Source organism: Cibotium barometz, chromosome 12 (assembly GCF_041138505.1).
Source record: "Cibotium barometz isolate CiBa-2024 chromosome 12, ASM4113850v1, whole genome shotgun sequence".
NCBI classification, from domain to species: domain Eukaryota; kingdom Viridiplantae; phylum Streptophyta; class Polypodiopsida; order Cyatheales; family Cibotiaceae; genus Cibotium; species Cibotium barometz.
The window spans coordinates 24,592,819-24,736,997 of NC_141057.1; the positions used below are offsets into that span (position 1 = coordinate 24,592,819).

The 144,179-nt window shown below is 40.3% G+C and overlaps 2 protein-coding genes across 2 annotated transcripts; one reads left to right on the top strand and one right to left on the bottom strand.

The window, feature by feature from the left end:
* Nucleotides 1–37,849: 37,849 nt before the first annotated feature.
* On the top strand, nt 37,850–42,231 carry LOC147633205 (subtilisin-like protease SBT2.3). Its single transcript, XM_086805705.1, has 7 exons — nt 37,850–37,872; nt 37,981–38,412; nt 38,749–38,844; nt 38,887–38,995; nt 39,403–39,685; nt 41,423–41,754; nt 41,871–42,231. The coding sequence occupies exons 1-7, from the start codon at nt 37,850–37,852 to the stop codon at nt 42,138–42,140; spliced, it is 1,545 nt and encodes a 514-aa protein (XP_086661831.1). The 3' UTR covers nt 42,141–42,231.
* A 20,197-nt stretch (nt 42,232–62,428) lies between these two features.
* On the bottom strand, nt 62,429–99,544 carry LOC147633206 (subtilisin-like protease SBT2.5). Its single transcript, XM_086805820.1, has 10 exons — nt 99,114–99,544; nt 98,786–98,942; nt 70,035–70,435; nt 69,589–69,684; nt 69,438–69,507; nt 68,742–69,024; nt 66,930–67,261; nt 66,570–66,813; nt 63,602–63,868; nt 62,429–62,930 (listed from the first exon to the last, which is right to left on the bottom strand). Exons 1-10 carry the CDS (start codon nt 99,266–99,268, stop codon nt 62,488–62,490), a joined length of 2,448 nt encoding a protein of 815 aa, XP_086661946.1. The 5' UTR covers nt 99,269–99,544; the 3' UTR covers nt 62,429–62,487.
* Nucleotides 99,545–144,179: the final 44,635 nt, after the last annotated feature.

Sequence of the window (144,179 nt, forward strand, 5' to 3'; positions counted from 1 at the left end):
ATCTCTAACAGGCTATGGTTCATGTCAAAGAGAGGGTCAAATGGGATTGCATGCACCATCTTGGGGCCCATAAAGAGAGGAGATTTAGAAAATAGATTAGAGATAGCCTGCCCTTTAGAGAAAAGGGCATTAAAGAATCCTTTCCCGAGGTAAAATGTCTGAAGCACCACCTTTTCATGCAAAACTTCATCAAGCCATCTACGAAGCTAAGCTTTTGAGGGGGGCTTACAAGAGTAGAATAATATAACACTACAAAAGGAAAACATATTCACCTGCTTCCTTACCAAGTCGACAAAAACCTTGGTACTACATACCTTCGAAACCGACGAGTGTACTAAAGAGGGATTGGGATGCAATCTACCTGCTACCCAATCTGACTGCGTCCTCTTCTTCTCTTGAGTCTCCTCTACTTCCTCACGAGCCCTCTTCATTTTGTCACAATCTTTAGCGCCCCAACTTTGGGCATCTTGATCCCCCAGCTCTCCAATATCGTGCATCCACTCTGCCATGCTTACCTACAGACACACTGCATGCGTGACATGCATTGCTTTGCCAACTCGAGTGCCGCCGCCAAAGTTCCCAATATTCCTTAGCATGCAATGATACACACTCGCCAACCACCAAAGTTCCCAATATTCCTTAGCATGCAATGATACACACTCGCCAGCCACCACAAAACCTCGAAATCATACAAGGTCTAGTCGACCTACTCTCAGTCCACACAGATGTGTATACACACCTTGGACATAGCCTTATCAACCCACCTACCTACGCACACTCAAAGGGGGTTATATTGATTTTCGAATGTGAAGGGGTTGTATCAATATAATGACCCCCCACAGAATCCCAATTATAAATATACCCTCCTTAGTTCGAATGAAGATCTGAGAAATGCTCCTACGACACCCATTTCATCGGCTTGAACCTTCCTATTGTATCAACACATCATAGATTTCTAGTTATGATTTCCATCAGTAGAGTCTGAAGCTTACCTCTACAATGCTATTTGGTGTGACAATAATCTTCGTTCACATTACTAATGGTGGCCATTGGTGAGAGAAAGGGAAAACATAATGGTCTTATCCGAAATTTCCCATCTACACTACCATTTGTATGTCCATATATCCTGTCCAAATTTTGCCCATCCACAGTATGTCCGTGCATATACCCTATCCAAATTTACCCATCCACAATACCATTTTACCTATTCAAATTTTCCCATCAACATTGTGAATGATTAAAGAGTTATCATATATTTAAATTTTAAATTCACATCGTATTTTGAATGATTGTATTTGATACACATTGATATTGCATTAAAGTAGAAGATGTTGTGTTGTGCATGCTTGCTCAACTTGGTGAAGGTGCTATCAAAACATTGCAAGATTCCAACTTACAAGATGTGTTGTCTATTACACAAATGTCTAGAAAAAGAATGCCAAGATGTGTGCAAGAGCCAAGAGCCCTATACCCATTTCATTTGATGCTCCAAAGATTTTGTTGTTGGAAGCAAGAGCCCTATACCCATTTCATTGGATGCTCTTGTCCAGCACAAAGGTGCACATTTATGGTGAAAAAACTAAATTTAACCTTTGAGAATAACCTACCCCATGAGTAGAGAGAGAGCCCAACAGTAGTAAGATGTTTGTCTTAATTGTGATGAAGGGTGTGAGTGGGAATCAACTCACCCTCTCCTTCCCACACCCTAAGCACATGAATACAGATAAAACAACTGACTTTCATTGTGTATTGTGATCTAGAAATTAATTTGAGATCTATACCCATTTCTTTGGATGCTCCTGTCCAACATAATGGTGTACATTTATGTTGAAAAAGCTGAATTTAACCTTCAAGAATATAACGCTAACTAGTATCTACCCCAAGAGTGGAGGGATAGCCCAACGGTAAGATGTTCATGTCTTACATGTGAAGGGCGTCAGTTCGAATCAACTCACCCTTTCCTCATATAAAATCTTATAGTCTAGTTACAATCATAGGATCTAGTTACAACATTCAGTACTACACATAAAAGAGTGTTAAACATCTCTTCTCTATATTATCTTAAGGAAGAGTTTCACAAAGCTGCCACATGCAAAAATTTGGAGCTTTTCGGAATGGAAAGAAAAGGTTTGGATAAAATTTGAATTTGGAGTCTCAAAAAAACGTATGCTTAGACAAGGGTTGCCTAGTAGTTAATCTGAATCTTCAAATTACAAATGATAGATTTTTCATAAATAGAAGGATGGTGATCAAGGCCACTCGTCTGGGTGTTGTTGGACGACTTTAATGCCACGTGGCAGGTTCTTGACGATATAGTCGGTGAGGGACAGAGTGCCAGCTGGTGGACTGATGGTGGCTACCGACTGGGTGAAAGGCCTCGATGAAGAAGTCGGACGCCAGGGTGGGTCCCAGGCTGGCCACCACCTGCATGAGCGCCAGCTGCAGCCTCCAGTCGGAGGCTGTGGAGAGCTCGTAGGCGTCCACGTAGACTCTACGTTGCATGTCGTCCAGTTTCCAGCAATACCCCATCCTCGCCACTATGGAGGTCTGCACGTCCAAGGGGGCGCTGGCCAACAGGCTCCTCAAGACATCATCGTCCTCTTGGAGTAATACGGGCTCAACTGCGCTCTCACTCATCTTGCCTATATTATTACTTACTGTAGATAGCCGCTCTCGCTCTCTCGACATAGCAATTTTGCGTAGATCAGCCCACGTCACACCGATTTACACAGGTGTCAAGCACGCCGCGAAGAGACGTCCTTATATATAGCGGTGCCGCTTTTCAACGGTGGACGATGCTGGTGACGCTTTTTAACCGTGGACACGCTTTTAAGAGCCCGTTCACACACTTATCAAAGCTCAAAAGGATTCGCAGAAGGAAGCCTACTAGTCAGGAGCTGGTGTTCTTTGATTGCCGATCAGCAAGAGGAGCTGGTGTATAGAGCGTACCACGGATGGGCCATTTCATTTACATGTAGGTCAATTCTCTTTTCAGGACATGAGAACGGGCCTTTTAAGTGATGGTGGATCAACCAAGAGGTGAAGTTAGTGATCCCTTGTCACGCACCTTAGTTGGCCTTTCATGTAGTTTGACACACGGTTTTTCCATAAGAGTTGTCTTTCTGTTGGGGGAGACCTACCTCTATAGCTCGTTCGAACACACCACTGTGAGGAGCATACCAACACCACAACACTAGCAAGAACACCAATCTAGAGCACCAATCCACTCAGCTGACATAGTACGACACCTTAAAACCCCTCAAACAGATTCAGCTGACTCCTCTAGATGACTTTCCATGTCAGACCTGACCTCCAATAGCTCTAATCTTCACTCATACATGTATACTCTCAACAATCTCAAACCAAGCAACATAGACAAGTTACAACTCATCAATCAAAACCATAAAAACCCTTCTACATAAAAAGCCTACTAGTCAGGAGCTGGTGTTCTTTGATTGCCGATCAGCAAGAGGAGCTGGTGTATAGAGCGTACCACGGATGGGCCATTTCATTTACATGTAGGTCAATTCTCTTTTCAGGACATGAGAACGGGCCTTTTAAGTGATGGTGGATCAACCAAGAGGTGAAGGTAGTGATCCCTTGTCACGCACCTTAGTTGGCCTTTCATGTAGTTGGACACACGGTTTTTGCATAAGAGTTGTCTTTCATGTGACGATGTGTCGGGGGAGACCTACCTCTATAGCTCGTCCGAACACACCACTATAGCTCGTCCGAACACACCACTGTGAGGAGCATACCAACACCACAACACTAGCAAGAACACCAATCTAGAGCACCAATCCACTCAGCTGACATAGTACGACACCTTAAAACCCCTCAAACAGATTCAATTGACTCCTCTAGATGACTTTCCATGTTAGATCTGACCTCCAATAGCTCTAATCTTCACTCATACACGTATACTCTCAACAATCTCAAACCAAGCAACATAGACAACTCATCAATCAAAACCATAAAAACCCTTCTACATATAGATGAAAATTGAGCTCTCAACAACCCTGAGACATGGGGTTCAAACAGAAAAGAAAGATCATCAAGATCAAGAGGGATCCTCCACATGATTATCCCAACAAAGCTCTTCAAGCCTGTATCTTCAATTTCACAAGAACTAGCAACAAAGAGACCTGCAGACTTCCACCATCAAACACAACAGAGAACTGTTGAGCAAAGCTTTGGTCTGGTCCAAGTTCTAATAGAGTTGCAACTCAGATATCCTAAGGCGCCAACCTCCTACAAGACCCTCTATCACCTTAGCACCCTCTGCTCTGGGTAGACCCAAACCTTAACAAAATCCTTCTTCCCAAACAAAATAAACAGCCCAGCAAGCGTCCACAAAGCTATTACACAACAAGATCCCTTGGCTCTCTCATAACCCTTCACCTGTACCCTATTCCCCACAACTATTCCTTCTCTTTTGGCTCCCAAGCATCTATCTCCTCTTCCACTCATGCATGCAAAAGCTCTTTCTTCTTCTTTAAGTTGGGGCTGATTAGCTAGTTCTATTATAGAAGGTGGCCACACAACAACCACTTATTCCCTAAGATTCTACCCATACCCAACGGTCTTATTCTTATTCCTGGGGTGTGGGCAGGCACACATCTTTTGGCATCAGCATCTTGAAACAAAAAAACCTATCATAGTTTGCAGAGCCCCCCCTTGGTTAAAGCATTCATGCTCAACCACTTATTTTCGCAAAAACGTTCTTCAAACACTACAGGTAGATCCATCTCCTACTAGCTTATTGATACCATCATCTACCTCAGTGTGTGACCCTCCATATGGATCTAACAGAAAACAAGGGTGTGCAATCCATGCATCTCATGCACATACTCCACCCCTCCTCAATCAAATGGCAGCATCATGTCTTCATCAACACAACTTACATCACCTTCTTGACTGCCCTGTATGTCCAAGACACCACCCATAAACATCAATATCACATCATCTACTAGCAAGCTCTCATAAAATCCCATGGAATCACCTTGCCTCAAAACATTCTAATTCAGCATATCAGGGGAGTCCATAAAAGCATCTAACACATCATCAATATCTTCACAAACATCATCATAGCAGCCAAAGATGGGCTATTACACTTGCTCCTTAACATAGTAATCCCAATACATACATGCTGCACATTCATATGTACTTCTAGATCAAGCTCCACTTTTGGCTCATTCTCATTGAAATCATCAATATCCCAATCATCATGCTTACTTACCACCACATCATCCACACCATTACATTTTCCCTCCAAACAGTCATAAGCGAACTCCTTATCTGCGTCTTGGTCACCTGGTGGCACCTATATCAACATCCTCATAACATGTGTGCGAGTCCATGAACATAGCCTCAAGATGCATTTCCTTACTATCTTTCTCATTGATATCATGGTTACCACTCCCTGATGAGAAATTTGACAACATCACTTGGTTTTCTATCTCCATGGGCAGCTTTTTCTGCAAACACACACTAGGCTCCTCTGGCCCAACCTCTGCACATAGCAGCATAAACAAGCCCAAAAGGTCTAGATCTGGCTCTAGCATGTGGACCTCTTCTCCATCATCTTCTGAGCTAACTTTCTCTCTTTCTGAGTCCTCTGTAGAGTTGGTTTCGTCATCCTCGTCCTTTAAAGTACTGCTCTCCTAAATTCACTCTCTTCCCTTGGCCATATCATACCAAATCTGCCCCCTCATAGGTTAGTCCATCCCAATCAGGTTCATCTCTCCTAGTCTAGGACCATTTTGTGGCTGGTGTTGAGCCTGTGGTACTTGTTAGTTTGGCATTTCCTCTTCCCTCCTGACATCCTATTTGTCTTCTCTTCTGGGTAGTAAAGGTTTAATGCCACCTCCCATCCTCCTAAGAGAAGGGCAATGGGGAGATATATGATCTCTCTCTCTACAGTTGAAGCACTGAACATTCATATTGGGTCCTTCTCTTCCCCTAACTCTTAAACCATCTTTGTCTCATTTCTAGGAACATTCATGTGCCCTTGCAAGAGATTCAAGTTTAGATTCTCCATCTACTAAGTCAGATGGTTGATACCCTATGTGAGCTGATCAGTAACCATTTTCCGTGAAGGAACAAAAACAATGATGTGTCAGGGGATACCTGCATCTATAGCTTTTCCAACCACACGACCGTTGAGGAGGATACTAGCAACCACTAAGAACACCAATCTAGACCACCAATCCACTCAGCTGATATCCTCAGTCCTTCAGCTAACACAGTTGGACACCTTAAAAACCCCTCAAACATATTCAGCTGACTTTTCATGTCAAATCTGACCTCCAATAGCTTTAATCTTCCCTCATACATGTATACTCTCAACAATTTCAAACCAACCAACATAAACCAGAGCATAAAAAAGTCATCAATAAAAACCATAAAAACCCTTCTGCATATAGATGACAATTGAGCCTATCTCAACAACCTTGAGACATGGGGTTCAAACAGAAAAGAAATATCCCTCCACACGATTACTTCAAGCCTGTATCTTCAATTTCAGAAGAGCCAGCAGCAGCAAAGGGATTTGCAGCCACATTCTGCAGACTTCCACCATCAAACAAGCATCAAACACAATAGAGAATGTTTGAGCAAATCTTTGGTCTGGTCCAAGTTCTAATAGAGGTGCAACTTAGAGTTCCTAGGGCACAAACCTCCTACAAGACCCTCTATCACCTTAGCACCCTCTGCTCTGGGTAGACCCAAACCTCAAGAAAATTCCATGTCACCTTCTTCCCAAACAAAACAAACAACCTAGCAAGCTTCCACAGAACTGCTCTGGCTCTCTCACAACCCTTCACCTCTACCCTATTCCCCGCAACTATTCCTTCTCTTCTGGCTCCCTAGCATCTATCTCCTCTTCCACTCACGCATGCAAAAGCTCTTTCTTCTTTAAGCTGGGGCTAAAAATGACTAGTTCTATTATAGAAGGTGGCCATGCAACAACCACTTATTCCCTAAGGTTCTACCCATACCTGGCAAGCGTATTCTTATTCTTGGGGTGTGGGCAAGCACACATCTTTTGGCATCAACATCTTGAAACAAGAAAACCTATCATAATGATGTGTCAGGGAAGCCTGCCTCTATAGCTTCTCCCAACACACCACCGTGACGAGGATACTAACACCCAACACCACAAACACTAGCACAAACACCAAATCAAGGTACCAATCCACTCAACTGATATCCCTAGACCTTCAGTTGACAAAATCGGACATCTGAACACTCTCTAAACCCCTCAAACTGACTCAGATAACTCCATCAATTGTCCTCCCATCTCAGTCGTGACCTCCAATAGCTCTAATCTTCACTTCTAACCCCCTCAGCTGACATAACACCTCACCATTTGACTCAATAATACTGAATCAGATCTCCCCACTGACACCTCCAATCCCATGAAAACCTCAAATCCCACTAAGACTCAACTTCACAAACTTAAGGCTGACAATAGTTGCCTGTCTGTGCTGGCTTACACTTTCCCCTTCAATTCTATGAAACTGACTATTGACTGATTGAAAATTTGACAAAAGGTGACTGTCTGCTGTGCTGCTGACTCTGGAAAGGCTTTTCGCTTCAATTCTACTACTGACTGACTGAAAAATCTGACAACCAGACCAAAGTCCAAATGTTTTCCCTTCAATCCACAAACGTCATATCTACCCTTGTACACACTCAAATTACTCCTTCTAATACTTAACTCTTACCCTATATGGGATGAGACCTCCAACACTAGCCGGCTAAAATAGCCATGGCCATCCACACATGTCCGGACTCCCCTAAACCACCAAACTCTCCCTAGTCCTACTCGTGTCCTGACACTACTCCCCCCTTTTGGAAGAGTTTTCGTCCTCAAAAACAAAGGTAGGATATCGGGTCTTGAGAGTACTAACGTCCTCCCAAGGTGAACCTTCTTCTAGTCTATCCTTCCACTTAACTAGACACTGTTGTCTAGTTCTATGATGACTTCGCTTCTCTTGATAATCCAAGATGCGCTATGGCTCGTGTGGTAACACCGGAGGCGCAATTATATCTACAAGAGCACTTGTAGATATAACACCGGAGGCACTTGTATCCACCACATTAAGGCATCTTCGCCTATTCATTTTCGGATACAGCTAACATGAAAAATTGGGCGAACCTTGGAATGTTCTGGGCAGAGCTAACTTGTAAGCAACTTCACCTACACGCTTAAGTATTGTGAAAGGTCCACAATACCTAGGCGACAACTTTGGCACTTTTCCCGTCTTCAAAGTTTTTTAACTCGGGGGAACTTTGAGAAATACTTGGTCACCTTGTTCAAATGTGACCACTCTGTGGTCTTCATCTGCATAATGCTTGTAACAATCTTGGGCCCGTTTAACATTTTCCTTAGCGATCTTCAACATATCATGATGATCTTGCATAAAATCTTTCACCTTTTAACAATCTTGGTCACCTTGTTCAAATGTGACCACTCTGTGCTCTTCATCTGCATAATGCTTGTAACAATCTTGGGCCCGTTTAACATTTTCCTTAGTGATCTTCAACATATCATGATGATCTTGCATAAAATCTTTCACCTTTTGAATTCTTTCAATAGATAACCCCACAGTTACAAGGGATCAGGGTTGAAACCCATACATAAGCATGAAAGGACTAAAGCCCTGTAGAGCGACATGGTTTCCATCATTATTGTAGGCAAATTCTAAAATTAGCAATAAGTAATCTTCCCAATTCGTTTGCCATTTACTCAAATATGTTCTTAGCATATCCTCAAGTACTTGGTTGACCCTTTTTGTTTGAGTATCACTTTGGAGGTGGTCAGTAGTGCTCATACTGAGCATTGCACTTCTCGCCAAAAGTGACTATTAAACTTCAGGTCTCTATCATTGACTATTGGCTCATAGCCCATAGAGTCGATAGATATTCTCAATGAAAAATCGAGATAACTCTAGCGTTTTCATTGTGGTTTTATTTGGAATAAACCAAGACATCTTGGTCAACCTAGCCAATACAACCTAGATGGCATCATGGCCTCTGCTAGTTGTAGGTAGACCTACAATAAAATCCATAGAAATGCTTTTCCACTTACTATTCTCGAATGGTTGTAATAGTCCACCTATCTTAAGACGATCAGCCTTATTGACCTGGCATTTTTGACAATGCAAAACATATTCTTGGACGTCCTTGTGAAGTCTAGGCCAATAGAATTGCCTTCTAACTAAGGCATAGATCTTCCTGATGACCTGCACTTGGACTATCATGACACTCATAAAGTATTTGGCATCTAGTGTTGGAGTTCGAGGGTACATACACTCTTCCTTTGTGTAAAACGTATCCATTATCAATGGAAAAATGCTTCCAATGATTAATCTTGTCCCTAGAAAGAGAAGAGATATGTGTGGTGCTATCATCTATACTTGCTACTACGGAGTGGGAGGGATCCCTGCGTGTAACAACTTTCCACACCTGTGCATAGGACTGATCATATTGACACTTTCCTTGAGTGAATCTAAAAATTGAATTTTCAACTCTGTGAAACTCAACGAGCTGAATTGAGACATGCAACTTAAAGCATCAGCCATGATATTGTATCGGCATGCGATACCTTAATTGAAAGTTGAATTCTTGAAGGATTTCTCTCCACCAAGATTTATGACCTTTCAAATCAGTTTGAGTTGTCAACCATTTGATAATCTCATGATCAAAGACAATCTCAAACTTAGCACCATAGAGATAATGTATCTAGTTGCCTAGAGCATAAATGATGGCATAAAGCTCACACTCATACACAGAATATTTTTACTGAGCTCTATCTAACTTCTTGGTCTCAAAAGCTACCGGTCTTCCTCCTTGAAGAAGCACAACGGTCACTAGCATCTGTTTCAACCACAAATGGTTGATTACGATCTACTATTGCCAACACAGGTGTAGGAGCTATGAAAACCTTAAGGCGATCGAAACTTTGTTATTAGTCAGTACCCCAAACAAAGTTGTGACCCTTAGCCTTTATTTGGTCCATCATGGGAACCACTAGCTTACCATAATCTCGGATGAATTTACGATAGAACCCTGTCAACCCAAGGAATATTTATAATTCCTCCAAATTGGTTGGATGAGGCCACTTAGCATAATATCGGATGAATTTATGATAGAACCCTGCCAACCCAAGGAATATCTATAATTCCTCCAAATTGGTTGGACGAGGCCACTTAAGGATTGCCTCTCCTTTCATAGGATCCATCTGAATTCCCTCTCCCAAAATTATGTGACCCAAATAATGGATCTCTAAGGCAAAAAACTCACACTTGCTCTCTTTAGCATAAAGTGCATTTTGCCTTAGCAATTCGAACACTAATCTTAAGTGTTGCAAATGCTCTTCCTCGGTAGACTAAAGATTAAAATATCATCAAGAAATACTACAATGAATTTACCAAGATATGGGTGTAAGATGCTATACATAAGTGTCATAAATGTAGCTGAAGCATTACTTAGTTGTGGGGGTGACAAGGGACCCCTTGGCCTTCTTAATCACATCAATACCTTGTTTGTCCCCCTTCCGTTTGTTCCCCTTAGAACTACGGAAGTCAGATGCTCCAACCCAAGGTGTCTTGGCCGTGCGTTTCTTCTCAATATCATCATCAAAGATCTGCGCACTTTTTATGGCCTCTTCCAAAGTTTTAGGATATTGAATCTTAACCTTGGTTTTATATTCATTATCTAAACCACACAGAAAACCTCCTGCTTTGTTAAAATCATCCAAACCTTCGAGCTTGAGAATTACCTCACGATACTTGGAAATATATTGGGTCAACGTAAGACCTTCCATCTTATAATTGTCCCAAGCATCCCAATTATGATCCTTCTCTTTCTCAGGTAAGGATTCTTTTCGAAAAAGTGCCTCAAAAGTAGCCCATATCGTAGATCAATCGCTCTTGCCAAGACTCCTCGACCACTTGTTGGCCTTGCCCTCAAGCGTGATACTTGCCTTGAGCGTATGAAAAACATTAAGAGATGCTTCAAAAGGTGCAAGTCCGTCCACTTTTGTAAAAAAGTGTTCACTGCATCTTTATTACACTCCTTCTCTTCCTGTGGAATACAAGAGGCTATATGACTTGAGCATAACTGCCACTTCTTGATCCCCGGGCATTTCGGTGTCTTGAGTCGACCCTCCAACAGGAGTAGATGTCCCTAGAGTATCAACCGGGACACTCTGAAACCTTGAACTAGCGACCAACTGCTTAAGAGTCTCTTGCATACTATGTAAACTTTAAGAAAGAATAAGTAAACTTTGCTCAATATGCTGTGTGCATTATTCTAATAAAGTATGTGTAGGTAAATCCACAAATCCGTGATCACCCGCATCTAGAAAAAGCTTTTATAAAGGCTTAGCTTAAAGCTTTTTTTATGGCGGGCTAGCAGACGACAAAGAGGAAGCAGAAATGCTTAGAGTGGCTCCCAGAGGCGCCCAAACATGGTGACCAGACCAGCCACACAACCAAAAGACCCAACTGTACAATTTTGACGCCTTCCATGCCTATTTTCAGCACCCGCACTTCCTCTCCCCCACAACCCTTAGTCTCATGCATCCTCATATAGCCGAAAAACAGCACCAAGTACCCTTAGATGACTCTATTATTTTTTTTATTTGTCGGCTCTGTTTCGTGCTCTGTTGTGCCCAACGTTACTGTTGGCAGCCTGGGCGTGTTGTTGTCCACCTTGCGTGGCACTATGGCTGCAACGTTACTATTGGTTACAGACGTATATGGCGACTGTAAAAAACAGCCATATGATATGACGGTAATACGCCTCCACGATCCGCTGTTGCCAACTGTGTGACTGTTGTGTGCCTCTTTCTCCCAAGGCTGTAATGTGTGACTTCTCCTCCTCCACGCTTGCGAAGAGAAAAAGAGGATGTTGTTGACTGTAGCGCACAACTATTGTATGCTTTCCACGACTATGGCTGGGCTGTTGTGAAGGCGATGGCTATGAGAGCTTCCTACACAGAGGAAAGCAAGGAAGGGATGAACCAGCTATGATACTAGTGTGGGATCATCCATGAGACCTCCTCGAGCCTGCTAGAACAGAATAGGGCAACTCTCGACTCGACCGCTGATATAGGAACCCTAGTCTGCTAGAATAGCCCTAGCCGTCCACACATGTCCCGACTCCCCCTAGTCCTACCCATGTCCTGACAGCTTAGCTTACATCTTTTTGACCTGAAACAGCCCTTAGCTGACCTAGACCACCATCCAACTCACAACCTATCCAACTAACATCCAACTATGCTCATATTGTCAATGAGACGTCACAGGCTTCAAACAAGTCAAGATCCATGTTTCAATACCATGAACTAACTAACCCAAACACACAACTGACTCCAACTGACTCTATTAGACCCTACTGACTCCAAATTAAAGTTTTCTGACACAGACCTGACTTAGCAATCCTCCGATATTTACTCACACATGAGTTCTCTTAGAAGTCTCAAATAGGACAACATAAACTAGAGCATAAACAACTCATCAATCAAAACCATAGGAAAATTTCTGCATATGGATGATAAAAGAGCATGTCTCAACAATTGTGAGGCATGGGTTTCACACAGTAAAGAGGAAGCACAAAGGAAACAAGGGATCCACCACAAGATGATCGACCAGCAAAGCTCTTCAAGCCTGTATCTTCAATTTCATAAGAACTAGCAACAAAGGGATGTGTAGCAATATTCTGCAAACTAGACTTCCACCATCAAACATAACAGATAATTGTTGAGCAAATCCTTGGGTTGGTGTCCAAGTTCTCACAGAGCTGGAACTCAGAGATCCTAGGGCACCAACCTCCTACAAGATCCTCTATGACCCCTGAACCCTCTGCTCTGGAAAAACCCAAGCTTTCTCACACCAATTCTTGCCTCTTCACAAGACAATCACTATCATCGCAATGACCTTCAATCCAAACAAACAAAAACAACTATCAAACAAGTTTCCACAACTTCTACACAAATCTCGACTATCCCTTCTTCTCCTGGCTCTTTCCTTCTTATTCTCCTTCTCGACTACTCTCCATTCCCTATGCATGTGGAAGTTCTTCCTTCACTTAACTGGAACTAATAACAGTTAGTTTTATTTAGAAGTTGGCCATGCATAAGCCCCTATATTCCTAAGGTTCTAACTATACTCTACGGGCTTATTCTAGTTCTGGGTTTTGGTGGGGACGTATCTTGGGGATTCAATTCTGGACATGAAAAAACCTATCAACAAAATCTTTAAAATCAGTATGTTAAGAGTGGCTAGTAAGTGACATTGTTTGGAAAAATAAGTATAGTAAAATTTAATATAGAGGGAATATCTCTCGTTTCTAAGTCGCTAAATTCATTACACATAGCTAGCGGTAGATAAAAATAATATAGCCGGGCTATACTATTTTTAAAAGAAAGAATAATCCCCCTTATATAGAGCATGGAGCTCCGAGCTCAATTTGGCTCTCTACTTGCGAGCAAGACAAAGGCAAGCAAAAAGTTGAGAAATCAGCTAAAATATAATCTCGATTGTGTGAAAAAAGTGTAGATGAGTCACTCATGATGTGGAACACAATTTGTGCAACTTATGTGGCAAGTGATTAACTAGCATTGTGTGCTCTCTATGAGCTCATTAAAGATATAATTTTTCATGTACTTGGATGTAATGAGGATTATATAGTTATAGTACCAACACAATCGAGTTCATATTATGGACCAACCTTATATGTTTTAGTAGGGGAGAATTCAGCTCTCATGTGTTATGGTTATGGAGAAGAGAAGAGAATTTGGCTCTCATGTGTGCTTGTCTACTCTTGTGTGTGCATTTTCTCTATATTCTTCTCATGGTATTGTTACCCTTTGGCCTCTGAGAAGTCCTGGTGTGAATCTGGCATGGCATCAGAACGCAGGTTGGAATCTGACGTAGAATCAGGAGATCTAAATTTGACATGGAATCAACAGGTTGGAAGCTAACGTGGAATCATCAGGTCAAAAGCTAAAGGCGGAGGCGTTAGGTGAGACTTAGTTGATATACGGACGTGGAATCAACTAACAGATAGACGTAGAACCAACAACTGAGATGGGATAGATGCAAAACCACCACTTATGGACGAGCACTGAACTAGCTGACAAAAAGGTGTTGAAATAGCTGACGGATGGGAGTGGAATCAGTTGAAGTAGGCTGACGGACAGGTATGAAGTCAGTTGAATTAGCTGATGGACGGAATCTGAATATTATTCTGACCACGAACTAATGCACCAAGTGAGTCAAAGCAAATACAATGAGAGATTGCAAAGCTTCTTCAGCGGTGATGGGTTTTTGAAAAAGGTTACCTGCAAGGGAGAGTTTGAAGGTTGCAGAGAGAGGAAAAAGCAACAATTTGAGTTGAAGAGGCTTGAGCCAATCCAAAGCAGAGGATGCGCTAAGGACCAGAGGATCAGCTAGGATGAGTTGCCCTAGGATCTCTGTGATAGCATCTTTGATAGATACTTGGATGCACTCAAATCTTCCCTCAATTGTTGTTGTGTGATTAAAGACGAGGACCTGCAGAGTGGCTGCAGATATGCATGAACGAAGTTGGAAGCTATGGACATGAAGATGAAGCTCATGTGAAGACTTGTTTGCTAAGATTCATTTGGGAAGATTCCCCCCTTTCTATCTTTTATGTTCTTATGTTTGTGCTCCATGTCTTAGGGGTGTTGAGATCTATTTGATTTTCCAAGTGGAAAGTTCATAGAGGGTTGACTTCAATGCGATGTATATGGGAAAATGATGTTTTATGAGGATGAGGTGAGTATGTTATTCTGGATGATGTTGTTCAGTTGAGTTCATTATGAGAATATCTATAGTTTGTGTTGGATCATACAAGATCAATATGAACAAGTTGTTTTTGGCTGAAATTCATTTGGGAATGAATACCTGAGTGTGTTGGCAGAAATCCAACATACACAAATACTTATGTTAACTTACAACACATATAGAACATCAAAAGATAATAGTTCAAACAAGTAAATAAAAGATAGGTAATTGGCAAACCATCAGTGGACTGCGTATATTATTGCTTCTCTGAATGAATGAAAGAATGAATACATAAGTGGTATGCTTTGCATCTTAAGATGCTAACAGGTGTGGTACAAAGAATCACATACATTTAGCATGTCAGTTGAATCCTCGTGGCTACTTGGTGGTAGCAGATAAGTATTGAATGACTAAGCATAAAACTACAGGTTAACACCTGGAACACCCGGTGGTCCGGTCTACACTGTGGATGAAAGTTGAGCCCACTTGATGATGAGGATAGGAAAAAGTAAATTTGGATTCTATAACTTCTTCAAAGAAATCCTCCTGAAAACCTAATGTGGTTCCATCTAAAGGGTTTATAAAATATATATCTACAATGTGGGCTGATGGGTGTGCTTGCCTATAAGAGTGAAATTGAGATTGTAAATAATTTGGAAAAGAATGTGAAGGATTATCTGAATTTCCAGCTTCTTGTTCATATTGTTATGTCTGCTCCTCTACTTCCGACTAGTTACCTTGACCATATAGTGAGGTAATGGCACCTTGACGTTGTGCTCGCGTTGCTCCTCTAGAAGATTTACTTTGACTCTTCTATGAAGATTTTTTGAATCTTTTGGGTTGTTGTACACTTTGTCGTCATTGGTCCTTCGGTGGTTTTGCTGGTTTAATGGCTGTACATCTCTACTGAAATGTGCAACTATTTTCTGTACTATTCGCTAATTGGAGGAAAGGTATATTATTGGATTGCAGTGTTTCCACTACCTCTAGTATATAGGTAGAGAACTTTTGTATCTCCCTCTCCAACACCTGCACTGATCCCTAGAGTTCTCATATCTTGCCTTCACTATCTTTGACATATTTGTTATGCTCATGCTAGAGTCTTTGTAGATCTATCTTGTATTCATCCATCTTCTTTACCATGTCTTTGAATTCTTTAGTGGATGCAGATTTTTCCTTCAATGCCAAATCTTGAGCTTCCAAATATTCCAATTGTCATTGTTCTCCTCCAGTTGTGGATTTGGAAGATTTAATGCTTTAGCTTCATTTTTAGGCTATTTTGCATTATGATGGAATGCTCACGCTTGCTCTTGAATTAATACATATTGCATTTGGAGTTGAGCTAGCACTAGATCTTTGGATGCACCAACTTGGTCTCCTTTGCTTTTCTATAATCCTAAGCACACTGGTCACACATGCTAGATTAGAGTTGTAAGAGAGAGGGAGAGAGAGAAAACTCCACTTCTATTCCACAAATGGGAGAATGAGTTATACACAAGAGAAATTGGCTTTTATAGTTCCAAGCCTTTTCCCACTAGGCTACCCGCCCAGAGTAAGTGACCCGAGGCGCCCAAAACATAGTTACAACGTTTCATGACTTACTTGATAAGTCCAATTTAATATACACCCTACGGTCCTCTTGGTCATAGTTCTCTTGTAATCAAGATAGGCCTTATAAAATCAATTCTCAATAGACACCCTATGGCCCCTTGGTCAATGGGCCTTTCTCCATGTTTTACTTGTCAATTCCACGTGAATAAGAACCCTTATGCTTTTCTTGGGTTCTTTACTTGTTGTTGACAAGTCTATGTTAATACACACCCTATGGCCTCCCGGTCATAGGCCCCTGGTAACCAATTCATTGTAGGCCTTATCATCAAGTTTGAATAGATGACATGTGCTCCTATTGGTCATAGGATTTTCCCTCATACATGATTAACAAGTTGGTGTGAATAGGCACCCTATGGCCCCTCGATCATAGACCTTATCCTCATTATGTACTTGAGAAGTCCAAGTGAACAGACACCCTATGGCCTCTCGGTCATCACAAGCCTTTCCCTCATGATTTAATTGACAAGTCCAAGTTAACAGACACCCTATGGTTGCTGAATCATAGGCCTTACCCTCATGATTTACTTGACAAGTCCTAGTCATAGGCCTCTTGTAAATCAAGATAGGCCTTATACTAATTTTTTAATAGACACCCTATGGCCACTTAGTCATAGGCCTTCTCCCATTTGTTAATTTTCAATTCCATTTTAATAAGCAACCTGTGGCCTTATAATCAAGTATTTTAGACCTTATAATCAAGTCATAGAGTTCTTATAAATCAAGTTTAAGTAGACATCCTGTGGCCCCTCAATCACATAGGACTTGTTATCATGCTTTACTTGACAAGTCCATGTAATTAGACACCCTATGTCCCCTCTGCTGTCTCATAGGACTTGTCCTCATGATTTACTTGACAAGTCCATTTGAATAGACACGCCATGGCCCCCTAGTCCATGTAATTAGACACCCTATGTCCCCTCTGTCTCATAGGACTTGTCCTCATGATTTACTTGACAAGTCCATTTGAATAGACACGCCATGGCCCCCTAGTCACAAGACTCTTGTAATCAAGTCATATATGTCTTATAATGAAGTTTAAATGAGCAGCCTATGGCCCCTTGGTCATAGGCCTGTTGTAATCAAGTCCATTCTATAAGTTTTAAGACATTTTTGATGTATTTTCTGAGAAGTCTCCACCACTACCAAAAAAGATATCATCTAGCAAATCACCAGTAGCCTAAATAGATGATTTATGGCCCCATTGGTCATAGGCCTTGCCCTCCTGATTTACTTGTTGGCAAGTCGGTGTGAATAAGCACCATCAGGCCCCTCGGCCATATGTCTTATCCTCAATTCTTAACATGACAAGTCCATGTGAATGGACACCATATGGCCCCATTGGTCACATGCCTTACCTTCCTTATTTACTTGATAAGTCCAAGTGAACAGACACCCTAATGGGCTGCTCTATCACAAGCCTTTTCCTCATGATTTACTTAACAAGTCCAATTGAATATACACCATATGGCCCCCCCTGGTCATATGGTGTCTTATCCTCAATTCTTAACATGACAAGTCCATGTGAATGGACACCATATGGCCCCATTGGTCACATGCCTTACCTTCATTATTTACTTGATAAGTCCAAGTGAACAGACACCCTATGGCTGCTCTATCATCACAAGCCTTTTCCTCATGATTTACTTAACAAGACCAATTGAATATACACCATATGTCCCCTGGTCATAGGCCTCTTGTAATAACGAGTCCAATTGAATATACACCATATGGCCCCTGGTCATAGGCCTCTTGTAATCAAGTCCAATTGAAATGTCACCATGTGCCCCCTGATCATATACATCTTGTAATCAAGTTCTGGAGGCCTTATAATAAGTTTGAATAGACATCCTATGGCCCCTCTTTCGTAGGCCTTGCCATCATGCTTTACTTGTGAAGTCCATGTAATTAGATGGCATGGCCCCTGCGTCATAGGCCTTGTCCTCATTATTTACTTGATGATTTTATTTGAAGACACCCTATGGCCCCATGGTCATCGGCCTCTTGTAGTCAAGTCCTATAGGCCTTATAATGAAGTCTTAATAGACACCCTATGGCTTCTTGGTCATAGTCCTCATGAAGTCTTATATATCTTATTATCAAGTCTATCTAGACACCCTATGGCTCCCTAGTCACATAGGCTTTGCCTTCGTTCTTTACTTGACAAGTCTATGTTAATACACACCCTATGGCCTCCCGATCATCATAGGCCCCTGGTAACCAATTCATGGCCCTTATCATCAAGTCTAAATAGATGACCTATGGCCCCATTGGGGTCATAGGCCTTAGCCTCATGCTTTACTTGACAAGTCAGTGTGAATAGGCACCCTATTGGTCTCATAGGTCTTGTCCTCATTCTTTAATTAACAAGTCCATGTGAATAGACACCCTATGGCCGCTCCATAAAGCAAAGAAAGGGCTTTACTGAAGAGCTTGTGAAGGTCTTTAAGGAATCTGAGCCCTCCTCAAATGTAAGTACATGGGATGATTGTATCACCTTCTACAACATCACCGAAAAGATCTACAAGTCACTATTTATAAGTTGCACACCTTGGCTAGAGTTGAAGCTACAACAACAGACAAGGAGACAACTGATTTCCGTAGTGTCACAAGGGGATAAATTCATTGGATCATTGCTTAAAAGAATGGGACTTCATCTTCAAATGTTGCTTTCCCACATGAACTGTAAAGAGGGTTGGCAATAGCCTAGAGGGGATCAAATTTCTTGGTGATGAAGGGGGATCCCCACTCTCTGTTGGTGTTTGCATTTTAGATGCAACACAGTTTCATTGCAGAAGGTACATGGTATTCTACTAACTTTGGAAAGGTTCTTGATGGTGTCTCTAGCATATCATTTAAGCTAGCTCAGTTTGTTATTGTTGCCTTTGTTGAGTATCAACACATTGCCGCATTGGAGAAGGCTTTAGCAGCAAAGGCAGGTTAGCATTAGATGCTAATTATGGGCATTGACTCTTTGGTTGCTACAGAGGTGAGGTCCTTGATAACAGTAAATGAGCTTTGCTTTGGTGTGGTGGTTTTTCTTAGCCAAGGAGAGGAATACACTGACTTTTCTCATATCAAAGAGTCCCTCTTAATGCTAATGAACCATATTTGAGAGTGAGGATCACGATGCGATTACGATGGCATAGGCCTATTTAGTTAGGCATGCCATGAAATGTTTGTGCATCAAGGAGGATTACCATGTGTTGGATATTTTCTCACTAGGATATGGTGCCACGGAAGCACTTGAGTAGCAAAAAAGGATTATTTATGTTGCGTGTTCTAATGAGCCGATTATACAACTACCATTTACTTGCATGGCAATGATTGAGTAGACCCTATTCTCATAAAGTGGGAACGATTGGGCAAGCAAGGTAGAGAGGAAGCATCCAATGGGAGAGATGAAGACAGAGTGGAGAGAATAGTTTTGATTTGGAAGCAAATGTTGATGCTTTTCTTCAATGATTAAAGAGACCAAGTTAAATTGATCGCACCTAGCTCTATTGATTAAGGCATATGCTATCTTTTTTATTTTGTAATTTCTTTCAATGTAACTTGATCTATGACATTGGGTTTTGAATTATGAGTTATGATACTGGTATTATTATCCTTTTTATGTTTGTGTTATTTTAAAGGCTGCATAAAATCATTGTGTTGGATTCTTTTTTGTGAGTTATGTGGTCTTGTGATCAACTTTTAATAGCTCCAAAAATAAAATCTTGCTCTAGTATTTATACAATCCTTGTATATAGAAACCCTATTGCTACTTGATCATAGGTTTATGATGATAATCCACAAACATATTTCTAACCTTTGAAACTGCATAGAAAGGAACCTTATGGCCTCTCGGTCATAGTCTTAGGGTTAGTTCCAAAACAGAGTTCTACTCTTTTATGAAATGCATGGAACTATTGAGACTGTATGAGTTTTTCATAGAATGGACTCCTGATGGTATGCCTATGTGAAAGACCTTGCAATCACAATCAAAATACCTCTTGCATAAAATGCTTGTGTTGGATTCTTTATTGTGAATTATGTGGTCTTGTGATCAGCTTTTAATAGCTCCAGTAATAAAATCTTACTCTAATATTTATTCAATCCTTGTATATAGACTATTAGAAATTTATGATCTAGCATCCATTCTTAGTGTGTTTCCTTAGTGACACCTTAGAGTGATTTGTTCTAAGGTTAGAAGGCTCAAATTACTAGAGTAATTGGGTGTAGGTCTAGTAGTTATCTTCCTTTGATTGGGGCATCACCTTTTAGGTGAGTCAAGTGAGAAATCATAGGGAGGTGGAGAGAATCAAGTGCTTTAGGTGCCTCGCTCTCATGAGCCTATAAATTCAGGGGCTACTACTCACACATTAGAGAGCTAGTGATAGATAAGTGGAGAGTATAGTGCCCATAATTTTGTGTACTTTAGTGATCAATATACTAAGCGGACCTTTGTGGAAATACTCTCTTTTCTCTCTTCATTGGTATTTGTCTATGTGATGCATTTGTGGTGACCTTTGAAAAGATGCAGGGGAGAAGAGAGCTTGAGCTCTTGCAAGCACACACACACTCACAAAACCCTAAAAGAGACCACACAAGGTGAGATGCTGAAAAGTTTCTTCTCTTCACACAACACTCAACACACCATATACAAAGATAAGAGTACACACCATATGAAAAGGTACTCAACCAAATACATACTAGGGTTCTCTATAGTGTGAACCGAACTAAATGAGCTGGCACTATAACTATGCCAGTCTCTAGGATGGCTGTCACACAGCTTGTCATCCCACTGGCAGCTCCCTCAGATCCTTCATCTCAAACTTCTGTCTAAGCAAGATCTTTACATCAAAGATCTCTGCATCATGATCCCTCATAATGATCAGGTCATCTACATAGATGACAACAAGCACAACCCCTCTATCACTGTGTCTCACATACAACGAGAAATCTGCATTGGCTACATGAAAGCCAATAGTGACAAGATATTCAAAAATCTTGTCAGACCATGCTCTTGGTGCTTGTTTTAAGCCATATAAGGCTTTCTTCAACCTGCAAACATGCTCGGGGTGACTCACATCCTCATAACTAGGTGGCTGCAACATATGCACCTCTTCCTGCAAATCCCCATGTAAGAATGCATTCTTTACATCCATCTGATGTAAAGACCATTCCTTTGACGCAGCCACTACTATCACAACTCTCACTATTGCCATCTTGGCAACTAGGCTGAAAGTTTCCTCATAATCAATGCCATATGTTTGTGCATATCCTTTGGCTACCAATCTAGCCTTGTACCTGCTTATGCTTCCATCACTGTTATGTTTTACTTTGTACACCCACTTGCATCCAATGGCTTTCTTGCCTTCAGGTAATTGCACTAAATCCCAAGTCTCATTTCCATATAGTGCATCCATCTCCTCATCCATAGCTTTCTCCCAACACACATTTCCAATAGCCTCATCAATGCATCTCTGAGCCACTATCTCTGAGCCACTAGACTCTCCATCAACATGAGAATGCCCTGCAAAAATGTCAGGCATACTAAGGGGCTCAACCACTTTCTCTTTGCCTTTATGTGATGTACTAATCACATTTGCAGGATTGGTATTATGACATAGCCTGCCACTCCATGGTCTATCAACTGAACCACTAGATGAGGACTCTCCTGGTCCACTCAAAGATTGTGATTGCTGACTTGCATTTTGTGCAACCACATTTCCACTCACATCAGGCCACCAAGGCTTTAAATGTCTGAAAGTGAGAAAACACCTTACTTTTCTCCTTCATGAATTAAACCCACACTTTCCTAGTGTGGTCATGAATGTAACATAGTACCTGCAACCTACAATTGTTGCAGTCTTGGTCAATCCCCATACATCTAAATGTATGACATCCAATGGCCTTGCCCACTGACATGCTTTTCATATGGGAAAGCATGTTTGGCCTGCTTATTACCAAGTTGGCATGCTTGACATACCTTATGCATACCATCAACCTTAAACTTTGGCAATAATATTTTGGGCCTGCATAGACTTCAGTCGTCGCTGTACATTCACATGACCAATGCACTTGTGCCATATGTCAATATCTACAATGACACATGTTCCATGCCCAAACATGGCTGCCTTTATCTCAAGCATGTTCACATCCGAAGTAAACATCCTACCATTTCTGTTCTCCTTTCAACCAAGGAAAAGTTATTTTTGAAGTCTTCCACAAAACATCCTTGAGGATTCAACCTCACTTGCAGACCCTGCTCAACCATCTGTCCAACAGAAACAAGGTTCTTTGTAATATTTGGAACGTGAAGTATATCAACTAAGTACTTCATTTTGCCATCCTGCATAGACAATGGCACTTTACCAACATGCGCAATGGGATGTGCAGTATCATCACTTGTTTCTACTAACCAGGTTTTTCCATTTTCTACATATCTTTAAACCACTCAGCATGATTGGTCATTTGGTTAGAGGCACCAAAATCCACATACCATATATCTTGAGATCCTACCACATCCCCTGTTATGGAACTAAGCATGTGCTACATCACAAACAACTGCTCACTTCTGTCATCACCTCCATGTTTGCTAGATGATGCGTAGTTGCCTTGCTGCAACTTCCCACTTTTAATGTCATTTTGCCTTGCTTCCACTTTTAATGTCATTTTGCTTTTTGTAGCAGTCCTTTGCCATGGGTCTTGGTTTGCCATAGTAATACCACTCTATACTATTTGCATTTTGATTTCTTTGTCAACCATCGTGGTCTCTTTTGGCTCCCCCTGCCTCTAGACTGGCCTCTTCCACCTATGTATAATTGCTGTTGTGAATCATTGGACTGTTGTTGTCCAAAATTTTGATTTCCTTGTCGGCCACCAGCTTGGCCTCTCGACCACGGCCTATACCTCTGCCTCTACCTGAATTAGAGTAGAAGGCTTGTTCCGATGTATTCTTGCTTTGTAAAGAAGAATCCTCACCTAAAGCCTTTTCTTCTATGATCAGCATAGATATCAAGTCCCGAAAGTTGGGAATATTCTCCCTAACTGCAATGGAGGTCTTGAATGGCTTGTACTCTTTGCCAAGCCCATTCAAACAAACACTCACCAAATCATCATCCTCCATTGATACATTGATAGACCCAAGGGATTCAACAATTCCCTTGATCTTTAAGGCATATTCATTGATGGACATGCTTTTCGTTTCCACAGTATGCAACTCTTGCTTTAACTGCAACTCCCTTGCCTTTGTGTTAGTTTGGAACATCTGAACCAGATTCTGCCATGCAACTATTGGAGTGTTTGCATCCTATATGTGTCCTATCATAGTGTCTGTGACACTAATTGAAAGCCATTACATGACTTTTATTGCACCTTGATTCCAATCCTTGAATGCCTTTATATCTGTAGGCAGCAAAGCAGGAGTGCCATTCTCCTCAGATAACTCTGGAGGCTCCTCATTGTCTCCTTCTACATAATCCCAAAATCCTTTACCCATTAGGAAATTAGTCATTCTGAACTTCCAGGCATGGAAGTTATTCTTATCCAGCTGCTCACTCACTAAAAATCTGATTAATTCCGTCAGACATGTTTTCTTGCAACAATCAAATAACCTACAAACAGACAACTTTTGTATGCAACTTGTAATACAGCAGTATCTCTTGTAAACTATTGTAGTAGTAGCGGTACTTCAGCAAAGCCTGTGTATCACCAAATGTGACCAGAGTACATGTACATACACCCAGTATCAACAATACATGTGCAAACTCTATCTGCACTTCTAAAATGCACTGTTGCACTGTAATAACTAGATTTTGAGCAGAAACAGTTCTCTACTAGAACTTCCAGAAAACTGCCGAAAATAAGTTGCAGTGATGAAGTGAGGCCCGTAACCCTAAACCCAAAATGCGAATTTGGTTGAAAATATTTTGTCCACCAATAGGACAGTATACCTACCCTTATAGCTCCGCTCCTGCGAAGACAGCTCCTGAATCAGAGATGTGTAGATCCCAGAGCTATTGAGGGGGTGTTATACCTAAACCAAGAAGGGGAAAGAGATGATGGTGCTCTTACCCATGTAGTACCGCTTCCTTCCTTGCTTGTTCTTGCCTCGTGCTTGCCTCCTTATCTCTCACACAAACCAGGTATACTGTCCACCAATAGGACAGTATACCTGCCCTATAGCTCCGCTCCTACAAAGACAGCTCCTCAATCGGAGATGTATAGAACCCAGAGCTATTGAGGGGGTGTTATACCTAAACCAAGAAGGGGAAAGAGATGATGGTGCTCTTACCCATGTAGTACCGCTTCCTTCCTTGCTTGTTCTTGCCTCTTGCTTGCCTCCTTAGCGGGCACGGCACCGGCGGGTGTGAGGGCATTGCACTGCGGGGGGCGAGGGGGACACGGCACACCGGGGTGACGGCAAGGCACGGCTCTGTGGGGACCGAGGAGGGTGTTCGAGCATGGCACCACGGGGGCCGGGGAGGGTGTTCGGGCACGGCACCGTGGGGGTCGGGGGGGCGTGAGGGCACGGCTCCGAGGGGTCTAGGAGGGTGTTCGGGCACGACATCGTGGGGGTCCAGGGGGGCCTGAGGGCAGGGCTCCGGGGGGCCGGTCGGGGGGTGTTCAGGCACGGCTCCGCGGGGGCCGGGGAGGGTGTTCAGGCACGGCACTACGGGGGTTGCGGGGCGTGAGGGCACGGCTCTGAAGGGGGGCACGAGGGGGGGCATGGCTCGAGGCGGCTCTGGGGGGGCCGGCCGGGGGGCGTGAGGGCACGGCTCTGAGGGGTGTTCGGGCATGGCACCATGGTGTGAGGCATCTGTTTGCTGCTGCTCCATCATCTCCTCAATAACATCAGCACAGCAGAGCAGCAGGTCCTTGTTCTTGTGGCTTCTCCTCATCAGCACTAGGTCCTTGTTCTTGTGGCACCACATCCGCATCATCTGTATCATCAAGGTGTATGACACCTTCTCGGACTTTAGAGCTCTCACCCAACTCGACAGTAGCTGGTACAATAGGTTTGGGGGAGGCATACTTCAAAAACTTCCAAATTATATCAGCTCTGAAACTATATACATAGTTCGAGCTAAAGCTATCTTCTCTCATTTGCAATGAAATATGATGATTTAGAACACTTTGTACCAGTATCAAATTTTTTGAAGCTAAATGAAAATTATTTTTTCTTACAAGCTCTGGCTGTCCTATCTCAAAATAGCTTGAAAGTATATATTTGGCACTAATCAGCACTCTCCAGCCGGCAGCTACTTGAATCATCTTGTTGTGGTGTCTGGATAGTTGGAAAGATATGTTAGAAACTGTTAATATCTGAACAAAATAAAATTATTCAATAAGTTCAAAGGCATAGCATGAAATAGACATCAGTAGAGGGAATGACTTTCTACCTCTAAATCTATTGGCTCTATTGAATCCAAAAGATTGACATTAGGAGGACAGTGATCCAATGCATCTAGAAGCCTTCTAATACAACTGCAATACATATAATTCAGTTAGTGTGCATTAAATCCAAATAATGAAGTTTAAAGTTAAAAATAGCACACAAACCACTTACAATTTCACCTCTCTGTGTGTGTTTCTAAGAGAGTTGAATAAAAAGCATTGCTTCTGCTAGATGTCAATAGAAGCAAAGCTCCAGTGGTCACTGCATAAGGAAAAAAGCATTAAGAAATCAAAGGCTACAAGAGTTCTCAATCTTGAAGAAAAATCCCAAAAGAAGCAGTCACCCACATACTTGTTATGGTATGGAAGTAGCAAAATATCGACATGATCAAAATCACAGTGTCTAAACCAATTGGAAATATCCATGGGAGCTTCCTTTGGATCTCTTAACTTGAAGGAAATTGTAGGATCAATAATATGAACTGTATGTTGTACAGCATGGTTCAGCCAGCTTCTCATCATGCTACATTGGACAAAACAATAATTAGGGTAAGGTGTAAAGGAGGAGGTACAATAAGGATTGTTTTGCAAACAAATGTAAAATAAAAGACACTTACTAGAGCATTGCAAGAATGATAGTATCTGAGCAATACTCATTCTTATGAGCCAATGCTGCCAAGCATGGTTTTGTCAAGTCAAAATTATTCTCTGAAGTTTCATCTTCAATATGGACAACTATGTTAGGGCCCAGCTCCTGCAACTTTCTCTGTATCTATAGCTCCATCTGTATAGTCTCCACATCTATAGTAGATTTGGATTCTTCTCTTTGCTACTTCAGTGACTCCTCATAAGCAGCTTTCCCTCCGGTGCTCTTTGAGTGGGTTACTTCAACAACCTTCACCTTATCTACCTTCAATTTCCTTGTAGGTGGAATTAATAATATGCCTCTCATTTTTATGTCCTGCCATTCCACAGGATGGACCAGCTTGTCATACCTCCATCTCACTCTGGACAAAGTGTTGAAGTCTTTGGCTATCAGAGTTACCCTGTGAGCATGGGCTGCTACAAGCATTGCATCTTCAAAGTATTTCTCCAAGTAATCCTCTGCCATTTCCTGTAAGGAAAGAATGACAGTCCTGTTCCACCTGAAACCAAGGTGCCAACTATCACATATTTCTCTCACTAGTCTTCCATTGGACTAAAATCACTGAAATTGGCAGGTGCCCATATTTAGGGACTTGAAAGAATTAGCCAAGGATATCTCTTTAGAGTGGCGATGGGTCTATAGAGAGTCCATCATATGGTCTACCACCCTATTAAGATGACTCAGTCATATCTATCTTGATGTACACATGGTAACTTTCAAAAATAGGCATGCGTATTGTTGTGGAAAACCATGTGGGTAGCCGCCCCTTTGTTGATACAGTAGGGACCTAGTGCTAACATGAGCTTGAAGATAATTTTGAGCCCGACATAAAGAATTGAGTTTGGACATCAAAGCTAGGAGATATATTCAGATGAAGAATTGACAGGACACCAAAACATGCATTGTGGGTGGTCCCGAGGACACTTTTTGGCAATTTACTTCAAGGAGAAAATGGCATCCAAATGGGATGCGACTTGACATGCACTGCTAGGACATCTCATCCATACATCTCATACCAGTGGGCTAATGTTTTGTCTTGTATTGCAAGATATAGAATTATTTGGCTTGGCTCCAAAGTGACCCACAAATCACTACTGTCTAACGGCCCATCAGACGTGCTCTGAAAGGGGAAGGCCTTGTACCCACATGGAATATGATGAGCTTAGAGTGTTGATCAGGCCATTAAGTGTTTAGACATTTTGAGTTGTGTTTTCTCCATGTGTTGAACAAACAACTATGCAATGGACTAAAACCATCATATGGTCTATCACCTTGTTAAGAGACGGTGATGGGTTTTTTAGTCTACATGTCCTAGGGCCCAAGACATGTGCCTTCCCAAACCTCAAAAATGAGAATAAGTCCATTGGGCATGATTAGAACCATAGAAATAAGAGGCTTTCGCATGGCAACCTTTAAATAAGCTAGCTTTTGCGAGTTTTAGTTAAGAAAAGGAGAGGCTACGAGAGCTAAGCTGATCATTGTAGAAAAGGAGGAGCTTTTTTGTGTGGAAGAAGGCTATTTTGTTCGAGTCTTTTCTTTCTCTCTCTCTCTCTCTCCCATGTTTCTATGTTTCTGAATTTGTAGCTTAATGGTATCATGCTCTAATTTTTGTGTGATAATTGAATTGTATAAGTCTTGCAATGATCATTCACAGAAGGTGTTTTTTTGAGTATGGTTCTCTTGTGAATTTCTCTTCATCTTTGTGAAGGATACAACTTACTAGTGGTGTTTCCAATAGGTTATAGATCCCCTATAGGCCATCATGTGTACCTACTATCTGTAGCAGTTTGTTGAGGTTTGAACTTGGTAAATATAAATGGCAATCGGCTAAAAAGGGGGTTGTAGGGCTGTTTTGAGTGGTTCCAGAATATGTGGAGTCATGTTCCTTAGGGGCTATTATCCACAGCTGAAAGGTGTTTTGGGCAAGAGAGGGTTCCAACCTTCAAAGAACTCTTTGATCTTGCTCTTACTAAATCTTAGAAGCATTTGAAACTTGGTGGGAGGGTTGTCAGCTCTGTCAAGAAAGAGGACTGTGGCTTGGACTGCTTCCACACTATGTGGGATCTCTATTCTACAGGGATGTTGTCCACAATTGAGAGGTTTTTTTGGCAAGGGGTGGTCTAAGTACTCTTAGAGGGGACTCTGTTCTTACTCCTATAGAGTCTTGGAAAGCTTTGGGATTTTGTAGTTGGGGTTTCAGGCTGGTTGGAAACCAAGTGCTAAGGGAAATTTTGGATTGGTTTGGGGCTGCTTGACACATGGTGTAATGACCATCTTCATTGATGCTGTGGTTTGATAGTTGAGAAGTTTTTTCGACAAGAGGGTTCATACTTTTTAAGGACATTGTGCTCTTGCTACTATGGAAGCCTTGAGAGGTTTGAAGATGAGGATCATTCTTGGAAGCTATCTTGAAGTTGTGTATTTGGACTATTTTTGGTATAGGGTAAACAACCTTCTTCAGTAGGCTGCTGTGCGCAGCTGGTTGATTCTTTTGGAGATCTATCACTTGTTGCCAGTAGTCCATACAAAGGACTAGTCTCCCTTGAGAGGGCATGTAATTTGGAATTGAGAAAGGGTGTCATAGGGGCTAAAACATAGGATTTCTTGCTATTTTTTGTGGATTCTAGGTAGAGGAGTGGTTTGAAGGTGGATTGTCTGGGGTTAGATCTTGGAGTTTGGGAGAGGTGATTCTGAGAAGGGGTTTTTGCATGGTTGTGGTGCTCTTAGAGGAGTGGGTAACAATGGTGAGGACCAATAGAGGAGCTATAGAGACATGCTTCCTGCTCTCATCAATGGCTCAATCATATCTGTCTTGATGTACACATGGTGGCTTTCAAAAATACACATGCGTATTGTTGTGGATAGCCACGTGAGCAGCCACCCCTTTTTTGATATAGAAGGGACCTAATGTCATCCACCCAATGTGTGGGAAGTGTTGATATGAGGTTGAAGATAATTTTAAGCCTGACATTTTGAGCTTGTAGAATTGAGTTTGGACATTGCAGCTAGGAGATATGGTCTGATGAAGAATTGGTGAGATACCAAAACATGGCTTATGGGTGGTTCTGAGGACACTTTTCGACAGTTTTTTGGAGCAAATGGCATCCAAATGGGATGCGACCTGACAAGATCTATTGGGACATCTCATCCATTATTACATCTCAAGCTAGTTGGCTTGTGTTTTGAGTCCTATATTTTAAGTTATGGGACATACTTGGCTTGGCTTCAAAGTGACCTATATTTTAAGTTATGGGACATACTTGGCTTGGCTTCAAAGTGACCTACAAATCACTGCAGCCATTCGACGGCCCATCAGACATGCTCGAAAAGGGGTGGATCCTTGTAGCCACATGGCATATGATGAGTTTAGAGTGTCAATTAGGCCGTTTAGTGTTTGGACATTCCAGTGAGAGCTATTTCAATTCTCACACTAGTTACAGCTAAGATCAAGTAACTTGGGGCACTAGCTTTAAATAAACCACTATCCCAAGTGAATTTCTTGGCTTGCCTCTGCTATAACCCATTGGTTTCCTCAGAATAGTGGCTACTTGGAACAAACAACCCAAAACAGTCCAAAAATTATGTTCACTTATAGAGTGGCATCATACCACTTCTAATTGTTTAAATCCAACCAAACTTGATAGGAGTAGTTCACTACCTCTTGTTTATCTGCATAATAAGCCCCAACTCAAAATTCCCACAGTAAGCCTTTCATCAGTTCACAAACATGTTCGTAGCTTTAGCAATTTTCGACACTTGTACCATACAATGAGTAGATCCTAAAGTAATGAAAACTATTCAAAACTGTCCGTAGGCATGTCCAAACCCTCACATCAATTTTCATGTGAATCACCCTAGGGGAAGGCCTCCAATCAATAAGATCCATTGGGCCTTATGTAGTTCAAAATTGCAGCAATGGCCAACTAGGCAATTTTCACCCTTGCAAACACCTACCTCTTGATGTCAAAATCATATGAGACTTGGTATGATTCAAGAATAGTATATCGACATACTCCATACCAAACCCTCTGACCTAATTCACTTCCAATAGAGAGAAAACAAGGTTGGAATAGAGCACTTTGGCCATGCTGAAATTTTGGAAACAGGCAACAATACTAAATCTAGACCCTATCTTCTATACTTAACCAATTGTAGAAGTTGTATTTGCATAGATTCCACTCTCCAGACCCTGTTCCTTACTACATCACCTCTAGTTCCACTTCTGAATTATACCACTACTCCACACAACCCTAGAGTCCGACTGTTGAATTGTCACAACTCACAAGAAGACAACGTAGAGAAAGGTTAAAAAGAGTTCAATTCAAGTCCTAAAATCAATCTTATACACTCCTGAGATTCTAGGAGGATGGGAACAAGACCAGTTGTCAATACATTTCACTCTTCACAGACCACACTTCAGAGACAATTCTTCATAGACACTACATATCCAACATTGTCCAATACACCTCTAGACACATGAATCCACTTGTGTCTCCTTGGTTTATTAAGAGCTACATTCAGCCTCTAGATTTGACTCTTTTTGCATAAGATTGTTCAATATTCAAGCACATAACCAAATTGTTCAATATTCAAGCACATAACCAAATTGTACCAGAAACCAAATTGTACCAGAGACCAAAAACCTCAAACACAACACAAAGATGCATGAAATAGGCTATTATCCAGATTTGCAGCAAAAATTTAGAATTCAGCAGCAATAAGAAGATGCAAGTATATTGATCATAAGTGAAAATCTGTAGAGAAAACCTAATTCCACTCAGTACAACAAGAAGGCTACAAATCTCTTCTCTCTGGCACTTTACATGTAGTTGTGTAGCCCCCTCATCAAAATAGAACTCGTGGAGTCCTCTTCATGCAAGCTATCTAAAATAGTCCACTTTTTTAAAATTGGGGTAGCGTTTTCTAGTTTTAGCTGCATGTGGCTCCTTCTATGGTTCTAAACATTATTAAAAATCCTCTAAATGTATTCTTAAGGTTGGACGCATGCTATAAGTTTTTGTAAAATGGATGAACATCTAGGCTTGAACATGACCTGGACATTGATTATTTGACTTGTTTGAACAAAAGCTTGAACCTGACCTAGTCATGGGTTCCATGTATACAAGGAAACCTATTTGAATATGTACAAATGAATGAAATCTAATAGATGCATGGTAAACTAGAATTTTAGACACTGCTTGAGTATGATATGGGGTATCAGCAAACATTGCATCATTGGATTCAATTTGCTCCATATGTTGAACAAACAACTATGCAATGGACTAAAACCATCGAATCTTACAAATGTCCATTTTTAGGGACTTTAGAGAATCTGCCAAAGATATATGTTTAGAGTGGGGATGGGTCTATAGACAATCCATTATATGTTCTGCCACTGTGTTATGATGGCTCGGTCATATATATGTTGATCTACACATGGTTGCTTTTCAAAATAGGTGCACGTACTATTGTGCACAGCCATGTGGATAGCCATCCCTTTTGTGATACAATAGGGACCTAATGTTATCCAATGTGGGAAGTTCTAACAGATGTCTCATCCATTTGTTTCAACTTGGTATCACAACCAATCATATCAAGGCGTCTCTTCTCCAAGTGCAACTCACCCAGGCTCTTGCTACCTTCAACGGATTTCACCTCTTAACAATCGAATGAGGAGGTAAACATTGGCTACACTGGGCTCCAACACTCATTCTCTACATGGAAGTAGGCAGCTATAAAGCCTTAATATAAGGCTTATAATACTTGTTAGAAGTATTAAACAAGCCTTAATATAAGGCTTATAATACTTGCTAGAAGTATTAAACAAGCCTTAAACTTCAGTTGCTGGCCCGTCCACTTTTGTGTAGCATCTTGATGTCTCCTTGCTTTATCCACACTTCCCTTGCTCAACCTCTCATCCTCTCCACCTCCCACCTATCGCCTCCTCTCTCCAACACAGCTCTCGGGATGAATGTAAGGCTATCCTCCACCTAGCTAAGGACACACGCCTTTGCATGCTACATTATGCCACCTCCACCACCATCTAAGGGTCAACCATTAGCCTCATTTTTTTAAATGGTGTAAAAGATCCCCAAATAGAGTGTTTTCATATGCAATTTCTTTATAGTTTTTACAATCATTAAGCTTGCTTTTCTTCTTTCGTATTAAGGCATCTAGTTTGTAAAGGATCTAGACACTGCTCTTGCTATTCTATAAGGAAAGTAGTAAGACGTCTCCTACCTCCCCATCATCATCATGTCAAAAGACACATATGTCATTGACAAGTTCAAAATGGACAAGGGTTTCACCCAAGTGTGGTATACTCTCATGGGAAAGGGTTTGTGGCCCTTTGGTGAAAGGCACGAATGTGATGGATTTTAATGATTCCAAAGTTGTGGAAGATGATGAATGAGCTTAGTCCATTATAGCTCTAAATATGGAAAAAAATCTCATCCATCATGTTGTCAACATGAAGACCGCTAAGGAAATGTGGGATGAGATGGCAAAGTTGTATGGAGCAAAGGGCAAGCACTCCCGTATCTCTCTCAAGGTGAAATTTTTTGGCCTTTGAACAGTGGAGAGTCCCTTTGAGGCTTCATAAGCAACATGAAGAGGATAATGGGACAAATTTCAAGCATTGATGCAAGAACCGAAAAGGAGGATACCATGGCGGTTCTTCTTAAGGAAATGCCTGATGAGTTCTCCAACCTCATCACCACCATAAAGCACCTTCCCAGCCCTACCTTCGAAGGCATCAAGGAGGCTCTCCTTGAAGAATATCAATGACTACGTGTGAGGAATGGAGGATCTACATTGAATTCTCCTACCATATAAAATGAGGCTCTTGTCATGAAGCATAATCTTAAATGCTCTTATTGTAGCAAAAAGGGCATATAGCCGATCAATGTTTCAAAAGGTATCCCCATAAGCTTAAATGTAGCAAGTGTGGAGAGAAAGGGAACACTACTTCAAGGTGTCCACAACGTGCTTCTAAACAAGAGGCATAGAACTTTGTATCCAATACCTCTACTCCTAATGAGGGAATCCTATGATAAAGGAGTGTTGTAATAAGCACACATTGTAACTCACAAGCCAATTCTTGCACAAGCCTATGTTATAAAGGCTTTTCCCCTTGTTTTTGGTGTATGAGTATGTCCAAGGCGAAGCTTCCCATGTCCCATGTGGCCATGTCCCATCGTTAGAATTAAGGGGGGGGTGTTGAAATTGTTGTATGCTCATGTTGAGATAAGGTGTGTGTGTGTGTGTGTGTGTGTAGCAAACCATCTCATGTTGAGATAAGGTTTGTGTGTATCAAACCCTAGCCTAGAAGCTATCTCTCATCTTGTGTGAGAGGAGAAAGGCACTTTGTAAGTCTTACTTTAGCTTAAGCAATTCATAATTTTTTGCTACTTGGCTCTCCCTCTCTCCATGTAACCTTATCTTGTTTTTCTTTCCATGATGCCCATCCATTCCTTTCAACTATATTGGTGTCCCAAAGCCTATATATAGACTTAGCTAATAATTATTTGATGCATCTAAATCATAGAGTAGGACTTTTAAATTCCAAGACTACCTTTTCAAGGCATGCATGGATATTGCTGCCAAGAACATGTAGCCTTTTTGTACTCTATGAATATACTAAAAATACAGCTATCTCTCTCTCTTCTCTGCATATCTTCTTTGCGTTTTACAATTAGGCATGTAACATTGGTATTAGAGCATTAGGCTCAGCCCCAATAGTAAGCACATTGCCCGAAGAAGATATACAGATGCATCAACAAAATGCAACCAAGGTAGCAGATGGAGTGGTTTGCAAGGCAATGTTGGAGGAAAGCATTCTCTGGGAGTATGTACTCAAAACTAGTACATTATTTTTCTCTCATATCAGTTCCAAAGGCCTAGCAAACAAGCATGACAAGTTCCAGCACAGGTGACCCACCACCGGCTACATTAAGGGAAAGGGATAATAGGAATGGGGACAACAGTGGAAGAGATGCTCCGTTCTTCATCAAGACTTAAAGTGGAGTTTTAAAGTGGACAGTGTTCAGTCAGAGTAGTAAGCCAAAGTGAGTAGTCCAAGGAGGATGAAAGGATGATAGAGTACTTGCCCTGTCATCAAGTTTAGTAGGAGGGGAATGTCACATGCATGCCTGTACTGCCATGGCATAAATCTCAACATATTCCTTGGTTTAGATAACATTTAGCGTATTAGCGAGACTATGATATGGTCTTATGTGAGCATTCAGTAGCATCATGCGGTCACTATGGCAGCATGAACAGTATTGAGGTCCCAAATGTGAACATTTAATGTTGAATTTATCAGGTCATTGACATATAAACAAGTTGATAGCCCCTACATCTACCTGACCAGCATATTCAAGCCTATATAAGCTTTAGGCTTCAATTGTAGAAATTATCTATTCACTCTTTTGGTCTTAGGTCATCATGTATGTAGTAGAAGTGCATCAGGATGTCATGTTCATGAACATGGGCATGCTTATCATAGGGCTAATCTCTGAAAGCTAACAATAGAAGATTTAGGGAATGAGCAGGGCGCTGAAAGACACCAAGAAGGATCCCTTGAAATCAAGACTTGGTTGGCCAAGTGTGTGAGGACTACTCTGGCTAGGGATAGATGCTAGACCGACAGTAGTAGGTGACCAAAATATATTGGTGTCCCTAGGCCTATAGAAAGGCTCAATCAAGAATTGTTTGATTCATCTCATTTCTTTTTGGATTGGATCATAGATTAGAACTTTTGAAGTCCAAGACTAGCTTTTCATAGCATGCTTATGGCTACGAAGAACATGTACCCTTTTTGTTCTATATGAATAAACTGAGAATATAGTTATATCTCTCTCTTCTCTCCATCTCTTATTTGCAATTTACATGATCTATGTGTTCCTATGAATGGTGTTTAGGGATGAAAGAAGACACAGAGCTTGTGTGTATGTAACATTGGTATCAGAGCTTTAGGTTCAATAATGCTAAACACTTATGGTGTTCTAGATGAAGGCAAACAATCCAACAAGAGTAACACAAGACATGGAAGAAGTTCCCAAGTGGTTGGTTGGTGGTGTTCCACGAGACCCCAGGGGAATGGTAGCCTTGTGAGTCAGATGCCACTTGGATCATACCAAAAAAGGCGTGTACGGGGTGGAGTGAGGATGCCACACTTAATACTCAAGAAAAGAAGACCAAAGAAAGTGTTCAAGGACAGGCTAGCAGATAAAGTGGAATAGATGCACAAATCTCGTCTGATTTGATATGTACCCTTTTTGTACTATATGAATATATTGAAAATGCAGCTATCTCTTTCTCTTCTTTGCATTTTTCATCTATGTGTTCCTATGAAAGGTGTTTAGGGCTGAAAATAAGACATGGAGCTTCCATGCATGTAAGATTGGTATAAGAGCTTCATGGTCAACAACAATGGTAAATATTGTTAGTCTCCTAGATGAAGGTGCACAGTCCAAGGTGAGTAACACAAGACATGGAGGAAGTTCCCAAGAGGTTGGTTGGTGCTATTCCATAAGATCCAACAGGAATGGCAACCCTATGAGTTAAATGCCTCTTGGGACATACCATGAAAGGCTTTTAGGAAAATGGTTCCAACAAAAAGAATAATGATCATCCAAGTGGTGGAGTGAGGGTGCGAGACTTAATACTCAAGAAGAGAAGACCAAAAAAAGTGTTCAAGGACATAGTATGATGGGCTAGGGAAAAAAGTGGAACAGATGCAGGGATTTCACTGACGTAAAGGAGAACATGTGAACATGTTAATAACATATATTAATAACACAAAAAATCTTGTGATCACATGTTATATTCACAAAGCTTTCACAAGGGCCTAAAAAAATTATCTTTGTCTTGCATAAAAAATCTTCTTAGGTGGCCACTCACTTGCTATTATGTGAAGAAGGTAACATGAAAACATGTGAATAGCTTATTCCCATGTGTAGCCAAGCTTTTAAGGGATTCCCAAATGGCAAGTGACCTGTTATTTTGTGAACGGTGACATGAGAACATGTGAATAACTTGTTCACATGTGTTATTATCACAAAAAATCTTGTGATCACGTGAATATTAAATCCCTGAACAGATGGACAGATCTTCATCTTATTTGGAGTGGAATTGGAGACATGGCAAGGTTTTTAGTGAAAAGGTTACCATGAAGGGAAGGATGACAGGTATGGGAGACCATATATGGAGACAGGGATGATAAGAGTCAACTAGGGTCAGAAGTTGGAATCCCATCATCAATTTTAGCACAAGCGAATGTCATGTGCATGCACATGGACATGCTCATCCCCCAGGGCTAATCTCTAAAGGGCAACAGATAAACAGAAGATTAAGGGCATGAGGAGGACACTAGAAGATTCCAACAAGGGTTCCTTTAGATCAAGCCTTGGTTGGCTAAGTGTGGGGACCACTCTGGGCTGGTCGACATATCAGTCATTAATTTTATGTCCATAGATGATTGCCGATAGTAGCAGCACAGACAATTAGCATATATTGGTGTCCCAAGGCCTATATAAAGGCTTAGCCAAGAATTATTTGATGCATCTCATTTCTTTTGGGATTGGATCATAGATTAGGACTTTTAGAGTCCAAGACTACCTTTTCAAGGCATGCCTATGGTGGCTACAAAGAACATGTATCATTTTTGTACTGTATGAATATACTAAAAACACAGGTATTTCTCTCTCTTCTTTCCATCTCTTCTTTGTGGTTTCCATCTATGGTCATAAGCTTTAGCTCATGTATATGCATAAGCTTATGCTTGTGCATAAACATACATACCCTCATAAGCACATACATACATATGTATATTATAGACATAAAAAGTAATACAAAATCAATCATAGCCTCATAAGCACACACATACATAAGCTTATATATGTGCATGCATAAAAAGCAATACATGTACTTTGATATGCATGAAAAATAAATAAATCAATAAATTTATAGCCTCATAAGCACACACATACATAAGCTTATATATGTGCATGCATAAAAAGCAATACATGTACTTTGATATGCATGAAAAAAAAAATCAATAAATTTATTGGAAAGAAGACTTACGGTCACTTAGGCGGAAGCTTCTTTTTTGTTGGAGGTGCATCTTGAACTCTTTCTAATTCCCGTATGGTCAAGGGAGCTTCCCTTGTGATTGGCCTCTCTCTCATCATATCTATTGATGCTTGGATGCATAGAATTCAACGAATCTCTCAATGTGTCTCCATCAAACCCTAAGTCTTGCAAGATTTGGATGAGGAGAACAAGCAAGAGTTACTTTCTTGGGTCCATGTGAGAAAGAGATCTTTGTTAAAAATTAATGTTCCCTCTTTGACCTATGGTTAAAAGAAATTCAACCAAGGTTCACTCAAAGATGGTAAAAATGATTCAGATAAGGTTCGCTCAAAGATGTATTCCAGATGGGGCCGACCAAAATGAAATAATGTTCTTCTTTACCAAAGTATTTGTTGTGGTCCTATAATTTTTGTTATGGAAATTTGATAGACTGATTGTAAGAGGCTGGTGCACACTGCAGAGGGAATCAATAAAATGGGCATCTGGAGTCCGGCATGTTTACAAGAGCCGGAGGGCAAAGCTTGATACAACGCACACGCCGGAATTTCTAGGCTTGCCGACAGGGGCATGGTCGACGGTAGGAGGGGAGGAGAATGCGGGGGAGGGAGTGGTGATCGGAGTCGTGGATACCGGCATTGACGCCTCGCATCCCAGCTTCCAGAACAATGATCCATCCAAGCCATACAATACAACGCTACCGCACTTCCACGGGCAGTGTGATGTTGGGCCCATGTTCCCCACGGGGTCCTGCAACGGAAAGCTCATTGCAGCTCGCTTCTTCAACAAGGCCGCCAAAGCCTCTGGAAGCTTCAATGCCTCACAGGACGTGGAGTCGCCTTTTGATCAGGACGGCCATGGAACGTAAGTGCTTTCTACCAAAGAAATACTTGCATGCTCGCAGAGACACAGAGACAGAGAGAGAGAGAGAGACAGAGAGAGAGAGAGAGAGAGAGAGAGAACAGCCGACTGTATTCAATGGAAACAACAGTTATAATCAATGCGCGTCGAGAGAGAGAGAGAGAGAGAGAGAGAGAGAGGGAGAGAGAGAACTCTATTAAATGGATATAACAATTATTATTATTATTATCGAGAGGGAGAGAGAGAGAGAGAGAGAGAGAGAGAGAGAGAGAGAGAGATCCCTATTCAATGGAAACAATACATGAATTGAAACTTGAATTTACTAGCTTTGTGTCACAGGCACACTGCATCTACTGCAGGAGGAAATCACGGCATCCCAGTTATCGTGAATGGTGTGAATTTTGGAAATGCGAGTGGTATGGCTCCACGTGCACGGTGAGTATAACCATCATGATTTGATAAAACGAATGTCTGCAGGAAAATTTGTATATCTAACACAGCTTTAGGTCACCACAGTATTGCAGCCTATCGTTGTCTTTACTCGAACTCGTCAGAGGAAGCTGATGTAGTGGCAGCTATTGAGCAGGTAACATAGCAATTCTCTCTCAAGTTCTTGCCCCATAACTCTACAAAAGGACCAGGAGGCCAGCCTAGTACTGTTTACAACAAATTATCATAATCATCACTATAAAAATCTCAAAAACATTAAATCTTACTTAAATCCCACTATGTTTTGTTAATTTGACTAGTAGGATTGTAAGCCTTTATATCTCAGTTTGAATTATATCTTCTAAGATTCATAATTATCTTTCTGTTTTTGTCTCATTAAATGTACACCTAAAGGCCTCTCTCTCTCTCTCTCTCTCTCTCTCTCTCTCTCTCTCTCTCTCTCTCTCTCTCTGAAACTTGTATTCGAATATGATGAATAAATATTGCATTCTTTTTTTCTTTCAAATGTGGTTGATGTTGTTGGTTGGGGGGAGGTATATGCAGGCTGTTGAAGATGGGGTGGATGTCATAAGCATTTCTCTTAACTTTGATCCACCAACAGACAACATCACTTCTTTCTTATCAGCATTCAATGTGGGCTTGTTGCATGCTGCAAGAGCTGGTGTTTTCACGGCCAACTCAGCAGGAAACAATGGGCCACGTGCAAGCTCAATGAGATCCAATGCACCCTGGACCATGACTGTGGGTGCAAGCACCACTGATCGAACATATCCACAAGGCATCACCTTGGGAAATAATGTGACCGTAACGGGGCGAACTTTATCATGTAAGTACATGTATGATGCCACATGACAGCTTTGATGATAAGTGGTTTATGTTTGTGAACTCATTATAAGATGGGTTCTCATTATTTTTCACTCACGAGCCCAGTATTGCAACCGATACACAAACACTCGATAGTGAAAGAAAGGTTGTAGGCTCTTGGAGCTAGTGACCAAGTGAAAATAAGGATTGACTTTTCTCACCCTTCAACTTTTAAGGCCCAAGATCTTTCAATAAAGCCATTGATGATGGTGATATCCTATATAAGGTATTAGGAGATTTATCCTTATTATGCTGAAGGGACGAGCTTAGAAGAGCATACATAATGTAATCCTATGAGCATATATAACTCTCTCTATCATTGTCATGGGGAGGTCATGGGTCGACAGAAAACAAATATGGAGCATTGAATTGGGACTCCTTTCTTTTCAAGAATATATATCTCCTTGATTCGCATGGCACCATCATCGATTGAATTCTATAAAAGCTAATGTGGCTGCAACTCTCGGGGGGTCCACCACTAAGAAATCATATGTATCACGTGCGTTCAAGGGATAATAAAAAACCCCCTCTACCTACATGCTATCAACTAATAAAATTACCCCTCTTTCTTAAGGAACCTACGGGTTTTTTTCAAAAGTGTAATAAAAAACCCCCTTTTGTAGATGTAATCCTGTAGGTTTTGTCAATTAAAAAAACCCTCCTGATGAACTCACGTGCTACACTTACATTTTTTTAGGTGCACCCCCCGGGCTGCAACTCTTGCAGTAACCTCCTGTCAATTTCACAAGTAGGAATATGATGTGTTGTCCAAGCTCTTATTTTTTTGGTTGTCTCTATCAAGATTGGAATGGATGCCTCCCTAAGATAATGATGGTTGGGAAAGGTAGGGGAAAGGTCAACCTTTCCCCAACAAAAAATGTTGCACATTTCCCCAAACGTAATGGTCGTGGGTCGGTCGAGGCTGTATCTGAGGCGTTCAATCGCCTTGCATTAAATTAGGAAAATGCTCTAGGATGCTGACATGTCACATCATGGAATTTTTGGAATTCTAGTTGCTGAGCTATCTTTATATGGCTGAGCACCAGGTCGTCGTCCCTCCTAGCTGCTGTTGATGTGCTTACAAGGCCTCAATTGTAATGGGTTGGGAAAGGCCATCGGTCGGCCTTTCCCAAGGGAAGAGGGGTCGCCAGCTATAGCCATGGCTCCCAATCTTCCTCCTAGGAAAGGCGTCTCTATGGCCTTTCCGTACTACAAAAATGTTGGGGAATTAGGGCTCAATAAAAGCTTCTTTTTTTTTATCAGTCAAAATAAGGACATGCTTATAAACTAACCAATTGTGCCGGTATTTGAACTAAAAACTAGTAAATTTGAACCTTTTTTGTAAGGGCTTGATATATTTCTAGGGGAGTTTTTCAAATTTCAGGCAGTAAAAATAAATTGGAATGCTGTTTTTGTGTAGCCTAGGGGAATTGTTTCCCACAATCTTTCCCTGATTCAGAATAATAATAAATTGATTTTTGAGTTAAATGTAGTGGTTCCATATTCCAAGATTCTACTAATTAGAGTATTAAATCATATAGAAGAGACAAGCACATCAACGACTAAAGAATTTAATTTCTTTGTATGAAATTTTTCAATTGACTTTCTTTAATAACTTTGTTATTTTCCTTGAGTTTGAGGGTCATTCTTTTTTCACTGGTTAGAGGAAAGGTTACTGATTTCCCTTGGTGTACTTCAGTCGGAACTCCGGCGGAGATCATGTACCCAATTATTGGTGCAGAGAGTGCTTTAATTGGAGAGCAATACTCACCAGATATCGATTTTCCTTGTAAGGATTCTGGATATTACAACAAGACTTTAATCCAGGGAAACATTATCCTCTGTGTTTTCTCAAATTATGATCAGGACTTCATCATGAACAACTCAATTTTACTGCAAGTGGAGAAAACTGCAAAAGATCTTGGCGCGGTGGGATTCGTTCTGGATATCAGCAATGTATCGGATGGCGGCATGGAGCTTTTCATTGTGGAAACACCTGCTGTTGTGCTCGACTTTACTGAAGACGTGCAGGCAAGACAACCTTAATTAGAAAAGCAAGCAAAAAGCTCATTAGTTTACGTTAAACTGATGCACAATAAGCCTTCTTCTTTGATCAAAATCATTTGTGTTTGCCATCGCTGCTGCAGGCATTTTACAGTTATTACAATTTTACTGTAAACCCAGTTGGAAGAATTGAGGGGAACGTGGATGGGGAGTTCACTTTAAGGGCGCCTATGGTTACCAGTTTCTCGGCGCGAGGTCCTGCTTATGCAAATTTTGTCAGCGAGCAACCCATCAATTTGTTGAAACCTAACATTATCGCTCCAGGGGATTCCATATGGGCTGCTTATAGTTTAGCGGCTCCAGTCGAACAAGCACCAGAATACGCCGGTAAATTAATATCTTTGCCTAAATAACATCTCATTCTTTCTATTATGAATCCGAATTAATTATCGATCTACAAATATAGCCATTTACTATCATCAATTATCTTAAATTGCGACGAGAGAGACAGAGATGTGATTACTAAAAATTACATGCAACAAGCACCGGAACAATTAATATATCTCCATCTAATAGATCCAACAATTTTGATTATAAATGCAAATTATCAACCTACAAATTAAGCCATTTCCTATCACCAATCATCTTACATTTTATAGACTGCAATTCCACTAGCTCTAAAGCTATTTCTTTTCCTTTTTTTAAAACTTCGTTTTTGAGAGAGAGAACACACAAAAGAGATTAAAATGTGCGGATTATGTGTCTCTGTGTGAACTAATGTACGTATTAACCCTAGTGAATGAGAAATTATGTATGCACATGTGAACTTTACATATTATTTGGGTATGTGTATGTACGTGTGGGTATGCATATGTGCATCAACATGTGAACGTGTTTGATTATGTGCATGTATGTACTTTTATTTGTGTGCAAGAGATCATTTGATTTTGTGCATGTGTGTACTTGTGTTTGTGTGCGAGAGATCATTATATAAATTTCTGGCAATATGCTCTTTCTATATGACCATCTTATATGAAATTTAGGTGATCTTCTCTTGCTATATTTAATCACCTAGTTACTCCACCTTTAATAATGATAACTCTTCTTATCGTCCCTTCAAAGTGCCCCATATGAAGTCTTGGCCGTGTTTATTAAGACCATTCTCATACCTTTCATTTCTCCCAACACCGTCTAAGTCCAAATAATTACTTTATGCACTTTATAGGTGACTCATAAACTAGGATCTCCAACCATGATGATACTATGCAGTTTTCTAATGAAGTTTGTATAAATTACAAAAAAGTAAAGGTAATGCTTAGGCTTCAAAAGAAACATAAGATTGGGAAACACTTGGGGTCTTCAACCATGATGATCCTATGCAGTTTTCTAATAAAGTTCATATAAACAACAAATATAATGCTTAGACTTGAAAAGAAACATAAGCTTGGCAAACACTATACATTACAAAACAACAAATATAATGCTTAGACTTGAAAAGAAAAATACGCTTGGCAAACACTGGGGTTGGGGACGATAGCCACGTAAATAAGGTGGCCAAACCCTTTTGCCTCCCAGACATAGGCTCAATCAATACTGGACCACCCCTCCCCCTCACTCCACAAAGCAATGATTAAAATGTGTGTGATGTGCTCGTCGCAAGAGAGGGAGAGAGAGAGAGAGAGAGACATAAAAATCAAATATGATAAAAGCAACACTTTAATAATAAAAATAATAATATTTTATGCATACTTTTATGCATAAAAATCAATAATGATAAAAGTAACACTTTTATCATAAAAATAAATTTCTTTTATGCATCCTCTTATGCATAAAAATCAATAACGATAAAAGTAACACTTTTATAATAATAAAAAATAATCTTTTATGCATACTTTTATGCATGAAAATCAAATATGATAAAAGTAATACTTTTATAATAAAAATAAATTTCTTTTATGCATCCTCTTATGAATAAAAATCAAACGATAAAAGTAACACTTTTATAATTAAAATAATAATAATCTTTTATGCATACTTTTATGCATGAAAATAAAATATGATAAAAGTAACACTTTGTTAATAAAAATAAATTTCTTTTATGCATAAAAATCAACATGATGAAAGTAACTCTTTTGTAATAAAAAATATACTTTTATGCATTATTTTATGCATAAAAATCCATAATGAAGAAAGTAACACTTTCATAATAAAAAAAATTATCAATAAGTATCTTTCATAGAATTTAATTCTATTGAAAATCATTCTTTTATAAAAATTAATCAATATGCATCTTTCTATGCATGAATGAAAATGACACTTTTAGAATGCTCTAATGATGGGGATTACTCTTTTTGATTAATAAAAGATGAAATTTATTTCACAAATTTTAAAAAAATTTACCATAACCGCCTTTGTATGGCTGACCATTTTTTAATTTTTAACTCATTTAAATTAATTAGAAGTTCACCAAGAGTATTTAAACCATTCTAGTGTAAACATTTTCTACTTATTTAAGAGAACATTATGAAAAACTTGATTTCATCCAATAATCAATCATCTAGGATAAAGAATGGTTGGATTTACTAAAGAAGAGAGGGGAATGCCTTTTTTCAATGAGGCATAACATCATTTGTAATTTAGAGAAGACAAAAATCATAAAAAACCATAAAATGAATGGAAAAGAGAAGAATCTCTAACTTACTAATGAATTTGAGAGCTTTCCTTTGGCTTGATGGTTTGAGGGTTCTACTCTTGTTTGAAACAAGTGGCCACCAATCTTTTGGAAGAGGGAAGGTCAAAAACTAATGAATTATGAGTAAAATTCACTGTTTTTGGCACTTGGGAGAGGCAGGGTAACAATGCAAAACACTATTGAGTTTCAACAAAGGGGAAGGCTTCTGTTTATAGGAAAAAGTGAGCTTCTAACCAAGCCAACTGATTCTAGAATTTTCCAAATCAATTTGGTCAATTTTTGGGGTCAGTTTTGCTCACTTTTTGGATCTAGTTGAAACAGGAGAGAGGAGAGATAAAAATATCTTATTATTTGGGAGTTTAAAACTCATTCAAGCATGTGAAATAGGCGCCTCCTTCATGAGGGAAATTCCCCCATACTGAGGTGTCAAAAATGCATCATTTCACCTAAATATCTCTCTTTTTTAACTATTAACCTTGTCCTTAGTCAACTCTTCATCTTATGTGATTATCTTTTCTTTTATTCTTCCATTTATCTCCTCCCTACATTTGGATGAATCTTATTGGTCCATAGGAACCTTAATTTAAAATTTTGAAAAAATCTTCACCCCCAGGATAATGCCTCTTGAACAAATTATACTTAATTTCTAATGCACCTTCTGGAAATCTTTTTGAACTTCTGTTTCAGGGGAACTTATTTTAATAAGATGAGATATTTTTCTATCCAAAGATATTTAAAAACTAAATTACCACTCTCTAGAAGATTTTCTCTCTCTAGGCCAAAACTGGTAAAAACAAGATCTTTTATATTTTTGAAGAGGGATTTGATTACAGGGGAAGATACTGGACATCTTGAGAGCCTAGGGAGGAATCTTACAGTGGAAGGGTCCTCCTAGACCCAAGCTCCACCAAGATAAGGCATGGCTCCTCTCTTGTGCCCAGGTTCAGCTCTCTTACCTCCTCGTGGTAAGTAGTTGGTGGAAGAGGAGTGGTGCCGAGTGCTGCTTGATGGAGAGCTACGGGGTCATAGGCTGGGGTGTTGTCTAGAGGGAAATCACCAATGCGTTCCTCCGTCCAGCCACAGCAGGTATCTCTTCTACTGGCAAGGCTTCTTCCTGAGCCTTGAGGTGCTCTGCCCGCCTCTCCTTGCAGGTGCGTCTAGGAGGGGTTGTAGGTGCCTCTGATGACTCCTCTTGAGAGACCTTCTTTCGAGGTTGTCGAGAAAACTTAGGTTCCCCTAGACCTATGACCTCTATCTCTTCCTATTGAGACACTTGTTGTTTTGAGACATTGTTGCTGCAGAGGAGGAGGCCAGAGTGAGCAAAGATTCTCCCGTACTCCTGCTTCTTTTGAGAGCTCTTCTTCTTGGGACAGCTCTTGAATAGGGTCGGGGTCCAACTCAACTATGTCCACCATGTTGCACTGGAACCCCTCATAGGAATTTAACCAATTACATAGAGGTTCTACCACCTCTCCCTCTAAACCGAATGGATCCTAGGCCTCATCCATTGGTAAGCCTTGCCATTCCTCCTATTCTTCCTCGTCATTGGGTCCTTCCTCCTGAATGGGAATCATGTCACGTAGGGCAGTACCCTGCGCACTCTCATCGGGGCCTTTTTCCAAGGGCAAGGTCACTGTCCCCTCTGGGTTAGGGATATGCAAGTTGTCCCGACCCCAATCATGGATCACTTGAGCTGCCCTCAACCAAGGTCTTCCAACAATGAGTAAGCTGTAGGCCCCTCGAGTTGGTGGGAGGTCTAACATCACAAAAGTCATTTCATATCCTAATCCTTCAAAACTGATCGAAACTTGGCTGACTAGTCCCACGGGCATCACTTCTCTCTGGTCTACCACTTGGATGGCAAAGGGAGCTGGCTCACGGAGACCCAAGACTTTCCTAGTAGCTTCGGGCATGATGTTAACACCAAAACCACCATCCACAATGGCTCCTGTAATTTGAGTTCCTCCCATGGAGACTGTCACCCTTGGGCTTTGGTGATCGGCCACTCCTCGGATAGTGAGGCGTACCGTTGCTTGCTACCTCCTGGGCCGTCGCCCACTACTACGAGATGTGGCTTCACCCCTAGTTACCTTCGGATCCATCCAATACTGGACCAAGCCTAGTAGTTGCTCTCCTATTTCCTGGCTCAAACTACATAACTGAGGAAGGGTAATTTCCACCTTTACTCCTACCAACTTTTCCTCCTAACTTAAATTACTAACCTTGGGTTGGGTAGACTCCTCATCCGCCTTTGCACGTGTGGTGGTTGGGGGAATGACTAAGGTAGGTGCCGCTTCCTTCTTCATGGGTGGTGGTTGAATGAATTCCTCCACCGCTTCCTTATAAGCTTGGTCCACAATGGATGGGTAGATTGCACCATCAGGGAGAGGAGTTGGTGTCTTTGGAGCTCCTTGGTACCGAGTGACAGCTACCACTATTGGAGTGCTAGCAGTGCGAGGTGGCACCACTGCCACTATTGGAGTGTCAAGATGGCACCACAGGTTCCACCATGTTAACCAATGGGGTTCTAGGACAATCTCGGGTGTAGTGGTCTCGGCTCTCCGGGCAATGGAGGCATGGGGGCGAGCCCTCTGGAGCAGTGCATTGAGCTTGCATGTGGCCGCTCCCCCCACAACGGTAGCATATAAGAGGTCGGGTGGGGTTGTTGGGAGGACGGCGATTGGGGTACCTTTGGTTAGGCCGAGCCCCATACATGTTGTTAGTGGCCGGAGGTACTGGAGGGGCTATCGCATATACCATCAGAGGTGGGTTTTGATAGACTTGAGGTGTTTGTGTTATAGGTAGCACTGTGGGGAGGTACTGCTGATAGGTTAGGAGAGTGCTTGCTTGATATGGAATTTGCATAGGTAGGGGGTTGTATGTTAGGGTTGCTCCGGGAGATGAGGGGTATTGGTGTATGCTACCGTGGCTACTTGAGCTCCCTGTTGAGATGAAGTGGTTTGGGGTGGTGGAGGGGTTTGTACAAAAGTAGCCACCATGGGGGGGGGAAAGGGTATGTGGGCTAGCTAAGTAGGAGGGACCAGTGGGGGCAGGGTTAATATAAGCTTGGGATTGGGGGGCTGATTGAGGGTTCAAGAAGGGTGTTGGGTTTGGTTGGTGGTTAGGATCGTGGGGGAAGAAGTTGAAGCACTATTGGTGGGCGTCACCATGTAGTCTTCGGCAAAGGGATTAAGCGGGGAGGCACCTTGCTTAAGTTGTTGTTGCATAAGGCAAAGTCCCTTGAGGTAGTAACACTCCTTGTCCTCATGGCCCGCCTTTGAGAAAAATGAGCAATATTTCTTGGAGGGACAATCATTTGGAAGATGGCCTTGCGAGCTACATACTGGGCACCATGGACTCGTCTTGGGATCTTTGACCTTGTGTTGCTTAATCTCCTTCCGGAGCGCTGCCACAGCCGCGTCCTCTTGTTGTGACCTTTTGAAATCTTCAAGCTCCTTCTTGAGCTTGGCTAGCTCATCCATGGAAGCAGATGTAGAAGCTACCATCGGGGCTAGAGGAACAATTGGAGGAGCCGAAGACATGCCAGGGATAAGTGGGGACCAAGAGGTACTACGCTCCGCCATGAGGCGAGCATTCTCCAGTTGTGTAGCTCTGTCTTGGAAGTCTTGTAGGGTGCCTTGGGGTGAAAACATCTCTCTCATCTTCATCGCCATTTGAGTAGGGAGTGCTCGAAGTCCCCATTGTTGCAGCATGTAGTTTCCAGGATCTTGGGGTAGCCGAGCGACCAAAACTTTAGCTCTTGTGACAAGTTGGGCCACTGACTCCCCCGCCTTCATGGAGAGTTGGTTGAGCTCTTGAGTGATGAGGTCAAAGTATTTCCCTGGCCGCCGAAAGGTGGCCAAGAACTATAGCCTGAGGGTGGCCCAATCTGATTGATGGGAAATTGACTGTACCACCGGTCGGCACTTTCTTCCAATGTGGTCGAGAACAAGACCAAGCATGCATCATCTCCATTGAGACCTCTTGAGTCACACATAGTGAGGAACCGCCGCACACATGGTCTTCTGCATCTTCAGTGATGGTCCCTTTGAAGGTTGGTAGCTTAACTTGCATGCAGTTCAGGATAGTAGCCAATGCTCTAGCCCTGGAGCTACCATAGGGTTAGAAGAGGAAGATGCTGAGGGAAGATTAAGGGAACAAGGAAGAACCCTACGACTAGTTTGACTAGTTCGAACAGGAGAATGAAGGGGTGAATCACCTCCAGAAGCTCTAGTCTTCAGGGGCATGCACAACACTCCTCTCACCACGATCAAAAAATCACCAAAAAAGAAAAAGAAAAAAACTTTGAGACTATCCTTGACCTCTAGGAGAGTCCCATCATGATTGCCAAATCTTGTCTAAGCTATGGATGACTCCGTCGGTCCTTGCTAGAGGGAACTCGAAGACAACCGCCACAAACACTAAGGTTGGGGGAGAAGGGAGCATGAATCCTCTTAGGAAAGTATACCCACCAAGGATGAGTCGACCTCACTGGCTAGACATGCAAGACCTAGGCTCTACACTATCTACCATGCTCTTCGACCACCACCTAGCACCACAGTACCCCTACAGGCCTCTCACTCACACCACACACACCACTCACACCTCACTCACCTCGCTCACACAAAGAGATAGATAAAACACCAAACAGAGCACAACACTACCATCACGATCCCAAAAAGGAGTGATACAAGAAGGGAGACTCCACTCCAATAGAAGGACTATGCTAGAACTCAAGGTGATACACGAGAGAGTGTCCTCTTCCATGAGAGTATGTCCCAGACTGTCTATATGCTGCCAAGAGAGTGCTCCCCTTAACTCCTCCTTGGGTGTCCTCCTCCTCGGGTGGTGCTCAAGAGGATTTTGAAGAGGATCTCTCCCTTCCTTTTGGGAAAGGGAGAGGGGAAAGGAAGATGGTGCTCAGAATCTTGAAGAGGATCTCTCCCTGCATTGGGAAAGTGTGATTAAAGGTTCACTTTCCTTCATATCCACTTTGTAGAATTGCATTAACAAAATTATCTTTGAATTTTTTCCTTGAGTGCCAAATAATTTATTGAGTTCATCCCATGCATCTTTTGCCCATTATTGTATCCCTGTGATGTGATGAATGATTTCATCATTTAAAATGAGTGCGATAAGTCCTAATGCTTTCTCATTCCTGCTCTTCCACTCATTTTCCTACTCACCTCTGGGCATTCATCTCTTGCCTCAACTAGCCCCCACAGATTTTTCCTCATGAGTAGATACATGGTTTTGTCTTGTAGAAAACTGCTCCCCATTAAATTTGTCTATCTCTTGTGCCGTCCTCATGATGATGTGAAGGGGGTCTTACCTCTTGATCCAATTTCAAGATTCAAGGGCAGTATCTACCCTTTTACAAGTCAATCTAGTGTTTAGCTGATGATTACAATAGATTTATCAGCATAAATTCACCAGAAATTACATTAAGCCAAGGGTAACAAATCTGTACTGAATGGTTGGAGTATCAAACCATCTCCGAATTGCAATCTGAAGTTATAGGGATCTGTATCAGATACCCAATGGTTAATTTGGATCCTTAATTGCACCAAAATATAGTGATTACTATTGATTAATCACTAATTAGCAAAATAATCCTCTATTTTGTATGCAAAAAACAGAGTATGCGGGGAGTCCATATCTGGGGCCTTAGAGTTCAAACGAGCTCAACCCCTTTTGAGGCCATCAATAGCAGTTAGTCTAGTAGAGGTTTAAGCCAAGAAACACAAGATTTGACCAAACATTGAATGCTTAATCTCTATTTTACCAAAGTCAGTACCAGATTTGATGGAGAGCTTGGATCTCACTATAGACTTGATGAAATCAAAAACTGTCTTCACCAGCTTGTAGAGTACCCTTAAAAAACCCTAGGGCTAGGAGGAATTAGAGCAATGTCTTCTGTGTAAGTGTAAATCTCTAGGTCTCTTCAGTAAAAAGGCGCTGGGTGAAAATCTGCAGTTCAAGAAGGTGGTTTGACGATCTCACTATAGACTTGATGAAATCAAAAACTATCTTCACCAGCTTGTAGAGCACCCTTAAAAACCCCTAGGGCTAGGAGGAATTAGAGCAATGTCTTCTGTGTAAGTGTAAATCTCCAGGTCTCTTCAGTTAAAAGGCACTGGCAAATTCGCGAAAATCTGCAGTTCTAGAAGGCGGTTTGACAAATTGCTTTGATGGGCTGGAGCATAAGGCTTGTGGTTATGCGTGGCTAAAGGCTTGAAGCCTATTGTTAAGCCTGGAGGGAGATCAAGCCACTCTAGCAGTTGGGGGTACAGAAGCTCTTTAAAAAAGAGGTAAAAAAACTTGATTATCTACTAATCCTGATTAGCTAGAAATAAGCAAGATAATGGGCTCATAAATTTGATGGTTTCTAGGCTAGGCTCTGATACCATGTTAAATTTGCAGTAATGTGATGAGCTATGGTGGATCAAATGCTAGAATCAATATCATTAGAAAAGAGATTAGATGATAATTAAGATGTGATTAGTGAGTAATTAATTGATAGCTTAATGTAGGCATGAATAATAAAAAACTAGTAAATTCTCATTAGGCCAATGCCTTAATTTATACAGTTTACATCCAAGCATCTAATCCCACTGATCTCTCCTTGATTCACTCCACCTCTTTTGCTTGATTCTCTACACCTCTTCTCAGAATATCTCCACACCTCCTAAATCTTCTCATGCTACCCTTTAATCTCTCCCAGTAGATACTTCTCACCTTTTCACAGCTTCTCTCACATTTACAGATTCTCTTTTACAGCCTTTTGCTAAGGGCATGTTCTCGCACACACCCTATTCACTTGTATATTTCAACACCTCCCCTCAAGTGAATAGTCCTAGCACACTTGGACCCTATACCAAGTTTCCCTCTTACTTGGTAGTCCGTGACTAGTGCCTCGAGTCCCTAAACTCATAGTCCTTGACACTCTCTCTCTCTCTCTCTCTCTCTCTCTCTCTCTCTCTCTCTCTCTCTCTCTCTCTGTATGTGTCCAAGGCAACTACAAGTGCCTGTGACCTTGACTACAGTGCTCACACATACATCTACTACATGGCCTACATCATCGGTGGCTCAGAGGTGGTTTTACTCTGTTGGGGCAGGTTACATTGGGTTTTGGGGTTTCTCTCTCTCTCTCTCTCTCTCTCTCTCTCTCTCTCAGCAAAGATGATCTGACTCCACTTCCTTTTAGGAGCCTCCCACATGAAGTTTGCCGATGTCATTCCTTCTCCACTGGGTTTGATATAGTCTCTTGCCATATGTCCTGGCTTTCCACAGGTGTGGCAAGTGAAGGTCCTTCCTCCTACTCTACCTCTTCCTCGTCCTCATCCTCGAGAGAATCCTCCTTGGGTGAAAAATGTTTTTTCTTCTCTAGCTGTTGAGTCCAGCCATTTCTTCTCTTTGACCCTGGTCTCTTGCTCTAGTAGATCTTCTTCTATCTCGTGCAGCTTCAATTCAGGCTTATTCTTTAATGTTGCTACAATGTTTTCATATTCACCTTTGTCCACACTTTTCAAAAGCAACGCTAGTGCCTCATCATCTTCTACCTTCTTGCCAATGGACGCTAGTGCCTCATCATCTTCTACCTTCTTACCAATGGATGCTAGTGCCTCATCATCTTCTACCTTCTTGCTTGATGCTTTTATATTTGTTCAAGTGTAAGATTAAAGGTTCACTTTCCTTCATATCCACTTTGTAGAATTGCATGAATAGATTTATCTTTGAATTTTTTGCTTGAGTGCCAAATAATTTATTGAATTCATCCCAGGCATCTTTTGCCCATTGTATCCCTGTGATGTGATGAATGATTTACCTCTTGATCCAATTTCAAGATTCAAGGGGAGTGTCTACCCTTTTACAAGTCAATCTAGTGTTTAGCTGATGATTACAATAGATTTATCAGCATAAATTCACCAGAAATTACATTGAGCCAAGGGTAACAAATCTGTAGTACTGAATGGTTGGAGTATCAAACCATCTCCGAATTGCAATCTGAAGTTATACGGATCTGTATCAGTTACCCAATGGTTAATTTGAACCCTCAATTGTACCAAAATGCAGTGATTACTATTGATTAATCACTGATTAGTAAAATAATCCTCTGTTTTGTATGCAAAAAACAAAGTATGCAGGGAGTCCAGATCTGGGGCCTTAGAGTTCAATGAGCTCAACCCCTTTCAAGGCCATCAATAGCAGTTAGTCTATTAGAGGATTAAGCCAAGAAATACAAGATTTGACCAAACATTAAATGCTTAATCTCTATTTTACCAAAGTCAGTACCAGATTTGATGGAGAGCTTGGATCTCACTGTAGACTTCATGAAATCAAAAACTCTCTTCACCAGCTTGTACAGCACCCTTAAAAACCCCTAGGGCCAAGAGGAATTAGAGCAATGTCTTCTGTGTAAGTGTAGATCTCCAGGTCTCTTCAGAAAAAAGGTGCTGGGCGATGACAATCTGCAGTTCTAGAAGGCGGTTTGACGAATTCCTTTGTGATGGGCTGGAGCATAAGGCTTGTGGCTATGTGTGTGTGACTAAAGGCTTGAAGCCTATTGTTAAGCCTAGAGGGAGATCAAGCCCCTCCACCAGCTGGGGATACAGAAGCTCTTTGAAAAAGAGGTTAAAAAACTTGATTATCTACTAATCCTGGATAGCTAGAAATTAGCAAGATAATGGGCTCATAAATTTCATGGATTCTAGGCTAGGCTCTGATACCATGTTAAATTTGCAGCAATGTGATGAGCTATGGTGGATCAAATGCTAGAATCAACATCATTAGAAAAGATATTAGATGATAATTAAGACGTGATTAGTGAGCAATTAATTGATAGCTTAATGTAGGCATGGATAATAAAAAACCAGCAAATTCTCATTAGACCAATGCCTCAATTTATAGAGTTTACATCCAAGCATCATTAGAAAAGAGATTAGATGATAATTAAGACGTGATTAGTGAGCAATTAATTGATAGCTTAATGTAGGCATGGATAATAAAAAACCAGCAAATTCTCATTAGACCAATGCCTCAATTTATAGAGTTTACATCCAAGCATCTAATCCCACTAATCTCTCCTTGATTCACTCCACCTCTTTTGCTTGATTCTCTCCACCTCTTCCCAGAATATCTCCACACCTCCTAAATCTTCTCATGCTGCCCTTTATTCTCTCCTAGTAGATACTTCTCACCTTTTCACAGCTTCTCTCACATTTACAGATTCTCTTTTATAGCCTCTTGCTAAGGGCTTATTCCCGCACACACCCTATTCACATTTATATTTCAACATACACCCTATTCACATTTATATTTCAACACATCCCCTCAAGTGAATAATCCTAGCACACTTGGACCCTATACCAAGTTTCCCTCTTACTTGGTAGTTTGCGAGACTAGTGCCTCGAGTCCCTAAACTTATAGTCCTTGACTCTCTCTCTCTCTCTCTCTCTCTCTCTCTCTCCAAGGCTACTACAAGTGCCCGCCATGACATTGACTAAAGTGCTCACACATACATCTACCACATGGCCTACATCATCGGTGGCTCAGAGGTGGTTTTACTTTGTTGGGGTAGATTACATTGGGTTGTGGGGTTTCTCTCTCTCTCTCTCTCTCTCTCTCTCTCTCTCTCTCTCTCTCTCTCTCTCTCTCTCTCTCTCTCAAAAAAGATGATCTGACTCCACTTCCTTAGGAGCCTCCATGAAGTTTGCTGATGTCGTTCCTTCTCCATTGGGTTTGCTGTAGCAGTCTCTTGCCATGTGTCCTAGCTTTCCACAGTTGTGGCAAAAGTGAAGGTCCTTCCTCCTACTCTGCCTCTTCCTCGTCCTCGTCCTCGAGAGAATCCTCCTTGGGTGAAGAATGTTTTTTCTTCTTCAGCTGTTGAGTCCATCCATTTCTTCTCTTTGACCCTGGTCTCTTGCTCTAGTAGAGCTCCTTCTATCTCGTCGTGCAGCTTCAATTCAAGTACATTCTTGCTCTAGTAGAGCTCCTTCTATCTCGTGCAGCTTGAATTCAGGTACATTCTTTAATGTTGCTACAATGTTTTCATATTCACCTTTGTCCACACTCTTCAGAAGCACTACTAGTGCCTCATCATCTTCTACCTTCTTGCCAATGGCTGCGAGTTGTTGCTTAATACTTTTATATTTGTTCAAGTGTGTGATTAAAGGTTCACTTCCTTCATATTCACTTTGTAGAATTGCATTAAGAGATTTATCTTTGAGATTTTTCCTTGAGTGCCAAATAATTTATTGAGTTCATCCCATGCATCTTTTGCCCATTGTATCTTTGTGATGTGATGAATGATTTCATCATTTAAACTGAGTGCGATAAGTCCTAATGCTTTCTCATTCCTGCTCTTCCACTCATTTTCCCACTCACCTCTAGGCATTCATCTCTTCCCTCAACTAGCCCCCACAGACTTTTCCTCATCATGAGTAGATACATGGTTTTTGTTTGCCATGCATTAAATTTGTCTATCTCTTGTGCCGTGCTCATGATGATGTGAAGGGGGTCTTACCTCTTGATCCAATTTCAAGATTCAAGGGCACTGTCTACCCTTTTACAACTCAATCTTGTATTTAGCTGATGATTACAACAGATTTATCAGCATAAATTCACCAGAAATTACATGAAGCCAAGGGTAACAAATCTGTACTGAATGGTTGGAGTATCAAACCATCTCCAAATCGCAATCTGAAGTTATAGGGATCTGTATCAAATACCCAATGGATAATTTGAACCCTCAATTGCACCAAAATAGAGTGATTAGTATTGATTTATCACTAACTAGCAAAATAATCCTCTGTTTTGTGTGCAGAAAACAGAGTATGCGGGGAGTCTAGATCTGGGGCCTCAGAGTTCAAATGAGCTCAACCCCTTTCAAGGCCATCAATAGTAGTTAGTCTAGTAGAGGATTAAGCCAAGAAGCACAAGATTTGACCAAACATTGAATGCTTAATCTCTGTTTTACCAAAGTAACCTACATATTTGATGGAGAGCTTGGATCTCACTGTAGACTTGATAAAATCAAAAACTGTCTTCACCAGCTTGTAGAGCACCCTTGAAAACCCATAGGGCCAAGAGGAATCAAAAACTGTCTTCACCAACTTGTAGAGCACCCTTGAAAACCCCTAGGGACAGGAGGAAGTAGAGCAATGTCTTCTGTGTAAGTGTAGATCTCCAGTTCTCTTCAAAAAAAAGGTGCTGGCGAATTCTCAAAAATCTGCAGTTCTAGAAGGCAGTTTGATGAACTGATTTGATGGGCTGGAGCATAAGGCTTCTGGCTATGTGTGGCTAAAGGCTTGAAAAAGATGTAAGATAATGGGCTCATAAATTTGATGGATTCTAGGCTAGGCTCTGATACCATGTTGAATTTGTAGCAATGTGATGAGCTATGGTGGATCAAATGCTAGAATCAACATCATTGGAAAAGAGATTAGATGATAATTAAGACGTGATTAGTGAGCAATTGATACCTTAAAATGCTAGAATCAACATCATTAGAAAAGAGATTAGATGATAATTAAGATGTGATTAGTGAGCAATTAACTGATAGCTTAATGTAGGCATGGATAATCAAAAACCAACAAATTCTCATTAGGCCAATGCCTCAATTTATAGAGTTTACATCCAAGCATCTAATCCCACTGATCTCTTCTTGATTCACTCCACCTCTTTTGCTTGATTCTCTCCACCTCTTCCCAAAATATCTCCACACCTCCTAAATCTTCTCATGCTACCCTTTATTCTCTCCTAGTAGATACTTCTCACCTTTTCACAGCTTCTCTCACATTTACAGATTCTCTTTTATAGCCTCTTGCTAAGGGCTTGTTCCTACACACACCCTATTCACTTGTATATCTCAACACCTCCCTCAAGTGAATAATCCTAGCACACCTGGACCCTATACCAAGTTTCCCTCTTACTTGGTAGTCCATCTCGCGACTAGTGCCTCGAGTCCCTAAACTCATAGTCCTTGACTCTCTCTCTCTCTCTATATATATATATATATATGTGTGTGTGTGTGTGTGTGTGTGTGTGTCCAAGGCTACTACAATTGCCCGTGACCTTGACTAAAGTGCTCACACATACATCTACCACATGGCCTACATCATCGGTAGCTCAGAGGCGGTTTTATTCTGTTGGGGCAAGTTGCATTGGGTTGTGGGATTCTCTCTCTCTCTCTCTCTCTCTCTCTCTCTCTCTCTCTCTCTCTCTCTCTCTCTCTCTCTCTCTCTCTCTCTCTCTCTCAGAAAAGATGATCTGACTCCACTTCCTTAGGAGCCTCCATGAAGTTTGCCGATGTCGTTCCTTCTCCATTGGATTTGTTGTAGCAGTCTCTTGCCATGTGTCATGGCTTTCCACAGTTGTGGTGGCAAGTAAAGTTCCTTCTTCTACTCTGCCTCTTTCTCGTCCTCATCCTCGAGAGAATCCTTCTTGGGTGAAGGATGCTTTTTCTTCTCTAGCTGTTGAGTCCAGCCATTTCTTCTCTTTGACCCTTGTCTCTTGCTCTAGTATAGCTTCTATCTCGTGCAGCTTCAATTCAGGCACATTCTTTAATGTTGCTACAATGTTTTCATATTTAGCTTTGTCCACACTCTTCAGAAGCACTGCTAGTGCCTCATCATTTTCTACCTTCTTGCCAATGGCTGCGAGTTGTTGCTTAATGCTTTTATATTTGTTCAAGTGTGTGATTAAAGGTTCACTTTCCTTCATATCCACTTTGTAGAATTGCATTAACAGATTTATCTTTGAATTTGTTGCTTGAGTGCCAAATAATTTATTGAGTTCATTCCATGCATCTTTTGCCCATAGTATCCCTGTGATGTGATGAATGATTTCATCATTTAAACTGAGTGCGATAAGTCCTAATGCTTTCTTATTCTTGCTCTTCCACTCATTTTTCCACTCACCTTTGGGCATTCATCTCTTCCCTGAACTAGCCCCCACAGATTTTTCCTCATGAGTAGATACATGGTTTCTGTTTGCCATGTTTAAAACTGCTCCCCATTAAATTTGGCTATCTCTTGTGCCGTGCTCATGATGATGTGAAGGGGGTCTTACCTCTTGATCCAATTTCAAGATTCAAGGAGGGCAGTGTCTACCCTTTTACAACTCAATCTGGTGTTTAGCTGATGATTACAAACAGATTTATCAGCATAAATTCACCAAAAATAACATTAAACCAAGGGTAACAAATCTAGTACTGAATGGTTGGAGTATCAAACCATCCCCGAATTGCAATCTGAAATTATAGGGATCTTTATCAGATACCCAATGGTTAATTTGAACCCTCAATTGTACCAAAATACAGTTATTAGTTTTGATTAGCAAAATAATCCTCTGTTTTGTGTGCAAAAAAAAAAGTATACGGGGAGTCCAGTTTTGGGGCCTTAGAATTCAAATGAGCTCAACCCCTTTCAAGGCCATCAATAGCAGTTAATCTAGTAGAGGATTAAGCCAAGAAATACAAGATTTGACCAAACATTGAATGCTTAATCTCTGTTTTACCAAAGTCACGTGCAGATTTGATGGAGAGCTTGGATCTCACTGTAGACTTGATGAAATCAAAAACTGTCTTCACCAGCTTGTAGAGCACCCTTGTAAACCCCTAGGGGGCCAAGAGGAATTAGAGCAATCTCTTCTATGTAAGTGTAGATCTCTAGTTCTCTTCAGAAAAAAGGCACTGGAGAATTCGCAAAAATCTACAATTCTAGAAGGTGGTTTAACGAATTGCTTTTATGGGCTGGAGCATAAGGCTTGTGGCTATGTGTGGCTAAAGGCTTGAAGCCTATTGTTAAGCCTGGAGCATAAGGCTTGTGGCTATGTGTGGCTAAAGGCTTGAAGCCTGTTGTTAAGCCTGGAGGGAGATCAAGCCCCTCCACCAGCTGGGGGTACAGAAGCTCTTTGAAAAAGAGGTTAAAAAACTTGATTATCTACTAATCTTGATTAGCTAGGTGATTAGCAAGATTATGGACTCATAAATTTGATGGATTCTAGGCTAGGCTCTGATACCATGTTAAATTTGCAGCAATGTGATAAACTATGGTGGATCAAATGCTAGAATCAACATCATTAGAAAAGAGTTTAGATGATAATTAAGACGTGATTAGTGAGCAATTAACTGATAGCTTAATGTAGGCATTAGAAAAGAGTTTAGATGATAATTAAGACGTGATTAGTGAGCAATTATGATAGCTTAATGTAGGCATGGATAATAAAAAATTAGCAAATTTTCATTAGGCCAATGCCTCAATTTATAGAGTTTACATCCACCTAATCCCACTGATCTCTCCTTGATTCACTCCACCTCTTTTGCTTGATTCTCTCCACCTCTTCCCAGAATATCTCCACACCTCCTAAATCTTCTCATGCTACCCTTTATTCTCTCCTAGTAGATACTTCTCACCTTTTCAGAGCTTCTCTCACATTTACAGATTCTCTTTTACAGCCTCTTGCTAAGGGCTTGTTCCCACACACACCCTATTCACTTGTATATTTCAACACCTCCCCTCAAGTGAATAATCCTAGCACACCTAGACCCTATACCAAGTTTCCCTCTTACTTATATATTTCAACACCTCCCCTCAAGTGAATAATCCTAGCACACCTAGACCCTATACCAAGTTTCCCTCTTACTTGGTAGTCCGTGAGTGACTAGTGCCTCGAGTCCCTAAACTCATAGTCCTTGACACACACACACTATCTCTCTCTCTCTCTCTATGTGTCCAAGGCTACTACAAGGGCCCGTGACCTTGACTAAAGTGCTCACACATACATCTACCACATGGCCTACATCATCGGTGGCTCAGAGGTGGTTTTACTCTGTTGGGGTAGGTTACATTGGGTTGTGGGGTTTCTCTCTCTCTCTCTCTCTCTCTCTCTCTCTCAGAAAAGATTATCTGACTCCACTTCCTTAGGAGCTTCCATGAAGTTTGCCGATGTCGTTCCTTCTCCACTGGGTTTGCTGTAGCAGTCTCTTGCCATGTGTCCTCGCTTTCCACAGTTGTGGCAAGTGAAGGACCTTCCTCCTACTCTGCCTCTTCCTCATCCTTGTCCTCAAGAGAATCCTCCTTGGGTGAAGAATGCTTTTTCTTCTTCAACTATTGAGTCCAGCCATTTCTTCTCTTTGACCCTGGTCTCTTTCTCTAGTAGAGCTCCTTCTATCTCGTGTAGCTTCAATTCAGGTACATTCTTAAATGTTGCTATAATGTTTTTATATTCACCTTTGTCCACACTCTTCAGAAGCACTACTAGTGCCTCATCATCTTCTACCTTCTTGTTGCCAATGGCTGCGAGTTGTTGCTTGATGCTTTTATATTTGTTCGTGTGATTAAAGGTTCACTTTCCTTCATATCCACTTTGTAGAATTGCATTCACAGATTTATCTTTGAATTTTTTGCTTGAGTGCCGCGAATAATTTATTGAGTTCATCCCATGCATCTTTTGCCCATTGTATCCCTGTGATGTGATGAATGATTTCATCATTTAAACTGAGTGCGATATGTCCTAATGCTTTCTCATTCATGCTCTTCCACTCATTTCATTAGGAACTCAATGGAGTCTTCTTGGGCCCTTTTGTTTGGCAGTTTAAGGGAGTCAAACCTTTTCTCTTAAGAAGAAACGTTTTCTAATTAGAAGCTTCAAAACGGCTACTTTATTCGAATTTGAATTTTGGGGGAAAAATGGAATTTAAAATCTAGCGGATAAAACCATATCATGTAACATATCTATGGAAAGCTCTTGATGCGTAGATCACGGATCTGTAATCTCCGCTCAAATCGGAGCTTGTATGTAGAAGTTATGGAGGTCCGAAAATTGTAAAATTGTCCCCTCCCCTTTTTGGGGAAAAAAGTGCACCCTTTGACCACTCTTACACCTCTCTTACAAACCATTGGTTTTTGCTTACATGGCGGGCTCCTATTTGTCAAAAAGTTAAACGTTTCCATAACCTCATGGCAAATTAAAGGGCCCAAAAAGACTCCATTGAGTTCCTAATGTCCCACTCACCTCTGGGCATTCATCTCTTCCCTCAACTAGCCCCCATAGATTTTTCCTCATGAGTAGATACATGGTTTTTGTTTGCCTTGTAGAAAACTGCTCCCAATTAAATTTGTCTATCTCTTGTGCCGTGCTCATGATGATGTGAAGGGGATCTTACCTCGATCCAATTTCAAGATTCAAGGGCAGTGTCTACCCTTTTACAACTCAATCTCGTGTTTAGCTGATGATTAAACAGATTTATGAGCATAAATTCACTAGAAATTACATTAAGCCAAGGGTAAAAAATCTATACTGAATGGTTGGAGTATCAAACCATCTCCGAATTGCAATCTGAAGTTATAGGGATCTGTATCAGATACCCAATGGTTAATTTGAACCCTCAATTGCACCAAAATACCCTTCAGAAAAAAGGCGCTTATGAGTTCGCAAAAATCTGTAGTTCTAGAAGGCCGTTTGACAAATTGCTTTTTTGATGGGCTGGAGCATAAGGCTTGTGGCTATGTGTGACTAAAGGCTTGAAACCTATTGTTAAGCCTAGAGGGAGATCAAGCCCCTCACCAGCTGGGGGTACAGAAGCTCTTTGAAAAAGAGGTAAAAAAACTTGATTATCTACTAATGTTGATTAGCTAGGTGATTAGCAAGATAATGGGCTCATAAATTTGATGGATTCTAGGCTAGGCTCTGATACCATGTTAAATTTGCAGCAATGTGATGAGCTATGGTGGATCAAATGCTAGAATCAACATCATTAGAGAAGAGATTAGATGATGTGATTAGTGAGTAATTAACTAATTACGATGTGGTTAATGAGTAATTAACTAATAGCTTAATGTAGGCATGGATAATTAAGATGTGATTAGTGAGCAATTAACTAATAGCTTAATGTAGGCATGGATAATCAAAAACCACCAAATTCTCATTAGGCCAATGCCTCAATTTATAGAGTTTACATCCAAGCATCTAATCCCACTGATCTCTCCTTGATTCACTCCACCTCTTTTGCTTGATTCTCTCCATCTCTTCCCAAAATATCTCCACACCTTCTAAATCTTCTCATTCTACCCTTTATTCTCTCCTAGTAGATACTTCTCACCTTTTCACAGCTTCTCTCACATTTACAGATTCTCTTTTATAGCCTCTTGCTAAGGGCTTGTTCCCGCACACACCCTATTCACATTTATATTTCAACACCTCCCCTCAAGTGAATAATCCTAGCGCACCTGGACCCTATACCAAGTTTCCCTCTTACCATGACTAGTGCCTCGAGTCCCTAAACTTATAGTCCTTGACACACACACACACTCTCTCTCTCTCTCTCTCTCTCTCTCTCTCTCTCTCTCTCTCTCTCTCTCTCTCTCTCTCTCTCTCTATATGTCCAAGGCTACTACAAGTGCCCGTGACCTTGACTAAAGTGCTCACACATACATCTACCACATGGCCTATATCATCAGTGACACAGAGGTGGCTTTACTCTATTGGGGCAGGTTACATTGGGTTGTGGGGTTTCTCTCTCTCTCTCTCTCTCTCTCTCTCTCTCTCTCTCCTCACAAAAAATATGATCTGACTCCACTTCCTTAGGAGCCTCCATCATGAAGTTTGCCGATGTCACACACACACACACACACACACACACACACAGAGCCATGCTAGATCAAGGAGAGTGGTTATAAGGTGAGGAGGTAACTAGGAAAGGGGATAAGGGAAACATCAAGATATAGCATTGTTGGAACCCTTACACAAATGATTTAGTTAAATGGACCACATTGGTACCCCATTCAAACAATGCAACCTATGGATTAAAAACACTTGTTCGGGTGAATATGTAAGAGATTGAATGGTTTGAATTTGAGAATATTGAGTTTATTATGCATATAGCGTTATCTTAAAATTTTCACATAATCAATGACCCAAAAATTCCTTAATTTAAGATAACACATTTAGGTTCAATTCCTTAATTTAAGATAACACATTATCTCTACATGAATTGATCACACATGAAATATAAGGTAGAGTTTTTGAAGATTCATGCTCAATGCTTAATCAAGCAGTACGGGAGATTAGGTGTGGAGAGTAGAAGAGATGGCAAATGGGATTCTAGGAGAGTGGCCTTGGTCTCCATGAAAAGCAATCTCACCAAATTGAAATTTTTGGTGGTGAAGTGAGCTACTAGTAGACAATGTAGGTATGGAGAGATTGAAGTTAAGGTTTAGGGATGATCCAGGTTGGAGATTAAAAGTTTCTGGTGAAACACTCACTTCAATAAGAGGATTGTGATGGTGATGTTTCACATTAGCATTGTATGTTTCCATAGTTTTAGCTACACTTGTAATCTTCCTTGTCAATTGAAGGCTCCCAGTTAAGAGTGCGATGGTTAGTGATGGCATGTTTAAATCAGATACATTGCTTATGGGGTCATGGCACCTTATCCCTATTGCTCTATAGACCTCATCCTCACTAACTCCTGGTACAGAGCATGCAAAGTTGATGTAGTCTTCAAATCCTACATCCAAGTCATCATTAAAAAGAATAAATGAGAATAAGGTTCCTTTATAAGGAATAACAAAATTAAAATTCTACATCTAATCCATCCTTTAATAAAGTAAATGAAGATGAGATTTCTTTTGTAAAATCTAAAGAAATAAAACTTTTCAAATCCCATTAGGAACTAAACCCATGAGAAGAAGATTGATTGACACAACAATGAAAGGGAAATTTTAATAATAAGTTATTGTTAATTTTTGTCCACACAAACATTGAATTTAAAATGATCTCACATTCTTATTTTAAAAGCCCAATCTAACTTCTTTTACTTGTTATAGGTGGTTTACATAGTTATATGACTTTGAAAACCAAAGTGGATAATTTATTTTTTGAATAACTTGTGTCCATAATTTTACTTTTTTGAATTAGTTTATTTTTAATAACTTGTGCCATGAGAGATGTGCTATAGTTCATTTTATATATGCAAAGCAAGGTAGATATTTGCTAACAAATTATTTTCAAAAACTCACTTCAGCATGCAATAACCTACACCAAAAACAAATCCAAGATCAAGCGAATTTTTGGCATTGAGGAATCTAGATGTGAAGTCATGTGCTATAGTTTATTTTATATATGCAAAATAAGGTAGATATTATTATTATTTAATCATGCTTAAGCATAGAATAAAACCTGCTTCAAAAACAAATCCAGGGTCAAGAGAAGTTTTGGCATTGAGGAATCCAGATCCATAGTCAAATGGGGTTCCATGTGGGTGCTTTGTAGATCCTTGATTAGTGATGGGCATTCTCATGTTATCCTTTGTAGTTGCTGTAGTAGATAGTGCAGAGGCAATGGCTGCAGGGCTCCACATTGGGTTCATTTGTTTAATGAGAGCGGCTACTCCAGCTACATGGGGAGCTGCCATACTTGTTCCTGATAAACAAGCAAATCTAGCACCTATATACAACAACAAAAAGATAAGAATAAGAAGATTAAGACATTTAATGATAGGTAATCTATTCAAGGCATTATTAGCCTAGTCCTTTCAAATCAAACATCTCAATTTGGAAGTTGTGGTTTAAATCCTAGTTAGAATGGGCATGATTGTTCTAACATACACATGTAGTGTAATAAAATGGTGATTATGATAAGTGGCATCATCCACATGGTCATTTTAGTGTCATTGGCTCTCATTGTCCAAGAACAAAAAAGATTTTTAAAAAATTGATAATTGTCGTGACTTGTTTTGTAACACCCACAAGGTGGTCATGCCACCCACACATTGGTGTGGCCATGATTCATGCTATCGACACATTGGTGCTGTCATGAGTCATGACACCATAAAGATGAAAATAATAAGTTATGGTTGTGACATGCACATAATGCCATATGATAGTTTTGACAACGAAAAATTGTAATTTAAATTTTTCACAACCATACAAAGATGTATAACAAAGATGGGAATACTTTGTCTCACCTTATCATCCAATTAATGGGCAAGAGCCATTATTCATAAATTTAAGAGAGAGGGGGTCTATCATACAAGCTAAAGTTGCTTTTGCCATTATTGAGAATATTTAAGTCGAGTGAGTTTTTTTTTTTGGTTTGTTTTGGTAATACCCCAAAAATTAAGGAGATAAGAAATGGATTTTGTTTTTTGTACAAGCTAAATTTTTACCCATTATTGAGGATTTAATTAGAGTGAGATAACCGTGTTTCTATTTGGTAAACCCCAAAAAATTGAGGAGATTGAGAGTCTAGTGCTTTACTACCAATTTTGAAGTGCCTATAGCTTGGATTTTATTGCCTAAGGGCCAAGCGCCAAGGCCAGATTTCATGTTGTGTTGGTGAATGGTGGTTATAAGTGGTAGTAGAAGTTCTGTGCACATATTGGGCTTCGATGGCCATCATGTTGGGTGAGGAAAAATGTCTATAGGACCGTCTCTTGAGGCCACTAGGGGCCTATAGGAGAACAAACTTAGTGGCCGATTGGAGAACTACCTTCTTGATGATAGATCTTCTACAAACCTTGTTTTATGATCGGCATGCATGTATATGCATAAGAAGGGAGGCATAAATCAATATGTTTTGATGACAATGACATCCTTGGAATAAAATTACAAGAGAGAAAAAGGGGAAGTTAATGTGCGAGAATCCATTTGGTATAGTGCATTATCAAAGCTCTTTGTTCGGTGAAAACAAAAAAATACTCTTGGTTTGAATCCAAATTAGAAGGCTACTTGGTACTCTCCTCGAGGCTCATTAAAGAAAGTCTCATAGTGAAGAACATAGTGTGCTCTCTTCATTATCACTTAATCATTATAATGCATAATGTCTCTCTCTCTCTCTCTCTCTCTCTCTCTCTCTGTCTCTCTGTCTCTCTCTCTCTCTTGCGATGAGCACATCACACACATTTTATTCATTGCTTTGTGGAGTGAGGGGGAGGGGTGGTCCAGTATTGATTGAGCCTATGTCTGGGAGGCAAAAGGGTTTGGCTTATTTACGTGGCTATCGTCGCCAACCCCAGTGTTTGCCAAGCGTATTTTTCTTTTCAAGTCTAAGCATTATATTTGTTGTTTTGTAATGTATAGTGTTTGCCAAGCTTATGTTTCTTTTCAAGTCTAAGCATTATATTTGTTGTTTATATGAACTTTATTAGAAAACTGCATAGGATCATCACGGTTGAAGACCCCAAGTGTTTCCCAATCTTATGTTTCTTTTGAAGCCTAAGCATTACCTTTACTTTTTTGTAATTTATACAAACTTCATTAGAAAACTCCATAGTATCATCATGGTTGGAGATCCTAGTTTATGAGTCACCTATAAAGTGCATAAAGTAATTATTTGGACTTAGACGGTGTTGGGAGAAATGAAAGGTATGAGAATGGTCTTAATAAACACGGCCAAGACTTCATATGGGGCACTTTGAAGGGACGATGAGAAGAGTTATCATTATTAAAGGTGGAGTAACTAGGTGATTAAATATAGCAAGAGAAGATCACCTAAATTTTATATAAGATGGTCATATAGAAAGAGCATATTGCCAGAAATTTATGTAATGATCTCTCGCACACAAACACAAGTACACACATGCACAAAATCAAATGATCTCTTGCACACAAATAAAAGTACATACATGCACATAATCAAACACGTTCACATGTTGATGCACATATGCATACCCACACGTACATACACATACCCAAATAATATGTAAAGTTCACATGTGCATACATAATTTCTCATTCACTAGGGTTAATACGTACATTAGTTCACACAGAGACACATAATCCGCACATTTTAATCTCTTTTGTGTGTTCTCTCTCTCAAAAACGAAGTTTTAAAAAAAGGAAAAGAAATAGCTTTAGAGCTAGTGGAATTGCAGTCTATAAAATGTAAGATGATTGGTGATAGGAAATGGCTTAATTTGTAGGTTGATAATTTGCATTTATAATCAAAATTGTTGGATCTATTAGATGGAGATATATTAATTGTTCCGGTGCTTGTTGCATGTAATTTTTAGTAATCACATCTCTGTCTCTCTCGTCGCAATTTAAGATAATTGATGATAGTAAATGGCTATATTTGTAGATCGATAATTAATTCGGATTCATAATAGAAAGAATGAGATGTTATTTAGGCAAAGATATTAATTTACCGGCGTATTCTGGTGCTTGTTCGACTGGAGCCGCTAAACTATAAGCAGCCCATATGGAATCCCCTGGAGCGATAATGTTAGGTTTCAACAAATTGATGGGTTGCTCGCTGACAAAATTTGCATAAGCAGGACCTCGCGCCGAGAAACTGGTAACCATAGGCGCCCTTAAAGTGAACTCCCCATCCACGTTCCCCTCAATTCTTCCAACTGGGTTTACAGTAAAATTGTAATAACTGTAAAATGCCTGCAGCAGCGATGGCAAACACAAATGATTTTGATCAAAGAAGAAGGCTTATTGTGCATCAGTTTAACGTAAACTAATGAGCTTTTTGCTTGCTTTTCTAATTAAGGTTGTCTTGCCTGCACGTCTTCAGTAAAGTCGAGCACAACAGCAGGTGTTTCCACAATGAAAAGCTCCATGCCGCCATCCGATACATTGCTGATATCCAGAACGAATCCCACCGCGCCAAGATCTTTTGCAGTTTTCTCCACTTGCAGTAAAATTGAGTTGTTCATGATGAAGTCCTGATCATAATTTGAGAAAACACAGAGGATAATGTTTCCCTGGATTAAAGTCTTGTTGTAATATCCAGAATCCTTACAAGGAAAATCGATATCTGGTGAGTATTGCTCTCCAATTAAAGCACTCTCTGCACCAATAATTGGGTACATGATCTCCGCCGGAGTTCCGACTGAAGTACACCAAGGGAAATCAGTAACCTTTCCTCTAACCAGTGAAAAAAGAATGACCCTCAAACTCAAGGAAAATAACAAAGTTATTAAAGAAAGTCAATTGAAAAATTTCATACAAAGAAATTAAATTCTTTAGTCGTTGATGTGCTTGTCTCTTCTATATGATTTAATACTCTAATTAGTAGAATCTTGGAATATGGAACCACTACATTTAACTCAAAAATCAATTTATTATTATTCTGAATCAGGGAAAGATTGTGGGAAACAATTCCCCTAGGCTACACAAAAACAGCATTCCAATTTATTTTTACTGCCTGAAATTTGAAAAACTCCCCTAGAAATATATCAAGCCCTTACAAAAAAGGTTCAAATTTACTAGTTTTTAGTTCAAATACCGGCACAATTGGTTAGTTTATAAGCATGTCCTTATTTTGACTGATAAAAAAAAAGAAGCTTTTATTGAGCCCTAATTCCCCAACATTTTTGTAGTACGGAAAGGCCATAGAGACGCCTTTCCTAGGAGGAAGATTGGGAGCCATGGCTATAGCTGGCGACCCCTCTTCCCTTGGGAAAGGCCGACCGATGGCCTTTCCCAACCCATTACAATTGAGGCCTTGTAAGGACATCAACAGCAGCTAGGAGGGACGACGACCTGGTGCTCAGCCATATAAAGATAGCTCAGCAACTAGAATTCCAAAAATTCCATGATGTGACATGTCAGCATCCTAGAGCATTTTCCTAATTTAATGCAAGGCGATTGAACGCCTCAGATACAGCCTCGACCGACCCACGACCATTACGTTTGGGGAAATGTGCAACATTTTTTGTTGGGGAAAGGTTGACCTTTCCCCTACCTTTCCCAACCATCATTATCTTAGGGAGGCATCCATTCCAATCTTGATAGAGACAACCAAAAAAATAAGAGCTTGGACAACACATCATATTCCTACTTGTGAAATTGACAGGAGGTTACTGCAAGAGTTGCAGCCACATTAGCTTTTATAGAATTCAATCGATGATGGTGCCATGCGAATCAAGGAGATATATATTCTTGAAAAGAAAGGAGTCCCAATTCAATGCTCCATATTTGTTTTCTGTCGACCCATGACCTCCCCATGACAATGATAGAGAGAGTTATATATGCTCATAGGATTACATTATGTATGCTCTTCTAAGCTCGTCCCTTCAGCATAATAAGGATAAATCTCCTAATACCTTATATAGGATATCACCATCATCAATGGCTTTATTGAAAGATCTTGGGCCTTAAAAGTTGAAGGGTGAGAAAAGTCAATCCTTATTTTCACTTGGTCACTAGCTCCAAGAGCCTACAACCTTTCTTTCACTATCGAGTGTTTGTGTATCGGTTGCAATACTCGGCTCGTGAGTGAAAAATAATGAGAACCCATCTTATAATGAGTTCACAAACATAAACCACTTATCATCAAAGCTGTCATGTGGCATCATACATGTACTTACATGATAAAGTTCGCCCCGTTACGGTCACATTATTTCCCAAGGTGATGCCTTGTGGATATGTTCGATCAGTGGTGCTTGCACCCACAGTCATGGTCCAGGGTGCATTGGATCTCATTGAGCTTGCACGTGGCCCATTGTTTCCTGCTGAGTTGGCCGTGAAAACACCAGCTCTTGCAGCATGCAACAAGCCCACATTGAATGCTGATAAGAAAGAAGTGATGTTGTCTGTTGGTGGATCAAAGTTAAGAGAAATGCTTATGACATCCACCCCATCTTCAACAGCCTGCATATACCTCCCCCCAACCAACAACATCAACCACATTTGAAAGAAAAAAAGAATGCAATATTTATTCATCATATTCGAATACAAGTTTGAGAGAGAGAGAGAGAGAGAGAGAGAGAGAGAGAGAGAGAGAGAGAGAGAGAGAGAGAGAGAGGCCTTTAGGTGTACATTTAATGAGACAAAAACAGAAAGATAATTATGAATCTTAGAAGATATAATTCAAACTGAGATATAAAGGCTTACAATCCTACTAGTCAAATTAACAAAACATAGTGGGATTTAAGTAAGATTTAATGTTTTTGAGATTTTTATAGTGATGATTATGATAATTTGTTGTAAACAGTACTAGGCTGGCCTCCTGGTCCTTTTGTAGAGTTATGGGGCAAGAACTTGAGAGAGAATTGCTATGTTACCTGCTCAATAGCTGCCACTACATCAGCTTCCTCTGCCGAGTTCGAGTAAAGACAACGATAGGCTGCAATACTGTGGTGACCTAAAGCTGTGTTAGATATACAAATTTTCCTGCAGACATTCGTTTTATCAAATCATGATGGTTATACTCACCGTGCACGTGGAGCCATACCACTCGCATTTCCAAAATTCACACCATTCACGATAACTGGGATGCCGTGATTTCCTCCTGCAGTAGATGCAGTGTGCCTGTGACACAAAGCTAGTAAATTCAAGTTTCAATTCATGTATTGTTTCCATTGAATAGGGATCTCTCTCTCTCTCTCTCTCTCTCTCTCTCTCTCTCTCTCTCCCTCTCGATAATAATAATAATAATTGTTATATCCATTTAATAGAGTTCTCTCTCTCCCTCTCTCTCTCTCTCTCTCTCTCTCTCTCTCTCTCTCTCTCTCGACGCGCATTGATTATAACTGTTGTTTCCATTGAATACAGTCGGCTGTTCTCTCTCTCTCTCTCTCTCTCTCTCTCTGTCTCTCTCTCTCTCTCTGTCTCTGTGTCTCTGCGAGCATGCAAGTATTTCTTTGGTAGAAAGCACTTACGTTCCATGGCCGTCCTGATCAAAAGGCGACTCCACGTCCTGTGAGGCATTGAAGCTTCCAGAGGCTTTGGCGGCCTTGTTGAAGAAGCGAGCTGCAATGAGCTTTCCGTTGCAGGACCCCGTGGGGAACATGGGCCCGACATCACACTGCCCGTGGAAGTGCGGTAGCGTTGTATTGTATGGCTTGGATGGATCATTGTTCTGGAAGCTGGGATGCGAGGCGTCAATGCCGGTATCCACGACTCCGATCACCACTCCCTCCCCCGCATTCTCCTCCCCTCCTACCGTCGACCATGCCCCTGTCGGCAAGCCTAGAAATTCCGGCGTGTGCGTTGTATCAAGCTTTGCCCTCCGGCTCTTGTAAACATGCCGGACTCCAGATGCCCATTTTATTGATTCCCTCTGCAGTGTGCACCAGCCTCTTACAATCAGTCTATCAAATTTCCATAACAAAAATTATAGGACCACAACAAATACTTTGGTAAAGAAGAACATTATTTCATTTTGGTCGGCCCCATCTGGAATACATCTTTGAGCGAACCTTATCTGAATCATTTTTACCATCTTTGAGTGAACCTTGGTTGAATTTCTTTTAACCATAGGTCAAAGAGGGAACATTAATTTTTAACAAAGATCTCTTTCTCACATGGACCCAAGAAAGTAACTCTTGCTTGTTCTCCTCATCCAAATCTTGCAAGACTTAGGGTTTGATGGAGACACATTGAGAGATTCGTTGAATTCTATGCATCCAAGCATCAATAGATATGATGAGAGAGAGGCCAATCACAAGGGAAGCTCCCTTGACCATACGGGAATTAGAAAGAGTTCAAGATGCACCTCCAACAAAAAAGAAGCTTCCGCCTAAGTGACCGTAAGTCTTCTTTCCAATAAATTTATTGATTTTTTTTTTCATGCATATCAAAGTACATGTATTGCTTTTTATGCATGCACATATATAAGCTTATGTATGTGTGTGCTTATGAGGCTATCATCCCTTGTCTCCACATATGGTCTCCCATACCTGTCATCCTTCCCTTCATGGTAACCTTTTCACTAAAAACCTTGCCATGTCTCCAATTCCACTCCAAATAAGATGAAGATCTGTCCATCTGTTCAGGGATTTAATATTCACGTGATCACAAGATTTTTTGTGATAATAACACATGTGAACAAGTTATTCACATGTTCTCATGTCACCGTTCACAAAATAACAGGTCACTTGCCATTTGGGAATCCCTTAAAAGCTTGGCTACACATGGGAATAAGCTATTCACATGTTTTCATGTTACCTTCTTCACATAATAACAAGTCAGTGGCCACCTAAGAAGATTTTTTATGCCCGACAAAGATAATTTTTTTATGCCCTTGTGAAAGCTTTGTGAATATAACATGTGATCACAAGATTTTTTGTGTTATTAATATATGTTATTAACATGTTCACATGTTCTCCTTTACGTCAGTGAAATCCCTGCATCTGTTCCACTTTTTTCCCTAGCCCATCATACTATGTCCTTGAACACTTTTTTTGGTCTTCTCTTCTTGAGTATTAAGTCTCGCACCCTCACTCCACCACTTGGATGATCATTATTCTTTTTGTTGGAACCATTTTCCTAAAAGCCTTTCATGGTATGTCCTAAGAGGCATTTAACTCATAGGGTTGCCATTCCTGTTGGATCTTATGGAATAGCACCAACCAACCTCTTGGGAACTTCCTCCATGTCTTGTGTTACTCACCTTGGACTGTGCACCTTCATCTAGGAGACTAACAATATTTACCATTGTTGTTGACCATGAAGCTCTTATACCAATCTTACATGCATGGAAGCTCCATGTCTTATTTTCAGCCCTAAACACCTTTCATAGGAATACATAGATGAAAAATGCAAAGAAGAGAAAGAGATAGCTGCATTTTCAATATATTCATATAGTACAAAAAGGGTACATATCAAATCAGACGAGATTTGTGCATCTATTCCACTTTATCTGCTAGCCTTCATGCCCTGTCCTTGAACACTTTCTTTGGTCTTCTTTTCTTGAGTATTAAGTGTGGCATCCTCACTCCACCCCGTACACGCCTTTTTTGGTATGATCCAAGTGGCATCTGACTCACAAGGCTACCATTCCCCTGGGGTCTCGTGGAACACCACCAACCAACCACTTGGGAACTTCTTCCATGTCTTGTGTTACTCTTGTTGGATTGTTTGCCTTCATCTAGAACACCATAAGTGTTTAGCATTATTGAACCTAACGCTCTGATACCAATGTTACATACACACAAGCTCTGTGTCTTCTTTCATCCCTAAACACCATTCATAGGAACACATAGATCATGTAAATTGCAAATAAGAGATGGAGAGAAGAGAGAGATATAACTATATTCTCAATTTATTCATATAGAACAAAAAGGGTACATGTTCTTCGTAGCCATAAGCATGCTATGAAAAGCTAGTCTTGGACTTCAAAAGTTCTAATCTATGATCCAATCCAAAAAGAAATGAGATGAATCAAACAATTCTTGATTGAGCCTTTCTATAGGCCTAGGGACACCAATATATTTTGGTCACCTACTACTGTCGGTCTAGCATCTATCCCTAGCCAGAGTAGTCCTCACACACCTGGCCAACCAAGTCTTGATTTCAAGGGATCCTTCTTGGTGTCTTTCAGCGCCCTGCTCATTCCCTAAATCTTCTATTGTTAGCTTTCAGAGATTAGCCCTATGATAAGCATGCCCATGTTCATGAACATGACATCCTGATGCACTTCTACTACATACATGATGACCTAAGACCAAAAGAGTGAATAGATAATTTCTACAATTGAAGCCTAAAGCTTATATAGGCTTGAATATGCTGGTCGGGTAGATGTAGGGGCTATCAACTTGTTTATATGTCAATGACCTGATAAATTCAACATTAAATGTTCACATTTGGGACCTTAATACTGTTCATGCTACCATAGTGACCGCATGATGCTACTGAATGCTCACATAAGACCATATCATAGTCTCGCTAATATGCTAAATGTTATCTAAACCAAGGAATATGTTGAGATTTATGCCATGGCAGTACAGGCATGCATGTGACATTCCCCTCCTACTAAACTTGATGACAGGGCAAGTACTCTATCATCCTTTCATCCTCCTTGGACTACTCACTTTGGCTTACTACTCTGACTGAACACTGTCCACTTTAAAACTCCACTTTAAGTCTTGATGAAGAACGGAGCATCTCTTCCACTGTTGTCCCCATTCCTATTCCCTTTCCCTTAATGTAGCCGGTGGTGGGTCACCTGTGCTGGAACTTGTCATGCTTGTTTGCTAGGCCTTTGGAACTGATATGAGAGAAAAATAATGTACTAGTTTTGAGTACATACTCCCAGAGAATGCTTTCCTCCAACATTGCCTTGCAAACCACTCCATCTGCTACCTTGGTTGCATTTTGTTGATGCATCTGTATATCTTCTTCCGGCAATGTGCTTACTATTGGGGCTGAGCCTAATGCTCTAATACCAATGTTACATGCCTAATTGTAAAACGCAAAGAAGATATGCAGAGAAGAGAGAGAGATAGCTGTATTTTTAGTATATTCATAGAGTACAAAAAGGCTACATGTTCTTGGCAGCAATATGCATGCATGCCTTGAAAAGGTAGTCTTGGAATTTAAAAGTCCTACTCTATGATCTAGATGCATCAAATAATTATTAGCTAAGTCTATATATAGGCTTTGGGACACCAATATAGTTGAAAGGAATGGATGGGCATCATGGAAAGAAAAACAAGATAAGGTTACATGGAGAGAGGGAGAGCCAAGTAGCAAAAAATTATGAATTGCTTAAGCTAAAGTAAGACTTACAAAGTGCCTTTCTCCTCTCACACAAGATGAGAGATAGCTTCTAGGCTAGGGTTTGATACACACAAACCTTATCTCAACATGAGATGGTTTGCTACACACACACACACACACACACACCTTATCTCAACATGAGCATACAACAATTTCAACACCCCCCCCTTCATTCTAACGATGGGACATGGCCACATGGGACATGGGAAGCTTCTCCTTGGACATACTCATACACCAAAAACAAGGGGAAAAGCCTTTATAACATAGGCTTGTGCAAGAATTGGCTTGTGAGTTACAATGTGTGCTTATTACAACACTCCTTTATCATAGGATTCCCTCATTAGGAGTAGAGGTATTGGATACAAAGTTCTCTGCCTCTTGTTTAGAAGCACGTTGTGGACACCTTGAAGTAGTGTTCCCTTTCTCTCCACACTTGCTACATTTAAGCTTATGGGGATACCTTTTGAAACATTGATCGGCTATATGCCCTTTTTGTTACAATAAGAGCATTTAAGATTATGCTTCATGACAAGAGCCTCATTTTATATGGTAGGAGAATTCAATGTAGATCCTCCATTCTTCACACGTAGTCATTGATATTCTTCAAGGAGAGCCTCCTTGATGCCTTCGAAGGTAGGGCTGGGAAGGTGCTTTATGGTGGTGATGAGGTTGGAGAACTCATCAGGCATTTCCTTAAGAAGAACCGCCATGGTATCCTCCTTTTCGGTTCTTGCATCAATGCTTGAAATTTGTCCCATTATCCTCTTCATGTTGCTTATGAAGCCTCAAAGGGACTCTCCACTGTTCAAAGGCCAAAAAATTTCACCTTGAGAGAGATACGGGAGTGCTTGCCCTTTGCTCCATACAACTTTGCCATCTCATCCCACATTTCCTTAGCGGTCTTCATGTTGACAACATGATGGATGAGATTTTTTTCCATATTTAGAGCTATAATGGACTAAGCTCATTCATCATCTTCCACAACTTTGGAATCATTAAAATCCACCACATTCGTGCCTTTCACCAAAGGGCCACAAACCCTTTCCCATGAGAGTATACCACACTTGGGTGAAACCCTTGTCCATTTTGAACTTGTCAATGACATATGTGTCTTTTGACATGATGATGATGGGGAGGTAGGAGACGTCTTACTACTTTCCTTATAGAATAGCAAGAGCAGTGTCTAGATCCTTTACAAACTAGATGCCTTAATACGAAAGAAGAAAAGCAAGCTTAATGATTGTAAAAACTATAAAGAAATTGCATATGAAAACACTCTATTTGGGGATCTTTTACACCATTTAAAAAAATGAGGCTAATGGTTGACCCTTAGATGGTGGTGGAGGTGGCATAATGTAGCATGCAAAGGCGTGTGTCCTTAGCTAGGTGGAGGATAGCCTTACATTCATCCCGAGAGCTGTGTTGGAGAGAGGAGGCGATAGCTGGGAGGTGGAGAGGATGACAGGTTGAGCAAGGGAAGTGTGGATAAAGCAAGGAGACATCAAGATGCTACACAAAAGTGGACGGGCCAGCAACTGAAGTTTAAGGCTTGTTTAATACTTCTAGCAAGTATTATAAGCCTTATATTAAGGCTTGTTTAATACTTCTAACAAGTATTATAAGCCTTATATTAAGGCTTTATAGCTGCCTACTTCCACGTAGAGAATGAGTGTTGGAGCCCAGTGTAGCCAATGTTTACCTCCTCATTCGATTGTTAAGAGGTGAAATCCGTTGAAGGTAGCAAGAGCCTGGGTGAGTTGCACTTGGAGAAGAGACGCCTTGATATGATTGGTTGTGATACCAAGTTGAAACAAATGGATGAGAACGGAAATACAAACAAGATAAGGTTATGTGGAGAGAGGGAGGGCCAAGTAGCAAAAATCTTATGAATTTCTTAAGCTAAAATAAAACTTACAAAGTGCCTTTCTCCACTCACACAATATGCGAGAGAGTTGATCCCTTTATAGCTTCTAGGATAGGGTTTAATACACACTAACCTTATCTCAACGTGAGATGGTTTGCTACACACACACACACACCTTCTCAACATGAGCATACAACAATTTCAACACCCCCCCTTAATGCTAACCATGGGACATGGCCACATGGGACATGGGAAGGCCTTGGACATATACTCATACACCAAAAACAAGGGAAAAATTCTTTATAACATAGGCTTGTGAGTTACATGTGTGCTTTACAACACTCCTTTATCATAGGAGTCCCTCATTAGGAGTAGAGATATTGGATACAAAGTTCCCTGCCTCTTGTTTAGAAGCATGTTGTGGACACCTTGAAGTAGTGTGCCCTTGATCTCCACACTTACTACATTTGAGCTTATGGGGATACCTTTTGAAACATTGATCGGCCGTATTCCCTTTTTTGTTACAATAAGAGCATTCAAGGTTATGCTTCATGTGGCAAGAGCCTCATTTGATGTAGTAGGAGAAGTCGATGTAGAACCTCCATTCTTCACATGTAGTCATTGATCTTCTTCAAGGAGAGCCACCTCGATGCCTTCGAAGGTAGGGTTGGGAAGATGCTTTAGGGTGGTGACATGGTTGGAGAACTCATCGGGCATTTCCTTGAGAAGAACAACCATGGTATCATCCTCTTCGATTCTTGCATCAATGCTTTCAAGTTGTTCCATGTTGCATGACGAATGAAGATCAATACAAGGATGCAACAAAAAAGACACTTAGGGCTCTTGAAAAGAGTTCAAAGTTGTAGATGAATGTGGGAGAGGGCTTGACAATAATCCCACATGGGAACTTTTGGCAGTTCTAGAATTTTTGTATAAAAGGTCGCCCATTTGAGAGCTAGGGAGGACTCTTTGGTCATTTGGTTGAGAGGCTCATAGAGAGAGCTTGCTCCATAGCTCCATCTCAAGTGCTCTCCATCTCCATTCATGCTTCAATCTTGTACTCTCTATTCTTTACATTTTCAATGATATGAGGTTTTGGTCTACACACTTGCTAATCTAGATTTCTTAATGATGTTTTGATTTGTGAGTTGTAGAGTGCTTGTGATGAAGCTTGTGCTTGAAATAATGTGTAGTTGAGGCTTGTGTGATAGCTCTTTGCATATTAGGTTCCTTGCATAAGTTGCATTTGTATGCTTAAGTGTAGCCTAATCTTGATGCTTTGATTATGTAAGATTGATTGCTTGAGTGATGAAGAAGGATTGAGTAGGACTAGAAGTCATTAGTGTGTGGTTAACTCTTCTTCTCCCATTCGGGATAGCCTCTATGCGCTAACCGGGTTGCATTCACGGATTGACAAGTGTGTGGGTTGGAGTGTAGCCTCCGCTATGCTATGATGTCCCAAACAATGGCGCCGCTGCCGGGGAACGCACACCTAAGTTAGTGAAGGGTGTTAACCATTACTTCTTACTAAGTGCTCCATTGATTGTAAAATCGTGGATTAGGGTAGATTAGAGTAGAGTTTGCAAGGGCATTGAGTGTGTGATCTCAAGGGCGCCTTGTGTGTTTTCGGTTTTTTGATTAGAAGCAAAAAAACAAAATTAATTAAAACCCCAATGCGGTAGAGAAATCCCGCCATTAATCGGATTTAAGCACTTTCTGTTGTTGCATTGGTGACGGCGTTGGCGAGTGGTAGATAGGAAGTGTTGGAGGCGGCCTTTCTTTTATTGTTTTGTTGTGTTGTTATCGGGTGGGGAGGCATCTCCAACAAGTGCAGCAAAGAAAAAAATAGATAGATATATACATATATATATATATATCTATTTATATATATATATACTTGCAACTGTGGGCGGCCAGCGTTGCTGAAGGCGAAAGTGGGGGCGGCCGACTGAAAGTGGAGGCGGAGGTGTTGCATCTGTAAGGCGGCCAGCTGAAAGCCTGCAGAGAAGGCGGCTTTAAAAAAAATAAATATATATAAATATATATTTTTATATACTGGTGGCGGGGCTGTGCTGCAAGAGGCGCAAAGAAAGAAAACGAGAGCTCGGACGGAAAAAAGAAAGAAAGAAAGAGAAAAAAAAAAAGAGGTTGGGGTTCGCAGTGGCGGCGTCGCGAGGATGGTCTGTAGTCGCACAAGGGCTGCGTTATCCCTCCACTGCCGGGAGAGGGGGGTTGTCATTGCCCCGTTTCTGGCCTGACACGAGGTCCCACCCACTGCAGGGAAAGGCTGCATCGAAAAGCTGCAAGTGTAGAAGGCTGGTAGAAGCGCTCGCGTTGGCTGCATCGAACCGCCGGTAGAAGAAGCTGAGGTGTCTGTAGTGGGCGAAGCAGCAGACGGTGTCTGCAGTGGGCGAAGCTGGCGTAGGCTGGTAGAAGCGCAGGCGAAGGTGCAGCAACTGAAGCGTCGTCTGCATCGTGTGAAGCACTGTGAGGTGTCTGCAGTGGGCGAAGCATTAGATGGCACCTGCAGTGTGAGGTGCAGGTGTCTGCAGTGGGCGAAGCATTAGATGGCACCTGCAGTGTGAGGTGTCTGCAGTAGGCGCAGACGGCAGAAGACGGCGTTGGCCGGTGTGAGGTGTCTACAGTGGGCGCAGACGGTAGAAGGCAATGGAGTATTAGGCATAGCCTGCAGACGACAACAGCTGTACATCGGAGGCGTGGTGGCTGCAGTAGGCAAAGGCCGGTGTGAAGGCGGGCTGCGGTTTGCGAAGCCAGCACAGCAGCAGAGCAGAGGAGGGTGCATTAAAGAATCGGCGCGCCAGCGAAGGATCCGGCGTGCGGTGAGCTGCAAACAGGGGAGGATAAGGTAGGTGGAATTTTCATTTTTTTATTTTTTTAATTTTTTTAATTAATTTTTCATGTTTTTTTTATATTTTTAAATTAAAAAAACAAAAAAAATAATAATATTTTTTTATTAAAAAAAAGAAAAAGAGATTAAAAAAGAAAAAGAAAGAAAAAAGAAAGCAAAACAATTAAATTTAGAAAAAGAAATAAAAAAAAGAAAGAAAAAAAAAGAATAGTAAAAAATTAAAAAGAAAAAAAAAGAAAAACAATTAAATTAAAAAAAAACAATTTTTATTTTTTTGAATACATTGTTCCTTATTTAAATTTTTGCATAAGTAAAGTAGCGTGCATTTTTTATTTTTATTTTTGTAATTACGTGCATAATTAGTAGATTTATATTTTTTGTAATTAGGCACGAAATTTAGTAGTTAAAAAAAACAAACAAACAAACAATTAAAAAAAATCAACAAAAGGAGAAAAAAACAAAAGAAAACAAAAGAAAATTTTAAAAAAAAATTCTATAAATTAAGTGTTTTTTAGGAGTCTATTTTTTTGCATATTTTGTAATTCTTCATTTTTTAATTTTTTGCATAATTAGTGTAACTTGCATTTTTTTAATTTTTGTAATTTTGTGCATAATTAGTATTTTGTTAGCGGGATTCATAATTTTTGTAATTTAAAAAAAATAAAAAAATAAATAAAAACATAAAAAACATAAAATTATTTAAAAAAATCATAATTAAATAAAAATAAAAAAATAGGATAGATAGTTACACCGCACATACTCCTTTTAGTGCATTTAGTGATTAGGTAGGTTAAAAAATATATATATATATATACATATATATATATATATATTATTTAAAAACAAAAAAAAACAAAAACAAAAACAAAACAAAAACACATTAAAAAAAACCAAAAAAAATTTGACCTTATGCACTTGCGGTCGAGACGTCTTGTAGATTCTGCCATAGGGCCTAGGGCACCTTCTAGAGTACCTACGCAAGAAAGTGGGACCCAATCGGTAGGCAATTTGGCAGATATTGCTGAAACCCTTTCTGAATCCCAATCCGATACCCTTTCCTCCAGAACAACTAGTTCATTGTCCATGGACAATCTAGGGCCAACAAATAGTCATCCCGTAGCCCCAAATAGGACACCCTCAAGATCCTTTAATCCATTTGAAGCCGACACCATGGGGTTAACACTCAATGTGAGACTCCAATATGTCTACACAAATGCTCAAGGAGCTGACATCTTTAGGGACCCACAACAACGGTATCTTGTTAAGATCGCAGACATTTTCTCAGAACTTGATAGAGCACCTCTAGTCAATGATCAGGGTAACATGTACATGGGTGGAGATGGTGTTCGCTACGAAGTCACCTACCATCCAGAAAAGGTAGACAAATTAGGGGAGCTCTCTAAAACCGAGTTCTTAGACTTATCAGAACTTTCCAGAGCAAGGGAGTCTAGAGATGACTGGCTCATTGAGCCGGACATGCCTGGACCATCCAATGCCCAGTCCTCAAAACCATCCATAGATGATTTACTTCTTGTAGATCTAAATTTGGAAAGAGATAGGAAAGGCAAGAGCAAAATGGATTAGGGGGCTGAAAGCCAATGGGAGTTTGTACGACAAATTCCTGTGACAAAGGTCTTACAGGATGACCCACTTCAAGAGGTCTATAAGGACTCCTTAGAGGGATATTATGCCACAACTAGATTGCCACAGCTGGATCTTCCTCTAGCTCATGTGGTTGTAGTTGAGAAGCTTGCAGGACACATGAACAGAATAATTGATAAATGGGCCAATGAATACCGAACCTTAGATTGGAAAGAGATTCGGGAACTCACGTGGAAAGGACATCCATTATTCATGGAAGTGTTCTCAACAAATATAGCCAAACCAGGAGAGACAGCCTTTCTTGGAGAAACTGTTGCTCCTCCCCTACGAGAGTTCACTAGAGAGGGACCCTCAACATCCAAGTGGACCACTGCTAGTAGCCCAACTATAGCACCAAGATATCGTCCTACACCAAATGTGCGACCACAGGTCACACCACACCAACATCTTTCTCACTATAACAATCTGAGGGTAGGGGAGCCAACTCGGCCTCCCATTAATGCACATCCTGAAATGCGGGTGACAAGATCTTTGGAGGGGTTTGGTGAGGCTGGTAATAGGGTACCCACACCAATTTTGGAAAAACGTGGACCATCTTTCCAAAGAGAGGAACAATTCCCACTGAGAGTGAGAGGCCGTAGGCCCTATGACGAGTATTCAAGACAAGTAAGGCCATCAACTCTTCAGAAACTGGTAAAGAAGTATGAAGGGTCGGGAGATCCATACAACCATGTAGCAGCATTTAGGCAAGCAGTTCGAGCTGAGCAAGTGGCTGATAAGCATACTCAAATTGAAGGATTTGGACTCACTCTTGAGGGAAAAGCCCTGGCTTGGTTTCAGGCATTAGAGGCTTCAGACAAATCTTCTTTACGAGTTTTGGAAGAGAGATTCATTGCTGCTTTTTCCTTGATGGGAATTCAACATGACACGGTAGCACACATCTACTCTTTCAAGCAAGGCGAGAATGAGAGTGTTAGAGACTGTGTAAATAGAATGAAGCAGTACATTAATCGTTGCCCAGAGGATGAGAAGCCCGCCCAAAGTCGATTAATTTCTCTCTTCTTAAAAGGACTCAAAAATTCAACACTGCATACACATCTCTATGCGAAGAAGCATACAAATTTCAATGAGTGTTGCCATGATGCTATGGATTTCACCGATATCTTCAAGTTCCAAGATGGTTCTGGCCCAGAGGTGAAACCTAGAGATCAGTGGGGTGATGACCAAAGTTCAGGGTCTAGCGCGCTAGTAAATCCAGACCAGATAGCTAACCTAGTACTACGGAGATTGGGACAGACCTATCGTCCACCCATGCAGCCACAACAACAGCAGCAGAGAATGAGGAGTGTACTTCCTACAGGTCCTCATCTTTGTGGAGCATGTGGCGGTAACCATAAAACAGAGGAATGTAATACCTTTTCTCCTCTAGTCACAAACCAACCCACAAAAAAGTGGTGCCAAGCCTGTGCTTGGAACTTTAACCATACCACACAGGAATGTACTCGCATTGCGAGAATGAGACAGGAATGTGAGCAGCCAAGGGGTGGAGTGGCTCCACAAATGTATCAACAGTATACTAATTTTGAACGTAAGCCACCTATGGCACAAGAGCAAGCATGACCTGTTCTTGGTGCTCAACCTCCTGCTCCAGGGACTGCTCCTGTGAGGGTTGTCGACTACGACAATTCAAATATGTGTAGAGACTTAATAAACCCGGGCTATGTGGAGGAGGAATACGCATCATATTCATCCAAAGAAAATATCTTTGAAAGTCCCACATACCCAAGCCCAGCACATTCAACCAGGGGAACAAAACTCTTTAATGTTGCTAGGCGGCTACCAACCTCGGACTCCAGGCCCCTCAGGTCAATGGCAGCCAAGGAAAGTAGAGGCCAAACCAATGGGCCCCTGTTATGAGTGTGGAGAACCCCATTGGGCTCGTGATTGTCCACATCGCTCAAGGCAAGCATATCGGTCCAATACAACAGTACAACAGTTTCCACCAATTGAAAGATATTGTCTAGGGTGTTGTATAGAACACTTCCCAAAAGATTGTCTACTGAAACCACATGAGGAAGGCACCTCTCAACCGAAGGTCTCACTCAACCTTGTAGGGGCAGTTCCATCACCACCTTCATCTGAGAATGAGGATGTCGTGCCACTTAGAGTCATGACTAGATCACACACACGAAATGCCAAAATACAGACTGATGAGACACCTCGAACTAGGGATGCAAAGACAAATCTAGTGGACAAGACCCTACAGCCCAATAGAAAAAAAACCACTCGGAGGAAGAAGAACCGAAACAAGCAAACTAAAAGTACATCCAGTGGTTCTCAAGAAGCCTCAAAACAAAACATGAGGGATAAAACTTTTACATCCCAAGAAGTGCACGAGGAACATCAACCTCAACCTGAGCCTAGTGCTAAATAAGATGAGGCTAGTTCGACTGAGGTTAGTTCTGGGGGTTCTGTTTTTGTGGGTAAAGTGAATGAGACTCTAGAGGCCATCATTGATGCTCATAGAAGTCGCATTGCAGCTTTATCTGAGCTACCCAAGAAGCTTCAAGAATACCCAAACCCTCGTGAGGAGAAGATCAATCTAGCTGTACATCAGCAACTCATTAGGGAAGCTCAGTCAATACTTGAGGGACCACCACCACCTATTCCTCGGGGCCCAACCTCTCTTAAGCCAACATTAGAAACCATACCAGAAGTGTCATCAAGTCGGAAAATGAAAAGTGAGCTCATTTCACAAGCTCATAGCGAAAGGTCTGCACCAATTGACACCCAATTGAAAGGGGGTAATCTGCCACCACCTAGCCTTGTCTTCCCAGGACATGGCAAATGAGATATGGGCCGCAGTTCATGAGAAAGTTCATGAGAACATGTCTTCTATTAGTTCGCCTCCATTCTCTGAGGTGGATTTTACCAGGGGCACGGAAAACAAATTTAGACGCCCAAGCATCCAGGAGAAAGTTCAAACAATTGTTTCTCCTAGAAGTAAGCATACAATGAAAACCTTACCATTATATCTGGGAGAATATGAGAACTGTTCTCAAACCTTGAGGATACCCTCCATGCATAAAAGGTTGACAAAGGAGAGGGATATGAGTATGGTGCAAGCTATTTTGTCAGCACCAGTGGCTTGTACCTTACCATTGCTTGATTTGATAAAAATTCGACTTGAGTTGTGGAATGATATTGTCACATGTTTGCCAGAGCAGGTATTGCTAAAAAAGGGTCACCATGAGTGTACTATACACCCTGAGACAAAGCATGTAATGCCAGTTCCTATCAACAAAGTAGGAAAATTTTGTGAGGACGATCAGGGAAATGCTACCCTCCCATTAGAAGTGCGAAAAGTAGCTTCAACTGCAATACTTGATAGTGGTGCAGGAGTGGGCATTGTGACAAGGTCCATTTGGGAAAAATGGGGCAAACCAGCTATTAGGAGTACCAGGATGCGCTTGCAGCTAGCAGATGGAAGCTTATAGATGAATTTGATTCTGCTTCATCTGAGGGCTCAAGAGTTACATTGTCAGATGGGCGAGAAGATCTATGGATGTGTGGAGCCTCATGTAGGGATTTCAACACTGAGAGACTTAAGGGTAATCGAAGTGTATCAGACGAGGCATACATTCCACAACCCTTCCCTGAGCATTTAATTGATCCATTAGAATGGAGTCATGTCCTTGCAACATTATCGACATGTGCTTTACCGAAGCCAATTCAATTTTGTGACTCAGATGGATATGATATTATTCCTATACGAATGGTACAACCACGTGCCCTTCTAGATAATTTGTACTATAGAGATATATCCACAACAGCTATGCATGTCGAGGAAGTCTCAGTAGAGGACTTAACACTCGAATCTACTAATGATGCTGATAAGGAAGATGGATGGGACTCTGATTTTAATAATGATGTGACAATCCCTGAGGAAGAGTTAGGAAAGGCACGCCTACTCTTGAGAGGACGGGAGGTTCAAGTAGAGATCCCTCGAAGCCGACCTAAACGTAAATGCTGTAAGAGCCATAAAAGAATCCGTAGACAAGATGAGCGTGAACAACGTGAGAGACTACAAAAAGAAAAGGAGGAGTCTAAGAGTGAAAACTCTCGACCACCACCTCACTTCTCAGGAAAGAACGGATATCTATACTATGTCCAAGCACAAGATAGTATCAAAGACCAAGTCAAACGATCAGATGGATTCCAAGCAGGGGAAAAGCTAACAACTATTAGCAAAAATTGTAAAAAAACGAAGAAACAAAAACCAAAACTCACGTCTAAAACCGATTCAAAAAAGAGTGTGGGAAGTGCAAAGACAACGGTTGAACAAAAAAATCCGATGCAAGATAGCAAAGGAGAGCTCAAAACCGCATGGTCTTCAATGAGTGAAGACTCAAGTGGACAAGAACAAGGTCTCAATGTTCCTCCCAATTTCACACAGTACACTCTTCAAGATCGGAAGATTGTTCTTCAACAGCCCATGCGACAAAAACCGAGCGTGCCAGGGGTTTCATACGATGGTCCAGAAGATGCAAAAAAGATTGATATTGCTAAGCCAGGAGAAGAGCCTCGCTATGTGTGGATTGCCACAGACTTGTCCTTAGGTGAGGAGAAGTTATTAATACAAACAATAAAGGAGTATCGCGATGTTTTTGCTTGGAGTTATAAAGACCTCAAAGGAGTTGATCCAAGCATATGTCAGCATACAATACCATTGCGAGAGGATGCAAAACCCTCCAAGCAACGTCCTTATACCTACAATGAAAACTTCGCACAGAAGATAAAGGAAGAAATAGACAAGCTCTTAGAGGCAGAATTTATCTATGAGATTGAACACACTGTGAATGGGTCTCCCCTATTGTAGTGGTGCCCAAGAAAAATGGAAAACTTCGAGTATGTGTAAACATCAAGAAGGTAAATGCAGCTACTGTGCATGATCATTACCCACTTCCAATCACGGATCATGTTATGGAACGAGTTGCAGGGAAAAAGGCATATAGTTTCTTGGATGGATTCTCCGGGTACAATCAAGTGTCAATTGATCCAAAGGATCAACACAAGACAGCCTTTGCTACTGAAGATGGCATCTTTGCCTATCGTGTTATGCCATTTGGTCTAACAAATGCACCAGCAACCTTTCAGCGGTTAATGAGTCATGTATTCAAGGAGTACCTTAGGCAATTTCTTGAGATTTTCATGGATGATTTATGTGTTCACTCACAAGAGCGTGATGATCATATAGAACACCTGAGACTTGTGTTTCAAAAGTGTCAACTTTATCGTATATGCTTGAATCCTGACAAGTGCAAATTCATGGTAAGACAAGGGAAAATTTTGGGCCATATTGTTTCTCGCAATGGGATTTCAACAGATATGGATAAAATTGATGTCATTGTCTCATTACCTCAGCCTATCAACCCTAAAGGGGTACAAACATTCATGGAACATTGTGGCTATTACCGTAGATTCATCTACATGTATGCTGTCCTAGCCAGACCGTTATATGCTCTTCTTGTAAAGTTTAATTGGACTGATGAGTGTGAGGAATCCGTTGAAAAGTTGAAGCAAGCATTAGTGACTGCACCCATTTTACGGGCACCAGATTGGAACCAAATCTTTCATGTCCATATTGATGCTTCCAACTTTGCAATTGGATGTATTCTGGCTCAATCGGGAGAACACAATAAGGATTTCCCAATCTCATATGCTAGTCGACAGTTGAACAATGCTGAGAAGAATTACACCACAACAGAAAGAGAAGGATTGTCCATGATATATGCAGTGAAAAAGTTTCGCCATTACCTTTTGGCAAACAAATTCATATTTTTTGTGGACCATCAAGCATTGCTATATTTGGTGAATAAGCCTTGTGCAACTGGAAGGATTGTGAGGTGGTTTATCATCCTTCTTGAGTTTGATTTTGAAGTTGCAGTTCGAAAAGGAACAACTCATCTAAGGGCAGATCATTTGTCTCGAATCACCTCTGGCGAAGCTCGTGTGGGTGTGGATGATGATATGTTAGATTCAACACTTTTCCTTGTAGAGACAGCTCCTAGATGGTCTGAATCCATTTTAGAAATTTTGACAAGTGGGCAGATACAAAGAGCGGGTCCTAATGTGGACCTATGGCGACCATTCAAGTTAATCTCAGGGAGATTATATCATCAGGGTAATGATGGAGTGTTGAGGCTTATACCTAACCCCGACCAATATGAGGAGATCTTGGAATGGGCACATGCGGGTATCGATGGAATCCATGCATCAGCCACTACTTGTGTGCGACGTATATCTCAAGATGGGCAATGGTGGCCTACCATGCATGCAGATGCTGAAACATTTGTTCGTAACTGTGCTTCATGTAAAATTCAGAAGCCAATTCATAATGTCACATTATTCCAAATTTCAACTACACCAAGTTGGAGTAAGTATATTGTGGACTATCTTCAGCATGGTCACTTGGATCAAACAATTCCTAAACATCGAAAGCATGCTATTAAAATTGAAGCGGCAAACTATATGCTGATAGAGGGCCAACTCTACAAGAGGGGAAAGGATGGAAACTTATGCATGTGTGTATGTGAAGCTGACTATCTGAAAATCTTAACTCACGCACATGCAGGTGTTGGTGGTGGACACTTTTCTGGCAATACCACAGCTAAGTTGATTAGGTGGTCTGGGCTTTGGTGGCCAACCTTACAAATGGATGCCGAAGAATATGTGAAACGTTGTGACGATTGTCAAAGGACCAAACCTTCCATCACAAAGGATAATATGCCTTTGCGGCCTATGTTAAGCACACGTGCTTTTGCAAAATGGGGTATTGATTTTGTCGGTCCCATTAAACCTCCAGCTCGTAACACGCATGCAGAATATATTATAGTCGCAACCGACTATTTGACCAAATGGGTAGAGGCAAAGGCAACAGTCAAAAATGATGCTAGAACCACAGCCAAGTTCTTGTATAAGTACGTGTTTACACGCTATGGCTTACCTATTGAGATCGTTGATCAAGGTGTACACTTTGTAAATGAAGTCATAGAATTTTTGCTTCAAGAATTTATGGTAATTCACAAGCGTTCTGCACCATATCATCCCCAGACCAATGGACAAGCTGAGAGTACTAACAAGATTCTCTGCACAGCACTCACAAAGATTGTTGAGGGACATAGGACTGATTGGGAGCAAAAGTTACACTCAGTTCTCTGGGCATATAGAACAGCCTATAAAACATCTATGGGCACAACCCCATTTGAACTTGCTTTTGGGCTAGATGCAATTCTTCCCATTGAATTTCTTGTACCTACTCTACGAGTAGCTAAACAATTGGATTGGACTGGTCATGAGTTTTCACAACGTGTTGACGAATTGGAAAAGCTTGATGAGACCCGCTTATTGGCGGTAATGGGGATGTATGCCGAGAAGAGGAGACATAAGCAATGGTATGATAGAAATGTAACAACTGGCCGATTCAAAAAAGGAGACCTGGTGCTCTTGTACACACTTAAGAAGCATAAGAGAAAGCTCAAGAAACGTGGCCTAGGACCGTTTGTGATTAATGAGCTTACTCCAAGTGGTGCAGTGCGTTTAGAGACACTAGAAGGTGAGCAAATGCCTAACTTCATTAATGGAAGTCGTCTCAAGAAATACAATGAACCATTAACTGAAGCCATGCTTCAACAGATGCATGCTGCACAAACACGGAAAGAAGCACTTGACCTACTTAAACGTCAGGCTCAAGAGGAGGCTAAAGTTAGAGTTGCAAAAGCCAAGGAGCGTCGCAAAGCTTCTATGTTGGCCATACAGTTGGCTACTGATGAGCCATATGTCGAACCATTCAATATTCAAGTGTGCCTTCATCTTCATGAGACTACCTACTTTGTCTCTGCCTTAATTGACTCTGGTGCAGATTATAATGTTCTCTCGTTTGACACCTGGATAGCCTTGGGTCAACCACCACTTGTGCAAATTCCTGTGGACCTACGAAGCTTCTCTGGAGAAGATAACCCTATAGAGGGTGTCATTATGATGACCGTTAAGGATCACCAGATGTCAGTGTCCTTTTATGTGGCACGTAAGTCCAGAGGGCAGTAGTAGAGGTTGTTCTCGGTAGATCGTGGTTAAGTGCTACCAATTGCTCATTAGATTGGAAGAATAGACAATACAAGTTGCAAATTGATTCTGATTGCATCTTGGGATCTGCTACTCCACGAGCTTTATCGTGTCAAAAGGGTGATGTTTCTACCTTACCCAACCCACAATCCAAATCTGCTCTTGAAGCTCCAAAACAAATGATGTGGATAATGGATGAGTACTCAAGTGAGGGCCATGGCTGGCATGTTCCAACTATTCTAGTTGCTGCTCAAAGAAGGCCAGGCAAGAAGGAATTATCAATGTGGCTACCCAAAGATGCGTACAAACTTGTACCATCTAGTCCAATTGTTAAGCCTCTTAAGAAGCACATCATTTCCAAGCCTAAACCTCGGACTGTTACTCGATGGGTCCCAAAACATGTGCTCAAAGCACAAGGCTATTATGAGGGTGCAACAGCAATTTGGCTTCCAAAATGCCATGCTTTGGCAGGGGTAAAAGAGTGTTTCAGAAAGATTCCAAAAGCCACCCTTGATTGTCCATATCAGTGGGTGCAAAAGAAATCAACACAAACTCTTCAAGAAAGGAAAGGTGGCTGTGATAGCACCTACAAAACTACTTGTGTTGATCTTCCTAAAACATGTATTGAAACACCGGTTGTTCCGATTTCTCCTTGTTACACAATTCAACCATTAACTTGTGTACCTACGACATGTCCAAATGAGTCTCATTTGAGCATAGATTCTAGCATTTCAATGCCTAAATCCTCTTATCTTGCTCAAATTCCAAGACAATTGCTAAAGTTTCCACCTCTTAAAAAGGATATACCAAAAACTAAAGATAAGGCATTAACACTACAATTAAAGCTCTTTAGTAAATCAATGTTTGAATAATGTAGTTCCTTATGCCTTTAGAAGATGTGTTCTCTTTGAGATAATCTTGTTTTTGATTGGAATTGTCATGATGGATAAGAGTGTTCTAAATTTCATTGTTCTACGTCTAGATAACTCCTGATGGATATTTGGCGAGATACATGTCCACCATGCATTGACCCCGATAGTACTCGACCAGATCATCGCGGGGGTTATAGTGCTCCTCCGTTTCAAACACATTCTAGGTATTTCTATGCTCCCTTAGGTGAAAATTGCTGTGGGCATCACTTTGTCACATTATTCTATCAACATCATCACCCATTTCCACATTGTCAAGAGTGTGCACGGCTTGTATTAGAAGAAGCTTCACATATTTGTTGGATATGCCGCTCTTACTTTAGACGATATGGCACGGGCTTAATGAAGCAAATTGTGGGAATTACACCCCAATGCCATAATCTTCTTAATGTGAGAATACCAGAGAGGACCAAATCAACGTAGATTACCTGAGGAGGTTCAAGCACAACAATGGAGGGATACAAGCTTAAATGATTTGCAACCACCGATCTTGCAAGCCCTCCTTCCCCAAGCCTCAACATGTCAATATTGGATAAATACGAGTACCTATATTGCGCAGTTCCAAAATCGAAACTGTCTGATTAACCTTCCCATAGAACCAATGCCATATTTTAGTGAGGAAGCAATCCTTCCTCTACCACCTTCTCCAGCGGCCGGTTTTTGTGAGGGGTTGTCTTTGCATCCTGAGGAAATTGATACCATCTTTCCAGCAGACGAGGACACGGATCCACCACCAGCGCAAGGGTAAGTTCAGTGACTCCATAATAAGATTGACAAGCCAGGGCACTTTTCTCCCACTGGGTTTTTCCCCTCGGCTATATTCGGTGTTTTGCACCAATGGCAAATTTTATTTTTTTCTTTTCTTTTCTTGTTTGTTAATAAAAATTTTACAGAGATCTTCGCTAAAACAAGAGCATCAAACATGCCCCACTAGTCCACCTATCATGCACACAAATTAGGAAGGGGGGAGACATGCTACGCCTACAAAGATCAAGGAGGAGCAATCTGCACAAAATCAGCAATGCATCAATGCAAACGAACAACATCAACAGGGCACTACAACAGGTGTATTCAAATCTTAATCTTTATTTCTTTATGTGCTCTTATCTTTCGAATATATGGTTTGCATGTTCGCACAATGTTGGCTGGTTTAAGTTTTTGATTAGTTGTTAAAATATGGTGAGTGAATTCTAGACTCTTAGAAGACTTAGTAAAAGATATTTCTATCGAAAGACAGTGTAGGATATATACCAATGGAATATGCCAAGTTCTTATGCTTTCAAGGTATATTAGTTATCCCTAGTGGTAGCTACCTCTTAGATAGGTGCTAGGAGTAATAAAAATTTACGAAAATATATCCTATATATATATATATATATATATATATATATATATATACAAAGTGAATTGAGACATGACGTGTCTACAGCCATGAGGAATGCTTGGTAGGACCTGGGGTTGTCTTAGCACCTTGGGGCCGATGCCTTGGTTTCTATGGGGTGAACACTGATGTCTAAAAGCTTCAGAAAAAGACCTTTGAGGAATCTATCGCCTTGATGGATGTTGGTAGGACTCTGGGGTACACTATGGGCCCTCGAGACCGATGCCCTCATCTTCAAGGGGTACTTCTTATGTCATAAAAGAAAGAAAAAGGGTCTGTCGCCCTTGAGATACTTAGCGGTCTTTAGATTCTCTTGGCGGAGGTCTCTTGGCCATTGCTTGGGTCTCTTTGGGATGGAACCTTAATCTTTATCACCTTCTACACACACATCAAAAAAAAAAAAAAGAGTTCCAATCACCTTTGCTCATATTTAGGAGTAGGTTTGCCACTTAGGAATAACTTACATACTTGTAGGACATTGAGACTGCGGTCATAACCGGCGGTGTACAAAGCACACTTGCCTTTGCATAGCACTATCTACCACTTAAGTCTCACTTTGACTAGTCTTTACTCACCTATTTTAGTACTCATTAAAACTTTAATCAGCCTTGCACTTGTATGCTCACGTGTGAAATTATCATTGCTGGTTTTTCTTTTCTTTTCTTTTTTTTCAATAAAAGACTTTACTTGTATCCATTGTTTTTTTTGTTGTAGCTCTTGCTACTACCGCGCTCAAGGATGTGCGCAAAATAGGAAGGGGGGAGTGTTGCATGACGAATGAAGAGATCAATACAAGGATGCAACAAAAAAGACACTTAGGGCTCTTGAAAAGAGTTCAAAGTTGTAGATGAATGTGGGAGAGGTCTTGACAATAATCCCACATGGGAACTTTTGGGAGTTCTAGAATTTTTGTATAAAAGGTGGCCCATTTGAGAGCTAGGGAGGACTCTTTGGTCATTTGGTTGAGAGGCTCATAGAGAGAGCTTGCTCCATAGCTCCATCTCAAGTGCTCTCCCAAGGCTCTCCATCTCCATTCATGCTTCAATCTTGTACTCTCTATTCTTTACATTTTCAATGATATGAGGTTTTGGTCTACACACTTGCTAATCTAGATTTCTTAATGATGTTTTGATTTGTGACTTGTAGAGTGCTTGTGATGAAGCTTGTGCTTGAAATAATGTATAGTTGAGGCTTGTGTGATAGCTCTTTGCATATTAGGTTCCTTGCATAAGTTGCATTTGTATGCTTAAGTGTAGCCTAATCTTGATGCTTTGATTATGTAAGATTGATTGCTTGAGTAATGAAGAAGGATTGAGTAGGACTAGAAGTCATTAGTGTGTGGTTAACTCTTCTTCTCCCATTCGGGATAGCCTCTATGCGCTAATCGGGTTGCATTCACGGATTGACAAGTGTGTGGGTTGGAGTGTAGCCTCCGCTATGCTATGATGTCCCAAACATTCCATTATTCTCTCCATGTTGCATATGAAGCCTCCAAGGGACTCTCCATTATTCATTTCAAGACCAAAAAATTTCACCTTGAAAGAGATACGGGAGTGCTTGCCCTTTGTTCCATACAACTTTGCCATCTTATCCCACATTTTCTTAGCGATCTTCATGCTCACCACGTGATGGATGAGACTTTTGTCCATATTTAGAGTTATAATGGACTGAGCTCGTTCATCATCTTCCACAACTTTGGAATCATCAAACACCACCACCTTCTTGCCTTTCACCAAAGGGCCACAAACCCTTGCCCATGAGAGCATACCGAGAATGCATTTGTTACATCCATTTATAGATCTCATTGAGCTCTCATCCACATGCTCCATGCACCCTTGTGCCATCAATGTGTTCATAAATGCCCACATGCCTTGTGCACCCTTGCACTTTCCATGTGCCTACTTTTTGACCATTGAATCTCATTTATATTCATATGTTCACATCCTCGAATAACCTTATTCTTCATCCATTTTAATTCCATGAAATCCTAACCTCCATCTACCTTGCTCCCACATACATGTGCCCCATGCATGACATGATGGGCACCATATTTCGACACCCCTTCTCTATCATCCTTCTGCCTCCATGGACTATTTACTTTCACTTACAAATTTGAATAAAATGTCACCATCCATTTCTAAACTCCACTTCAAGTATTAATCAAGAACTGAGCATCTCTTCCATTGTTGTCCCCATAACTACTACACATTGGTTGTAGAGGGTCACCTGCCAGAAGTGATCATGCCTATTGCTAGGCCTTTAAAACTTACTTGAGAGCTAAATGATGCACTAGTTCTAAGTACACACTCCCAAAGAATGCTTTCCTGCAACATTGCATATTGGCAGACCACTCCATTTGCTACCCAGGATCCATTCTATTGATGGATCTATACACCTTCTTGAGATGATGTGCTCAGTGGTTGAGTTTGCTACCCCTAGCTCCATTTGCTACCCTGGTTACATTTGTTACCTTGGCTCCTCTTACCCTGGCTCCATTTGCTACCCTACCTCCGTTTTACTGATGGATCTATACACCTTATTGGGATAATTTTCTTAGTAGCTAAGCTTGATGCTCTAATACAAATGTTGCAAGCACACAATACTTCTTCTTTAAGCGTTAAACTGTAGTATAAAAAGGGTACATGTTCTTGGAAGCCATACACATACCTTGAAAAGGTAGTCTTGGACTACTCTAAAAGTCCTAATCTGTGATCCAATCCCAAAAGAAATGAGATGAATCAAATAATTCTTGGTTGAGCCTTTATATAGACCTTTGGATACCAATATATGGTGGTTGGCTGTTGTTGCTACTGTCAGGGCTAGCAGCTATGCACATAAAATTCATAAATGCTACCGACTAGCCGAGAGTGGTCCTCACACCTGGCCAACCAAGTGTTGATCCAAAGGGACCCTTCTTGGAGCCATTGCCCTGTTCATGCCCTAAATCTTCTCTTTATCTTCTTTCTTTTAGAGATTAACACTGGGATGAGCATGTCCATGTGCATGCACATGACATTCGCTTCAGCTAAACTTGATGATGAGATTCCAACTTCTAACCCTAGATCTCGGGGGGTTCACCTCAAAAAATTTTAGTGTACCACGTACGATCAAAAGGAGGGGTATTTTAATTCAAAAATAGGATTACAATAACAAGAGGGGTTTTTAATTCAACTTCAAAAAAAAATCCGTTAGTTCATAAGTAAAGAGGGGTGGTTTTATTGGGGGAAAAATTTTAGTTAAGGGGTTTTTTAAATGCCCCTTGAATGCATGTGATACATATGATTTTTTAGAAGTGCACCCCCCGAGCCCTAGATGACTATCATCATTCCTTGTCTCCACATATGGTCTCCCATACCTATCATCCTTCCCTTCCTAGAAACCTTTTCAGTAAAAACATTCCCCTCTCTTCTATTCCACTCCAAATCAGATGAGAATCTGTGCATCTATTCCACTTTGTCCCCTAGCCCTTCATGCCCTATCCCTAAACACTTTCTTTGGTCTTTTTTCCATAGTATTAAGTTTGGCATCCTCACTCCACTCCTTAGATGATCCCTTGAAACAGTTTTCCTGAAAGCCTTTCCTAGTATACTCCAAGTGGTGTTCGGCTCATAAGGCTACCATTGCACCTTCATCTAGGACACCATGAGTGTTCAGCATTACTGAACCTGAAGGTCTGATGCCAATGTCATATGTACATAAGCATTGTGTCTTCTTTGAGCCCTAAAACCTTTCATAGAAACACATAGATGCAAAACACAAAGAAGAGATGGAGAGAAGAGCAAGAGATAGCTAGATTTGTAGAATATTCATATAGTACAAAAGGGTACATGGCCTTCTATAGCCATAGGCATGCCCTGAAAAGGCAATCTTGGACTCCAAAAGTCTAATCTTTGGTCCAATCCCAAAAGGAATGAGATGAATCAAAGAACTCTTGGTTGAGCATTTATATAGGCATAGGGACACCAATATATGCTGGCCGTCTATTGGCCTAACATCCATGGACATGAAATCCTACAAAATAAGTACTACAAACTGGCCAGCGTGGTGCTACTCACACCTTGCCGACCAAGTCTTTATCCAAAGGGACCATTTTTGGTGCCTCCTAGTGCCCTACTTATTCCCTAAATCTTCTATTTATTAGCTACCTTTGAGAGATCACCCTCCTAGGATAAGCATGTCCATGTGCATGCACATGACATCTTGATGCACTTCTACTACCTATGTGATGACCAACTCCATGTGCTTGCACACATGACATCCATTTCTGTTAAATTTGATAATGGGATTACAACTTTTGATTGTGGATGTCATGTGCATACACATAACCACTTCTGCTAAACTTGATGACAAGATTCCAACTTATGGCCCTAGATTACTATCATCATCCCCTACCTCTCCACATATGGTCTCCCATGCCTATAATCCTTCCCTTACTTACAACCTTTTCATTGAAAACCTTGCCCTATCTCTCCAATTCCACTCCAAATAACATGAATATCTATGCATCTTTCCACTTTGCCCCCTAGCCCTTGTTGCGCTATCCCTGAACACTTTCTTTGGTTTTCTTTTCATAAGTATTAAGGCTAGCATCCTCATGGATGATGATCATCCCTTGAAACCATTTCATGAAAGCCTTTCCTGGTATGCCCCAAGTGGCATCTGATTGACAAGGCTACCATTACCGTGGAACAACACTAAAATTGACTTCTTGGGAACTTCCATGTCTTGTGTTACCCGCCTTGGATTGTGCAACTTCATGTGGGACACCATCAGTGTTGCAATGTATCATTGCTTCACTTGAAGCTTTGATACCAATGTCACATGCATAGAAGTTCTATTTCTTCTTTCAGTCTCCTAAGCACCTTTCATAGGAACACATAGATGAAAAATGCAAAGAAGAGATGGAGAGAAGAGAGAGATGGAGAGAAGAGAGAGATGAAAAATGCAAAGAAGAGATGGAGATAAGAGAGAGAGATAGCTATATTTTTCGTATATTCATATAGTACAAAACGGTACATGTTCTTGCAGCCATACAGATGCCCCAAAAAGGTAGTCTTCAACTCGAAAAGTCCTAATATCTGATCCAATCCAAAAAGGAATGAGATGAATCAAACAATTGTTTGTTGAGCCTTTATATAGGCCTAGGGACACCGATAATGCTGGCTGACTACCTGTCAGCCCAACATCTATTGACATAAAATCCATAAATGATATATGCTACTGACAACTAACCCAGAGTGGTCCTCACATCTGGCCAACCAAAGGGGCCCTTCTTGGTTTCTTCAATTTCCATGCTCATACCCTAAATCTTCTATTTATGTGCTACCCTTTAGAGATCAACCCTGGGATAAGCATGTCCATGTGAATGTGTATGACATCTTGATGCACTTCTACTACCTACATGATGACTTGAGCCCAAAAGAGGGAACATATGATTTCTACAAATGAATCCTAAAGCTTAGAGAGGCTTGGGTATGTTGGTCGACTAGATGTAGAGGCTGTCGGTCTCTTTATATATCCATGACCTAATAAATTTAACATTAAATGTTCACACATGTGACCTTGATATAGGCTTGAATATGTCCAGATGTAGGGGCTCTCAGCCCATTTATATGTCCATGACCTAAAAAAAGATTGTGGAAGGTGGAAGAATCCAAGTGTTATAACTATCATTGGAACACTTTTGGGCCACATTTTTGGGTTGATTTGGACCACTTGTTTGTGTAATGTCTGGAGCTCTTGAAATTTAGTACTTGGCACTTTGATCGAGTAAATGAAGAATAAATCATTGTGTATTAGCATTGATTAGTATGATTTTCTTAAGCTCTTCTTCAGCAGTGTAAATTTCTGAATATTACAATTATGATTTTTACTATTTATTTTGATCCACCATAGATTTGTGGGATGTAAAGTCCCCCTTCTTTCCTCCCTTCCACAACCCCCACCATGCAAACACAAATAGACACATGCATCCACACATGTGCATATACATGCACACACACACAAACTCACTTGCTTAAGTCACTTTGTGATCTCTCTCTCTCTCTCTCTCTCTCTCTCTCTCTCTCTCTCTCTCTCTCTCTCTCTCTCTCTCTCTCTCTCATGGCTAGTGGGTTGATCACTTTGTACATGCATGACTTACATAGTGCATGGGTCCTATTGTTTGGGTAGCTAGTCTTCTTCCTTTCATGTTAAAGATATATCACCCATAGATCACTTGCATTAATTTTGGTCTCATTGACCCAAGTTAACTCTTATGTTGATGTTTAAATCTCTCTCTCTGTCTCTCTGTCTCTCTCTGTCTCTCTCTCTCTCTCTCTCTCTCTCTCTCTCTCTCTCTCTCTCACACACACACACACACACACACACACAAAGAGGGAAAAAATAGAGTATTTGAAGTTGACTTAGAATTTTTAAATCTTATCTATGACAAACCAACTTCATTTATTGAGATTTTAAAACTATATACACTAGAACATATGGTAACAAATAAATAACTAATAATATATTTGGGTAAATCAGTAAAAATGAGTGCATCCTTAAGAAAAATATGATAGTAATTAATTAAAGCATTTAAATGACTATATTTTGGTGAATGGCCATTTAGGAATATTATATAAGTTATAAACAAGAGCCACTTGAAGCATGGCTGCTAGAAGTAAGCAGCATTACTTAACAATAACTAACAATAAGAGCCATTAGAAGCATGGCTATAATTAAGCATCATTACTTAGAAATGCTCTTAGTGATGTAAATCACTTGTATTTTCAATAATATCCTTTGAATATGTATTAATATTCTCATTTACGGCTTCATTATTTCATTATGTTCTTCTTTACCTTGAGAAAAGGTAAGATTATATACACTCTTATTTGAATTTGGGTTCTCCACCCAGTTTCTTTTCACTCCTTTTTATTGGATTTTGGAATTCTATCTTGTTACTTTTCATTAAAGGTGGGTTTTTTTTTGCTAATTTACTTGTAGGCTCTAATTGGTGGATTGTTTTTTGTTTTGAAACTAGAAAACACCTTATACGTATATATTTTTGTAACTCCATAATGAAAGAAAAACCATTTCAATTGCACATTTGTGTTACCTTACAAAACATTAAGTGGGACCACTTGGGCCTATTTGACAATAGGTGGGGATTGGTTGATCTTGGATAAAAATTGCTTATCCAATCCTCTCGGTTCACTTTTTAGTATATCTTAATAAGGACCTCAAATCCACTTTAGGATCATGACCCAATAAGGTTGGTAAAAGTAGATTCTATTGGGGAGTAAAAATAGCTAGTGGAGGGCCACAATCACCTTTTGAGAGATGGACAATGAGATGAATATGCGTGTAAGATTTTCACAAATGTGTAAAATAGCTAAGAGCTATGTCCTACTACATTATAGTGGGGCAAAGAGCGTTGCGATAGCCTTGTAACGTGTCCATTCCACAGAAGGGGTTAGCAAGGGGGCATGGATGGATGGGTTAGTTTGGGGGTAGGAGTTGGATATGGATAACGAGGTTACTTATTATTCATGAGAAGCATGGGTGCAGGTAGCTACCCTATTTTCGTACAAGCACCATCAAGAAAATTGATGAGATAAGGCCACATATTCAGTAAATAATTATTGGATGGTTATTTGCAACCAGGCTTGTCTTTTGATGGGTGTCATGCCCGCTTCAATTTTAGGCTTTTTGAGGACCACTTTTTTTTTGGGACATTGAAAAATAAGGTAAAGTGAAAAAATGGGCGCTATTTCTACTAAACCCGTCATTTTGAAAAGTGGCCCAGCTTGTCAAAAAGCATCGTTGTTTCCAATTTATGATAACTTTTTAATTTATGAACGCCTGCGGGATAGCATTAGCTTCCTTTTACCCCCAAGGTAGTAAATTACGTCCATCATAGAGCTTTACATCAATCCTTTTCACCATGGATTCAAGAGGGTAATTTGTAAATTTTGAAACCTAACATTTGTTTTCAAACTTTAAGCTTATTATAACTAAAACTTGACAAAACTCGTGGAGGAGCTTCGAAAATACATGAATAAGTCCTATGAGAGGCAATCGAAGCTTTTTTTTTTTAAAAATCAATAAAAACAAATACCGATCTGTGCCATTCAAGCGATGATATGCTTTTGCTTCCACACCTGTTCAGCGGCGAGCTTCACAGCGAAGCCGTTTAGGACATGCGTGTAGGAGTATAGCTTCTCAATAGAGCTCCCGGTCGTCTCCGAATTAGTTCGTGCAAGCAGTGAGTCGTGTTTCTCCGTCAAGTACTCCACATAACGTTGCGCTTCCAGCCCACTGCAATATATCGTAAAAAACAAAGAAAATGAATTATAACCTATTTCTGTATATCTAAACAGGATTTGAAAACTCTTCCATCCATCTCAATTAACCTACTCTAACCCTAATTAACCTACCCTGCTGCATTTAAACTGCAAGATTATCAAGCTAGTGCATAGTCGATTTTACCGGAATTTCTCCACCATCTTTCTGTCTCCCCCATCAGTGGCGGCGAATTTGGTCACAACAGGCTCATCTTCCATTACCACTATGTAAAGCTCTGATCGGCACATGATTATCCCTACTAGCTCTAGCATGATTAACACCATGAGCGTGCGCCCCATTTTCGCTAACTAATAGCCAAACCAGCTACTATTGCGTCTAGCTTAATTAACTAACAATGATTCAAATCTCAACCCTGACTATTAATTAAGCTATCCTCTGCCAACACAGTGTGGAGCACCATCAATTCATGCGATATCATGAGAGGACCTCAGGGCTAGCTTATGGACAGCACTAATTAAAGTTTTGTCCTTAGAAAAAAAGAAAGTGTCTCGCATGCACAAATTAAAGATCGACTGAAGGCGCAGCAGCGGTCCTACTGAATCATCCGTGCCGTTTGAAAAACTAACGATCTGGAAAGCGATGACAACTATGGTTTTCTGTGTGTCGTCGTTCACGTTATTGTTAAATCAATGAGCCTAGAAGCCATCGACATGTTAAATAACGGAATAAACTATGCAGATAATAGCGCCAGAGCCCGAGATGATTCAGTAGGCGAGTCGTTAATTCTATCCTATATTGTTGACACGTGCAAAAACTGATATTTCTTTTTTAAAAGTCTTGGGCGCTTACAAATTATATTTTATATTTCAATTATCTCTAGGTTAAATAATAGTGGTGCTAATCCACCACTTCCACCTGAAAATCCACTCTCCTTGCACTTGTGCACCTACAGCCTTGCACTGTGCACACAAGCTCTTGGGTCCTAGTTACCTTGTGTGGCATGTTTGTATGAAACTCTTACTTCTTGGTTGATGGGTTTGAGGAAGACCCTGTGCCAATCAATCCTTAGGCACAAAACTAATACAAACCATTAGGGGGCCTAGGAGGTCCTCAATAGAGCCTCCTAAGAAAATTCTTGCATTTATCTTTTGGTCGCTTAAAAATACTTCACTATCAAGAACCCATAAAAAACTATTATTGTAAATGCAATGTTTTAGTAACAAATTAATAACCATTACAACTCAAAATTCTAAATTTTATGAGAGAGAAGATGAACCATCCCGACCATCCACAAACAAGAAAACTTCAATAAAGTATATATGGAAGTATAAAAAACAACCCATTGTTCATGCAAGAAAATATGGCCCCCTAGGCATCTGACTCATAGGAAGAAAGTTATATTAGAAGCAAGCAAAAGAACCGATACAACTTAGGCATAAGGGATCTAAATAATTATCTCTTTGGTGTTATGGTTCTCTCTATCTATATGACTAGATTTCAAAATAGAATCCAAAATGGAAAGTTATATTAGAAGCAAGCAAAAGAACCGATACAACTTAGGCATAAGGGATCTAAATAATTCTCTCTTTGGTGTTATGGTTCTCTCTATCTACATGACTAGATTTCAAAATAGTATCCAAAATTTAATAAACCAACATCATGGCTACAATCTATAGGCAAGAAAGAGTTAAGTTTTCTTTGGTATTTCAAGTGGTTAAGACAAGACGATATTATTAAAAGACAACAATATAGTTTTTAATTTTTTCTTGTTCAATTGTTTTTGTTACAAAACAATGATTTTCATGTTCAATGAATGTTACAAATAATCAACATCATCAAAGCATATTTTAGAACTAAAAATATAGTGCTCTTACTAATGTTGGAACTTGTAATAAGGTACTAGAAAAATGCCATTATGCCATGAAAGTGTTGTCAAATTTAAAAAGTGAATAAGGCTGAACACCTTAGGGCTAGAGGTATGTTACATCATCTAGAGATCCCAAGAGGTAAATGGGAGAATATTTCTATGGACTTCATTGTAGTAGTTAGAAATGTCCTACTTGCAAAGCGTACTATTGCAGGAGGAAAAGTTCAAAAAGAATGTATTTGAGAGATCAAGCACTGATCAAGCTTTAACAACCAAGGATAAGGGCAATAAATTTGAGTCGAAGACCAATTCAAACTTTTCATTGATGATTACAGTAAATCTGGCTGGTCTTACCCTAAATCATAGAAATTTTTTATTTTCAACACTTTGTTACTATGGTTAAAAATAAAAATAGCTTAAAAATTCAAACTCTTTATTTAAATAGAGGGGGGAATATATATCCAATGTATTCAAAGCTTTTTTGGCACAAAAAAGCATTAAGTACCAATGTACAACTCCTTATACAACAAAATGATGTTGCTGAGAGATGGAATAGGACTCTCATTGAGATGGTTAGATGTATGGCTAAGGGTTAGCAACTTGCACACAAGTCTTGGATAGAAGCAGTTCTTTGTGCTACCTATTTGTTGAATAGGTGCCCCACTAAAGCTTTGAAAACCATCCTTATGAGGCTTGGTTTAATCGGAAACCTAAGGTTGAACACATGCGTGTCTTTGGTTGTTTCACATCTGAAAATGTACCAACACAAGTTTTAACTAAGCCCCAAGATGCAATAAATATTGAAAGATCAATAATCAATTAATGAATCTAGGGTTATGCCTATATGGGTTAGAAGCACCCTGCGCACGATAGAAAATGGTCTACCTCTTTGCAAAGTAGAACGATATCCAGTGCTTGAACAACTTCTTCAGATTTTGCTGAGTTGGCATTCCTTAGTTCTCTACATGACGTAGATGAACGTGAGTCTTTTGAAGACCCAAATTGGCTAAAAGTTATGAAAGATGAAATTCATTCCATTTAATAAATAATACTTAGGATTTAGTGGATCTACCACTTGGCAAGAAAGATATTGGTACTAAGTGGGTTTTCAAAGTCAAGAGAAAGGTAGATGGATCTATTGATAGATTGAAGGCTAGACTTGTTGTGCTAAAGGTTATGCCAAGTAGAAAGGGATTGACTCAGATATGTCCATGCATAATTCTACAAATTTCTACCATGCATTAAAAGATTGTGATAGGATTAAGCTAAGGAGGACCATAATTACATAGTTTAGGTAGCATTAATGCTAAGTAAGAGTGATTAAGCTTGTGAACTAAACTGAGAACATAATCAAGGCTAGAGAGGCGAGTATGATTTGATGAAAAGAGGCGTGTAATTTCTTCATTGAATTGAGCCTTTAAATAGAGTGTGTAGGGAGAATGGAGTAAATCTGTCGTAGCACCCTGATTTGACGTTTTTGCTTAATTCACTATACTTAAGCAGAATTGGCTAGCAAGGTTTGATTTAGGGAGTGAGTAATGTGTAATCTAAGAGATTATATGATTAGATTATGACCTATTTCTTTGATATCAATGATATGATTAAACAAAGGAGGATCATAATTACATAGTTTAGGTAGCATTAATGCTAAGCAAGAGTGATTAAACTTTTGAACTAAACTGAGAAAATAATCAAGAGTAGAGAGGCGAGTACGATTTGATGAAAAGAGGCGTGTAATTTCTTCATTGAATTGAGCCTTTAAATAGGCTTCTTGCATACACGGTTTGCTCCCTTTAATTTGAGGCAATTGCCCTTTAATTAAGGGTATGGTGGAGATGATTGAGGAGAGTTGGCTGCCTTCATTTCTAGCTAAGGTTTTAACCTTTTAGAGTAAATGTAATGTAATGAATTCATACCACTAGATGTTACATGGCTTTATCCAACAGATTGGACATTTTCTATCCCATCTACTTAAGTTGAAATCTACTAATAAGATGCTCTATCTCTTGCGATAGAATGTGGCAATCCAAACTTTGAAATGCCATGTATGAATAATCCATACATGAATAACCTAGTATGAAACAATGGCCTCATCAACCTGCATCATAAACATGGATTATTGATGGGTATATGGTCTACTTTCTCATGTATAATACACCATCATGGTCTCCATCCCTCTTGCAACTATGAGCCTCTATAAGATGAAGATGAGGTAGGTAGTTAATTAATAATTTTCTCACTCCCCCCTATCACACACACATACACAAAGTTACATTTTCAAAGTTTCCATTACCTAATAGCCTATTCACCAATTAAAAACACTTGATACTTGCAAGATAGAGAGAAGGAGAGGAGAATGCAAGGGTCTTACCTGTTTGCACCTCAAGCCACTCTTGGTAGAGTAACTCTCTCTTGTGGAGAGCTAGGGTCCTAAAACTTGCCTCCTTTGATATCACCACAAAGGAGCTTTGCAAATCTGAAGAGAAGAGAGAGAAAGAGCTATGGAAATCGCAACCTCTACTTTGATGACATGATGAGTGTGTGAGAGCATGAGAGAGAAGAGAGAGAGAAAAGAACATATATCAACACCATCACTCACCTACCTACACACAAAGAAGAAGAGAAAGCAAACAAGCAACTTCAATCAAAAGATCAAGAAGACTCAAACTGTTATGAGAATGGGATTATGTGTCTTATCATTAGTCAAAATGTCCTATATACAAGACTCTTGACCATATATTCGAAAGTGAGCATACATCAACCTTGCATCCACTATACTTGCTTATAGTAGCTAAGTACTTGAAAAAGTGTGGGACCCTTGTTGATGTTGAAGGCAATGCCCTATTGACCTTCATAAAATGCATGCCAATCGAGAAATTTCACCAAAAGGATAATGATGAGACTAAAATGTAGATGGTACCATGTCTGGGTTTGGCACTCCATCACTATCTAGGATGAACTTTTGCATGGTGTATGAATTGTTTATCTAGGATGTGGGATGGTTGAGGTGGAGGTATCCATAGAAAGTTGAACTGTAGATTCGGGTTCTTCTCCAGCTCCTACTTGAAGAGGTCCCAAGCCCATCTACTTTTGATCAGGAGATAAACAGGGCGGATCATACATGTGGGGTCTACATATCCTAAAGGCCCTAAATATAAAATCTGGGGGAGCAACTGGTAAAAGGAGATACCTTTTCTACTTTGTCAAGCTCCTTCTGCAAGGGTGCCTCCAGATCTTCTCCTGGAATGGTTCTGCCATTGTTTGGCTGGACCACAGGTGTCACATGCTATGGTTGAGGTTCGAAGAGTTCATTCTGCAAGTGCTCGAACTCTTCATCTGAGATCTCATATTGAGGAGCTGCATCCTCAATCTGCTTCTGGACGACAATGATAGTAGAGATATCATCTACACTACTTTCATCATATCACCCTACCTCATCAACCTGTGGTAGGGCTTCTTGGTAATCAAAGTCCAAGAAATCATCACTAGAATCTTGCACAAGTATACTATATAGTTCCTCCTCCCTCAAGTCCAAGAGCTCCAACACATCCTACATGAGGAGGTACTCCACCCCTTTGATGGTGAAGCTAGTGGTGGGTCGTGACTTTGGGTTTCACCAAGCTGGATGGATGCAAGCGCCATGCGAGAGCTCTCCACGGCCTCAACGATAGGGTCTAGAGTAGTCTCTTCTAGCTTTATGTCTATGTATTCCATTAGAGGGAGATCCTAGATGTCATCATCCTCTGGCTCTTGAACATTAGAGTTCAAGATGTAAATAGCAAAAGCAATATCCCGCTCATCAATGAGATCGAGTGGGATGTGCTCTTCATAAGAGGTTGGGACAGCAGTAGTGCAAAAATCTTGTCCGACATGAGCTAGAGCTCTGTTCACCGCCTTCTTGTGGTTGGATCCACTCTTCATGTTGAAGAGGAACTCCAAAGGAATCCAACTCAAGGTGGAATTTGGGATAGAATAGGTGAACTCTCGCCGATTGTATCGTAAAATGCAGGTAGCAGGATGGAGTTTGGGTCTAAGGTAGAGATGACAGCCTTGAGGTCTAAACGCTTGCAAAACCTAGGGTAGATCTGGTCCCCAAGGTGAGCATAGTGAGTACTGCTAATCCACGTGGCAAAAGAAGGGGAGGCGACCATAATGGGTAGTGGGGAGAGCTAGCACACAAAGGGAGAGCTAGAGAATAGATAGTATAAATGAGTTTAATCCATAACTTACTCATATTTATACCTACACTTAAATTTATAATATTTTTAATAAATTTATACTTGTGTTTATTATATTACTTACAAATATCTATAAACTTATATTTATTTTTATACCTTATGTTTATACTCTAGTAAATGAAGGACACTTCATTAAAATATAATAAATAATAAATCATACTTCTATTTCACGTTATATTATATTATTATTATTATATTATTTACATAGTTACTTATATTATTATTTGCACTTAAATATATACCTAAAGTTATTTTTATTTTTAAACTTATATCTATAGACTTAGAAACTAATGACACTTCATTAAAATATAACAAATCATAAAAACATATTTATATTTCTAGCAAAATTAACTATATTATTATTTGTATTTAAATATATACAAATAATAATATATATATATACTTATATATACTTATATCTATATTTATGTTTGTACTTACTTATACTTATTTACGTTTGTACTTACTTATACTTATCATTATTTTCTTACATACTAAAGGGTTTGAAACATAGTAGACTTAAAAAACCACAACACTTTATGAAAATGAAGAAAAATTAAATTTACAACACTTTTAGAAAAACAACTTCTTATGAAAATAAAGAATAAGAATTACATTGACTGACTCCACAATCTCAAGGATATGTGGAGCAACACATTGCTTGCATGTTTTGCAATGTTCACTTCGACTCCCAACCTTCCTACCATCCAACTTAAAATAGAAATTATAAGGGGGATTATTGGACATAAGTTGGATTTCCTACCTCAAAAAACTAAGGGGCCAAGGACTCTCTACATTAACTCTAAAAGGGATATGACCCTCCCAAAGAATAACCACATCAATGAGTGCTGAATGCATGCCATCTCACATGTCTTGGTCCAAGCTGAGCCACTCCCCTCGTAGAAGTCGCCACCTCCTCTTAGAGAATGTACAAAGTTTGTCTTGCAATGAGGTACCTGTCCATAAACACAAACAACAACCAACATAAAAACATAAAATCAACAATCAGTGTCTTGCAATGAAGTACTTATGAATAAAAACCATCAACAATCAACATAAGTGCAATGTTACCTAAAGATAACATCTGACATAGTAATTCTTCACTCAATGATATCGTCGTGGGGTGAGTTCTCTTGAGATGCCATGACTCACCTAGTAAATGAGTCATCCAATCCTCAGATGGGCACTTGCATTGATAAGTAATCTTAGTTTTCTTAACTACTTCACAGGATCCAAACAAATGTGCCAACAAACCAAATGATACAAACCAACTTAAATGTACATCTCTAGAGCCTGTGGATGGTTTCATGGCAGCATGCACATCAGTTTTTATCTTTACCGGCCTCCTACATGCTTCTGACATGTCTAAGCTAGGACTATACCATTCCTGGCTAGACAATAGTGGTAGTGGAATATACTCCAAACTATGTCTCTCCACATCATACACTGAATCATAAAAGTAAACATTCTAAGATGCCAATTTGGTTGCACTCTTGTTGTCATAGATCAAGGCACCTATCTCTGCATGTAAAACATTTAGCTTTCCACTAAAACATTCTACATTCTACCATTAAAGCAGAGTGGATGGATATAAAGCTGCAAGTAACTAACATTCTTTTATTAAAACTCTATTTAATAACCATGGACTCAAAGCACAAGATCACAAAGCACAGAGATATAAACTTATTGTTAGGCTTATATCTTTCACTGAAGTTATCATGATGTACTCGAATCTCTTTGTGCATATAGACATGTTGAATGAAAGCCTCTCTTATTGTACTCATACCATTTGTGTGTCTCCTGAACTCTATGATTCTATCTTTCCATTGCTTGTTGGGGTCAATGACATCTTTGAGCTTCACCTTGAAATTGCCATGAGTACTTGGTCGCATTAAAATCCAATTTAACTTACTGTACTAATAAAGGGATCTAGTTAACTTCATCATCTCTCTTGTTAAACACCTCCACTTTGTGAATATTACTGATATTCCTCCTCCTTGAAGACATCTAAATTAATAAAGCTAGATTGCATGATTAATAAATATATGTGTTAGATTGTAAGCAACAAATAAAGATTAAAACAACAAGAAATAAATAGCAACTTACTGCTTTGATTTACACAACCTTGTTGCTCCTATGAAAATAAACATAAAGACATCAAGACAAAACATTAACAAACCCTAAACCTATGATCATTACTCACATCAAGAAAAACATAGACAAACCCTAAACCTATGATCATTGCTGTTGTATTTTATGCCACTTGAAATCATTACTGTGTAGAGAAGATTGTAATCAACAAATAAAGATTAAAACAATAAGAAATAAACAGCAACTTACTACTCTCACAACCTTGTTGCTCCTATGAAAATAAATAGCAATACATCAAGATAAAACATAAACAAATCCTAAACCTATGATCATTACTATGGTATTTTACGCCACTTCAAATCATTTACTGTGTGCAAAGAAGATTGTAAGCAACAAATAAAGATTAAAACAACAAGAAATTAACAACTTATTGCTTTGATTTACACAACCTTGCTCCTTGAAAATAAATAGCAACACATCAAGACAAAACATAAACCAATCCTAAACCTATGATCATTTCTCACATCAAGACAAAACATAGACAAACCCTAAACATTTGATAATTACTCACAAGAATTTGATGCCACTTCACATCAAGACAAAACATAGACAAACCCTAAACATATGATAATTACTCACAAGAATTTGATGCCACTTCACATCAAGATAGCTATCTATGGTGCAGAGAAGAGAAAGTTCATGTGAGAAAACGGGCATAACTCACAGACGTTTTGTCCAAATGAGATGAAATTTTAGGAGGAGAGAGCTATGATGGAGAACAACATACCTGTAAATTTTTGTGAAGAAAGAACCAGAGTTGCAGAAGATATGGCGAAATTGAATTTCGCCAAAAAAAGGTGGAAAATGAAAAGGTATTGAAATGCCAAAAGGAGGGAAAGTAAAAAGTTAAACATAAAAAATGGAAAAAAATGAAATTCAATTTTCAAACTTCCATGTGCTAACCACAAGGTACATTTAACATGAAAGAATAGTTTATGACATGAAATCTGACATTTTTCTATTTTTTAAAGATATGGGCTCTATTATTTCATTGTCTTAATAAATTTGGGCAAAGATATGACCAAAAGATCCATGTTACATGGATCTAGAATCCCAGATCTCATTGGTTAGGCCAATCTTTTTTTTATTCACTCCTAAAGGGGCAAAATGGAGAGTCAATATTTCTCCTAAAGTCAAGATCTCTGAATTCAGAAACTGCAGCCTTGTAGTCTCCCTTCTATATATTCATTCTCTTCCTCAATATTGTCATCAGATTTTTTTCCTCTGCTTGTTCTTTTTTCTGTCTTTATAACTCTTCCTACTCATCGTCTAGTGTTTTAATAAGTTCTCTTTTGTTTTCAAATCTTTCTTTGGCTTTCTAGAAGGTGGAATCAGCAAGATATCCCTCATTTTGGGATTCACATAGTCAGCTGGATGGAGAAGCTTGTCATATCTCCATCTTACTCTCTTCAAAGTCTCTGAGTCCTTTACCATTAGTGTCATCCTGTGAGCATGGATAGCTGCATTATAAAGATCTAAGAAGAACTCTAGAATAAAGTCCTATGTTACATCATGAATACATAACATAGCTACCATCTTCCCCCTCTTATCCAAATCCCATTCTTCACAAATGCCTCTAACAACTCTTTGAAATGGAGCTATGAGAAAATATAATTTAACAGAATCCTAGGACTTTCTGATATCTCTTAAAATTGTCTCTCTAGGAGAATCTCCTACGCCGTGCTTGCTTCAAAATATGCATAGGCTTCCCCTTCTTACTTTTCTTTCCACATGCCTTTGAAGCAATAGAGTTCCTTTCCCCTGCACTCTTGCTATCTGCTTTTGTCCTAGCCATCTGAAAAAATGAATTGATCCAGTCAATACAGAGAATCCAAAAAAGAGAAGGAGAGATAAATATGTATATGTGGAAAGAAACGTAGTGTAAGAGAGAGAGAGAGGGAGAGAGAGGCAGAGCGAGAGACAAAGAGGAGAATAGTCGGAGAACACATTTAAAACTTATAGACAATTGGCATGATAAGACACATACAAATTGAAGCAACAAGTGTTATCGTGCCAATTGGCTACTATAGTTTTTTTTGAAAGAGATGAATTATAATTAACACCACATATATAGAGAGATATGAAAGAAGGGGTAGAGAGAGAGAGAGAGAGAGAGAGAGAGAGAGAGAGAGAGAGAGAGAGACTCAATGACAGAGAGAGAAAGAGATAGATAGAGAAAGAGAGAACAGAGAGAGTGAAAATAGAAGAGAGAGGGGAGGAAAGAGAGAGAAAGCTAGAGAGAGAGAGAGAGAGATACTATCTCTTTCCATCAAAAAAGTTCATGGCCAATTGGCACGCTATAATGACCTCAAAAACGTTGGAGAGGCCTTATCACACCAATTGGCCATTGCCTCTTTGGATTTGTTTTGTGTGTGTGTGTGTGCGTGTGAGAGAGAGAGAGAGAGAGATTTTTTTATATATTAGACCTAACTCCACATAGACAAAAACCGGTGTTGAACATTATGTCATGTGGATATCATAAAAGAACTTGAGAAAACGTGTGTCGATTTTGATAGACACAGAAAAACAGAGAGAGAGAGAGAGAGAGAGAGAGAGAGAGAGAGAGAGAGAGAGAGAGAGAGAGAGAGAGAGAGACCTTTACCTCCAGACACATATTAGGATTAAAAAGGAGTCGCTGATGATGAGGATTGAAGGAAAAGCTACAGAGCTTCCAAGTGCAGAGAATGGTTGAAAATAACGAAAAGAGAAAACAAAGACTTAATACTTGTTAAACTATACAATTCATAAAATAAATTTTAGGAGGAGAGAGCTATGATGGCACGGCACCGCGGGGGCCGGGGAGGGTGTTCGGGCATGGCACCGCGGGCAGGGGCCGGGGGCGTGAGGGCACAGCTTCGGGGCCGGGGGGTGTTCGGACACAGCACCGTGGGGGTAGGGGGCGCGGCCAGGGGGCGTGAGGGCACAGCTTCGGGGGGGCCGGCCAGGGGGCGTGAGGGCACAGCTCCGGGGCCGGGGGGTGTTCGGACACAGCACCGTGGGGGTAGGGGGCGCGGCACCGAGATGTTCGAGCACGACACCGGGGTGTTCGGGCACGGCACCACGGGGGGCGGGGGGCATGGCACACCGGGGTGTTTGGGGGCGTGAGGGCACGGCTCCGAGGGGGCTGACTGGGGGGTGTTCGGGCATGGCACTATGGGGGTCGGGGACGCGCCACTGAGGTGTGAGGGCATGGCACCGGGGTGTGAGGGCACGGCACACCGGGGTGTGAGGGCACGGCTCCGTGGGGGCCGGGGAGGGTTTTCGGGCACGGCACCGTGGGGGCCGGGGAGGGTGTTCGGGGAATGGCACCGTGGGGGTCTGGGGGGCGTGAGGGCACGGCTCCGGGGGGCCGACCGGGGGGTGTTTGGGCACGGCTCCGCGGGGGCTGGGGGCGTGAGGGCATGGCTCCGAGGGGGGCCGGGAGGGTGTTCGGGCACGGCACGGCTCCGGGGGGCCGGGGAGGGTGTTCGGGCACGGCACCGCGGGGATTCGGGGGGGCGTCAAGGCACGGCACGGCTCCGGGGGGCCGGGGAGGGTGTTCGAGCACGGCATGGCTCGGGGGGCCGGGCACAGCACCATGGGGGCCGGGGTCATGAGGGCACGGCACCGGGGTGTGAGGGCACGGCACCGGGGTGTGAGGGGTGCCTGAGAGAACAAAATAGAGATTTTGGTGGCCTTTTATTGCTTAAAATAGGAGCATTCGGGGCAGCTTTCTTATGGGATTCTATAGCCCACTTTGTGGCGCTTTGGCTGAACCCAAATAGCAACTAAACTAGTGTAATGTGAGTGCATGCATCATCATTTTCTCTAATCTTGTTCTATAGGATCCTTTATAGCAACCAAGTGCTAATTAGGTTACGGCAAATTATCTCAGTAAAAATTTGGCGCATTTCCTCCATGACTTCAAGAGATTCAGCTCTCCCCAGTCTACTCACTTTCCCCCTTGTTTATATGAGGGAAATTTAAAAGGTTAAAAATTATCTTTGTGATTATTATTTGGTAATTTTGTCAAGGTGTACAAGGCACATTTACATAGCCTCTTTGTGAGGGCTCTCTCATTGGCCTAGATACACATCTAAGTGGACATTGCATTCGTGTGTGATCAATATTTTGTAAAATGCTCTAACAACTATAAAGGGAATAGTGCATGTCATATTGCATTACTAAGAGACAAGAAGTTGAAGGGTCCAAGTGTGAGTGATGTAAGTCAAATACCAAGGTTTTTACACACCAAAACTAAAGCATAACTTGCACTAGCCACCAAAGAATCTAAGACAAAGTTAAAAACCCAGATAAATTCACATTATCAGGAGTGGTCTCAATTCATGTGCACTCACCTTCATCTGTTTGGTGAAGGGATCCTTGAGTAAAAGCATTTCTAGGTTAAAATCTAAGATCCATTGTAAAGTCCTAGAACTATAGAGGACTTCCTTGTGTGTGCAACACTGTGTGTGTGAGTGCCAGGTTGAGTACCATAGAAACCATGGTGGGAAAAATGTTTGACAAAATCGACAAATTTGGTGGCTCCAAGTACCACACTTCGTGCATCAAAATGCAAATGTGCCTGATTGAGAAAGACATGTGGGGAGTGGTAAATGGAAGTGAGAAAAGACCAAGTCGAGATCCAGATCCTATCTATAAGTGGATAACTTTAGACTCAAAGTCATTGTCTCTCATCATTTGTGGTGTGATAACCGGATTCATCTAGTCAATTCTGCAAAGACTTTGAATGAAGCATGGCTTCGGCTCAAGTCTATCTTTGGGCAAACAAATGTAGTTGCTAGATTCTTCTTAAGAAAGAAGCAATATAGGATGAAAAAGGATGATAAACTAGTATTGCTGCTCATGTAAATGATATCCATTGTATGATTGACCAACTCAGTGGTGTAGGTGTGACTATTGATGAGGAGGAGGCCATCTATGTGTTGCTTTCCAATATACCTCCTTGCTATGAATAGTGTGTGCCCATCATAGTCAATCAAAACAATCATACATTAATCTCACTCACTTCTTCCCTCATTCTAGAGGAAACTCGCATGGAGGCTTCCAAAGCTTGAACTCCTTCAGTTCCAGTGGAGCATGAGCATGCCTACTCAACTATAGTCAAAGAAAAGAAGACCAATGCTCCTTGAATTGCAAAAATAAGGCCACATCATCAAGGATTGCTACACGAGGAAGAAAGATGAAGAAGATAAAGAGAAGAGCAAAGCCAAGAAACCAAAGAAGGAGGAGGAAAACTTCTCCAACTCATTGTTTTAGTAATTTGTATGACATCTTATAGCCCGTGTGGCAATTTTGTTATGTTAGTGATAAGTTAGTGCTTTCTTAGTGATAGAATTGATCCAAGCACACCCTGCGTGGTATGGGTGCTTGATCAAGGGAGGGTGTTAGAAATGTGTGATCTAGCATCCATTCTTAGTGTGTTTCCTTAGTGACACCCTAGATGTGTGTGTGTGTGTGTGTGTGTGTGTGTGTGGAGTGCGTGTGTGAGAGCATATGTTGATACAGATTTCTACACCCACTATTGGGCACTGATGACGTTAGTGGGGATGTCATAGTATTTGGTCCATACTATGCATAATGGAGTTGATAGTTATATAGTCTTGTGGGTTGACTACCATAAGTATATAACATGCGCGTTCCTAAAAGGTAAATTTGGGCATGTTCTTGGATTCATCTAGGTATATAATTCAGTCTATTAGCGGACATGCAGATTTCACATTGTGAAGTTTTTGTCCAAGTTACGGCCAGTTGATATTGTGCTAATTCTTTCTATCTTTAGCGGTGCATTTGCCCTATCAACTACTTATTTGCTGTACTAATTCTTTCTATTTGCTACTTCCCTTAGTGCTAGGCTTCATTATGGCTAAGTCTGCCTTGCATCTCCAGAGGTTTGACAGAAACTCGGTAAGAAGGGCTTTGTGTGAATATATGCTCTTATGTGTGTGTGTGTGTGTGTGTGTGTGTGTGTGTGAGAGAGAGAGAGAGAGAGAGAGAGAGAGAGAGAGAGAGCATATCTTGATATAGAGTTCTACACCCACTATTGAGCACTGATGACGTTTGTGGGGATGTCGTCGTATCCGGTTCATACTATGCATAGTGGAGTTGATAGTTATATAGTCTTGTGGGTTGCCTACCCTGAGTATATAACATGCACGTTCCTAAAAGGTGAATTTGGGCATGTTCCTAGATTCATCTAGGTATATAATTCAGCCGTATTAGGAGACATGCAAATTTCACATTGTGAAGTTTTCATCCAAGTTGCGGCGGCTAGTTGATATTGTGCTAATTCTTTCTATCTTTAGCGGTGCATTTGCCCTATCAACTACTTATTTGTTGTACTAATTCTTTCTATTTGCTACTTCTATTAGTGCTAGGCTTCATTATGGGTGAGTTTGCCTTGCATCTCCGGAGGTTTGACAGAAACTCAGCACGAAGGGCTTTGTGTGAATATATGCTCTTATGTGTATATGGAGTGCGTGTGTGAGAGCATATCTTGATACAGAGTTCTACACCCACTCTTGGGCACTGATGACATTAGTGGGGATGTCGTAGTACTTCTCTTAGTGCTAGGCTTCATTATGGGTGAGTTTGCCTTGCATCTCCGGAGGTTTGACAGAAACTCAGTACGAAGGGCTTTGTGTGAATATATGCTCTTATGTGTATATGGAGTGCGTGTGTGAGAGCATATCTTGATACAGAGTTCTACACCCACTCTTGGGAACTGATGACATTAGTGGGGATGTCGTAGTATTTGGTCCATACTATGCATAATGGAGTTGATAGTTATATAGTCTCGTGGGTTGACTACCATGAGTATATAACATGCACGTTCCTAAAAGGTGAATTTGGGCATGTTCCTGGATTCATCGAGGTATATACACCCTTGGCAGCCAAACCCAATGACAATTTGTTGCCCCAAACTACCAAACAACACAAAGATGGAGCTAGAGGGGGAGAGTACTTCTCCAATGAGTTCTTTGAATTTTTGAAGAAGAATGGTATTCGGAGACAGTTTACATGCAGATACACTCCGCAGCAAAATGGAGTTGCTGAGTGGAAAAACAGGCACATTGTTGAGATTGCGTGAGCATTGATGGAAGAGAAGAATAGAGGCCTTTATGTGGGACCACCTCCTATGGAACCAGTTTTGGAAGATCCACCAAAAAGTGGATGAACTTGAGGAGGTATTGCAACTTGAGCACATAGTTTTTCATAAAGAGCGCAAGCATGCAGGTGGCAAGCTAGTGCACAGGTATCTTGTCAAGTTTAAAAACTATTTGGCTATGGATGCAAAATTGATGGACGAGGATTATTTTGTGGATTATCCGGAACTTCTAAAGGCCTCACTCCTCTTTAAAACTTTAATTGGTAGAACCAGACAATTACTCACCCACCCATAATTGAATGCCTTTCTTAACTTTTGCTTTCGAATACAGACACAAGGCACCTGCTGGTTTGCTTCAGCCCTTACCCATTCCACAGGAACCATGGAAAAGTATTGCTATGGATTTGCCAAAATAAGCAGAAAAAGGCAGCTGACAAACACAGGCGAGACATGGTTTTCAAGGAAGGTGATTGGGTATTTTACTTAAGTTTGAGAAAGCACATCTTTGGATGCAGCCAACTAAGGAAGGGCGGTTTCCTAAGCTTTCAAACACGTATTATAGGCCATTCCAAATTTTGCACAAAATAAATGAAGTGGCATATAGATTGGTATTGTTGCCCGATCACTGGAAACACACTCTTCTTTAAAACTTTAACATATAAAATAATCCATTGACAAATAGTTATTAGTTACAGATGTCATAACTCAAAAATTCCATCGAGTCCCTTGTTTCTCAAAAAACAGTATCACTCTAGACTCTCCGTTTGAGACCAACTGGTCAGCAACAACGAGATCCAGTAATAATAGATTGCAATAATCATTTTGTCCATCATACATATCTTCCATGACATATGCATGGGTGTCATAGGCACCGCGAGCCCGTGCATCTCCTCATCAGAACCCTTCAGGAATCCACACTATATTTCCTAAATTACTTGATTATTTGATCACAATAGAGGCCCCCAACCAACCAATGGGTTTGGTATGTTGTTGGAGTCACCAAGGAAGATTGAAGAGAGAGAGAAGCTCCAATCTCTTCAATTTGTAGTAGAGGATTTTTTGAGGATAATAGAAAATATCATTATTTCAGTATAATACTGGCATGGTATAGTTCTCATATTTTTTTACAAAGGGCTAAGGATCTATTTATAGGTGAGGGAGGCCTCTAACCAAGTCCAACTAGTTTCTAGAATTTTCCAGGTTCAGTTTGGCTGAATTTGGACAAGATTTGGACCTAGTTTGACTCCCTTTTGATTTGGTTTGATCTAGGAGAGAGGAGAGATAAAAATATCACAATATTTTTGAGTCTAAAACTCCACTCTCTTTGACTTCCCCTATTCTGAGGCGGAGGTCTTGCATTACTTTGGATTAAAACTGCAGGTTGGTTAGAGGGTCTACCTTTGGGGTTTCTCGGGTAGTCACGGTCCTTGGAATTATAAGGTAAATACCATCATGTCTAGGCCTCAAGCAAGTCAGCGATTCCATACAATTGCGGTACTTCCATCTGAAGACACAATTACCAATTTACGAATTTCAGTCTGAATATTAATTTGTATGAATTTCATCACACAATTTTAACCTTTTACTATTGCTTCATAAATTTTTGACATTTTTGGCTTCTCAGTTGATCCACTTTAGTCAATTCGCTCTGATACCAGCTCAAAGATCCCTGCCCCCCTCGCGCAACGGATTCGGAGGTGCTAGAAGTGGAAGTAGCACTCCTTGTGCGAGGCAAGATCCCTCACTTGGGACCTCGCCCACGGATATCTGGACAAGAGACAAATCCCTCGGTTCTTCAAAACCGAACCCGAAAAAACTTCCCTCACCCAAAAGGCATGGGCGATTCCTCCAGGATATTTTTACTCTAACGTAGTCAGGGTCATTACTGACCAAACTGATCCGATCAAACCTCTGAGTCTCTTGGTCAGATCAGGGAAGAAACATGCACTTGGATCATAGAAACCAATGCTTTTTTCCCTATCGAGAGGCACAACCATTGATTTTTTTTCCATAGAATAATTACCATTCCGGATTTACTTCATCTATCGTACTATAATAGAATTGAGTCTCACTTTACAGATCCATCAGTCCAGCCTAACCCCATCTAGTCCCATCATGGGTTAGCCAACTGCCCAACCACTGTAGTGATAGGATCCAATTAGGAATTTGGTTAGGTTTTGTCCAAGGTAGGAGGGAAAAGAGTTCCCAGTCCCCCTAGCCACATATTCATGCAAATTTAACGCCACTCACACCACTTACACAACCAATATGAAATTGCTTTTTTTATAGATTCAACTATCTTTAACATGGATCTTGTTGGTCGATCTTGCTGATCTCCAACGAAGAGTCCATATGGATTTTATGTGATTATACTCCTAGGTACTATGGGCTAGGAACTATTGAAAAGGTCCTTGAGTGAGCAGCTAGTGTCAGAGCATTCTGGTTGCCGATGATGCCATAGATACGTTGAGGAAGGAATGATTGAAATTTGGATTTTGTGGTTAGGAAGTAGAAAAGTTGGAAATGGGACCTGTAAATGCAATATTGAGAATTATAATGGAAATAATGTGGTTTTATTCCAATGCTATTTTGGAAATAGTTATGTGTAAGTTATGTGTCTATTTAAATTTTGCATGAGAGCCGGCTAGGGAGCCTGGGAACTCTTTTCCCTAGTACCCAGGACAAAACCTAACCAAATATTTATAATGGATCCTATCAATATAGTGGTTAGGCGGTTGGCTAGCCCATGGGATTGGATGGGGTTAGGCTGGAGTGATGGATTCCTGTAATAAAATTCAATTCTGTTCAAGTTACGATAGTTGAAGTAAGTCACAGGATAATCCTTGTTCTATGGAAAAGAATCAACGGCTATGCCTCTTTGATGGGGAAAAAAGTGTTGGAACCAAGTGCAAGTTCTTGCTTTGATTTTGCCATGTGACTCGTGGGTTTGGTCGGAATAAAAAGGTTAGTTAAGGCCCTTGACTACGTTAGAAGATTTTTCCTGGATGAATCACCTATGCTTTTTGGGCGAGGGAAGGTTTTTTCGGGCTCGACTTTGGAAGAACCAAGGGATTAGTCTCTTGTCCGGACATTCGTAGGCAAGGCTCCGAGTGGGAAGCTGTGCGCTGCGCAAGAGGTTGCTTCTTCCACTGCCAGTACCCCAGAGTTTGATGCACAGAGAGGGCAGGGATCTCTTAGGTATCAGAGGGAATTTGTTGAAGTTGATCAACCAAGAAGAAAGAAATGTAAAAAAATTATGAATTACCAGTGAAAGATTGTAATTGTGTGTTAAAACTCGTATAAACTGATATTCAGAATGGGAGTTCACAAATTGGAAATTGGGTTTTTAGATAGAAGTACCACATTTGTGTGGAATCCCCGATTTGCTTGAGGCCTAGATATGATGACATTTACCTTATAACACCAAGGACCATGACCACCTATACATATCGTGGGTATAACTGCAGCTCTATACTAACAATATATACGAATGAATCTAAGACCTTGAAGCTATGTGAAAAAATGCTATCCTAGATAATGATTTTGAATGCTGGTTTATATGATTTTAGAATTTTGGTTGAGAATTGATGAATTGATTTGGATTCTGATTGAAAGATGATGATTTCTGAATTGTGGTTGAAAGTAGATAAGTTGAATAAATTCATGATGAGGATGAATGGAGGGAAATCCCAGTGATGATATTAGTAACTTGGAAGACAATCAAGATTTTCAATAGATTACTATAAGATTAGTGGATCGTGCTGACAGAATTGTTTGTAGCTTAACCTTGGCCTTTTGACTTTGGCCTAGTGGACCCAGTTATACGGAATGACAAATTGAGAACCTGTATAATTGAAATTCCCATGGGGGGATGTTCAGATGTTAATTGGAAATTACTGGTCTGATGGACCATTTTTTTGTTAAGGATATGAATGAACTATTTTCTGATGATGAGTTCTGTATGTTTCTTCTTGTAGAAGGGATCTTTATCCCATGATTCTCAGAGGGTTGACCAAACTTTAAGGAACCCCAAAATCAGTTGGATCTAAAGTTAGATTTGAATTATAAATAAAGTGGTCTTTTCACCTAAGATTCTTTGAGCATCTGTTATAAGTTGGAAAAACTGACTTGACTAAGAAAAGAAAGAGTCCTATCCCAGATAGTTGCATAGCATGAACCGCCACAATAGCTAATGTAGTGGTAGGAAGAAAGAGGGCGGATAGATTTATGCCACCATTAATGATCAAGTCTAAAATCTTTAGTTCTCTGTTAGGAATTTGATTTTTGGAATTAAGTACCGCCTCGGGAGTAAAAAGATGATTTTACCGAGATTATCCTCCAGCTGCGAGATGAGGATATCTCGCTTTTTTCAAGTGGGGTAGGATGTAAGATTCCTCCCTCCACCTTTTGAGATGTGAAAGTGTAAGGACCTCCCCTTTAGTCTCTGTAATCATCCCCTATTTCAAAATGCAAGAAAACATTATTTTCATTTGTTTTTGGTCTAGAGAGAGATAATATAGTTTTGAAATATTTTTGGATAAGCATTTTCTCCCAGTCAATAGGATGAGGTCCCCTGAAACAGAATCCTAAAAAGAGTTTTCCAATGTGCATTAGAAATTAATTAGAAATGTGTATTGGACATCTAGGCCTAGGGATATATAATTTCAAAAAAATTCTTATTAACGTCTAAAGAGTGTTCTAAAGGGCCAATAGGGTTAATCCAAGTGTTGGAATAAGAAAAAGCCAAAGAATAAAATAAAATCTCCCAAAAATGTGTAAATTCTCACATAAGGTAAAGAGTTGACTAGTACTGGGTTTATTAGCAAAAAATGAGATTTTTTAGTTTAAAAAAATGAATTTTGAGACCTTAGAATGGGGATAAGGGCTCATGAAGGAAACGCCTAGAAATCACATCAAGCAGGCATTTTTTAATTCAAAAAAATGAGATATTTTATCTCTCCTCCTTCAAACTAGATCAAAAAAGTGAGCCAAACTAATCTAAAACTTGTCCAAAAAAATGGATCAAACTAGAGCTGCAAGCCTCTAAATTCTAGCTAGACTTGGTTGGTGGCCTCCCTCTCCTATAAATAGACCCCCATTCCTTTGTATTTTGATATTGGAGTAACTCTATGCTAGTGTAATTTTTAGTTTAGTATTTTACTATTATCTCTCTCTTTCTCCTCTTGGAGATTACCCTCTTTTACCTTGTGGCCAAGCTTCTTCTTGTGGACTTCACATTTCCCTAAAGAATCAAGCCAAAAACCAAGGGTAAGCCTAATTCAATGGTGTTTTACTCTCTTCTAAATGGTAATCTTCTTCCCAACCTCCCTAATGCCTGGGAAGCATTTTAATCTATGGTTTTTCTTTAAATCCATGTTTTTATTGATTATATTGTTTAAATGGATTAGTGCTTTGAGAATTATTATTTCTTAGAAAATGCGGAAAAACTATGGTAAATTTTTTATTATTAAAAATGAAGTTCTTTGCATAATTAAATTTTATGCTAAAAGTGGAATTTTAAGCATTCTTATTTCATAGAAAATATGAAAAAGTTATGGTAAAATCTTTATCATTAGAAAATAGAATTTATGCATAAATAACTTTTATATCAAAAGTGTAATTTTGAGTATTATCATTTCTTAGAAAATGTGGGGAAGCTATGGAAAACTTTATATCTTTAGATAATGAATTTATGCATAATAACTTTTATGCTAAAAGTGGAGTCTTGAGCATTATTTATTTCTCAAAAAAATAAAGAAGGTTATGCACAAATTCTCTAGATTCATTTCATTTATGAGAATTATGGGAATGATTATGAATATAATTCATTTAGAAAAAAGTGGATTAGTAGGTGTGCATAAACTATTTATGCTAAAAAAGGGATTTCCATGATAATTCATTTTGAGGAAATAGTGAAAAGAAGGTAAAAATATTCATACGAGTGCATTGAGAAAATATAGATAAATTTTAATTAGAAAGAGAAATTATGAGTATAATTGATTTTGTAAATCCCATAAGGTCGTATGCATAAATCTTTTATTCAAAAAGAGGAATATTGAGTATATTTTATTTTGGAAAAATTGAGATAAGAATGAGAAAATATTCATGGGAATGCATCGAGAAATCATGGATAAAATTTTAATCAGAAAGAGAAATCACGAACATAATTAACTTTTGGAATTACGAAGTTTATGTCTAGATTCTCGAAAAACAGAAACTTGGGGTGCATTCAGAATGGGAAAAGGATTTTCCATAAAAAGACCAGAAACACATTTTAGTTGGATGAACGGGAATACTTGTGATTGACTTATTCCTAGATTCCCTGGGAAAGGAATCTAGAATACTTGAAAGGATCGAGGATCGAAAAGTGAACGGAAATATAGACTTAACTGAATTGAGTGGAGAAACGTAGTCTTTAACTGAGTCAAGTAATAACCGAGACTTAGAAAGTCTGTCAGTATAAAAAGTAGAGTAACTGTACTTTTAATGTGGAGTGATGTGTGGAAGGATGTGGAATCTGGGGAATGATGTGGAGTGATGAGAAGAGATGTGTGGGATGTGGAAAAATGGTGTAGAGTGATGTGAAGTGATGTGGATTGATGGAAAATGATGTGGATTGATGTGTAGAATGATGTGGGTAATGTGGGGAATGATGTGGAAATGATGTGAGATAATGTGAGTTGAGGTGGTGGGATGATGTGAATGGATGTGAATTGATGTGGAATTATGTGAATGGATGTGAATTGATGTGGGGATGATGTGAATGGATATGAATTGATGTGAGATTATGTGAATGGATGTGAATTGATGTAGGATGATGTCAATGGATGTGAATTAATGTGGAATGATGTGAGTGCATGTGAAATGATGTGAATGGATGTGAATTAATATGGGATGATGTGAGTGGATGTGAAATGATGTGGGATGATGTGAGTGGATGTGAAATGATGTGGGATGATGTGAATGGATGTGAATTGATATGGGATGATGTGAATGAATGTCAATTGATGTGGGATGATGTGAATCGATGAGAATTGATGTGGGATGATGTGGGTGGATATGAATTGATGTGAATTGATATAGAAAAATGTGGCCTAATGAGAAATGACGTGGAATGATAATGAATGATGAGAAATAAAGTGGAATGGTGAGAAATGATGAGGAATGATGAGAAAGGATGTGTAATGATGAGGAAAGATAGGAATTTTTATTTGAAACTGTATTTGTATGTGAAACATGTTTTTTAAAGATTGTTTTATGTCAAGAATGTTGGGGAAGTATTTTGACTATCTTGTGAAATGAGGTCGTGGTGGGGATCTAAGTGAAAAGGTTGCACAAGTTGACGGAGAGTCAATGAAGGACATCTTGCGTGGCAAGGTTGGTCAAGGTCTTGACCAGCCTTGGTTCGATTAAAATGGTGAGCTTCTGGTAGAGTGGATGAGGGACCAAGGAAGCAGCCTATGAGTGAAGCACTAGGTGACCTGCGAAGGAGCCTAGAGGGTGGTGACCATACGGTGCTTGGGCTCTGGATTGCCCAGGATACCCACGGGTGCGACGAGGAAGAAAAATGAGTTGGAGCTATCTTCACGGGCATGGATTTGGTTGATTGGCCTTGCTGGTCTTCACAACGGATGAGTTCATGGCTCTTTTACATGGATCTTGTTGGTTGATCTTGCTGATCTCCAACTGAGAGTCCATATGGATTTTATGTGATTATACTCCTAGTAGGTACTATGGGCTAGGAACTATTGAAAAGCCCCTAAGTGAGCAGGTGGTGAGCGTTCTAGTTACCGATGATGCCATAGATACACTGAGGAAGGAATGATTGAAATTTGGATTTTATGGATAGGAAGTAGAAAAGTTAGAAATGAAATACTAAGAATTATGATGGAAACATCGTGATTTTATTGCAATGCTATTCTGGAAATAGTTGAATCAGAGAAATGGCAATTTCTTATTGGGTGTGTAAGTGATGTGTCTATTTAAATTTTGCATGAGAGCCGACTAGGGGGCCTAGGAGCTCTTTTCCCTGGTACCCGAGACAAAACACAACCAAATATTTATAATGGATCCTATCAATACAGTGGCTGGGCGGTTGGGTGGTTGGCTAACCCATGGGATTAGATGGGGTTAGGCTGGACTGATGGATTCCTATAATAAAAATCAATTTTATTCAAGTTACAATAGTTGAAGTAAGTCACGGGATAATCCTTGTTCTATGGAAAAAAATCAATGGCTGTCCCTCTTTGATGGGGAAAAAAGCATTGTTTTCTATGAACCAAGTACAAATTCCTCCTTTGATTCGGCCATGTGACCTGTGGGTTCGGTCGGAATACAAAGGTTAGTTAAGGCCCTTGACTACGTTAGAAGATTTTTCCTGGAAGAATCACCTATACTCTCTGGGCAAGGAAAGTTTTTTTCGGGTTCGGTTTTGGAAGAACCGAGGGATTAGTCTCTTGTTTGGACATTCGTGGTGGGCAAGGCCCTGAGTGGGAAGCTCTACCCTGCACAAGAGGTTGCTACTTCCGCTGTCAGCACCCCAAAGTTCGATGCCCAGAGAGGGCAGGGATCTCTCACTTACTTTGACAAGTAGTAAGCCAACAAGTTACAATCACTCAAGTACTGGGCCAAAATCTTATACCCACTCAAGTCAAGTAGTGGGCCAAAAGCTTACAATCTTGTGTCAATGATGACTTCTACTCTCCATCTTACTTGGTTTAATTTAATAGTTTATTAAGGTTTATGCTTTTAATTTGTGTAAATATATGTAATGCTCTAATTTCTCTGTTGAAAATTAGAATTCTTTCTCCAACGGTCTTAAAGGTCTTAACATTTATAATAATGCAATCCTTAGTTCCTATATGTATGTATTCGAATCATTATTCCATAATCGAAATTTCACAAGAGATTGCTACTTCCGCTGCCAGCACCCCAGAGTTCGATGCCCAGAGAGGGCAGGGATCCCTCACTTACTTTGACAAGTAGTAAGCCAACAAGTTACAATCACTCAAGTCAAGTACTGGGCCAAAATCTTATACCCACTCAAGTCAAGTAGTGGGCCAAAAGCTTACAATCTTGTGTCAATGATGACTTCTACTCCATCTTACTTGGTTTAATTTAATAGTTTATAAAGGTTTATGCTTTTAATCGGTGTAAATATATGTAATGCTCTAATTTCTCTGTTGAAAAATTAGAATTCTTTCTCCAAGGGTCTTAAAGGTCTTAACATTTATAATAATGCAATCCTTAGTTCCTATATGTATGTATTCGAATCATTATTCCATAATCGAAATTTCTCTATTGTATAGAATCCTTAATATTCACAACAATCCACTTTCACCTTTCACATATGTATGTATTTGAATAATTAATCACAATAAGTGAAATATCTCCACCTTCAATCAAAATACATTACTCTTACTAATATTTTGATGCTTTATGTACAAAGTTAAAAATAAAGAAGGTGTCATCTTTGGGGTCCAATTTTTTTCTCGCTTAGCATGTCACTAAGGCATTCTTTCCTAGTGGTTGCTTTCCCTACTACTTTCATTTGACTTTGACAAGTACTGGACTTGTAGTGGGCCAAATGCTTACAATCACGTGAACGAACCATCTGGGATGCATGTGTATGGGCCCTGTTCTGTCCAACCTTCTCTTAGGCTTCATATGATATAAGACACTACAAGGGATCGGGCTCATACCCACGCTCCTAGCCGCTAAAAATGACTTGTGAAAAAAAGTAGCGGGCCCGTGTATCAGCGCGTGTATCATCGCGGCCACAGACATGCGTGTAAAAGCGCGTGTATAGGACGTGCCAGACGCGCTTATACACGGGTGTATAGCCGTGTTCTGTTCAGTTCAGATGTACTTAGACGCGTTGATACATGCGTCTATACACGCGTTTTCTTAATTTAGATGCGCTTATACACGCGTAATTGTCAGTTTTGATGCGTTAATACACGCGTATTTTACAGATTATCCGCGTATATACACGTGATTTTTAGCAGTTCTGACGCGTTTATACACGCGAATAGAGAGCAAAAAAAAAAATCCAGAGAGTGCTATTTGGTGCCTAAATACTGTTCTAGCATTCCAGCACCCAATGACACTCTCTGGATTTTTTTTTTTTGTGCATTAAACCATCCACGAAGAACATATGCACGAGGGAGATTAAGACAAGAACGACATGAATGCATACATTGTCAATACACGATTCAAGATAGACATGAATGTAATACTATCGATTCACGATTCAATATTACTATCAAAATTTCATACATGTTATACAAGGGAGTCCATATCTCGAAGTAGCCCATGGCTTCAGTTTACAAAAAAATATATACAACCACATCCTCAATATGGAATGTGATACTATAAGTCTGAGTACTACTCAGACCCAGATGATGACTCGGTGCTCCCTCCATGCTCAGATGAGCTCACATTGATCGGAATGTCCGATGAGTAGTGCTCATGTCCACCCTCTGCAGTGGCGGCGGGTGGATCATCAGCAGCTTGTGCCTGTTCAAGTAATATATAGTATATAAGTATATATATATGTAATTCAATAAACCAAAATCATTCGTTTAGAATTTTCAAGTACCTGTCGACCGTATGGTCTCATGGCCATCTCAAACTGCGCGTCCGTAATACGTCCCTCGGCTCTGAAGATGGCCCACGTGTCACGTTTGCTATGCCGGCGAGCATACGCAGTATCATGGGTTGTGGGCTTCCTCCCCGTAACCCGTCGTCGCTGTATCATAATCAACACAATTTGTAAGATTAAAACAATCATAGAATCAATGAATTAAGTAAACAATCAAATAAAGTGGTAGGATACTTACGAACTCTGCCTCCCATGACTCGACGCTGCCAGATCCGAAATGCAAAGATCCAATGGTCTCCATCTGGATCCGTCGTGCCTCCATATGCCTGCTCTTCACGCCACCCTCTGCTCGTTTCTTTGCCTTCTTCCACTCGCGTTGTTCTGGTAAGAATTCTAATTACCTCCCTACTCTATTACTATTGGCTATATATATTAATTATACATATTGACTTTATTATTCTAACTTTTATTTATATTTTAACAGGTTTGAAAACATCGGGTAAACATGCATGTCCTGTTTGTGGCCCTTTGTTAGTACTACACTTCGTGCAAAAGATTGGAAGCGTATTTGGGAGTCTACAACTATTCTTCCTCCAGATGGCATGAACAGGTATAGTAATGTTTTTTCAATCTTGTTTTGTGTAGTCTCTAATTGGATTAAAGGTCACATAGAGCAATCCCTTGTGTAGGTACTCCATTTTTTTTCGGCTGCCATATTGGACCCATCTTAAGATCAACCATCTTCTTGATCCCATGCACATCTTCAAGAATGTGGGATCTGGTATTTGGGAACATATTATTGGTAAATGAGACAATGTTAGCGTACGTGAGGACTTGCGGGTCGCAGGACGTATGCGTCAAGCTTGGCCACGAGAGGTGGGTGGGCACGTTCGTCTTCTACCTACACCATGGATTATATCAAAGAAAGAGAAGAAGCAGGTAAAGCAGGCCATCACCACTTTGCGTACTCCCACTGGATGCATGAGATCATTGAAAGGAGCCTTTACAACCACTAAGAAAAGAGGCGTTGAACAACTATATGGGTTGAAGTCCCATGATTGGCACAAGATGCTTCAAGTAAGTGTTTTCCAAGTCTTGTACGTACGTTGAAATTAAATTTTGTAATGCCATAAACCATACATACATGTGCTCTTATGTGCGCAGTTCATACTACCTACTAGCATCGACCATTATGCAAATAAGAGTTTGAAAAAATGTATTTACAAGATGGGCGAGCTTGTGAGGTATGTAAAACCCATAACAGATCACCCTTCATTATACCTTGCAAGATGAACGTGCATGAGGTATAACGTACTATTTATTTATTTTTCAAATATGTTAGTTCCAAAGCAATTGATCCAGCCACGTTGGATGATGCGCGTGTTATGGCAGTGGAGGTGGTTTGTTTGGTAGAGGAGACTTTTCTGCGAACCATTCTCACAAGTCAACTACATCTCATTATGCATTTAGTGGACGAAATCGCTTTATGTGGTACTGTGCATGCACGTTGGATATTCTTCCTAGAGCGCTTCATGAAGACCTTAAAAGACTTTGTGAGGCAAAGTGCAAGGCCTAAAGGAAGCATGGCCGAGGGTTGGTTGATACAAGAGTCTCTTGTATATATTTCAGAATATCTTGGTCAAGTGGACAGCTCTTTGCCACGACTATGGAGCAATGAAGAGGACTTGAGGATGACCTCTATTGTGCCTCAAGGAAAAGGACAGAGTAAAGTAATTGACAGAACATTGATTGATGATCTCAATTTCACTTGTATCCTTAATAGTGATGTGATGAGCAGATGGGTTACAAGATATGAGGATGCAAAGACAAAAAGGCAAGCAGAAAGAGCTCTCTTTCGGAGGCAACATGGCTCTCGGAAGGCGTACCCTAAGCATCTAGCAACACTTTCGAATGATATCCATGTTGATTGGTTGCATGAGGAAATGGAGAGAGCAGAGAGCGACGAGGGGCTGCATATCACGGCGGAAGAATGGGAGTATGCACGAGGATGCATGTTAAAGGTACATAGAACTAATGCTTTGCATTAGTTGTAAGTGATTTGCTTTTAATATTTATTCACATTGCTTACACAAATATTGCTTCTATTTTGGTCCGGTGCACTATGTTCAATGCTATATGGTGTGAAGGCAAGCATTTTCGAACACAAAGAATTGATGAAAAGAGAAATACACAAGATTGCGGTGTCATTAGTAGCTTTGAGGGAGCTAATGGAAAAATGGATGATTATTGTGGCATAATCCAAGACATATTTAGGCTTGACTTTCGTCGCTTCTTTGTGTATGTTTTGGATGTCAAATGGCAAATGAACGTGGTGGAAAAAGGGCCTGATGCAACGATAAAACGCCATGCAATTGGATATGTAACTATTGACTCTACAAAGTTTTGGCAAACAAAGAAAGATAGGCTCGTATTGCCACAACAATGTGAGCAGGTATGCATTTTTTTACTAATGTGTTTCATGTACATATATATCTAAGCTCGCATACCCCTTGACTTTTGATATGCTAATTAATTACTGTACTATGTGTATTTGAGTAGGTTATCTATCTACCAATGGTGCATGACATTAAATGGTGGTACGTCATCCCTATTGCACCACGCTCCAAAGTGATATATAATACATTCACTGATATGGAGCATATGGAGGATGTAACAAGCCGCAATGAAGATGATGTCGAACATGCCATTGAAGATGTTGTGATCGATGATCAAGAAGTAAGAGATGATCATGATAATGAGGATGAGCGTGCCATTTCTCATGATCATGAGAATGACCCTACCATTGAGGATGATGGTGATGTTGATGAGGATGATCCGGACATCGATACCATTATCAATGGAGTACAGAATATCGATAGTGGAATAAATTTAATCGTAGCCTTACAAATTGATCAAATGGATATTGATGTTGATCGTTTGGCAAGGATGGATCTTATTGAAGATGAGATCGAACCCTAACCAATCCGTCATTGTACGTTCTAAATTGATGACATTTCTATCATCTCATATGCATGATTTATTTTTGAATATATTTCATTGTTGTAAATGCATGTAGTGGGATTGTGTAATGATGTATACTGTAATGTACTATGAGATGGTTTAAATCAAATATGATAAAAGTAACACTTTTATAATAAAAATAAATTTCTTTTATGTATCCTCTTATGCATAAAAATCAATAACGATAAAAGTAACACTTTTATAATTAAAAATAATAATCTTTTATGCATACTTTTATGCATGAAAATCAAATATGATAAAAGTAACACTTTTATAATAAAAATAAATTTCTTTCATGCATCCTCTTATGCATAAAAATCAATAACGATAAAAATAACACTTTTATAATTAAAATAATAATAATCTTTTATGCATACTTTTATGTATGAAAATCAAATATGATAAAAGTAACACTTTTTTAATAAAAATAAATTCCTTTTATGCATACTTATATGCATAAAAATCAACATGATGAAAGTAACTCTTTTGTAATAAAAAAAATACTTTTATGGATTATTTTATGCATAAAAATCCATAATGAAGAAAGTAACACTTTCATAATTAAAAAAATTATCAATAAGTATCTTTCATTAGAATTTAATTATATTGAAAATCATTCTTTTATAAAAATTAATCAATATACATCTTTCTATGCATGAATGAAAATGACACTTTTAGAATGCTCTAATGATGGGAATTACTCTTTTTGATTAATAAAAGATAAAATTTATTTCACAAATTTTAAAAACTTTTGCCATAACCTCCTTTGTATGGCTGACCATTTTTTAATTTTTAACTCATTTAAATTAATTAGAAGTTTACAAAGAGTATTTAAACCATTCTAGTGTAAACATTTTCTACTTATTTAAGAGAATATTATGAAAAACTTGATTCCATCCAATAATCAATCATCTAGGATAAAGAATGGTTGGATTTACTAAAGAAGAGAGGGGAATGCCTTTTTTCAATGAGGCATAACATCATTTGCAATTTAGAGAAGACAAAAATCATAAAAAACCATTAAAAAACATAAAATGGATGGAAAAGAGAAGAATCTCCAACTTACTAATGAATTTTGAGAGCTTTCCTTTGGCTTGATGGTTTGAGGGTTCTACTCTTGTTTGAAACAAGAGTGGCCACCAATCTTTTGGAAGAGGGAAGGTCAAAAACTAATGAATTATGAGTAGTAAAATTCACTGCTTTTGGCACTTGGGAGAGGCAGGGTAACAGTGCAAAACACTATTGAGTTTCAACAAAGGGGAAGGCTTCTATTTATAGGAAAAAGTGAGCTTCTAACCAAGCCAACTGATTCTAGAATTTTCCAGATCAGTTTGGTCAAATTTTGACCATTTTTGGGTCAGTTTTGCTCACTTTTTGGATCTAGTTGAAACAGGAGAGAGGAGAGATAAAAATATCTCATTATTTGGGAGTTTAAAACTCATTCAAGCATGTGAAATAGGTGCCTCCTTCATGAGGGAAATTCCCCCATACTGAGGTGTCAAAAATGCATCATTTCACCTAAATATCTCTCTTTTTTAACTATTAATCTTGTGCTTAGTCAACTCTTCATCTTATGTGAGTATTTACTCATTTTTGGGAGATTTTTCTTTTATTCTTTTATTTATCTCCTCCATACATTTGGATGAATCTTATTGGTCCATAGGAACCTTAATTTAAAATTTCAAAAAAATCTTCACCCCAAGGATAATGCCTCTTGAACAGATTATACTTAATTTCTAATGCACCTTCTGAAAATCTTTTGAACTTCTGTTTCAAGGAAACTTATTTTAATAAGATGAGATATTTTTCTATCCAAAAATATTTAAAAACTAAATTATCACTCTCTAGAAGATTTTCTCTCTCTAGGCCAAAACTGGTAGAAACAAGATCTTTTATATTTTTGAAGAGGGATTTGATTACAGGGGAAGATGCTGGACATCTTGAGAGCCTGGGGAGGAATCTTACATTCTCTCCCACTTGAAAAACGTGAGATACCCTCATCTCGCAAACTGGGGGTAATCCCGCAACAAATCGGCTTCATTCTCCCAGGTGGCATCTTCAAAAGGATAGAACTTCCATTTTACCAATAACTCTGAGAATTCTGTTCCTGAGAATCGTTTCTCGAACATCAAGAATTTCTTCAGGTTGGAGTTCCATCTGCCCTTGGGTTGAAGAGGTTGGGATTTCATCATCAAGTACATGATTTGGGCTTGGCACATATTTCTTTAGAAGGCTTACATGGAATACATTATGAACTTTGAGATGAGGAGGCAGAAGAAGCTCGTAGGCTAAGTCACCTACTTTCTTTGTAATCAGATATGGCCCACAATATCTGGGGGATAACTTCTTGTACTTCCCAAGAGATAAAGAACTTCTTTTGGGCCGTACTCGAATGAAGACCATATCTACTTCTTCAAACTTTCTATCTGTCCTCTTCTTATTTGCATACTGCTTCTGTCAATCCTGGGCAGCTTTAATATCTTTACGAATTGACTGCGTCTGCTGCTCCATGTCGTCAAGCATGTGTCTGGACATCTCGACCCTAATCAATGGGTCGGACCAAGTTAATGGAGTTATGCAATCTTGTCCATATAAATTGAACTGGATAAGATCTGTCTCATGGTGAGTGAAAAGAGTCTTCCCACTAGCCAATTCAACTTGCATAGGTTTCCCTGATTTCTGTTCTAAGACTAGCTTATGCAAGCATCCATGGGAAATGAATGAATGAGAACTGCCTCAATCAATCAAAAGCTTAAAAGGCTTACCCTGGTATTCTGCTGGAGTATGGATGACTGAGAACTGACGGTTAGGTCCTTGGTTTTCAATTGCAGCAAAGATCTGCCCTCTTTCCTCTTCTACTACATCTAAAATTGTGACTGCTCTGGCTGCTGTAGTCTGAGGTGGAACTCTTTCTCTTTGGTTGCCCTAGTTTTGGGAGGGAGTTCTCAGGTTACTCTGGATAGAGGCAGATGGCTGAGCTGGAGTTCTTCTGGGGTTTCCCTGGCTTGGGCGAGACAGACCCTAATTGGATTGGTATGAAGGGATTGGTCTCTGAACTCGGGGTCCTTGACTTCCCTGTCCCCTTGACATGGCAGGAGTCGGGCAGTCTTTCAGCTGGTGACCAAACCCTTGGCATTCGAAACATCGGTTTTCACTTCTGAGCTCATCCCTCTGATTTCTAGAAAGAGGTGGGGTTCCTGAGAAAGTATTCTGGGGGAAGGGTCTTCCTTCACTTCGGAATCTTCTTGCATCCTGATTCTGATTCGGGCCTTGTTGCCTCTTCGGGGGTGGAAAGTTTGAAGTACTTCCTTGGGCTTGGAATCTTTTAAAGTTAGAGGGTGCAGGCTTTGGCGGGACCTTTACTACAAAGGCTTTGGCAAAATCCTTTGCCATTCTTACTGCTTCAGCCCCATGGACACTGGTTTGGCATTTTTGACCAGTGTGTCCAAGGGTTCGTTCATTCCCTGAATAAACCTGGCCATGAGTTGTTCTTCATCTAAAGGTGGTGAATATTTGAGTAGAAGAGCAAAGGCCTAGTGATATTCCTTGATGGTTTTGCTCTCCTGTTTCAGCTCTAAGAATTCGTTCATTTTGATTTCCAAAAATCTAGGGGGACAAAATCTCTTTCTCAAATAGGTCCAGGACTGAGTATTTCTGTCTAGACAGTTGGTGTCACAGTGGTTCCTCCATGCTACCCTAGTTGTTTCCACTATTTTCAGCCAGGCACGAGCCATTGTGCTCCGCTCATTATAGCCTGTGACGTCAAAATATTCTTCCATGGCTTCCACCCATTTCTCCACAGCCTCGCCTAGGTTCTTCCCTTCTCCTTTGAAGGGTCCTGGCTGAGTCCTATGAAGAGCCTTGCGAACATCAGGGTCAAGCTCGTCATCTTGGCTGAGTCCTATGAAGAGCCTTGCGAACATCAGGGTCAAGCTTGTCATCTTTAGAGAGAGGGTCTGGTTGACAGCCACGGTTTCCTCGTCTCATGATTCTGCCAAAATTTTATATATTATTGAATTTTTATTTTGATATCCTTCACGAGATCCTAAGACTTAAGAAGTTCGGAAAACAATTTCTTAAACAAGACAATGATCTTATTGGAGATCTATGACATATGTCCGATAACAGATTTTTCTTTATCAGATCGTCCATAAACAATCACTTATACAACAGGGAATTTTTCTCTGGAAAACATTTCTTTATTTATATAAAAGTTGCAATATGTACATAAGCAGCTTAGCTCCAGAATTCAAAATCTCCTCGGGAGTCACATAAGACGACGGTATTGGGCCATAGGCATGCCCTGATACAAACGTTCACTTACTGACAAGGGAGCTATTATTTTCTCCTTAGGAATAAAACAACTAAGGAGTTTGTAGACTTGGCATAAAAGTCTGAAATTCTAAGGCGTCGAATGATATAGAATGATGCCACACACCATTTTCAACTTTAACAGAATCATAGCCAATGAGAGGTTCTGCCACAGCATTGCATGGTGGTCGCAAGAGGCATGGACATACTGCCCTGCAAACCACTTATGCTGTAGTCTCTCCACTGGGTTAGGAAAATATAAATCCTCGAAATGGCGTGCGAGTCTAGCTCGGCTTGTTCGAGTTGAAGCGGAAGAGATGAGATGCTCGAAGGCGAACGCAGTCATATCTTGAGACTGGGTGAGGTCGGGAATACTAGATAAATAGGGAACTTCCATCTATAAAAACAATTTCTTTGATTAAAAATTCTTCATTAAAGAAGCTTACGGAATGAAAATACATTATGAAAAATGCTTTTTCTAAGTTTTTATTATCAATTTCTGATAAGAATTTGTTTATCCTTATTACCTAATTTCAACTTGGCTCTGATACCAACTGTGAGATCCCTCTGCCCCCCTCCGCGCACCAGACTCCTGGTAGGGCTGATAGCAGCGGAAGCAACCCCCTCCGGCGTGGGGCAAGGTTTCTCACTCGGGGCCTCGCCCTCGAATGTTCGGGCATGAGACTAGGCTAATGGTCACTCCAAAAACCGAAACTAGGAAAATTTCCCATGCCCGAAAAGCGGGGACGATTCCACCTTTTTGAATTTTCTTAACGATTTTTTTCTTCTAACGAGATTAATCTAAACTATACTTCACCTGAATAAACCAGATAGAAGGAAGCTATCACTGATATAATTTGATCATCTGAGTAATTTCAACGCTTTTTTCCTGATCAAGATTAGGCACAACCGTTGATCCACTCAATTGAGAAATTTATCAGGGAATTAACTAGCTACTCGAATCCTAGTGTAATCCTAAGATTTTTCAGTTTGATTATTAAAACTCCACTGATTCCAGCATCCAATCCATGGGTCACCACCCTGCCCCACTGGAATTGGTAGATCCAAACAAGTACTCACCCGCCCATAATTGAAATGCCTTTCTTAACTTTAGCTTTAGAAAATAGATACACACACTCCTCTTTAAAACTTTAATATAAAAATAATCCATTGACAAAACAGATATGATCACAGATTTCATAATTTAAAATTTCCATTCAATCCCTTGTTTCACAAAAACAGTACCAATCTGGACTCTCCGTTGGGACCAGCTAGTCCACAGCGAGATCCAGTAAACAGATTATAATAATCATTTCGTCAACATACATATATATATCTTCCTTGACATACGAATGGGTGTCCTAAGCACCGCGAGCCCATGCATTGCCTGGTCAGAACCCTCCAGGATCCTCCTTAGGCGTCCTGGCACTTCACTCAGGGACCGCTTCGTCGGCTCTCACCCATCGTACCGGAAGCACACCATTTTTCACCATACCCAGGCTGGTCAAGACTTGGGCAGGTTTTTGCCGCGTGAGCTATCCCTCGAACACTCCCCGCCAGCTGTTGCAATCGAACTTCCCTTAGATAAACATATATGCCAAATGCTCCTTCGCATTCTGGTGTAAGACAAGAAAACAGGGTTTCTATGCAAGTTTTCAGTTTTGATTTTGTTTGAAAACCATGAATAATCTTAAATTCGTATCTCAATACTTCTAGATCCAGGTCTAAATTCCAAACAAAATTCCTTGAATTTTGTTAACTTGATCCTCATATCAAAATCAAAAGTCTTAACTTAGTTTCAGATTCGGTGGGTGATTTGAGTACATTTTTCCTGAACTGGGCACATCGTCATTGATTGAAATTGACAAAGGAAGGTCTTGGTCAATAGTCTGAATCAGAGTTTGGGTCTAGAAAGGTTCTTCCTAAACTATCTTTCTCGAAAGGTACTATTTCAATTTCATTTTCTCTAAATTTCATTCGACGAATATTTGCTTACAGATTTCTAAAACATGAATTTCTTATGAGGAATAAAATAATCATTATCTCAATCTCCGACTTCGATAGTTTTATTGAATTTTCTCAATACCATCTTAATGAATATGAAACGGTAGCATTTCTTCTCACAGATTATCTACTTATTCATTTTTCCAATTTTTACAAAAATTAAACAGATGATTAAGGAGAACCCTTATTTAATTATAAAGATTCTATATGCATCTAATTATGCATAAAATCCAATTCTGATGAAAGTCACACTTTTATCATTATAAAAATCATTTATGTTGAAAATCACTCTTTTAATATTAAAAAAATATCTTTTACGCATATGTTTATGCATATAAATCATTTATGATGAAAATCACTCTTTTAATATTAAAAAAATATCTTTTACGCATATGTTTATGCATAAAAATCATTTATGATAAAAATCACACTTTTAATATAAAAAAATATTTTTTATGCACATGTTTATGCATAAAAATCATTTATGATGAAAATCACACTTTTAATATAAAAAAATATCTTTTATGCATATGTTTATGCATAAAAATCATTTATGATGGAAATCACACTTTTAATATATAAAAAATATCTTTTATGCACCCATTTATGCATAAAAATCAAATATGATAAAAGCAACACTTTAATAATAAAAATAATAATCTTTTATGCATACTTTTATGCATAAAAATCAATAATGATAAAAGTAACACTTTTATCATAAAAATAAATTTCTTTTATGCATCCTCTTATGCATAAAAATCAATAACGATAAAAGTAACACTTTTATAATAATAAAAATAATCTTTTATGCATACTTTTATGCATGAAAATCAAATATGATAAAAGTAATACTTTTATAATAAAAATAAATTTCTTTTATGCATCCTCTTATGCATAAAAATCAAACGATAAAAGTAACACTTTTATAATTAAAATAATAATAATCTTTTATGCATACTTTTATGCATGAAAATCAAATATGATAAAAGTAACACTTTGTTAATAAAAATAAATTTCTTTTATGCATAAAAATCAACATGATGAAAGTAACTCTTTTGTAATAAAAAATATACTTTTATGCATTATTTTATGCATAAAAATCCATAATGAAGAAAGTAACACTTTCATAATAAAAAACTTTATCAATAAGTATCTTTCATAGAATTTAATTCTATTGAAAATCATTCTTTTATAAAAATTAATCAATATGCATCTTTCTATGCATGAATGAAAATGACACTTTTAAAATGCTCTAATGATGGGGATTACTCTTTTTGATTAATAAAAGATGAAATTTATTTCACAAATTTTAAAAAAATTTGCCATAACCGCCTTTGTATGGCTGACCATTTTTTAATTTTTAACTCATTTAAATTAATTAGAAGTTCACCAAGAGTATTTAAACCATTCTAGTGTAAACATTTTCTACTTATTTAAGAGAACATTATGAAAAACTTGATTTCATCCAATAATCAATCATCTAGGATAAAGAATGGTTGGATTTACTAAAGAAGAGAGGGGAATGCCTTTTTTCAATGAGGCATAACATCATTTGTAATTTAGAGAAGACAAAAATCATAAAAAACCATAAAAAATCATAAAATGAATGAAAAAGAGAAGAATCTCTAACTTACTAATGAATTTGAGAGCTTTTCTGTGGCTTGATGGTTTGAGGGTTCTACGCTTGTTTGAAACAAGTGGCCACCAATCTTTTGGAAGAGGGAAGGTCAAAAACTAATGAATTATGAGTAAAATTCACTGTTTTTAGCACTTGGGAGAGGCAGGGTAACAATGCAAAACACTATTGAGTTTCAACAAAGGGGAAGGCTTATGTTTATAGGAAAAAGTGAGCTTCTAACCAAGCCAACTGATTCTAGAATTTTCCAAATCAGTTTGGTCAATTTTTGGGGTCAGTTTTGCTCACTTTTTGGATCTAGTTGAAACACGAGAGAGGAGAGATAAAAATATCTCATTATTTGGGAGTTTAAAACTCATTCAAGCATGTGAAATAGGCGCCTCCTTCATGAGGGGAATTCCCCCATACCGAGGTGTCAAAAATGTATCATTTCACCTAAATATCTCTGTTTTTTAACTATTAATCTTGTCCTTAGTCAACTCTTCATCTTATGTGAGTATTTACTCATTTTTGGGGGACTTTTCTTTTATTCTTCTATTTATCTCCTCCCTACATTTGGATGAATCTTATTGGTCCATAGGAACCTTAATTTAAAATTTTGAAAAAATCTTCACCCCCAAGATAATGCCTCTTGAACAGATTATACTTAATTTCTAATGCACCTTCTGGAAATCTTTTTGAACTTCTGTTTCAGGGGAACTTATTTTAATAAGATGAGATATTTTTCTATCCAAAGATATTTAAAAACTAAATTACCACTCTCTAGAAGATTTTCTCTCTCTAGGCCAAAATTGGTAAAAACAAGATCTTTTATATTTTTGAAGAGGGATTTGATTACAGGGGAAGATGCTGGACATCTTGAGAGCCTCGGGAGGAATCTTACAGTGGAAGGGTCCTCCTAGACCCAAGCTCCACCAAGATAAGGCATGGCTCCTCTCTTGTGCCCAGGTTCAGCTCTCTCACCTCCTCGTGGTAAGTAGTTGGTGGAAGAGGAGTGGTGCCGAGTGCTGCTTGATGGAGAGCTACGGGGTCATAGGCTGGGGTGTTGTCTAGAGGGAAATCACCAATGCGTTCCTCCGTCCAGCCACAGCGGGTATCTCTTCTCTACTGGTAATCACCAATGCGTTCCTCCGTCCAGCCAACAGCGGGTATCTCTTCTACTGGCAAGGCTTCTTCCTGAGCCTTGAGGTGCTCTGCCCGCCTCTCCTTGCAGGTGCGTCTAGGAGGGGTTGTAGGTGCCTCTGATGACTCCTCTTGAGAGACCTTCTTTCGAGGTTGTCGAGAAAACTCAGGTTCCCCTAGACCTATGACCTATGACCTCTCCTTGCAGGTGCGTCTAGGAGGGGTTGTAGGTGCCTCTGATGACTCCTCTTGAGAGACCTTCTTTCGAGGTTGTCGAGAAAACTCAGGTTCCCCTAGACCTATGACCTCTATCTCTTCCTATTGAGACACTTGTTGTTTTGAGACATTGTTGCTGCAGAGGAGGAGGCCAGAGTGAGCAAAGATTCTCCCGTACTCCTGCTTCTTTTGAGAGCTCTTCTTCTTGGGACAGCTCTTGAATAGGGTCGGGGTCCAACTCAACTATGTCCACCATGTTGCACTGGAACCCCTCATAGGAATTTAACCAATTCCATAGAGGTTCTACCACCTCTCCCTCTAAACCGAATGGATCCTAGGCCTCATCCATTGGTAAGCCTTGCCATTCCTCCTATTCTTCCTCGTCATTAGGTCCTTCCTCCTGAATGGGAATCATGTCACGTAGGGCAGTACCCCGCGCACTCTCATCGGGGCCTTTTTCCAAGGGCAAGGTCACTGTCCCCTCTGGGTTAGGGATATGCAAGTTGTCCCGACCCCAATCATGGATCACTTGAGCTGCCCTCAACCAAGGTCTTCCAACAATGAGTAAGCTGTAGGCCCCTCGAGCTGGTGGGAGGTCTAACATCACAAAAGTCATTTCATATCCTAATCCTTCAAAACTGATCGAAACTTGGCTGACTAGTCCCACGGGCATCACTTCTCTCTGGTCTACCACTCGGATGGCAAAGGGAGCTGGCTCACGGAGACCCAAGACTTTCCTAGTAGCTTCGGGCATGATGTTAACACCAAAACCACCATCCACAATGGCTCCTGTAATTTGAGTTCCTCCCATGGAGACTGTCACCCTTGGGCTTTGGTGATCGACCACTCCTCGGATAGTGAGGCGTACCATTGCTTGCTACCTCCTGGGCCGTCGCCCACTACTACGAGATGTGGCTTCACCCCTAGTTACCTTCGGATCCATCCAATACTGGACCAAGCCTAGTAGTTACTCTCCCATTTCCTGGCTCAAACTACATAACTGAGGAAGGGTAATTTCCACCTTTACTCCTACCAACTTTTCCTCCTAACTTAAATTACTAACCTTGGGTTGGGTAGACTCCTCATCCGCCTTTGCAGGTGTAGTGGTTGGGGGAATGACCAAGGTAGGTGCCACTTCCTTCTTCATGGGTGGTGGTTGAATGAATTCCTCCACCGCTTCCTTATAAGCTTGGTCCACAATGGATGGGTAGATTGCACCATCAGGGAGAGGAGTTGGTGTCTTTGGGGCTCCTTAGTACCGAGTGACGGCTACCACTATTAGAGTGCTAGCAGTGCGAGGTGGCACCACTGCCACTATTGGAGTGTCAAGATGGCACCACAGGTTCCACCATGTTAACCAATGGGGTTCTAGGACAATCCCGAGTGTAGTGGTCTCGGCTCTCCGGGCAATGGAGGCATGGGGGTGAGCCCTCTGGAGCAGTGCATTGAGCTTGCATGTGGCCGCTTCCCCCACAACGGTAGCATATAAGAGGTCGGGTGGGGTTGTTGGGAGGACGGCGATTGGGGTACCTTTGGTTAGGCCGAGCCCCATACATGTTGTTAGTGGCCGGAGGTACTGGAGGGGCTGTCGCATATACCATCAGAGGTGGGTTTTGATAGACTTGAGGTGTTTGTGGGATAGGTAGCACTGTGGGGAGGTACTGCTGATAGGTTAGGAGAGTGCTTGCTTGATATGGAATTTGCATAGGCAGGGGGTTGTATGTTAGGGTTGCTCCAGGAGATGAGGGGTATTGGTGTATGCTACCGTGGCTACTTGAGCTCCCTGTTGAGATGAAGTGGTCTGGGGTGGTGGAGGGGTTTGTACAAAAGTAGCCACCATGGGGGGGGAAAGGGTATGTGGGCTAGCTAAGTAGGAGGGACCAGTGGGGGCAGGGTTAATATAAGCTTGGGATTGAGGGTTCAAGAAGGGTGTTGGGTTTGGTTGGTGGTTAGGATCCTGGGAAGAAGTTGAAGCACTATTGGTGGGAGTCACCATGTAGTCTTCGGCAAAGGGATTAAGCGGGGAGGCACCTTGCTTAAGTTGTTGTTGCATAAGGCAAAGTCCCTTGAGGTAGTAACACTCCTTGTCCTCATGGCCCGCCTTTGAGAAAAATGAGCAATATTTCTTGGAGGGACAATCATTTGGAAGATGGCCTTGCGAGCTACATACTGGGCACCATGGACTCGTCTTGGGATCTTTGACTTTGTGTTGCTTAATCTCCTTCCGGAGCGCTGCCACAGCCGCGTCCTCTTGTTGTGACCTTTTGAAATCTTCAAGCTCCTTCTTGAGCTTGGCTAGCTCGTCCATGGAAGCGGATGTAGAAGCTACCGTCAGGGCTAGAGGAACAATTGGAGGAGCCAAAGACATGCCAAGGATAAGTGGGGACCAAGAGGTACTACGCTCCGCCATGAGGCAAGCATTCTCCAGTTGTATAGCTCTGTCTTGGAAGTCTTGTAGGGTGCCTTGGGGTGAAAACATCTCTCTCATCTTCATCGCCAATTGAGTAGGGAGTGCTCGAAGTCCCCATTGTTGCAGCATGTAGTTTCCAGGATCTTGGGGTAGCCGAAAAACTTTAGCTCTTGTGACAAGTTGGGCCACTGACTCCCCCGCCTTCATGGAGAGTTGGTTGAGTTCTTGAGTGATGAGGTCAAAGTATTTCCCTGGCCGAAAGGTAGCCAAGAACTGTAGCCTAAGGGTGGCCCAATCTGGGAAGTGATTGATGGGAAATTGACTGTACCACCGGTCGGCACTTTCTTCCAATGTGGTCGAGAACAAGACCAAGCATGCATCATCTCCATTGAGACCTCTTGAGTCACACATAGTGAGGAACCGCCGCACACATGGTCTTCTGCATCTTCAGTGATGGTACCTTTGAAGGTTGGTAGCTTAACTTGCACGCAGTTCAGGATAGTAGCCAATGCTCTGGCCCTGGAGCTACCATAGGGTTAGAAGAGGAAGATGCTGAGGGAAGAGTAAGGGAACAAGGAAGAACCCTACGACTAGTTTGACTAGTTCAAAACAGGAGAATGAAGGGGTGAATCACCTCCAGAAGCTCTAGTCTTTAGGGGCATGCACAACACTCCTCTCACCACGATCAAAAAATCACCAAAAAAGAAAAAGAAAAAAACTTTGAGACTATCCTTGACCTCTAGGAGAGTCCCATCATGATTGCCAAATCTTGTCTAAGCTGTGGATGACTCCGTCGGTCCTTGCTAGAGGGAACTCGAAGACAACCGCCACAAACACTAAGGTTGGGGGAGAAGGGAGCATGAATCCTCTTAGGAAAGTATACCCACCAAGGATGAGTCGACCTCACTGGCTAGACATGCAAGACCTAGGCTCTACACTATCTACCATGCTCTTCGACCACCACCTAGCACCACAGTACCCCTACAGGCCTCTCACTCACACCACACACACCACTCACACCTCACTCACCTCGCTCACACAAAGAGATAGATAAAACACCAAATAGAGCACAACACTACCATCACAATCCCAAAAAGGAGTGATACAAGAAGGGAGGCTCCACTCCAATAGAAGGACTATGCTAGAACTCAAGGTGATACATGAGAGAGTGTCCTCTTCCATGAGAGTATGTCCCAGACTGTCTATATGCTGCCAAGAGAGTGCTCCCCTTAACTCCTCCTTGGGTGTCCTCCTCCTCGAGTGGTGCTCAAGAGGATCTTGAAGAGGATCTCTCCCTTCCTTTTGGGAAAGGGAGAGGGGAAAGGAAGATGGTGCTCATAATCTCGAAGAGGATCTCTCCCTGCATTGGGAAAGTGTGATTAAAGGTTCACTTTCCTTCATATCCACTTTGTAGAATTGCATTAACAGAATTATCTTTGAATTTTTTCCTTGAGTGCCAAATAATTTATTGCGTTCATCCCATGCATCTTTGGCCCATTATTGTATCCCTGTGATGTGATGAATGATTTCATCATTTAAACTGAGTGCGATAAGTCCTAATGCTTTCTCATTCCTGCTCTTCCACTCATTTTCCCACTCACCTCTGGGCATTCATCTCTTGCCTCAACTAGCCCACACAGATTTTTCCTCATGAGTAGATACATGGTTTTTGTTTACCTTGTAGAAAACTGCTCCCCATTAAATTTGTCTATCTCTTGTGCCGTCCTCATGATGATGTGAAGGGGGTCTTACCTCTTGATCCAATTTCAAGATTCAAGGGCAGTGTCTACCCTTTTACAAGTCAATCTAGTGTTTACAATAGATTTATCAGCATAAATTCACCAGAAATTACATTAAGCCAAGGGTAACAAATCTGTACTAAATGGTTGGAGTATCAAACCATCTCCGAATTGCAATCTGAAGTTATAGGGATCTGTATCAGATACCCAATGGTTAATTTGGACCCTTAATTGCACCAAAATATAGTGATTACTATTGATTAATCACTAATTAGCAAAATAATCCTCTATTTTGTATGCAAAAAACAGAGTATGCGGGGAGTCCATATCTGGGGCATTAGAGTTCAAATGAGCTCAACCCCTTTTGAGGCCATCAATAGCAGTTAGTCTAGTAGAGGTTTAAGCCAAGAAACACAAGATTTGACCAAACATTGAATGCTTAATCTCTATTTTACCAAAGTCAGCACCAGATTTGATGGAGAGCTTGGATCTCACTATAGACTTGATGAAATCAAAATCTGTCTTCACCAGCTTGTAGAGCACCCTTAAAAACCCCTAGGGCTAGGAGGAATTAGAGCAATGTCTTTTGTGTAAGTGTAAATCTCTAGGTCTCTTCAGTAAAAAGGCGCTGGGCGAAAATCTGCAGTTCTAGAAGGCGGTTTGACGATCTCAGTGTAGACTTGATGAAATCAAAAACTGTCTTCACCAGCTTGTAGAGCACCCTTAAAAACCCCTAGGGCTAGGAGGAATTAGAGCAATGTCTTCTGTGTAAGTGTAAATCTCCAGGTCTCTTCAGTTAAAAGGCACTGGCGAATTCGCAAAAATCTGTAGTTCTAGAAGGCGGTTTGACGAATTGCTTTGATGGGCTGGAGCATAAGGCTTGTGGTTATGTGTGGCTAAAGGCTTGAAGCCTATTGTTAAGCCTGGAGGGAGATCAAGCCATTCCAACAGTTGGGGGTACAGAAGCTCTTTAAAAAAGAGGTAAAAAACTTGATTATCTACTAATCCTGATTAGCTAGAAATAAGCAAGATAATGGGCTCATAAATTTGATGGATTCTAGGCTAGGCTCTGATACCATGTTAAATTTGCAGCAATGTGATGAGCTATGGTGCATCAAATGCTAGAATCAATATCATTAGAAAAGAGATTAGATGATAATTAGTGAGTAAATAATTGATAGCTTAATGTAGGCATGAATAATCAAAAACCAGCGAATTCTCATTAGGCCAATGCCTTAATTTATAGAGTTTACATCCAAGCATCTAATCCCACTGATCTCTCCTTGATTCACTCCACCTCTTTTGCTTGATTCTCTACACCTCTTCTCAGAATATCTCCACACCTCCTAAATCTTCTCATGCTACCCTTTATTCTCTCCCAGTAGATACTTCTCACCTTTTCACAGCTTCTCTCACATTTACATATTCTCTTTTACAGCCTTTTGCTAAGGGCATGTTCCCACACACACCCTATTCACTTGTATATTTCAACACCTCCCCTCAAGTGAATAGTCCTAGCACACTTGGACCCTATACCAAGTTTCCCTCTTACTTGGTAGTCCGTGATGACTAGTGCCTCGAGTCCCTAAACTCATAGTCCTTGACACTCTCTCTCTCTCTCTCTCTCTCTCTCTCTCTCTCTCTCTCTCTCTGTATGTGTCCAAGGCAACTACAAGTGCCTGTGACCTTGACTACAGTGCTCACACATACATCTACTACATAGCCTACATCATCGGTGGCTCAGAGGTGGTTTTACTCTGTTGTTGGGGCAGGTTACATTGGGTTGTGGGGTTTCTCTCTCTCTCTCTCAGCAAAGATGATCTGACTCCACTTCCTTTTAGGAGCCTCCATGAAGTTTGCCGATGTCATTCCTTCTCCACTGGGTTTGCTGTAGTCTCTTGCCATATGTCCTGGCTTTCCACAGGTGTGGCAAGTGAAGGTCCTTCCTCCTACTCTACCTCTTCCTCGTCCTCAACCTCGAGAGAATCCTCCTTGGGTGAAAAATGCTTTTTCTTCTCTAGCTGTTGAGTCCAGCCATTTCTTCTCTTTGACCTTGGTCTCTTGCTCTAGTAGATCTCCTTCTATCTCGTGCAGCTTCAATTCAGGCTTATTCTTTAATGTTGCTACAATGTTTTCATATTCACCTTTGTCCACACTTTTCAAAAGCAATGCTAGTGCCTCATCATCTTCTACCTTCTTGCCAATGGACGCTAGTGCCTCATCATCTTCTACCTTCTTACCAATGGATGCTAGTGCCTCATCATCTTCTACCTTCTTGCTTGATGCTTTTATATTTGTTCAAGTGTAAGATTAAAGATTCACTTTCCTTCATATCCACTTTGTAGAATTGCATAAACAGATTTATCTTTGAATTTTTTGCTTGAGTGGCAAATAATTTATTGAATTCATCCCAGGCATCTTTTGCCCATTGTATCCCTGTGATGTGATGAATGATTTCATTTTTTAAACTGAGTGCGATAAGTCCTAATGCTTTCTCATTCCTGCTCTTCCACTCATTTTCCCACTCACCTCTGGGAATTCATCTCTTGCCTCAACTAGCCCCCACAAATTTTTCCTCATGAGTAGATACATGGTTTTTGTTTGCCTTGTAGAAAACTGCTCCCCATTAAATTTGGCTATCTCTTGTGCCGTGCTCATGTGATGATGTGAAGGGGGTCTTACCTCTTGATCCAATTTCAAGATTCAAGGGGAGTGTCTACCCTTTTACAAGTAAATCTAGTGTTTAGCTGATGATTACAATAGATTTATCAGCATAAATTCACCAGAAATTACATTGAGCCAAGGGTAACAAATCTGTAGTAC

Coding starts and splice junctions, on each gene's coding strand:
- LOC147633205 (XM_086805705.1), top strand. CDS start 37,850: ATGGTAAAAATGATTCAGATAAG. Junction 37,873..37,980: donor GTAAAAATGATTCAGATAAG/GTTCGCTCAAAG, acceptor GAAATTTGATAG/ACTGATTGTAAGAGGCTGGT. Junction 38,845..38,886: donor GGTATGGCTCCACGTGCACG/GTGAGTATAACC, acceptor GAATGTCTGCAG/GAAAATTTGTATATCTAACA.
- LOC147633206 (XM_086805820.1), bottom strand. CDS start 99,268: ATGGGGCGCACGCTCATGGTGTTAATCATGCTAGAGCTAGTAGGGATA. Junction 70,436..98,785: donor TGAAGCTCGCCGCTGAACAG/GTGTGGAAGCAA, acceptor TGCACACTGCAG/AGGGAATCAATAAAATGGGC. Junction 62,931..63,601: donor TGGATTTGTTTTTGAAGCAG/GTTTTATTCTAT, acceptor ACTTGGATGTAG/GATTTGAAGACTACATCAAC.